At 46.6% G+C, this 135,217-nt stretch overlaps 2 protein-coding genes across 4 annotated transcripts; both read left to right on the top strand.

The window, feature by feature from the left end:
- The first annotated feature begins 23,656 nt into the window (after window positions 1-23,656).
- Window positions 23,657-103,349, top strand: ULK1 (unc-51 like autophagy activating kinase 1). 2 transcript variants are annotated; one of them, XM_086474041.1, is made up of 29 exons: window positions 23,657-23,775; window positions 23,960-24,160; window positions 24,990-25,082; window positions 25,172-25,213; window positions 39,858-39,890; window positions 40,695-40,731; window positions 47,281-47,454; window positions 49,182-49,255; window positions 51,975-52,076; window positions 59,977-60,035; window positions 63,915-63,997; window positions 68,444-68,494; window positions 75,596-75,684; window positions 77,778-77,943; window positions 79,224-79,284; window positions 79,618-79,707; window positions 83,798-83,923; window positions 87,571-87,722; window positions 88,708-88,791; window positions 89,373-89,635; window positions 90,286-90,470; window positions 91,111-91,226; window positions 91,819-91,962; window positions 94,542-94,729; window positions 97,458-97,636; window positions 97,786-97,904; window positions 100,132-100,289; window positions 100,506-100,641; window positions 102,596-103,349. In XM_086474041.1, exons 1-29 carry the CDS (start codon window positions 23,722-23,724, stop codon window positions 102,649-102,651), a joined length of 3,315 nt encoding a protein of 1,104 aa, XP_086330167.1. In that variant the 5' UTR covers window positions 23,657-23,721; the 3' UTR covers window positions 102,652-103,349. The 2 variants fall into 2 exon arrangements, with proteins under 2 accessions (XP_086330167.1, XP_086330168.1); XM_086474042.1 differs by lacking the exon at window positions 23,657-23,775 and having other exon boundaries at window positions 24,046-24,160; window positions 77,781-77,943.
- Window positions 103,350-112,327: 8,978 nt separating this feature from the next.
- Window positions 112,328-119,080, top strand: PUS1 (pseudouridine synthase 1). 2 transcript variants are annotated; one of them, XM_086474104.1, is made up of 6 exons: window positions 112,328-112,423; window positions 112,767-112,991; window positions 114,466-114,603; window positions 115,315-115,417; window positions 115,662-116,359; window positions 118,741-119,080. In XM_086474104.1, exons 1-6 carry the CDS (start codon window positions 112,328-112,330, stop codon window positions 118,789-118,791), a joined length of 1,311 nt encoding a protein of 436 aa, XP_086330230.1. In that variant the 3' UTR covers window positions 118,792-119,080. The 2 variants fall into 2 exon arrangements, with proteins under 2 accessions (XP_086330230.1, XP_086330228.1); XM_086474102.1 differs by having other exon boundaries at window positions 112,328-112,441.
- Window positions 119,081-135,217: the final 16,137 nt, after the last annotated feature.

Genomic DNA, 135,217 nt, shown 5'->3' with positions numbered 1-135,217 from the left:
CAGCAAATGAGGTAGGGGAGAGCTACTGTGATTGAATGGGAACAGAAGAGATGCTGCTGAGACAGATGGCAACATCCCAGAGGAAAGGCAGCAAGGCTATAGGTGAGGGGCGGTAGTTATATGCTGACACAATGTACACATCCTATTGGATGTACTAGGTAGAAGGAACCTTTGACTCTGCTAAGGTTAACTACAAGGTGATCATTTTACTGTCAAACCTGCTGTGGTCACTGATGTCTTGGTAACCTGTATCAGTTTCTATGGGTCAGAAACACCTTTGCCTTTCAGAAGGCAGTGCAGCTTATCTTTGTATCTGAGTCATTTGAATTTCTCTAATAAACCTTGGCTGCCTACACAGAGATCTCCCAGTCCTCTGCCAGACCAAGCCTGCCACCTGCAGTAAGGTGCTGACTGCTAAGCCCCGGGAGCAGCCTCACCTCTGTGCAAAGAGCAACCTGGCCGAGTGCAGCCAAATGAGATGCAATTACACCCACCACCCCGGCCTAATCCGTGCACTTCAGAGCTCCTGTTTCAGGTTGTTTCACATTTTGGGAGGGGTCAAGATGTATCGTATTCATTTGTGACTGTTATACCTGGCTGCACTGTGGAGGATGGGCTGGAGCGAACAGGGATGCTGCACAGTCAACCTCAAACTCTTCTTGATGGCTCTGCCAGGAGTTTGGAGCCACAGAAGCAAGGTTAAGTGCTGCATTAGAATGTTCCTGGGTTGTTTTTTTTCTTACTGCTAATCCATTTTCTGCAGTATAATTTGGTCATCTGAGAGTCCTTGAAAATGGTGAGTGAGAACCTGTGCTAGGAACTGCAATAGAGATGTCAGTTAGGCCAGGGTCCTCTTGTCTGGTGTAGTCAAGGGGTGTTAAAGGAGAGAAATAGGCAGCAGCACCTGTTCTCCTCTGCCCTGCTTCTGTAAAGCTCCTACAGAAATGCCTCTTGCTGCCTCTGCCAGGGCCAGCTCCTGGGGCAGACCCGGCAGCAGGCAGGAAGCCGCAGGCAGCGTCATTGTGAGACCCGAGGCTGCTCCACGGGCCCTGCTGCCAGCCAGGGCTTTTGCCATGGGCTGGGCATAACGGAAAGCCCTCCATGCCACAGCGGGGAAGGCAGAATTGCACAGTTGCCTCCTGATAGAAAAAAAGGGGTCACCTTGAGTTCCCCTTTCTGCTGTTTGCATTTTTAAATAGTCCCTGTCATTCACAGGGTGCAGCTATTTTCAGGACGATGTGCTACAGTGCGATTTTATGGGGCATGAATCAATGGAAATCTCCCATTAAACCATTAAATATCCTTTAAAAAAAAATCCAAACCAGAAAACCACAGGTGTAGTAGATCCCTCTGCTGAGTAAGCTGCCTCTGGTGTTCCCACTGCATCCACCATGCTCTGCTCAAAGCAGCTCCCTATCCCACCTCTGCCTGCCAGGCCGAGCAGGGGCTGCAGGGGCAGGGTGTTGTGGGTTACCATCATGGGAGATGGGATTTTCCTTTGGTTCACATCGCTTTTCTTCCTCTGCCTTCTGGAGTCAAGATGACACGGCTTTTAGGCCTTGCTGGGATGACACTGCATGACTGTCAGTATGTTATGGATTCCTCTCAGAGATGAGGCCAGGTAGGAGCACAGCATCTCAGGGGAGACATGCTCTCTCTTTTTTCACATCTTTTTAAAATTATTTTTCCTGTCTTCCTCCACAAAAGAACTATCCAGAAGCTGCACATGAAAGATCAGAGGAGGCAGGGACATGGCTAGCACTGCTTCCATGGCTTTTCCAGCCCGACCACAGAGCCTGTTGTGGTGACATTGACCAGTGGCCTTGCAGCTGTGCTGATGTAGTCACAGTGGTGCTGGGATCCACAGGAATGGGGTGTCAAGTTAAATTGAGTTTATTTAACATGGGAGACTGTGATTTCTAAATCAAAGAAAGGCTTTCAATACACCCTTCTTTACTTCAAATTATGCATTTCGATGATCGGAAATGGAGCAGGAGCTGGGGCTCTGCTGCTGCTGGACAACCCTTGGGGATGGTGGAGAAACACTGTCTCCTCCTGGCATGTGGCTTGCTTGGCTGTCCCCCTGGCCACGCTGCCCTGCCATTGCCGTCAGCTCTGGATGCAGCCACAGGAGGCTCAAGCTCCCCCAGAATGGAAATAGGAGCCAGAGCATTTCCCATCAAGGTCACCGTTTCAGCATGAGGCCGGCAGGGTCAGCTGGGCCAGGGCATCGGGAGCAGATGTCCATGGCACCAAGACACCATTATAGCGAGCGTGCTGGTGCTCAGGGTGCTGCATCGTTCTCCCATGGGGACACAGCAGTCCTGCGTGGGCAAAGCAGTGTGGAGCCATCAGTGAAAGGGTTTCGTGCTTTACAGACCCAAAGCAGAGCTGCGAAGGCCACGAGGGCCCCGAGGCTCCCAGGCAGTGCCCCTGCAGCCACCCCTCCGGGCACGGTGTGTTTGGAAACCCCCGGCTGGTTCCGACCGCACTCGCAGATCGCTGGTAGGGTAGAGGCAACAGGTGCAAATCACAGCACGAACCTGGTACTTGGGGAACTTACTCTTTTGGGGTTTCCTCCAAAGCCAGGCTCACCGCATGGTTTTCTGGCTCTGCAGAGGATGGGCAGTGTCTCCGAGAGGGGCTGAGCGGGTGCACAGCCAACTCACGGCAAACCTCGGCGTGGGCTGGGGCACGGACCGCTGCGGGGGGCTGCAGACCCCTCTCCTGGGGCCCAGAGGAGGCCAGAGGCGGCAGGAGGAGGCCGGGGGCGGCAGCCCCTTCTCCCGGGGGCGGCAGGAGGAGGCCGGGGGCGGCAGCCCCTTCTCCCGGGGGCGGCAACCCCTTCTCCCGGGGGCGGCAGGAGGAGGCCGGGGGCGGCAGCCCCTTCTCCCGGGGGCGGCAGGCCGGGCTCGGGCGAGCGGCAGCGCGGGAGTTCCCGGCGCGGCCGCAGGAGGCCAGCAGAGACGGCCGCCGGCTCCCGCTCCCGGCCCCGCAGCGCTCGGCCTCCGGGGGCCCAGTCGTGCTTCCCCGTAAGAAATAATAAGAATGTAACAGAAAGGCGGGCTCTGCGCTCCAAAACGCTGCTGATGCTCCGCTGCCGGGCTCCCTGGCACTGTCCGGGTGCCTGGATTCCTCCGGTCCTTCCCAGAGCCTCTGGGCCAGCTCTTCTCCGCGACAACATCCTTAGTCTCAGCTGGAAAGGCCGTCTCCACCCTTCGACAAAATAACCTGAGCATTGCATTCCTATTGCATACTGCCCAGCCTGGATATTTTCTGACTATTTAAATTCTCTGAGGATTTTGCGAGGTCGTTTCAGAGTTGGAATACTTCTCTGTAATAGGAGGGATGGGATTTAAGGTGGTGGAGGGGCCACTGGCTACTTGAATCCATGAGTATTTAAAGCTGAAAACCTGAGTTTATGGCAGCTCTGCTTCCTAGGGCTGGCTCCAGGGTCCCAGTCAAGTTTTTTCCTTGTTCTCACTCCCACCCATCCCCAGGCTTAGCCAGCCCTCGAGGCCTTTTCTGTTTTGCTACCATAAAGAAAAGCAGAAGGAAAAAACCAAAAGAGTAAGGTGGTCAGGAGCAGTTTTCAAATGACAAAACCATGACAATGCCTGGATTTTTTTTAAAAAATGGTAGCAAGTCATCTCAAACAAGACCTGCCATTTAACTCCTTGAGAAACACAGTAAAGTTACTGAGAAGAGACTCATCTTTACTTGCTGATTCAAATCGTAAGACAGGAGTGTGTACTATAAGAAGTTCCTGCCTCCCATAGCCCCTTACAGCTGAGGGGAAGACTCTCAGTACTTACCCCAGAGGGCTTTTCTAAAAGGGGACTTCCTACTTCATTAAGAGTGACATTTCTCTCCTCAGTCTCCAGTTTAATCAGAAAATGCCCCAGCACAGCTGTGGGCCAGGAAAGCAGGTGGTGGGATCAGCCCTATAGCTCAGGTGGAGCTGCTCTGGATGATGCCCTATATCAGCAGATGGGTACACACTCCTGAAACCTTCCTGCTTTGCTGCAGCTCCTGGAGGTGTCCTTTGCTTCTGAGATGGAGGTTTGGGAGAGGATAAATAACAGAGCTACCTCCAGCCCTGCCACCTTGCTTTTTCCATCCCCTCTGACAGATGAGTGTGGTGTATGAGCCAGGGCTGAGTCTCAGCCTGATGCTGCTGCTGTAAGCAGCAGAAACAAGCCCAAGGGATGTTTGGTCGAGGGGAAAGGGACTTGTCCTGGCTCTCCGTGTCCCAGCAGTTCCTGGTAAGCTTGGTGCTGTGGATCACTTGCTCTTCTCTGAAATTTCTAGACAGGGGGAGTTGCCTGACCTCGTGGGGCTGGAACAGGCCAGGGAGAGATATAGGACAGCCAAAACCAGGGAGCACATAGCTGAGTAATGGTCTATAAGAAGACCAGCTTGGGCTAAGAATAGAAGAGGGTATTAAAGCTGGATGGTATGTGGAAGATTTCTGTAGGCATGTGCTAGGGCTGTAAATGGGGAAGAGGAGGGGCTGTCTCTGGATCTTCTGCAGTACAAGTGATTACTGACCTCGTGGCACTAACAAAGTTGCTACAAGAGCTGCCAGAGCAGTTCCCAATCCTCCACCCAAACTTCTGGTCCCTGGTTTGAAAAAACAAATCCCAAATCTCTGGGGTTTATGATTCTGTCAGCAGTGACGCTCTAACTCAGCACTAGGTTGCCAGCTCTGGTGGACTTATTTCTCGATGGGATGGAAGGATCTGGGCTTTCTCTTCTTTTTTTTTTTTTTTTTTTTTTTTTTTTAAAGGGCTTTGAGCTTGACTGCACACTCAAAGCAGCCAATTAAAATGAGACCCAGGCCTGGCTTTTGCTGGGACAGTGATCAGTCTACTCCGAGCAGCTTTCAGCAAGTAGGGCTTGGCAAGGAAAGAGCTGCATTGACACCAATGCCGCTTTGTTGCGGTGAGGACAAGACTGCACAAGCTTCCCAAGAAACTGTGTCAAGATTTATGGGTTGTGTTGCTTGGTTTGTGGCAATTCATCTTTGGGCTTCATGTAATGTGAGCATTCTGGAGAGGGGCCTTCCCACCCCACATCTGACAAGCCGAACTGAGCCATGTGTTGTACAGCTGGAAACCTTGGGAGCAAGACTGTCTCTCACTCCAGACATTTGGTCCATTCTCCTCTGTCAGAACAAGTGGAGGGTTTTGAGGGGAGCACAGGTCATGATTGTGAAAGCCTGTTTGTATTCAGGGCCCCTCCACTAAATTTCAAAGGGTGGAAATGCCTTATTTTGCTTCCTACCACATCTATACTGCAGAAATGGCCAAGCCAGGATGGCCCCTGGCATGCTTTTGCTGTGGAGCAGGGCAGGGAGCTTGGTGGTTACAGGGCAATTAAGTGACCATGTCTCCTTCCTCTTCCCATCCTGAGAAATTGATGATTATTCTGGATCTGAAGCTGGGTTTGTCCAGGGAATAGGAAATTATGGTGTTGGGTGGTCTTTGTGTGGCGATTGTGCATCATCAGCTGTCTTAAAGCACCATGGCTATCTCTCATCCTGCAACTCCTCTGCTCCTAGGGACTCACCCTGACACTCTTTATTTACTTGGATGACAGGTACACACTGCACACATCAGGTCCTGTGCGTCAGCAAGGAGACAGCACTGTGGGATGGGTTTGCTTGTTTCCAAAGTTGCCAGGTAATGGAGTAACTGTGGCCAATGAGGGTTTGTTGTGACAAAATCATACTCCTGCCGTGAAACCCTGCCTCTGAGCAGAGCTCACAGGGAGGAGTTTCCATGGAAGTGGTGGTAACTCTTTGCCCTGCTTATTTGCATAGCTGTGCTTGAACTTATCTGAAATGTCATCACCAATGCTCAACCCAGGCTCTTAACTGCTCTAATTTCCTGAGCATGCAGAAGCAAAGGGCTCTGTGTTTTACAGAAATTGTCTTCTTTCACCCTCCTTTTTCCCACTGCTTTCACCCTCCTTTTTTCCTCATTTGCTGCCATGAAGTTCTCCTTCCCTATTGCAAAAATGCACAGGTCAGGCTGCAGTTGATGGTCTCCTAGGAAAGGAGATCCTGGAGCTCTGCAGGCATCAGTGGTTAGAGACCTTCTTGTATCTCTGTATAATGGATGACCACCACCCATTAGAGGGTAGCATGTCCTCAGCCCAGGGTCATGAGGATCAGAAATGTCACATCATATTTGGTGAATCTCCAATAGTCTCCCCTGGGAATATGAAGTTGGGACAAAGCAGGACTGGAGTGACTTGGGAACATCTACGGAAGGGAGATTTGCATGGTGGGATTTGACAGATGTCTGTGATGCTGCTTTTGAAATATCTGTCCGGGCATGCTTGCTGAGCAGCAGCAGAGTTCCCAGGCTGCAAGGAATATGTCTGCATGAAGAAGAGTGGAGCAATTTGGCTGTAACTCTGGATGCTCAACTAGCTCTTTCTCCTGAGGTACCCCTGCAAGCAGGTGAATTCCTGCTTTTTCCCAGCCCTGTGCCTTAGAGGGGTGCAGCCACTTGACTTCCCAGGGAGAAGAGAACGCTTCTAGTACTCAGCAAGAAGTTGCACAGTGCTCCTGTGACCAGTCTCCCTCGTATCCTCCCTTCTGTCATGGGGGATGTAAGAGGGGGACTCTGAGGTGGCCTTGTCACACAAGTGCAGCTTGCAGTAGGTCTTGTCCAGAAACAGGATGGATCCTATTCTAGTCTCATAAAAAGCACAATGCCTTGTGTAGGCTGCTGAGTCTTCTACTGAAGAAGAGAGGGGGCTGACGCTGGAGGGACCAGCTTGCCAGGAATGCACTTCCTTCTTCTCTGTTGACTCTGGAAGGCTTTGGTGATCATGTACAACCAGGATAAACAAGTGAGATCAGAAACCCCCTAAGCAAAAGCCATGCTCAGGCAAGTAGAGCTTTGCAGGGCCCATGCTAATCCTATTCTGCGAAGCACATGCCAAACACTTGGCACATCTTGTGTTTATAGGAATGAAGTCATGTCCCTACTGGCCTCCATCTCCTTCAGGGTTTACTGATGGGCCCTACTTCTCAAAGCTCCCTGTGAGCCTGCCAGAGGAGCAAGCTCGCAGCCACCCTAGGAAGCCTGTCTCTAAATAGTTTCATTCTGGCAGCATAAGGCAGTGGAGCCTGATTGTTATTCTTAACCCTTGGGTCAAGCAAGGTAGCAGTGACGTAACAGAAGAACTTTGCACGCTCTATCAGGGCAGCTCTGAAGTATGGCTCATCCATCAACCGCCCACTGTGATCTGCATCGAAACTTGTGCCATTCTGTTTGTGGCTGCAAGGGGGATGGCCCCAGTGCCTCTCTTCCACTGGCACGGGCTGCTTCTCATTAGCAAAGTGAAATGCTCTTCTCTATGCTGCCAAAGGCAATCTGCGTATTCACTGTTGTCCACCCTGCCAGGAGCCAGCACAGGCTTCCTTGCCTCCCGCGTTACCATAAGTGCAGGGCTTTTGCTTTGCCCTGTGCTACCAGTCCCTTTGTCGTGGGCAGGATGCGGTGACTGTAGCTGTGTGAGCTGGCACCTCTACAGATCCTGGTCAAAGCTAGTCAGGGATAATGTCTTTCCTTCCATGAGTATCTGAAGACTGATACAGGCTGATTCAGCAAGTGTTGATCCCTTAGTAATTCCTGTCTCCTTGGGTCCCAACAGGAGGCTGCCAAGAGAAACAAGCTTGACAAATAACTGAAGGGGCTGCTTTACCAGCTCCTAAGAAGTATCCCTCTCTGCTGTGCTCCCAAAGCATTGGAAGTGCTTTAATGCTACCCTGAGCCTTGCAAGCGAGTAAGGTGTTGAGCTTTAATTCAACTCTGCTTCCTACTTGCTTGCCTGTGTCACTAAGGGTGAGCAAACAAATACTTGCCAACAGACTCCACCAAAAGGTATAACTGTGGGACAGCCTGCCTGTCCTTGTAACGTGTATGTGTTTATGTACACGTTATCTCCAGCTTTGTTTGGACTGGGCAGGTGTGCCCAGTGAGCTCCTGGGGGTGTAATCGTGTTGCAGATAGCAGAGAGAAAGTGCAGTATTGTTCTCTGCCTGGTGTCAGGGCTCTCACCTCACTTGAACCTGGCTTCTGAAGCATATTGGCGTAGATGAATGGGAAGAGCTTTGATAAATGTTAAGAAATAATTCAAACCCATATCGGTGAATATCCATCATAGCGGCGAACTTCTGAAGCCTGATATTTTGGGTTGCTGTTCCCAGCACTGCGTAAGAAGCTGAGCTGGAGTAGAAGATTGGTTTGTGCAGCTGCTGTGTCTGGTTGAGCACATCTTTATGGGCACAGCAGCAAAGACAATGTTGGTATTGGACATTCTCTTTCACTTCTTTCCTCTTGAAGACATGTATGCGGAGCAGATTATATTTTTTTCTGTGTCCGAAGAAAAGCCTAAATGCAGTATTTAGCAAACCATGCTGAATTAGGGCAAGGTGAGCAGTAGGAGACATATTACAAGTTAATTCTAATCTTGCCTTTCATATTGATTACAAGTTATGTCACTAGGGACTCATATTCTAAACCAGAGACAAGCAGCCCCTTGTAATTTTTGGTGAAATCCAGCACCAGGAGGGAGAGTGGAACAGCAACCAGCTGGGGAGATGGTGCCTTCACTCATGCTTCTCTGCTCAGTCCTTGTCCCCTGTGCAGGTCACTAACCTCTGTGGTGGGTATTTGACTCAAGGGCTGTCTTCTGGATCCTTTGCTCAGTGCTCTCGAGCTCCCCTCCTTGGGCTGTGAGCCAGGGCATCGGGGCTATCAACCGTCGGGCTGTTTGTTTTTCCACAGGCTGTTTAAATTGCGCCAGTGCTGTCAGTGAAACCAACCTGCTCATGGCCTCTTGGTCTGCAGGTGGTGGAGGCCTCTGATCTCCTGCTTCTGTGCTTTCTGAGGATGGGGGAACATCTTGCCTGAGTTTCCACAGCACCAAACACAAGACAACCACACTGTAACTACTTGTACAGACAAACTAGCCCTACAACAGCAGTGTTGGGTATTTGGACTTGTAGCAGATGTAAAAATGGGGGTGGACACACCCGATGACAACTGTGTGGTCGTGCAGCTGGGGTCACTGAGCTTTCCAGTGGTTCTGCCCTTACTGAAATAAGGACAGGAAAATGCCATTATTTTGAAGGATGCTGTTTGTCTGGTTAATGCTTTGCTCTGGTCAAGTGGGATGTGACCAGGCTGGAAGAGTTTTGAGGAAGGTCCAGGACCACCTGGATTTTTGCTCAGATCTGGGGTCTTTTGGTGTTTTGTTCAGTTCTGTTCAAACCCCCACAAGCAGAGGATTTATACGCTGGAGTTTCTGCCCTGTGCTGTTCTTCTTGATCAACAAGCATCGTTGATTTATATGTGATAAGGCTCCAGGAACCAACTTGCCCTGCCTCAATAAAACTATCCATGCTGATGCTCCAGCCTTGTGCACGTGGGCACAGCCCTGGGAACAGCATCTGCCTCTCCTGTATGCTGGATTCTGCTCATACCCAGCTCTGTCTCTATTGCATCTCCAGTCCTAGCAAAAACAAATGCAATCTGCTCGTGTGTATGCTGCAAAAGCCCTGCCAGGAACAGAGAGAAGTTCAAATATTTGCATTGGGTTGTTACTCTTTCCATTTAGGCAATAAATGACAGGCTTCAGCAGAGACTTTTGGTGCTGGATGCAGGATTTCCACCATACTGGCTCCAGCTTCACAACCTCACCAAGATGAAACACCTACAATTAACAGCTGTGTTTTAACTTGGGAGGCAAAATGACTGAGGGTGATTAAAACTATGGCCTTAAAAAAAAATAAAAATAAAAATCAGACCTTCCCTGTGTCAAAGGAGAAGTGTCTGGTCTTTGTGTGCAGTTTCACGCAGAACAGCATTCTCACCATGAATTCTGTTACTGATTTCTGTCCTAGTGCCTGGGATGCAAGCTGTCAGTCTGCGTGTAAATATTTCACAGCTGCCTTTGGAAAGTCCCAAGCTCAAAGCCATGTGGAGGCCTGAGTTTCTCTGAGACTGGAGGTCTTATTTCCATTTGGCTGAGCTGATCAAGGAGCTAGAGATGCTTGCGAACAAATTAATTCAAGAACTTCAGATCTTTACTGCTTGGTATTTGGGAAGCTGCTGGTAAACCCAGGAACAGAATGGTGAAACAGCCCCAGGTATGAGCTAGCTCAGAAAACAAGCTGGTTTGGTGTCACTGGGCCTGTTCAAAATGCAGAGGATAAAGACAAGAAAGGCACAATCCAGCCTTAAGAGATTTCACATGCCAACATGCCAGATCAGTAGCAAAGTTGCAGGGAGTTGCAACCATCCAATGCTCTGGCTACAGCAATACAGAAATATTATGTAGGCTAAATTCTGTCTTAACACAGAAGGACAAGGTAAGCAGCCATCAGGGCAGTGATTGAGATTTTTATTTTCTCTCTGTCATACTCAAATAGATGCTGCACAAGGTACACGTGAGTTGAATGTCTGCAGTTCAAAAAAAATCCCAAGGAAGCCCAAGCTGCTCTGTCTTGGTGGGGTCTGCTTGGCTCTGTGGAGCTTGCAGTGCTAGTTCAAGAGCAGGGCTCCATGGCAGAGGAAGCAATAGCAGGTGTTTTCGCCCTGGGGCACTTCTCGAGTGCCTGGCTCAGTTCAGAGGGATAGGCATGATGTGCTGATGGTGTTTTGGCTGTAAGATGAACTGGGAATAACTCGGAGGGGGGGGGGGTGTTGGTAGGATATGAAAGAAGTTTTTGGCAATTCTTGCAAAAAAAAATAATGTAATCTGTGGCAAGGCTTGAACTCTAACCAGATGGTATTTCTGAGTAGCCCAGGCCTGGAGATCTCCATGTGCTGTTTATGAATTCTACCTTTTTTCTTTCCCCCTCCCTGCCCCACTTTGGTCTCTTTCTCCGTATTACTTTGGATCTTCCATCATGCCCAGAAAGTCACAGTGCTGCCAACCTTCCCTAGCATCAGTCTGAACTGGATAACTACCTGTGCTTGACAAATTCTGCAATTTGTCAGAAGAAGGCTGTCTGATAGCCTTCTCAAGCTAATTTTGTATTTTCTGTTAGTCCCACTATGATTTTTATGGCTTGGAAATTTCTTATCAGGAATTCGTTAGCCCTTAACTTAAAGGACTGACTCTTCAGGCTCAAATACCATCTATAATTACCTTCTCTTTGAGCTGTACTTTGGAAGGTATCTCTAGTGTTTCATTTCACACAGCAGACAGTACTCTACTAATACAACATGAAGTTAAAACACCTGTACCTCAGGTAACTGAAAAACTCTGAAAAAAACCTCAAGAGCTTCAGAAAAAAAATAGTATCAGAGATGAAGCTTTTTCTGGCTTCATTTTTTTTGTCCTGTTCATTATATGCAATGAACACAAAGCACCGTTTGGGTCTGCTTCAGCTGCTGTCTGTATTTCCAAAAAGGATCCATTTTGGCAGGCTCTTTAAGCTCCCTCCTTCTTACTTAGGTCACTTCCAAGGTCACGTAAGAGCTGAGGAATCTCCCAGGAGCCTGCTTCTCTAAGTGCTCTGTCCTGTTTTGCTTCTAGGCTCAGCCTGACGCTTGACAGTTATGCCTATTGGGGCTGTAATAAAAGTAGGTATTAAAATGTAGATATTTCAGGCAGAGATTAGAAGGTGGGTAGACACTATATCGTACACGTTAGAAATGCTTAAATTCAAGTTATTAGCATAGCCTGACCCTAACATTCACTGACTGACACCTTTGAGGAGTGGGTGGCAAAGGGCTAAATCCTTTATTGCCCTTGGGTCTTTAGCACCGCAGTGGGTAGAAGTCAGACACAAGGGCACAACAAGATAGCTTTGCCAAACACATCTCCTTTTTCAAAATAAATGAAATATGGGTTTAAAACAAACCCTTTGCCAAGGCTATGTATGCATCATTGTCTAGTTAAAAACCAGTTGATTGATAACAGTTCTTGCAACCAGCACAAGGAGTACTGTTGGAAACTTCCTGGAAAACACATGTACACAGCAAACACAATGAGCTGCATGATAAGAGGTATTACACTTTAATGAAGTTAGTGGGCAAACAGCGAAGAAGCCTTGGTTTCTTGGAAAACAGGGGGGGCGGAAAGCTGATGTTATGTAAGTCAGCAATGTATAAGCTAGTCATTTTGTGTAGTTACAGAATAGGTTTAATGCTGGCTTTAATGATGGCACGCTGTGAGCTTGGAACATCTTCGTTACTTATGTTCTCCTGAAATTTTTCATCTCTTCTCCCCTGCTAGGAGTAATCAGGCAGGTATTCTGGCAGCCTTGTAGTCTAGCAGCCCAGTGGTTCTTCGTTCCCACTTGCAACCTCTGGCTCTCCAGTGAGGAGGCATTTGTATTGAAATAACCTAACGTTGGCAAGCCTGTTCTTAAAAGCTGAAGAGTTGGCAAGAGCTTTGCTGAAGAAAAGCAGTGACTGGCTAGCCTAAATCCAGAATATGGTGTGCTATTCGGGACCTGTCGGCAGGGATGCTAAATAACTGGCAGCTGCGGCGATGCATAGTGATGCCTTCACACGGCTGATGCCATGCTGATGGCTAGGGACAGGCAGGACATCTCCTGTGTGATGCAGATGGCATGTGCCTCCTCTGTATCATGAGAGAACTGGCTAAACGATTATAAGGAGGACACTTGATTCGTTGTGTAACAACAGATCCGCTATGATTCAGATAAGAGTATGGTTACGTTGTTAAAATGGTATCATTTTCTCCAGGGCCTGTCTGTGCACAGTCCTTCTAACTGAACACAACCACAAAGAATTTCTCTGATCAAATTAGGCAGGTTGGTTTGGCGTGGGTGGGTCTGTAGGCGGCAACTCTCATCCTCAGCGGCAGTGCTGACTTGCAGAGCCTGGTAATGTTTGTTTTGGTTGTTTCTGGTATATTTTCTTTTTTATATATATTTATTTAAAAGCTGTTGGGCTATATCCTATTTAGAAGTGGGGGACCTTTCCTCTGAAGCTCACTGCTAAGGAAAACTAAACCTCCTATCTACAAAGACTTAATCCTTCCAGCTCTCACTCACATGCAATGATCAGAATGATTATGCATGCATTGGAGAAAATGAGTGTGCATCGTGCCATGGCTATTCTTCCTACTCATGTACAATGGCTTTTTCTGTGTCAGAGTCACAGGGACAGCCCTTCTGTGCCTTACATGACAGTCTGTACCCACACAGGTATCTGCAGATTTTTTTTTTTTATCATGGCCTTAATTTGGTGACACATCAAACTGATGCCACAGAGGTTACGCGTCTTTCAAGCCGATTCTCTTCCCAAGCATGTTGGCTGGCATTAGACAGGTCCTCTGCTGGCACAAGTCAATATAATTAGAATTGTTTCATCTGGCTGAGGCTCTAAGCTCATGTATGAGTGCAACAGTAAATTAAGAATGGTTGAGTGCAGTCTTAAAACATATAACCTGAGGTCTATGAAGCACTTGAAGGTTTTCATGAAAGATACTATATTAGTTTAAAAGATTAAGACTGTTGACAGAAAAATCTGATTCTCAGTGTCAACCCTGAGATCTGCAGGAAGTTACGCCAGCAAATCCTAGTCTTATAAGCCACAGGATAATGTCATAAAAAAAATAAACAAGTTCAAGTTGTTCCAGCATTCCTGTCTTTCCCTAGACGCCATTTAAACTCTGCCTGTTTTTTCTCTTCATCCATCATATATAGCTTCTGAAGGGAAAATCTTTAACTTATCAGTATTGTTGGAGTGATACAGTATATGTTACTTAAACCAAACTGACTGTGATGTTTTAAATGCAACATGTATTGTACTGCTCCCTAGACATAGGTCTGTAGTATTATGTTTATACAAGACAATTCAAACAGGCCATTAGGATCCCAGATACACTAAGGTTCAGGCCAAGGCTGAATACCAAATTAAAAATGGCACTTTCTATCCCCTGTAAGTCCCGCAGTGGATAAACTCTCCACTGCCAATCCCTTTGTGTTCCTCTGAAGTTTATACCTGCTCGACCAGCAGCATCCCAGGCCTTTCTACAGCCTCCGTTACTGCAATCGGTCACTGGCTCCACAGCATTTAACGTGGGGATGAAGTCATCCTCTCTACTCTGTGATTCCACTCACCCTATTTTACAGAGAGGACAGAGGTATAGTGGGGCTAGAGAGGTTTGTCTGTACTATTTAATTTACGAGCATGATTATCTTGTAGCTGCAGAGGTGCCCAGAGCTGCCCAGGTAATTAATTGCAAAGCAGGGAGCACGAACGCACCCAGGACTCCAGAAACCTATGTTCAGTCTCCCCTTCCATGCCCTGTTCATGGGGCCAGGCTATTCTTATTACAGTGTTAAGCAAGTGCATAACATTTTGGCAGAAGGGGAGACAGTTAACCTTGTTTAATGTATCTTATTTTCTGGTTCATTTATGGCTACGTTCTGCTTTCTGTGTATTTGTCTGATAGATTTTGTTTATTTTCAGTAGAATGGAAGGGAACTGCATTTAAAAATAAGCTAGTATTAAGAGCTTGTTGCATGTGGTCATGCTTTCTGTAACTGGATTATATTAATGTCGCTATTCAAGCCTTGAAGCAGCAAAAAGTGTCCCATCCTAATTACATAACCTCAGCTGAGGTCCCTTGGTAATAAGTGAGTGGATAAAACTCTTCCTTACGAGTTTCTCAAGAGACAGAAGGAGGATGTTGGTGTCCTGCTTATTATGCCATATTAATTTTAAAAGGCTCTTGTCAACCAACAACCCAATAGCTTTTCTTCCCACTGGGTTTTGTTAGGTTAATCCATGAGTCATGGATACATTTGACTACAATTTCATGAGTCATGGGAAAGCTCCATAGCCCTCATAGTTCTGGATGATCTTGCTGTCCAATACTGCCAGGTCAGGTGTCTTCCCAAGGCGTGGACATACATGACAAATGCATCCTGCAACATTTTATAGTGTCAGTAAAAATAAAATCCTCTACTGGGAAACATTAGAGTTAACCTGGCTTATGAGCAAAACAACTCTCACAGCTTGTACCTAGCCCTGGGGAGAGCATCAGCTATGGACAGAGAATTCCTAAATCAGGGTTAGCCTTTTTTCCTCTTGCTTTCATTCAGATACTTGTTTTTATTAGTGATTGTACCTCATTGCATTTGACAAAAGGCAAATGACAGATGTTGAGATGTGTACATTTGTGATCTTTACTTGGATGTAACCATTACTGCATTATAGTCACTACCAAAATCAAAGTAGTGCAGAAATAATTATGGGAAATTAGGTCTTCAAAGACCTTGCCATTTACACGGATGAGGGAAAGGAAGAGACAGCAATCTAGGGGAGTTAAGTACCTAAATACCTCTCAGAAATGCATCTCTGATTTGTCAAGCAGGAAGTCAGCAGCTAGAAATCTTCAATCCCAGCCAAGTGTTTCACCTAAACTGCATTTCTGTGTGAATGCTATGTGAATTCATAGAGCAGAGAGCTCAGATGTGCAAAAAGGAAGGGAAGAAACAAAAAAATCATATTAAAAAATAACTTTTATCTCATTATCTCCTTGCCCTTCGGTCTTCCTCTTTGGGCAATAGGTGCTGCATTACAGATATGGGTAGGTCTGACACCTTAGCAGATCAGTGGCTTTTGTTGGATTTTTTAATGAGTGGGAAAGCACTAAACACTAAAGAAACTCTTCTGATGCTCCATTGAAAGCTTTTCTTCCATGTCACTCATTGCTCCAAGCTTCTGTGTTGAAGAATTGTCCCTCTAGTTTCCTAGAAATATGCAAGGATGAGGGATCATTGCTTTGGAGTGTTGCAACATGGGTACAGATCCCAGCTGCTCGCTGCTGCAAACAGCAACATCCAGACTCACTGCAGGGTCCATCTGTGCCAAATTTTACATTTCTGTGAGGCAGCCTGTCCTTATCAGTTGAGAACGCTGGCTGATAACAGGTCCAGAGGAAGAGCCTGAGTTTTTTCCCCAAGTAACTTTTCTTTGTATCCGTAGGAGTGAGACTAGTATGACAACTTCCAAGGCCTGACTTAGGAGTAACTACTCATCTTGGGCTTTTAGGGAGAGAAACTCTCGGCCTCTGCCTAAAAGCAGAACACTGAAAACAAACTACAGAAAGGGGGAGAGCGCTGGGCATGACATAGCTTGCTCATCCGAGGCCACTGTTTGACCTTACCTGTGTCATTGCTGCTAGATGTTTGCCCAGCCTGTCCCAGAAAGGTTCCAGCAGTGCTCTGCTGCCTGGGCAGCCTGCTCCTCTCCTGGACGCATCAGCAGGGGGAGAGATCCCCTTCATTGCTGCTGAAGCTCATTATGTCTTGTCCTAGCTCCTGTGGACATTCCTCACTGTTACAGCTGTTATTTACATATGCCTGTAAATAAAGGAAACTATAATTTCTGCCCTGACTTTACATGGGATGAGTAAGGTCTTGGCTGGAGCAATGTCTGCTTGGAATTGTATATGCCACTGGTCTACTTCAAAACACAGACACCTCCAAGCCATTTAGTCATAAAGAGGAAAGTTTCATTAACAGTCCCTTCCCGAGGCAAAGCTGAAAGCTTGCTGGAAGCAGTCAGCTATCCCAAGTGAGCTGGTCTCAGGCATGGAATGCTCCCGACTACGCCTCCCCAGGGGCAGTGGTGCTGATGCACCAAACCCCAGAAAGAGCCCCACTCAAAAAAAAAAAAAAAAAATTAAATTAAAAAAGCCTGAGAATCCCATTTTTAAGCTGCCACAGGTCTCAGACTTCCCAGGTTCACAACCCAGAGGAAGAGGTGACACTTTCTGCATGTTTCTGTGGCTCTTCGCATTAGCCAGTAGTGAAAGGGTGTTAAACCTGCTCTCAGATGGGCATGTTTTGGAGCAGGAAAAGCAAGAAGGCCTCTGATTCATAACAGGACAGATACAGGCTTCTCTGGGAAGTCACTGCTGGCTTCTGATATTTTAGCTTTCATAGAAGATTTTTGTCTTAAGGCTGCTTTTGAGAAGGTCAAAGACACCTGTGGTGGTAAATGTGACTTCACTGTCCGCCTGGACTGCTTTGGAAAGCCTTTCTTGGACTGAGAGGTTCTTTCTGACCATGATTTCCAGCTCTCTCCTGGAGAAGTAGATGGTCCTTAAACCTGGAAGTTTCCCCTGTATGAGTCATGCCTTCTCCTCACCCCATGTTGGCCCTGCCCTATCTGGAAGGAAACCCAGGCTGAAGGTGGATCAGCCTTCTGGCCTCCTAAACATATGACTCCAGCAATGTGAAAGATAAGGGATGGGACACTCCTACTCCTCCTCCTACCATGAGGTGAGAAGGCGGTTATTCTTAACACAGAGGTCATCAAAGCAAGGGCTAGCGCTGAAGCATGTTGGAGCTGCTGCAGAGGATCCTGTTGTCTTGAGTGGACATTGGAGGGGGTCCCAAAGGACCAGGGTGCTGCCTAAAGCGAGGCCCTTGTACCCTCCCAACAGACCTTGGCTTCACCAGACGGGCATGAGGGCCTCACAGATGGCATGGACCAAAGTGTGTGTGTGGATGTGGAGGGAGGCTGAGAGTGGGGAGTGTGGGTCTGTTCTCATCCAGGACAGAGATGACATCTTGTAAGGAACTGTGTGATGATACCTGCTGATTTATGGACAGGCAGTGTTCGTTCTGGCAAGAAATAGCTTCCAATTAGCCTAAAACCAGACTGCTCTGGGTGGAGGATGTGCAGACTCTTATTTGTTGGCAAACCTCATTTTAATATAATCAGTCGCTTGACAGGCAGGGCAGGTAATGGTCCAGGATGTGAGCACTAACACTGAGTACAGCCTTTAGTGCCCAGAGCCCTCTGCCAGTAGCTGAAACGCATCTGATATTAAAATGCAATGGGAACCCAGGAAGCCCCTTGCCAGAGCACCTTGCTGAGTACATTAAAACACTGCCTTCAATAATTCATAAAGTCTGTTCAGGGAGCTCCTGTGGGGAGGCGGGTAATAAAACATCTCAGAGCTGGCCTGCCAGGATAATTCAGTGGCTAGTTAAATCTCTCAACAGTATTAATCAATAAAGGGGTCCACAGCGCAAATAAATCCAGAACGTAATATGACAGGGCTATGGAAGTGCATGGAAAGGATTCTTCCTCTCCTGTGCCTGATGCTAGGTGCCACAGTGCTCCAGCAGCTGGCATTTGAATAACCTTAATGCTTTAATAGTTCAAACATCCAGGCTTTCCAGCTGTGTTATTCCATGTTTAGATGTCACCCAAATGTCTTCGACTCAGCTGTGCATGCGGTGGAGAGAGCAGTTGGCTGTGAAAGGTAGGGAGCAGATTGTAAACTCTGTCACCTAATTGAGCGTCTCTAGTTTCACTGATCAAGAACTGAAGTCATGAGTGGAGGATCACTCCCTTTCTAAGATAAAAGCATTTTACCAGAGTTGGAGCGCTGTTTCTGCAGATCCCTGGTGAGGTGTGAACGTACTCTTGACACAATTTACACCGCTGCTGTGAATTTACAGATGTTTTCAGGGCTCCAAATTAATTTACTCATTCAGCCTCTCCAGGAATGCAACACAACATGGTTGTGTTTAAAACTCACTTATCCTGGTGTGACTTTGGTGAAACTCTAGTGTAATCTGTGTCTTACCCTTACTGTAACTGAGCCAGGATCTAACCTACCAATAGGCATCTGAAACGGGTATGATTAAAAGATGTAATTTTAATTTTCCATTAAATTCAGCCTGCAGCTTGCCTTCTATCCATTAATGCTAGGCTACTATTTACTTTTACCATTTACAGATACTTGTAGACCTTCCACATATTTCTTCCACCAAACTGATTTTCAGCCAAGCACAGCATATTCAGTTCCTTCACTCTTTCCTGATGAACCTGGCAAAAATTCCACCATTCAGGTTAGTGTTGGCTCTGCCCAGATGCTGGTGATTATGCTCAGCTGTTAGGACGTTTGTGGAAAGCGGATGTGTAACTGTCTTAACATGTCTGAATTTGAATCAGATTTTGAATCCACATGAATACAGTGGCTGCTTTTCATCCAGATGCACTCTGAAACTAAGCCAAACCTGATCTTTCCTCTTGTGCTACTCTGTCCGTCTTTTTTGGCTACGAAGTACCCAAAATAAGTTTCAAGCATCCATTTCTGTGAAGAAAATTAATCACCCAGCAGCAGTACTACCTATGACTGTACTACAGCTCATGTTAAAGCTTATCTTCAGGTTTGAGCATTCATTTCACACAAAGAGGAGATGTGTGGCCAATTGTAAGGCTCAGTCCACGCGCAGTAACTTGTTCAGTCACATCTTCCTTCTGTGCCCAAGCCTCATGGTTCAGCATTTCCCTTCCTACAGATATTCTGATTTGTTTAGTGCCTCTGTGAGGCAATTGCTGCAACAAAAAGATTACACAGGAGGGCCTTGGAGATCCCCTCTGCATTGATCCGAACTTTGGTTTCCAAATAGTGATACATAGCAAGGGAAACAACTTGTGACTGCAGCTGGCCAAGGACTCCCTCACACCTTCCAGACACTGTGGTTCAACTTCATGAGGCTTCTGAGCTCTCATCATACAGTGTGGGGGACACTGTGATGGAATTGCTGAACTAGAAAAGCAAAACCATTAGGATCTCGGGAAAGATAGCTGTCTGGCCCACAGAGGCGGCTTGTACTACGGGGCGAGAACTGTCTAGAAAGGCATCAAGAGCCATGTCACACATCTGACGGGGTCTTTGGGATGTGAGAACACAGGTCTTTGCTATATCGGAGCAAATGAAAAATGTCGCTTGTCGTAGAAGGCACAGTCAAATGGATGCACCTTGCTCTTTGGGTATACCAGCACGGGCCTGATGTCTCACGTCAGTGTCCACGGAAGCTCTGGTACCTACAGCAAAGTACACATAGCAGCAAGCAGCTGAGTATGCCCCAGCCCTCCGGAGCACCCACCCAGCTTCCAAGTTAGGCTTTGCAATCCAAAAGGAAGTCGATGTTGCTCCAGGTTACTGGTAAAAGTTAGCTTGTTTAAAACCAGCACCTACATGAGCTTCAGTCACACCCTGAGCTACCAGTTAGGTACATACATAATTTATTCCATAGGTTGGACTATGATAAGAACAATTTAGCCCTAGATGGAAATCTTTATTTTGTCTTTATTATAAATATTTATTCTGAGTTTGCTTGTTCTTGCATAATCCCCTCTTACTTCTGTAGCTTTAACCAATTCCACAGCATAGAGGTGGTGTCAGACAAAATTATGTCGTAACTCTGCAGCCCAGAGGTAAGGATGGCACTTTTGGATTCCAGTAGGTAGAAACAGACATACTTATGGCTACCAGTTAAATCATGGTATTGGAAAAGAGTATCATTTGAGTCATCAGGATATCGGTTGTCTGTTCCTTTGCTTCACGTGTGAATTAAAAAAAAAAAAGAAAATAATAAAGTTGCATTAAATTAAAAAAATAATTTCAAGAGAATATCTGAATCTTTCCCACAGTTGAGTATACGCTTATATTTCTCTCCACCCACTGTAAATCACAGCAGTAGATCTTCCCCCACTCATGTTTTGCATTAGTAAATTGAATGACATACTCTGTCCCTTCAAAGATTAATGCCTCCATCTGAGGAAGTAGTTGAATACGTGCTGGTGGTAGTACTTTCATCATTAGCAAATGGGAGACTGTGGGAGGAGAACAGAATTTGCATGGGTTGGATGTTGGCCTAAACACACTCTCACTGAATTGTGGACATCAGGGAAGAATTGATAGAGCATAAGCATTTAATCAGCAAACCACAGAAAAAAAAATTTGAAGAATCCTACTTTTAATTATCAAGCTTTTCAGCCCTCTTTGTTCCAAAATGAACAAATGTTTTGCTAATACCATGTGTCTGCAGAGTGCACTCCAAACATCTCAAAACTGTATTTCTGTCAAGTGGCATCACATTTCATTAGTCGTCCTTGGGTAAGTTTTTAAATCTCTGTAGAAGTTTGAAATCTTTTCACTAGCCTATTTTTGGAAGACACATTTGAGAGACATTCAACTGTTTCAAATGTTAAACTGTCAGTTCAAAGAAAGCGCCGTGCCTTGTGTGTGCGCATGGCATCCAGCACAACTTGGTCCTGATCCTTCTGGAGACCGCTGAGTACCTTCACAGATCTTACACTATTTTGAAGTTCCATGTACTCACTAGAAAGCTACCCAGTGAGTCTGCTTAAAAAGAATAAAAATAAAACGTCAGCAGAGAGGAGGCTTTTTGCCACCTGGCTCTGTATATAGTTGCATGCAGAAAGATACCTCAGACCCACATTTAATCAAAACCAATTTAAGTTAAACATTTTTTCCACAGCCAATAGCACGTGAAGGAACAAATCAGCACACTCAGCACAGAACAAAGACCATTCATCACTGTGATATTTTGGCCTCTAGTTGAACAGCAGCCACATCACCTTCCTCCTTCGCCCAGCACTAGGGCTGCGTCTTTGCTGCGCTCGGAAAGCAAAGGCAGAAACACCTGTGGTCACTAGAGATTTTACCGCAGTTCTTGCAAGAGTGCACATGCTAACCATGGTGCCCTGGCCATTCGTCAGTGACGGGGGATACAAGATTTTGCCTGCCTAGAAATCATATGAGAAGTTTCAAAACATTTTCTTCACTTCCCGCTTTAAACTTTTGCAACTGTTATCTTCTGCGTTAGAGACCGCGGCTTTTAACAACTGGTAAAATAAATTCCTGTGTCTGTAGCTTGATTTCTTTTGCAAGTTTGGTGGTGGTTGCCATTTTTACTGGCTTCTCTGTTAAATTTTGAATTAACCACTTGTGATCATTGACGAAAGCATGAAATTGTAGACCTTGTGAAAGGCACAGGCCTAGAAGTCAGAAAGAAAGCAAGTACTTAAGTATACGGTATTGTTTAAAAATTAATTTTTAAATTCGTCTCTGCTGAAATCACAAAGGTACTCTAGCCTTGTTTCGGTTTAAAGGCCACTTCAACAGATGCTGTTATCAAATTCGGATTGAAAAATACCCTTATCACTTTTACAGTTCCCACCAACACTAAATAACTGCTGGAATTTGAGATGCAGATTACTACCAGTCAGGCACTGCTCCTTTTATATCAAATAAACATATACCAAACGCTGTCATTTTTCCACCAAAATTTTAAGCACAGGATGGTACCTGAACATGAGTTATCCAGCAATCAAGGGCAACAGACCACAGGCCAGATGTTGTATCAGTCAGCCACTGCTTTTGTGTACAAAACAAGGCCTGACGCTGTGAGGTGCTGCTTGTTCCTAATTTTTCCTGAAACCGGTGATAACTGCAGACGCTCAGCGTCATGATGGCGATCACCCCCTGCACTGGGTATCTGCAGAGCCGCCAGCATTGTAAGAGCAGTGCGTCTTTGGTGTTTGGGATATCTGTGCTGATACAGGTCGATACCACACAATTGTGTAAAAAGCAAAATTCAGAGTGGTATGTGTGAGCAGGGGTGCTGCCCGTGAGGCACGCTGTTTCCTCTGCAGCTGGAATATGATATTCTGCTTTGGACGTTTTGATAAGACGAGAGTGTGCAAGTGGTCTAGATACCACCGTGGCTGGCAGGAGCGGTTCAGGCAGCCTGGAGCAGGGGATGGGTCAAACGTGTGAGAGGTTCCTGCCATGGAGGGAACAACCTCCGGGCCCGCACCCACAGGGCAAAGCTTGTGGGTTACTGTCCAGCGAGAGCCCGATGATGGCCAAAACTGAGTAGCAGGCTCAGGCTGGGGAAGGCTGCTCATTGCAACAGTGGTCGCCCACTGAGCTCCGGAGCAGGGCGTCCGGAAAAGGCTTCTCTGAGGACAGCGCAGTGGGGGAGCCCCCCGTCACTGCCCACGGCGAGCTGGAGGTCTGCCTTGTTCCCCTCAGAGAACAGCAGGGCCGTGAGCGCCCAGCACAGCAGCGTGTGGAGAAGGGCCAGAGCATGTGCAGGCGATGGGCCATCCTGTGGGGGGGAGAAGGGGCGCTGCGGGTGGTGGGACCGGGCCCCACCTGTGCCCTCCAGCCCCCGCCTGGGCCCTGTCACCGATCCTGTGGCGAATTTTTAAAAATTCACCCAAACGGACCCGTTTCTTTAGTTGTCGGAAGGGCTCCCCACAGGCTCGGAGCGGGCTGCTGGCCGGAGCCCTCCCGTTCCCAGCCGCGGGAGCAGCGGCCGCAGGGGCACGAGGGGCCGCACGGCGCCGCTGACTCAGGGCCGCCCGCGGGCGGCGCCTTTAAATGGGTCGGGCTCGGCCCCCGCCGCCTCAGGTGGCCGCCGCCGCGCCGCGCCTGCCTCCCCCACTGCCGCGCACCGCGCTTGCGCCGCGGCCGGCGCTCTCCGCTCTGCTCCCGCCCGCTCCGCGCCGCGCCGCGCTCCGCGGAGCCTGCTCTGGGCCCGGCCGGGCGGCGAGGCCCGGGCGTGCGGCGGGACCCGCGGGGTAACCCCGGCCCCGCCGTGTGGAAACAGTCGAGGGGCGCAGGCGGCCCCTTAAGGTGGACTCGCGCTTAAGGTGGACCGCTCCCCGTAAGGTGGACCGGGCGTTAAGGTGGATCGCGCTTGAGGTGGACTCTCCGCGAAGCCGCGCCTGCGAGGCGGGGAGGGCCGGGGCTCGGCATGGGGAGCCCCGCCTGAAGCGGCAGCTGGAGGAGCCGCGCCGGTCTGTCCGGAGGAAGAGATGGGGAAGGCCCGCTGCTGAGGAGCCAACTTCGCCCCGGCCTCTAACAATGACCAGCTCCCGGCCGCTCTGCAGGAAGAGGCAGCCCATGGAGGAGGGCGAGGTGGGGGAGAGGAGCCCGGCGCTGAGCTGCCGGGGGGTGACAGGAGAGAGGCTCCCCCCGCCAGCGGGTCTCCGGCTCCTGGCAGCTCTTCGCGGGGGGGGGGGGGGGGTGGTGAGGGCGGCAGCGGGGGGTGGGGGTGCGCTCCGTTGTGTTTGGATTGGGAGAGGTTTAATTTTCTTTAAAGGGAGCTCCTTCATCAACGCCCTCCTCCTCCTCCTCCTCGTCCCTTTGCAGCTCTGAAGCTGTCCCGGCCGCAGTCTCCCCGCCGGCCCCGGGGACCCCCCGGCGCAGCGCCATGGAGACGGTGGGAAAGTTTGAGTTCAGCAGGAAGGACCTGATCGGGCACGGAGCCTTCGCCGTCGTCTTCAAAGGCAGGCACAAAGAGGTGAATAATCTTTTTCTTTTTTTTTTTTTCTTTTTTTTTTCCTGTTTTCTATTGATTGTTTTGGGCCGAACTGGGCACCGTGTCCCGGTCACCCCCTCCCCGATGGGCTGCGGTGGCTATTCTTAGCCTGGGCATTAGCCCCGGACTCTGGGGCAGCTCCGGTGATAGTAGATATATTTATTATTACTTGTTATCTCTGGAGTTTCGTTGGGAGGCAGGCGTGTGTCCCAGCCGGACCCGGGCAGGTGGCTTCACCTTGCGGCTGGGCAGAGCCGGGCTGGAGGCCGGCAGCCGAGGGGCCCGCAGAGGCGTCCTGCTCGCCAAAACTAGCCCTTGAAAACAAGCGAAACCCTCCCCCTACCACCACCACTGTCTATGTATGGAGAGGGCTCTTGCTTTGTTGTTTTGTTTTTTCTGTCTGTGAAGTTTTGTCCTTCTCCGCTTAATTTTTCCAAGAGGAGGGGAAATCTCTCACTGGTAAATAAAAGGAAAGAAATCCAGCAGTAGATTTTCCATCATTAGGGCTTGGGATAAGCCACGGCTCCCACACTGCGTTTATTTCTAGTGATTAAATAAGAGGATAATCATTGAATAAAGTAGTAACAAACCCCTAAACCTTGGGGTTTTCACCTTGGGCTGGCAAGCATAATTCAGGAAAGGGCAAGTCTGAACAAGTGAGGGATAGGCATTAGGATATAAAGAGGCTTTTACCAGTGCTGCAAGACACTTATTTCAGTAGTATTTGTAATCTGTTAAGAGGCTGCTTATCCTAATGTAAATTAATGGTGAAATTTACATTTATTTTTGAATTACATATGCACTCTTTCAGAAACCTGAGCTGGAAGTAGCTGTGAAATGCATTAACAAGAAGAACCTTGCAAAATCTCAAACTCTGCTGGGCAAGGAAATAAAAATACTTAAGGTAAAGGCAGACTGACTTGTTTTCTTCAGTCTTTGTTCAGTATGCCCTTTGTTGCTCCTAGCTTATGGTCTTTGTTTTTCTTTTTCTAGGAATTGAAACATGAAAACATAGTTGCCTTGTATGACTTCCAGGTAAATACATTGAATTATAGTAAAGCATTCTAGATTTGGGAGAGGTTGAATGGATTTTGTGGAATTTCAGGTTTTGACAGTTGTTTTGTAATCAAATGTGTATTCTGGGGAGAAAAAAAGTCTTCTGGTAAGTTAGGGAAAGATAAACAGACGCGGTAGAGCAGATCATTTATCAGTTGCTGTCTGGAGAACAGTTGGGAGCTGAGGTGGGAGCTCCTGCTCCCAGGATGTAATGCAGTGAAATGCAGTGTGTGGTAAATATGTCTGTGTTGGAAGCTTGCAAGTTCTCAAACGTTAGAAATAAAATTGCAGTAGTTATTTGGCATGCCTACCTTTTATTTTTCTTCTCTGGTCTGGCTATACTCCCTAAAAAGAAATCTCTTTTTCCTAGGCAGTGTAAAAATAGTGTGAGCATGACTTTGTAGCATATGATTGTCTTCGGTTCCAGAAGATTTTCATCTGCATGTTTCTGTTGTCCTTGTGGCTATCACTAAGTGTTAAAAATCGCAGCAGACATTTTTAGATTATTGTGGTTTCCCACAGTTGCTTTTTCCTTCAAAGTCAGCGCTGAAGATCTAATCTAAGGCACTAAAACCGATACACTCTGAAACCCAGGTTATCCAATGACTTTTTTTTTTTCCCCCCTTGAATTTTTAGTTAAAAAAATCCTTGCTGGGGCAAGTTTTCTTTGACATTCGTGGTGCTTTTTTATTTTTTTTTTTTTAAAAAAAAGCACCGCAGGATCTAGAGGCCCAAAATGGAGCCCCCCAGTGCCGAGACCGCGGGCCGTGCGGGGGGGCCGCCCCGGGGACTGGGACCCGCCGGGGCGGGCTGCGGGGCCGCCGGACCCCCGGGGGGCCCTGGGGTGGTTTATCTGGAGCCGGTATCACGTGTCCCGCAGGCCGCCGTGTTTGTTGACATTCCTCCTCCTCCCGCGGATTGGCTACGGCGGCCACCGCGTCACCCCGAACGCCGGTCCCCGCCGGTCGGGACGGCCTCTGCGCAAGGCCTTGTGGGTGCTGTAGTCCGCCCGGGTCACCCCGGGCCCGGGTCACCCCCCTGCTGCTACGCAAGGTGCCGGCGGGGCCCGGCCTTTGGGGAGTGATGAGTGCCCCGGAGCTGGGCGGGGGGCTCCGAGGCTGCGCTGGGACAGCGGGGAGGCTGCTGGGAACGGGAATGGTTCTTGGAAATACCCTTCGGGTGAGAGGCCGGCGGAGCGCTGCGCCTGACCCACCCTGCGGGGCCTTGCCTTTGGCCTGGGGCTGCTGCGGAGCGGCACGGGAGCTGGGGAGGTTTCCGCTGGGCCGCTCGGGGCATTGGGTCTCCTCCTGCTTCATTCTCCTCTGTACCTTCTAAGTTTACTTAATAACTTCTCAGTTGAGGGAGTGAGTGGCTGCTCCTGCGCTTCCTCTGTAGTTTGCATCGTGTGAAGCATCGTGCTGCTGGATTTGAGTATGGCAGATCTTCCAAAATCTCTGCTCATGTTCTGTTCCTCACCCTGCTTCAAGTAACTACCGGGTAGGAAACAGCTCAAAGATGTTTCCTGCAAAAGGGGTGATTTCATCACTGTTACAACTGCAGCAGTGCATTTTTAGCCTTTTGTGATGGCAAATCAGCTCTAGTTAAATTCTGTGTATAACAGTGCAGCCTGGTGAGACATTAGCAAGAAGCTGTGTAAGATACCACAAAACAGGGACTTTGAAAATGATCCCAGGCTCAAGGCGTGCCCAGGTGTATGTTTCGTTACCAGCTTTGTCAGAGTCCTCGTATGGCCTGGGTAGTTTGATTTCTTGGACAAAATGAGATGACTTAGGTGGCATTGGATGTGTATAGTACTACCAGGGTGTGGAGTCAACTCTGGTGTAAGGTGATCGGTCATCAGACACAGTCTGATGAGTTCCACCCACATAGGTTGTGTGTTTAATGTGTCTGAGTGTTTGGCCTTGCTCTGTGTCTGCTTAGGAGTTGTATGAGAGTAGATTATCTGCAAAGGTGAAAGTGCAGTTCTGTGAAAGGCTGGCTTCTGCCCACCTTTCCTTCCTTTGTGGAAAAGACTACTTACTACTCACTTTGTTCCTCTGATACAAGATTGGTTGCTCCATTCATAGCTGCATATATATTTACCCTTGAAAATGACATAGTTGCAGTTAACAGAGCCCTTACTTTTAGGCTTTCTAAAACTGAAGAGATTTATTGAGGTTTCTTGCTCTATTCATAGAGGAAAAAAGAAAAAATATTTCCTATGAGCCTTAATGGTGCCCTGTAGCTTTGTCGGTTGTTGTGTTCCACATTGTCCCTTCCTCTGCACCTTGTGTCAGCAGTGACTTTTAACTTTTACTCGCGTGTTCCTTACAAGGAAACGGTTGCCAAAACCACAGCGGCTGTAAGCAAGTGATTACACCCAATGATGCTTTCGTCTGCGTTTTCCTGGTTAAAAGCTAATGCTAACCAGGCCTCATACAACTCAGTTTTTGATGTAATGCCAGATTGGCCCCAGACAGACACTTGCAGTACTGATATTTAATACTGACAGAAGCTCTCACCCTGGCATGCTTATTTTATCCTTCAAATCCAGAAAATTGCTGTGTTCCTTTTATTTTCATAGATCTTTGTGATACTGGTTCATAAATAATGACAAAATAAGAAGCTTCTTAGGAATAAATGATACCGGTGAATGTTTAATGCATAAAAGTGCAGTGTTTGGACTCGTATAGATCCCCTCACTGGAGTCCTCTAAGAGCAGCATCATTACATGAGAATGGCTCACAAAATGAAATATGCATATTCCCATTATTATGTGCTCAAGTATTGATGAGAGGTGCTGTGAATAGTCTAGGAGCCTGATGTGAGAACCTCTGCTCAAAAAGAGGGTAAGTCGTATCGTGTTGTGTTTCTAAAAGTATTGCCTATTTAGTGGCTGTATGGAGTTGCGATGTGGATCTTTGAGGCACAGGAGATGTCTGGCATAAAGTAAAAACCCTTTTCTACCACATGTGGGGTGTGTTAGTTAACTGCTGATAATCCCTGTCTCCTCAGCTGCCTTGCAGAGGGGCTGGAGTTGGGGTCTCCAGACTGCAGCAGTCAAGGGGAGGACAGCAGTCTAGAGAGACATCTGGATACCAGAAGCCTTTTTACTCTGAAGACAGCCAAATGAGCTCTTCTTCCTAAAGGTGGAAATGAATGACAACAAGGATACAAATGGTGGTTTCCACTGGATGAGGACTTGGTCTGGAGATGAAGTTTCTTGGAAAACAGGTTTCCAGAATTCTGAGGATGAGCTCAACTCTTCATGCATGTTGACACTGGAAGCTCAGTAGCATGTGGTCTGGTGTATGGGCCTTGCTTAGGTTTCTTCTGTGACTCAGGACATTGAATGTGAATCTTGATTAGCTAAGGGAATTCAATGGCAGGAAGGTCACCTCTTGAACTTGTCAGATCCTGAGGGCACTGTGTGCTAGATGGCTTCCTCCAGCAGTAGTAAGAAGTAGGTTCTTACACGTAACTAAGATCTTTGGGGCAATGGGAGGTCCTGGGTATGTTTTCTTCCCTGTGCTGTGCCAGCTGCCCCAGGAAGGTTGGTTGAATACTTGCCAGCTGAAGATCTCACATGTGGCTGTGTTGGTGCTAGAGCAGAAACCCTGCTATTCCTGGACATAAGTCGTGCTTTAGATATTAGAAAGTGTTTTCCTGTGTGAAATAGAAAGAAGGATTATTTTACTGGCACGTTTTCCCTAGTTGTGTGCTGTGATCTGAGCTTGCTGCTTAAAGCAGCCTAGCTGTGACTCTGCTTGTGCGGGTATCGGGTGTGTTTTGTTTTGTTTTTCCAATTTTTGCATGGGTGGGATGGCTGATTGTAGAAACATAGCTGTTAACGTCACGTAGGGCACCGCTGTGCTGAGTTTCTGGTTAAGCCTAGGTTAGCTCAGGGTCTGCTTTCCATAATTTTGTGCCAAGTTGGCTCATTGTACTCACCAGCTTGGGATGAGCTAAGGGTAATGCTTAACTCACTCATGCAGTACAGACTCGCCAAAAATATTTCTGCTGGGGTGACTGTATCACCTGGAGCTCCTGGAGACAAAGAACACTGAGTCCTTGCAGTGCAGTTTTTCATGTGCACATGGATTAAGGTGGCAGAACAAACACTTCTCAGCTTAATGATTGGTCTCCCTTGGCTGGTCTTGAGAGCCAAGTAATAACAGGTTTGTTCTGTTGTTGCTGTATAGAAGGTCCTTGTGGCTCTTGGGCTGTGATGTTCTGTTGTGCTGTCTGCACCATCACCCTTCTCTGACACAGAGCCTTTAGCTGCTAGTCCATGTCTTGTGTACGTGCCTCGTGCTGTCCCCCGGGACCTCGGGAGCTCCGAGTGCGGCAGCGTCCTTTGGTGTGCCCTCCAGCACCGCTCGCTTCTGCCGCAGCGCTTTGCTGACGAATGGGATGTTGGATGAATCAGTGGTGCTGCAGCGTCACCTCCTTGCCTCGCCACCTCACCTGCCATCTAATGGAGGATCTTCTGTTCCTCAGGCACTGCTGTTCGGGTGCCCTGTCTCGGGAGACAGGGCTCCACTGTGACGCTTGGAATGACTAAGGAGGCACTCTGTCTGGGAGATCGCACTCCTGAGGTCAGGCTGCCTGCCTGGTTAAATCCTGTTTTAATTCCATCCCTGAGCGAAGCTGGCAAGTTGCCTGATGAGTGGGTGTAAAGTGCAGACTTCTCTGAACTGCCAAGCAATCCTCTTTCTGTTTGCGCTGTGGACGAGAATGAGGTGTCTGCTCTCCTGCTCCGTCAGCATCCTTGCTTCTGTTGAAGGGAATCACTCTGTTACTGAAGACTGGATCTGGCTTAATTTAGAGCTAGAAGGGGGAAAGAATGAAAACACAACCACCCTCTGCCAGTAGTTTTGTAGGATGAGGCTTGAGGGTTTAGTGGATAAAAATGTCTATGTTTATGGAGAGTAGAGAATTTTATAGTCTTGAACTTCTGTTTAATATTGGCCTCACTAGCCGAGTACCCCACTCTGCAGGTCACAGAAACATGTAGCAAATGTTGACCATTAAATAATAGACATCAGAGGAGTCATGAGCTTTTTTTAGAGGGAGCGGTCTTGTTGCATTTCTGAAATTATGCTCACTGTTTTACTCATCCTATGTGTAAGGCAAATGCCTGTGTTCCTCTCACATGATTAAGGTGTCATGGAAGAGCTGGCAACGTGGAAGTTAATAGCCTCTGAAGCCCCTGTGGAAGGTAGCATTACTCAGGCTATAATAACTGATTAAGGAATGTTTCCCAGGAGTAATCGGAAACTGGTAGGCTGTTGTGTTCGCAGTTTGACAGCAAAGCTCTGGTAACGGCGGAGGTGCTATTTGTGCTGCTCTTCTTGAAGCTCCATCAGTGTTTCAATTATGAAAATTTCTGCAGTTTAAATCCTTGCAATGATTGAATACATTTGGTTGGAGCAAGCAAAGCAAGGAAGTGGAGATTTGGAAGATGGATGGGAAGAGGTCACCTTCTGATTAGTGGCCGGGTGGGACTGAATTTGGATGGATTTGTTTGAATTTTTCATTTATAGGTCCAAACCAAAGCAAAATTAAAATATTTAACTCTTTGGCCAGACTGGACATGACCCTAAGCTGTGAAATGGCAATAAAACTGTGTGTTTCAAAATCTCATCTTAATGCTCAAGCATGTGTAGAGAATTGAGGATAGAGTTCACTCTCAGGTGTCTGCCACTTTCCTCTCCCTTTCCTGCACCCTCTGCCTTCCCACCTGTTGATAGCAATGGAAAAGCTTTTGCACAGCAGGCAGACTTGCAAACAGAAAACGTGGGGTTGGCATTGGTGGTAGGCATCTGAGCTGGATGGCTCTGGTTTGCTTTGGGGAAACTCCTGGAGAAGCTCTGGTCCTCTGAAGCAGATTTGTGTCTTCCATGAGGTGCGCTGCCTTCATCACGTGGCACACAGCGAGATACAGTGGGAAAGGAGAAGCCAAGCGCAGGGCTGGTCAGGGGAGGTGGTGGTCTTTGATCTGCAAATTCAAGGAGAGGTTTTTTGGTTTGTTTTCAAAATAAGTTTGTACTTTCTTTGCTTGTTGTTTTCTGTTGGTTGGGTGGGATTTTTGGGTGGTGTTTGGGTGTTGTTTGTTTTTTTTTTTGTTACTCATGTTCATGTAGCAATAGTAAATGTCAAACTTGATGGAAAGTGAATAGGAGTGATTTGGTCTTCCAAGGCAATGTTTCCCAGGTACAGACGTAAACATGCTCTGCTTAAGAGAAACCATCTTAATTGCCTTCAGATGTTGTGGTTCCTCTCTGGGAAATTACATAATGTCCACAGCAGAATCCATGAAAGAGCCCTGCCAACAGATAGCTTTAGAACCTCTTTTGTGCTTAGTGTGTAGCAAAGAGGTGCTCTAACTGTGTGATGTCTCCTGCTTTATAATGTGCAGGCCTTAAATACCACCATAAACACAAAGAGATGATCTCAAAATACAAAGTGAGGATCTCAAAGCTGCATTTGTTTATTAAGTAAGGTTGTTTCAAGGGGGGCTGATAGAAGTGAATCAAATTCTGCATCACTGGTTGCTTAGGGCAATAATGTCTGGCTACAGGAGCACCTGGCTTGTCTCCTAGCATCAGAATAACAGGAGGAATTAGGTCAGTTGAGCTGGCACACTAGAGATCAACCAGACAGTGTCGTTCCGGTGGGGGGAATGAAAGATGCAGAATTTTAAGTCATTAGAGATCCTATTTAGCAAAGCGTCTTACCTCTCCAGGAAGGGACAGCCTCCCAGCCGGCTCGATAGGCGCTGGTGGCCCAGAGTGTGAGCGCTGCTGGCGTGATGGGAAACCCCGTGGATCTCAGTGGAGGGTGAGGTGGCGTCAGGCAGGGCTGGGACGCAGCCCCGCCGGGTGCTGGATGGGTTTGGAGCACATAAGCTGCGTGTTTCCCCTGTGTGTGTGCTGCTTAATGTCACTGTGCACACAGCTGGGCAGCTGGACGAATTTCCCTCTGGGGGCTTCTTCATTTGCATTTGACTGATTTTTTTCATTTAGTTGACAATTGTAGCCATGTTAAATATGTTAAAACATATTCAGTTCTCTTCTTTTAAATACTGCAGATTCAAGCCCATGTTACTCTGGCTTTCAGTAACTGGATTTTTTTTTTTTCCTTCTTACATTAAGGCTGTTTTTATTTGAAAGAAAACCCATGCTTTTTTGTTTGAACTCCTTGTTATGCCACCTTTGTGCTGTGTGAGGTTTTTTTCCTTAAATCTGATAAATGAAGTATGAAATAAATGGATGTAAAAGAAGACTTGCAAAGGCCAGTCAGTCATACAGCTGCCATAGAAAACGCCATGGAAGTTTGGCCTCTAATTTCCAGAGTTGCTTAAAAAAAAAAATGTCCTGCAGGGTATCAGATTGTGTTTGAGAGATACTGTTAAAAACCCAAGCTGTTCCCAACTTTATTAATAGAACTACATTAACTGGTTCTAAAATCCAATGTCTGGACTGAGTCGCTTTGCTTGTGTTTGCACATACCTCAGTAAGTGAATATGTCTCAGTGAGTGTGTGATTGAAACTGAAACAGTCACTCTTGTAGCCTGCCTTATTGTCTGCCTCGACCCACAGCACTGCCCCCACTACTCCTGCTCTTTGGGCAGGCTCATAAAGCGCAACTTCATGGTATGCAAGGATTTCATTCCAGTACATGTGACTGAGCTTAAGGTAATGGGGCATTCAACCTTAAATGTTCAGTTTAAAATGTATCTGTGATACAGAAAGGAGATGAGGAATAAATATAGAAAAGCAAATTGGATCTTCGATGTTTTTGTAATTTTTTTTAGGATTTTGAAGTTTCCTCTCTTGATAGCATTAACATAATATATTGCATTTGCAAAAAGGAGCTTGCTTTTGTTTAAAGAAGCTTCTAGGTCTTATTCTGCCTGTTGGCAAAGGGGTAACAACTTTCCACTCCACGTCAGAAAGTCCAGACTTTTCAGGATTCTGCTGCTTTTTTCCTCCACAATCTCTCATCCTTGCTGGGCTGCTGCAGCTGCTGCGTACAGGTGTGACCTGCGCTGTGTGCTGTCAGATGGTAATGCCTCCCCAGGAGCTGCCCAGCTGGGGGCACAGACTCGTGTAGGTGGTGCAGCATCACCCCTAGACAAACACGACTGCTGTAAGAAGTGATTGCTTTTCAGTGTCCCAGCAGCACGAGTCTTCAGTTTGCTCTGATGCATGTTTTTGGCCTTGCCTTGAAACTCTGTGACTTACAGAACCTGCCACTTTGCCTCTATACTCTTAAAATGCCGGTAGTCCTGTGTTCTGGTTTCTGTGGTTATGCTCAGGTGCCGCTTTCAGCTTTGACTTGCTGTAGTGCCTTGCTCTGCAGAGGCCCAGTCTGCTTCCGAAGGAGAGTGGTGCTTTCCTGTCTGAGCTCTCGGCAAGCGCGGTAGCCATCAGTCATCCAGCAAGTGCCTTGAATCCCAGGGCTTTGATCCAGGCCTGCAGTGGAGTTGTGTGAAGCCAACAGCAGACTGCCCAGTCAGTGGGGCTGTGATGGGCAGTGCAGCCTTCCACCACCTGGAGGTGGAGGTGGAGAGAGAAGAGAGCTAGGCCTGGTTTGAAGCTCACTGGAAGAGGTGGTGAAGTTTCTTCAGGTCACTTGAGGATTGAGTTGTCTTACCAGCTGTCCTCTGTGGTGGTATTAGCCGCCTGGCAAACAGTAGCTCCATGGACATGACGTGGTCTTGTTTGTTTTCGAGGGTCATGCAGTCAGACTTTAGGAGTGTTGCCAGGGGGATGGGAGGTACTTTCCCTCCCTTCCTGAAGCCCATGTAGAACCAGAGGATAGCTTTCCTGCTGTTTTTAGTCTGCCCTGAAGTACGACCTGTCCTGGAACGGCTCATCTGTTTTATAAGCAGAGAATACCATAGTGCTTGGAATAGGATAACACTGGCTCTTGGCATCATTGTTCTTCTGGTCCTACAGAAATCTACCCGCTACAAGGCTGGCCATGAGCCACTTCTGTGCTGTACGGCTTCCCTTCTGCTTGCCCTGTGCCTCCGCTGGTGCTCTGCATCCTGGAGCAAGCCGATAGGTCTGTAGGAAGAAGAATGTAGTCAAGAGCCAGTGCAGAAATGTGGGCCTCTCTGGGTCTTGCTTCTTTGCTTATTCCCTCATAAGCCCTCGTTCTTTTGGGAAGTCAAAGATTTACTGAGCATGGTAATAACACTTTCCAGTCAGTAGCAGTAGGTTTTATTGCTGGACCTGGATGTGCCACAATGGAAAAAGATATTGAGTAGACTGTTGGATGATGGCATTTGTTGCTTGCGTATCATCTCCTGGACCGTGCTTATGTGTGACTGCTATCATAGTGCCAGATTTGTTGCTTCCAGTGTAGCCCATACACAAGAGGAAAGTGACTGCTGGTTCCTTATAACATGCTAATTCTCATGGTCCAGGACCTCACTGGCTGCACGACTTGAATCCCAAAAGTCTGTCGTAAACTGTGCTTTTTGTCTGGCTGTGAAGCTGTCTCTGGGTTTGAGAAATGTTTTGTGGTATTGTATGTCTGTGCAGAGAGGAGATTATGCTGCAGTGAATGAGTACTTTTCTTTCCTGCTTTTCTTCCTTCATCTGAGTTAATTGTTGTCTCCTGAATTGGAAACCTGCTTGAAATGTTCCTGAGTTTCTTATTGGTAAGGTTCAGAAGGAGTGAAGAGAATGACCAGGGCCAGAGAACAGAGAAACACAATAGACTGAGACATGTTTTTCTTTCCACACGAAGGTCAAAAGGCATGTGAATATCTTCTAGCTATTTGCTTTAGATCTGTTTTCCAAAGGGTGAACATTGGCAGGTGCTCCCACAATTCAGATTGATGTTACTATTGTCTTTTATCTTGCTTCCGTTCAAATAGTTGCCTTAAGAGATAATCCTTGCATAGCATGACAGTTTTCCTTTCCCTCTTTAGAGGTTAGCCTGCTCAAGCCATGCTGCTGGGAGCCAGAGTGAAATAATACCAAGAGATTTTACTGTTTTAAAAGTTTCTTCCCTCTCTAGAGAACTTTCAGAAGAGCAATGACTAGAGACCACAGGCCAAAAGGGTACTGACTCCATGAGATCCCACTGGCAAAACGGGAGGATGCAGTGTGCTGTGGTTCTGCTGCAGCGAGTAAGGGAAGTAGCATTTAGAAAAACAAACCCAAAAGCGGAGCGGAAACGCTTAGCTTTCAGTTGGTGTCAAGTTTATCTTCCACTGTCAGACCCTCAGCTTTATTTTATGCTTCTGATGTGTTGGTACAATTGGTGAGTCCTAGCCCTGTTTAGAGGGGTCTGTGTGTGGCAATTATCTTTGCTTGGCAGCTGCTCTGGGTGCTGCTTGAGAGGCAGTGTTGATGAACACATGGTAGATGCCTCCTGAGAGGTACCAAACAGGAACCTTTGCCATCTGAGGGAGGTGAACAAACAGGCGATGGTATGCTGTTCTTCAGGAGAGTGACAAAACCAGTTTTGAGCGCTTGAGTCCATACAGCTTCTCTCCTGTATGCAGTGGGAGCCTTGTCAGCCACACGATGCTAAGCGCGCGGGCATAACAGTGGAGCTACGTTCATCTTCAACGTGTTCCTCCTGCATCCCCAGTCTTCCTAGAAAAAAGGATTTGTGTGAGGTGGGAGCCATTCTCTGTTGGTTTTACCCCAGTGTCTCTTACAACACAGATTGGCGATAACACTGCATGGCTGGGAGAATTTTGGAGAGTTTAGAGTAATTGATCTTCAACTTTTTTTCCCTTCCTAAATGTCTTTCTAAACTTGGTGGCAGGCTAGGTGCTGGGGTAGAGTGCAGAGGAGGATTTCTCTAAGGAAGTTTCCTCTTGCAGACTTTTTAAGCTGTGGTGGGAGGATGACTAACTGTGGGTACACCCAGACATTTCCCTTTGGACACACCTAAGCACATGCTTTCCAAGAAGAGGATCATGCCACCTTCCAGTATGGGTGGAGAGAAAATTTAAAGGGAGACAGGACTTGCTGGGTCTGGATGTCCATGTCCCAGTGAGGGATTTCAACACAGCACTGTCCTGGGATGATTTATGCCTTACTGCTAAATGAAGTTTCTTCATGTCTTTGTCCTCTGTCAGCAGATGTGTGTTATTTGTAGACAGTAGAGGCTGTTGCCTATTTTTACACTCAATTAAATTGTAACTTCATCGCTGGGGCCTCTGCTGCAAGAACTACAAGTCAGGCAGTGATCCAGACTGATTAATTATCAGCTCAATGTCTTTGGCAGAGGCCTTTTGGTGCTGTTGCGGTGCATGCTCAGGGTACTGCTGCATTTTGTGATGAGAGGAAAAGTTAGGGGGTTGCCTCTATGTGGTTCCCTTTGTCAAGTTTGTTTAGTGACAGGATTAGCCTTGGCTGCACAGGCTGGCACAAGTGAGTAAGAGGTCCAGAGGAAATTATCTGTAGCGCTTCTTGGACATAAGCCTCTGCAGAAATACAACAAACTGTAATACTATTCTTGTTACTGATGTGGAAATGAGTGGGTTGGGCATTTTGTTTCTTTTCAGAGAGACTGGTAGCCTGCAAAATTTGGCCTGCAGTATTTTGTCCTTGTTTTGTTAATTAACAACTCACAAATACCATGGAAGGATAAAATGGAAAAGTAATTTCTGCTACTGAATCAGCTTGAGAAAGTCCATCAGCCCATTTGAGAAACCGTCAGTCTCTTTACACAGTTGTGCCCTTTGTAACCGCATAAGCTACTGGCTGAGGGCTTTTTCCAAAAAGAGTTTGTTTCCAGGGCCCTCCCTGGAATAAATGTTTGGTTTTGGTGGCAAAACTCCTACAAATCTCTTTAGTAAGTGGGTCTCGAAATGCTGGAGTTGCAAATGTGGAAGTTGTGTCATCCCTACTACGATCTGAAAATACACTTGCTAAATGTTCCTCTGCTGCGGTGGGTGTGCGTGCAGCAGGGTGGAGAGTGCTTCCTAGTCAGGCTTGAATGTTCAGAGGGTGCTGTTGCCAGTGAACGGTTGGGGCAGCCACCTACTTCTCTCCTAGAAGGCTTTCAGGCATTGCCCTCTTACCTCTCACCCTATGTCGGTGGGATAAAACCACCAACCACCAAGGTCATTTTGCTGCTGTGGAAGTCAAGCAGAGCATCTCCCTTGCCCATGTAGGTCCTTATTTAACCCTAGTCACTGTACCCACTGGCTGCCAAAAATCAATGACTTGATGATGTTTGTTTGCAGGGTCTTTAAATAACATACAGTGGAAAAACAACTGAACTGGACAGTGCACATTATTGGCTAATAACTTATTACAAATACCTTTTGGACTTAGTTTGTGTAAGCTAAGCTTCCTCTTCATTTTCTATATAGGTAATAATATACTAAGCTTCCCCAAACCGTGCTGGCACTGTACGTAAAGCATAGAGGTGCCGAGCTGCAATGATCACAGCAGGTTTAGACAAGAAGTGCCTTTGAAAAATGTTGCTATGACAATGATAAACTTGGTGTAGGCTGCAAAAACCACTTCAGACACTTCCTCCATGCCCGGCAGTTGCCCTGTAGTGAGCTCCGTGGCCTGCTGCCCTGCAGTCGTTCCCTGGGCAGCTGTACCACACTTCTGGTGCGTCCTCTCGTCTTCTGGTACATCTGTGGCTGGACTTCCCAGAGAAGTGAGAGGCCTGGGTGTCTTTCATAAACCTTGGCCTTCCACCGTTCCTGCTAAGGACAGCAGGAGCTGGTGGGCTTTGAATGCTTCTGAGAATTTTCCACCAGGGCTTTGTGATGTGCAAGGCTGGTGACAGTGTCTGGGGTTTTCTTCTTGTGCCGCTTCCCTGGGCTAGTGCTTCTAACCACAGGCTCGTTTCCCGCTTCATCTGAAGCATGTGTGAAAGTGGATGACTTAAATGTGCTGCTTTTAAATGCAGAGATTGGAAAACAAGGCCTGTTTAAAGCAGTACTGACCATGCAAGGAAATGCAACAAACGCCACCTTGAAAAATCACAGAAAATTGCTTTTTGGACAAACAAGGAGACCTTCAAAAAGCTCCTCTGGGCTTGGCAGTGAGAACAGCTGTAGGAGCCAGGGATGGTGAGCCCCAGGGTCTGGTGGAAGGTGGCCCCTGCTGCATGCAGCTGTAGTTTGAGTCTCTCAAATTGCAGGTAGTTCAGCTTTCTCCTCTCCTTCCCCCTCCCTCCAACCAGTCTTCCAGCAAGCATCTGGAAACTCAGATTTCACATTGTGAGGTTAAGAGGACTGCAAGAGAAATGATGGGACATGCTGAGGACTCGAGGCATCGACAAAGGCAGGCAGCTTGGTACAGGCTTGAGGGGAGGCAAGAGTCCTGTGGGCAGACCAAGATGAAAGGGCCTGAGCGCAGACAGTGGAGACTGCTTGGAAACTAAAAGGCTGCTAAGGTGGATGCTGGGGCTTTTTGAAGTTGTAGTCAGGCTCGGAAGAGGAATCAGGCAGGCAGGTGTCTAAACAGCCTGTAAGTAAAGGCATGCTGCCCTGGAGCTATGGAAATGAAGTCTCTTGCTGTGCTGTTGCTTTCAGAGCTTCTCCACTCGCCCAGATAATTGCTGTCTGCACTTGTCCAGGACTGGGCCTTGAGTTTAGGAGTGACTTCCAGCATACAGGTTTCTGTATAGCAGGCCTGCTTCTGTCTTACTTCTGTTTCAACAAGAGGATTTAGTCTTGTTTACCCTTCTGGGTCTACCCAAGGCTGAAACATCTGACTGTCTTCATGTTTGTTCTCTGCCAGTGGTTTGGTGGCTCAGCTAAACAAGTGCCAGGCAGCTGCTGGTGTCAACGTGTGTGCTGCAGCCACCAAAGTTCCATGATGAGGCTCTGTGGTGCTGTATGTTTGTGGGGTACTTCTCTGCAGTATCTTGTGCTTGTACCATGGATATGCTGCCTCGTACATGCTTCCTAAGGCCAGAGAGCCAGTGGAGAAGATCAGCTAAGGCTAGGGGTAACCTCTCCGGACTGTAAGCATCATCACAGTGCAGCACCTGTAGCAAACTTGAAGATGAGCATTTGGCCTGGACTTTGCTGGTGTTGACCCCCATGATAATCCAGAAAGCTTTAGCTACCCGATAATAGCACTCTGTTACTGCATGTGTAGAAATTAATTGGCTGATGTTGTGGTTTTGACCTGAGATCTTTCTTTTTTGACCTCAAATCTCTTGGGTACTTTTCAGCTGTGGAGTTGAATTGCAGGTCCCAAAGTTATGTTGGTCTTATCTCTCTGTTCAGACTAGTGCTGCTCATGTGGGCATAGCTGCTATAAAGGGCCAAGTTAAATGTGGAAATGATTAAGGCTCTAAGATAGTAGTGTGCCATCATCTGTGTTGCATGCCGTTGTTAATCCCAAGAGCCCAAAAGGAACATGAAGACCCAAGCCACGCTACAGGAGATTTGCTTGGTTAAATAGGTGCACACACAGAAAGGAATAAAATGCTTTAATACCTGGCACTTTGAAAGTAAGCAATCCTCCAGGAATTAATCTATAATGAAGCTTCCCCCTGTCTCAGACTGGATATAGAGCACAGTTTACTTATTTAAAAAGAAATGCAGCAGCTATAATGCATGTGAAACGCTTCAATGCATAAATCTCTCTTCCATTTTCTCTTTCCCCAGGAACTGGCAAACTCTGTCTACTTGGTTATGGAGGTGAGTGTCTCTTATCCTTCTTCTTATTATTATTTTCTACACCCCCCCACCCTCTTTTCTCCCTCTTTTCCCTTTTCTTTTTTTTTTTAAAGCTTTTTTAAACAGACCAGCTTGTTACACAAGCCGTGTTTTCTGCTCACAGTCTCACGTGTGATGCATTTGCTAATGTAATCTGCGGCTGCATGCCTTTGAGAACTGGAGCAGTGTGGGTGAAGATAGCAGCCAGGGGGATTTTTCATATTACTACTGTCAGAAGGTCGTACTGGCACAGGTTTAATCAGTCAGATGTCTGATGGGTGTTACTGGGTAGTATCTACTTCAGAGATAGATGGAAAGCAATTTTTCTCCACGCAGCTTAGCTGCAAACCTTTTGAACATTTTCTTTCCTCTGTAGCTTCACTCTGAGGTCTTGTTGGCTTTCCTTAATGATGTGGAACATGATGTGGGGAATTTCAGTTTTCAGCTGTAGCTGCTCCCAGGCTTTGCTCAACCAGCTTCTTGGGTGCTCTCTCCAGTGGTGACCTTCTGCTTTGTTCTGGTTTTATTTTTCTCACTGATGTACACATGCTAGCTAGTGCTGGCATATCATAACGCATCATAGTATGTAGGGGAAATAGGACAGAAGAAGAACCCACTGGAATGTTGGGGTTTTTTCCTGCTGACTTCTGAATACATATTGTGACATATGTGTGACTATTTATGTTTAAATACCATGATAAGCCTGCCATCCTTATGAAGTTTACTGTTTTTCTTTTTAATCTTTGATTTGCCTTGCATTAACTGAGCTTTCTCTTCTGTTTGCAGTACTGTAATGGTGGTGACCTGGCAGACTATCTTCACAGTAAGTAGAAAAATATGGAGAATATCCTCTGTATTCGGAAGAAAACACTGACTGGTTTAGCTTGTTAAAGTTGCTGGGGTTTGTGGAAGGTCTAACTAAGCAGATGATATATCTTGTTTTTTAATTCCTGCAAAATAAACAGTATCATTGCTCCTCTTCTAAGAGGTCATTTGAAAACTGAGAATCCATGACAGTAAAAGCTAGTCTTGTAGTCTTTCCTATGTAGGTCACTGGTTGCTGTTGTCAGTAGTTACATATTTTAGTTACAATGGCTTATAGGTTAAACGTCTTTTAACACTACTAGGGACATGCTTTGTCTTTTTCTTAGTTGCTGGAAAAAAGCTATTTATACTGAAGTCTTGCAGTTTTGTAGGGTTGGCTTAAAATAAGATCCCAAGAGTGTATTTCCCCAAAGGGTGTCTCCACATCTAGGACAGAACACGTTGCTTGCTTCGGTATATTGAGGGTGACTGTACTGTAGCCAGTAGTGTTGTGGGGGTGATGAAAACTACCACCTTCAGGGTCTTTTGCAGACTATAGCACAGGTATCTGACTGTGGTGTCTTGAAGAACCTTTTGGTGAGACCGAAGTGTGTCTTTGCCACCACTGAACAAAACGTGTTTTGCACGTTGTCACGCAGTATTGCTGGACTCAGGCCTCCATCTCCCAAGCTGTTTGTCAGTGCAGCCCACTGCATGGGTACAGGATCCCAGCCCATGTGAAAATCCCATTGCACCTGAATACCTAAGCAGTAGGAGGCTAACACATTTAACAAGTTCCTTAGCTGCAGTCAGACACAGCCCTTATTTTCTGTTGGCCTGACTCTATTTTTTTCTTTAAAGTAGCTTTCTTGTTGTTTTGCATGTTAACTAGAAGATTACTAAATGTGAAGAGACAACTTTAATCTCATTTCATGTGTGGCTCTGGGTCATGGTTAAACAAAGTTTGTTCGCATCGTTCAAATTAAAAGCTAGTCAGCTGGATAATACTTCAGGCTCCTTATTTGAGGTACATGATGCCTGGAAATGGCAAAAATTGAAGGATTAAAAGCTAAATTTACATTTGCCTTACAGCTAGTGTTGATATCCCTGGAACGATTATTTGGGGCTTGATGCTAGTGTGTTGTACTATTCATACAGGGTAATGAATTACATTTGTGGACTTGAATTTTCAGAAAGGATTTAGCACTTGAAGGAAAATGAAGGAATATTCTACCTTCCATGTATTTTGTTTGTTTAAAATGTGGGTAAGGTAGAAATGACAGGCATTTGTTTTTTAAAAATCCAGGTTTAGTGTGCTTTGTCTTAGATAAGTGATGGTGTTTTGCATCTGTTGGGTATTGCTGTGCTTTGAAAGGAGCATCTTTGGTGGTGAAATGCTGTTATGAATACCAAGTGAAAATGTTGTGGGTCTTTTTATACCTCCTTTTTCTCCTTGAAAACAAGTGCAAATTTTAATAATGAAATGCTTTTAAAAGATAGTCAAGTTTGGTTTTACTAATGCCTAGGCTTTGAAAGCTGAAGTCTTCAGCTTTCGTGCAAGTGAAATGAACCTTGATGTTAAAGCACTGGGCTGTGCACTCTTGTTGGCAAAGTTGTGTAAGTAAACCAGAACACAGCTTCTGGCCAAATGATTTATAGAAACATGGGTTTATCGAAAATCTTCCTCTTCATACTGCTGCTTCTATGTGTTCATTGTCATCTTCTGCTTTCTACCATCTCCCACCAACACACCTGTGCCCCCCTGCCCAAAAAAACCCAACCCAAAATGACAGTGGAGCATACTGTCTAATTAGCTAGGCTATTAATACAGCTCACTTCCTTGTTTATCAAATGAGACTTCTCAGGACACTGGTGGCTAGCTTGAGAAAGTGACAATGAATTGTATTTTCCAAATAAAATTCAGTTTTACTCCAGTTTGGTTTGTTTGAGTGTTGCCTGAGGTAAGGTTTGATCCTTCTTTGCCTGAGTTAATTTGAAAGTTACCTTTAGCTCTGATTTTACCAATAAAATATTTTAACTTGATAATTGTAAAAAGCAGCTGTTGTGACTGGGAAATTCGTTCTTACTTTTGTTTCTACTCTTAACATCGCTGTGCCAGTTGCCAGTAAAAAAACCCCAGCAGGCACAGATTTCCAGAGGGAGCAGTCAGTAAGGGACTGCAGCAAGGAAGTTAGTTACTCCCATCTCTGCAGCAGAGATCTGGGTCTTCCAGACCCCAGAGCCTAGATAGAAGTGTCAGCTTTTGCATGATGTGGATTTTTCCGTTCCACCACTTGCTCCTTTGGGATATTTCCTCTCCCAGCTTCTGCAGGTGCTTGGGGTGCTTTTGATGATAACGATTTTTTCCTGAAAGCTCATTTTGGAAAGTTCAGATTTCTTCCAGGGCATCTCACTGGTACACAGGAAGCTCATCTCTATTGAGCGGTTATTGTGCCGCTTCAGTTATTTTAATAATTGTGTGATGGTATTTAATTGCAATGTCTACTTTCCCACTGACTCCTCAGATGTTTTTGCTGGTAGTTCCTGTAACACTGAGGCAAGCTGCGCATGCAAATCCCCTGTTTCTCATTGAATGAGGTGCTTGTAAGCTTCCCAGCCCATTCTGCCTTCTAATTACAAGCGTTGGGCAATAAGGTAATTCTGTGTTGAATCCAAAAGCACTCTAATTCTCCTTGTCTTCATAACTGGAAGACGTGTGTCTGTGCACGTTTCAATGCAATATGCATTTCGGCTGGGTTACTGTGTTGGTCAGCCCCATCTCTTCGATACAACCCAAGATGGTGTGTGCTCTGCCAAGCGCAGCTTCCACGGTCGTGGTGGTCTTTAATGGTACTATGCACTTTCCCTTCCCATAGATCTCTGTGGATGCTGCTTTCGTTTAAAGCACGCCATAGGATATGTTTTAAGCTGAGAGTGGCAGATGGCCACTGTGTGTGGTAGAGCTGTGTGAAGCGTTACAGAAGTGAGCATCCTCTGGATGGGAATAACTGGAATTCTGTGGCTTCAGGTACTCGGGAGGTCAGAGCAGGCTGATCTAAAATTTCTTAAATTCCGTGAGTTGGCATTGATGCAGGCTGTTATGGACATTTCATAAGTGCATATTCATGGCCTGCCTTGGAAGCTGCTTCTTGGAGAGCACGTGCCTGTGAAGAAAACTTCCAGGGTGTTTCTTGGTTTGACCACAACACGTGCAAGAAGCTGTTATCTTGCTACTTATCCCAAGTCGTGTGGTGACTTTTGCAAACAGATGTGAGGCACTGCTGTTTAACTTTTCACCCTCTACAGCTAGGTAATTAAGAAATATCTATGATAAGACTAGGCTTACACGGAATAAGTCTTCTGACACGTACAGAAAGCTTCACGGGAGCCTCACTGGCCATGCTCTGCATGGGTGCAGCTGGGGTAGTTACAAGATGGGCCCCAAATAAATCAGCTTGGTCTCTCAGACTTGTGTCATTTGGATTGGGCATATGTGAGGGATACTTGTGGCACCTGTGGGTAAGAGGAGAAGTTCTTTTTCCTAAATAACTTTTCCAAAATGGTGTTGTCATGTAACATCAGCGGGTGTGCTCCAGTGCATCTACCCTTGGATCAGCTGACAAGGGCTGTTTACTACAGTTTACCTGACAGCCTCTTGGCAGGTTGAACATCTCAGCGTAGGCTCACTAGGGCACTTAAGTGGTTTCATCCTATTCTTACACCTCAAGAGCTACAAGGCATTTGGGCCCCACACTGACCCGCAGCAAATACTTGCTCTGGTCTCCTGACCAGTGTAGCTGCTGTTCCCAAGGCAGTAAGCAGAGTGCCTTGTCACTGAAGTGGAGCCCAGGAAAATAAACACAGGGATATTATTACTTCTCAGTAATGGCAAAGTAAGGCTTGTGAAACAGCATTCTCTGCAAGAACGTGTTGCTCACCACAGACATCCACAGGGATGCCCAGACTTCAGTGAGGGCTTGGTGTTTTGTCAGCAGTTTTCTGGTGAAGATGAGAATATCCCCTTTTTACAGGGACAGAAGTACAAGTTCTGAATTTGGGATGTAGCACAGAAAGAGAGTTTTGTTCTCCACACTTTTTTTTTTTGATGGCACCTAAGTAGAATGAGCCTTCTGTTTTTTCTCCCTCCCTTTGATGGAAGGTAGCTGGTCTGGAAGATCTTTTGCGGACCAACATCCTGAAGTCGCTGACAGTGTCAGTTGTATTTGTTATGTCTCTGTCCTTCAGTTGGAGATTGTTGCTGTCATGCAGTAAACTGATGGGCTGAGTATGAGAGATAAGGGCTTTTGTTTTTCCATGTTACAGCCTGTTTGTTAATGGAGGGAGGTAAAAGGGTATGCCCATATGCTCCCCAGTAACCAACTGTCCCTTCTCTGTTACTGAGGGCAGCATCTCAGTTTCACAGTCCTGCCTGGATTTGTGAGATTTGATGCTGCCAGAGGACGCAGCAGACCTATGTCTATAATTTTGCTGTGCTGCAACATGGTAGCTCCACTATGCCACAGCAGTCACACTGGGGAAATCTGTCTGCAGGCTCAAGACAGCTTAGGTTCTGCATGTGTCATGAGAACAGTACCTTTGCAGGGCTGAGACTGTACAGCCTTCTGTGAAGTGGAAAAGCTTAAATTCTGCAGAAATTAGTAGCTTAGAGGCCCCATTTTCTTTGGGTGAATGGATTCTTCTGATCTTGGTAGCAATGTTGTTTTCGAAAGAGCCAGAATCCACATTAGGGAGGCTTAGCTGCTTTGCTGAGAGAAGGTGTCTAGTGCCTTGTTAGCCTTATAGCCACCAAGTTCTGTAAAGGAGAGGGTAACGCCTTAAAGATGTGGCATGCTGTTGGGGTTGCAGGTTAGAACAAGGTTCTTAACACAGTTTCTCTGCTAGAGGCAGAGTGTATTTAGCCAGGAGTTTGTAATTGCCTGCTAGCCTAATAAAGTTAAGAACTACCAAGCTTCAAGTCTTTCTTCATGTTGGGGGGGGATGATGGGACAGCCTGTTCTTTCCTGGGCCTGAGCTGAATTGGGAAAAAAAACTTCGGAATTCTTGCTGTTTAGTTTAAAGATGGTGTTCTAACCATTCCTGAATAGATTTCCTTGAATAGGAATCTCAGAAATATTTCAGAGACCTTTTGTTGGAGAGAAATTGAGCACAGCTAAGATACTGGACCTTTAATAGACAGAAAATGGTACAGGACTGAGTACACTGATATATTTCAGCAGGAGGTCAGGGAAAGCCTTGTTAAAGATGAGGCAGTGCTTTTTTTTTCAGAGGATGCAGGTGGGTTTGGAAGACTTGCATCTGAGCTGCCTCTTAATATCCTTAAAATCCTTTCACAGACTCTCCCCTTCTTGCAGAGGTGTCTCTTGAATTCCAGCTGAGTGCCAGTTCATGAGGAAGAAGGCCCAGTGAGGGGAGAGAAACTCTATATACATGTGCACTGGTCTCACGTGTATGAGTGCAGGACCAGCTGATAGCAGTGGTGACATTTTAGCTCTGCTTATGCCTCCACCTAGAACAGTGAGGTTTGGGAGTGGTGACAGTTTATTTTCTAAGTGCTGTTTAATTTATCCGTGTCCCTTGCTGTTTCCCATGCATGTATTTTAAAAGTTAGGTTTTTAATTTCCTGTGTTGTGTTAAAGCTGTGTGCAACCTCATCTGTGTTTTCATAAGGATTCCTCCCTTCTAGCTGACTAGGTAGAGTGGTGTTTTGAAGCTCCTGCCAGCTTGTTTTAATGTCTTACTAGAGAACAGCTGGAAAAACACTAATGAAGTCCCAAGTAATTTACATGGATATTTTCAAAAAGAAATTATTTTATTCAAGTGGAATGGTGCTTGCTTTAAGCCTGACTTGCTCAGTGACTGACAAGGGGGCAGGCTGGTAGCAGTGTTGATCCTGGGGTTTGTTCAGCAGGCTGCTCCCAGCTTTGGCAAGAATTTCATATATATATAGTTCTTAAAATAACAAGAGCTAATGTCACATTGCTCTGATTATAAGAGCCAGTCGAACATTATTTTAATCCCTTCAATGCTTATTTTCACACCACAGGTCTTGGGAAGCCCATATCTCTTGGCCTTTTCTCTTACTTCCACCTTTAGACGTAGTCTCTGTGATAAAGCTCTGACCTTAGCTATCCAACCACTATTGACCATAGCTCAAAGGTAGTGACCCTCCCACTCCTGGGACCACAGGCCCTGCCTCATGCTTGTCTAGATCTGGCTGGCAGCTCTTGTGGAGGGAAGCCCTGAGCCTCACCAAATGTCGCTTTTGGTCCCAGCTGATAACCCAAATTCAGCACCCGCCACTGGCCCGAGTTCACAATGAGAGATTTGGGGCTGAAAACAGCCCTGACCACAGAATAAGCTGGGAATGCAAATGCTCTCCCTTGTTGCCTGTAGGAATCATTCAGAAATGGTGTGTGGAGAAAACCATACGTGGAAATAAAAATGACAAATTATGGCTAATTGTTGTGGAGAATCCACCCTCTGGGTTCTTCAGAGAACTGGCGTTGTAGTTTTTTCATCTGTGGTTATTTTTTTCCCTCCTTCTTAGCTATGCGGACACTTAGTGAAGACACCATCAGGCTCTTTCTCCAGCAGATAGCAGGTGCCATGAAAATGCTGCACAGCAAAGGCATCATCCATCGGGACCTGAAACCACAGAATATCCTCCTTTCCTACGCTGGAGGCAGGAAATCAAATCCCAACAACATTCGCATAAAGATTGGTAAGACCCTGTTACAAACATCACCTGAAGGGCTCTCAGGAGAGTTTGGTGATGGATAAGTGGCCAGCCTTAATCTTTCTTTGGGGAACTATCTGGGAGAAGGAAAGGATTGCTGCACTTAAAATGTTGTAATGTTTTTCTGCCTCCTCACTTAGTTCCTCTGCTAGGTGTAGCCTTCAGTTGGCTCCAAGCAGTAGGAGCAAGAGCTTTCTGCTCTGCCAGAGTGCAGACTAACACAAAAGAATTGGGCAGACCGTGCTCCACTTCCAGCTGAATGGTGCCTCCCTCGGTCAGAACAAGTACCAGCCTGCCCTAATTGGCTTGAAATCTCCAGGTTTACCAAGAAATGAGCAGGCATTGTGACTTTTGTCTTCAGCTTTTAATAGCATTGAGGTAAATGTTGGTGTCTTAAAGCCTGAAACTAGTTGCTCTCCTGGCTGGCCTCAGAGAGCACAATGGGAGTCAGGCGCACCTAAAAGGAGGCATTGCCACAGTCCAGATTAGAGACAGGCTTTTCAGCTGCATCTTGAAGAAATTAGCTTTTTGCCCATTAGGCAAGTGGCCTACATGGGCCAGTGTTGGGATAAATGCTCCAGAAATCCAGTTACAGAGCACATGTATCACCTGTGGTCCCTCAGAAATGGGTGCTGGATGATATCACCCTCAACATGTGGACTTTTGGTTATGTTACAGTTCACGAGCTGAAGCTGACACCAGTTAGATAAAACTGATCCTCACCTGAACCCTCTGCTGTGGAGAAAGTGTCATTGCCCTCATTCAGCTGAGAAGTGAGGTCCAGTGGAAGAGTTTGAAAGGTTGCTGCCTGTTGGGCTGAAGCAGTTTATTTTTTTTTGTGAAGTGTGGAGTTATCTGGAAGGTGGAAGTGACTGGGAGTTGTAAATGCAGGCAGGAGGGCTGCAGGCATGGCTGCTCTTAGGTGTGATGTAGCCTGCAACCCCTCTCTCACACTTTCCTGAGAAGTACATGGTCCAGGGAATAGCTAGCTGTACCAACTCGTTGGTGACAGATGACAGTGCAAACAGCTGTGTCAGTCTCCTGGCTTGAAATGTCTGGTAACCTTGAGAGAACCTCTAAGTATCATATGATCAGATGCTGAGTAACCTGCAGAGAGAATTCATCTTGGTATTCCTTGTCCCTGGCTTTCTTAGCCACCAGGTGAACTACGGTCAGCTTTCTGTCCTTGTGCTGAGGTTAGCGCTGTTGAAACCCTTCTAAAGGAGCTGGTTTCGGTAGGGCTGATCTAGAAACGTGGGTGCTGGTGAGTAGTGGTGTTCTCTTGGATGCCTGTTACATTGCAGCCTTTTCAATTGGGGGGAGCTTTCCGTTTCCCAAATTAAAAGTTGAGATAGGAGCAGATGAACTAGCTAGTGGGAACTGGCATGCTCTCGCCGAAGGCAAGAGAGCTTTACCAGCTTCCAGCAGCTGATGTTTTGGAGTGCGGGCAAATAGGTACAGGAAGAAGTGAGTATTCTTTTTTTGTGGCTTGGTGTAGCCTTTTCTAGTGTCTGTAGTGTGCATTAATAACTGGCACGAGGATGTTGCCGCTCAAAAAGAGAGCCATCGAAGTCTTGTTAAGATGGGGGTGCTTCACTTGCTGCAGAGATTCACAGGAGATGAAAGGAAAGTAGGGGGAATCAACTAGAGAAGGTGGAGGCTCTCTGGAACTGGTGTCTGATCCAGACCTATCTATCCTTTTCTCTTTGTAGCTGACTTTGGCTTTGCCCGATATCTGCAGAATAATATGATGGCAGCAACACTGTGTGGTTCACCAATGTACATGGTAAGTGTGCTTTGCCTACAGGTTTTTCTGTATTGTTCTTGCTTTGCCCCTCAGAAGCAAGGCTTTGTGTTTTGCTAGTCTTTCCCCTAAAGGTGAGATTTTATTTACTTGTCAGAAAACAGCTATTACACAGGGAGACTTCATGAAGTTCTAGCTGCTGGTAATGTTGGATGACAGGTGCCTGTGGTGTTATCTAACTTTCAGGTGAGCTGTGGATAAATAAAACTGAACAAAATGGAGTATTGATTGCTGACTGCTCCACGGAAACTGCATCTTCCAGAGGGGTCCAGGGCCTTTCCACTGGAGGCACTGGAAAGTGAAATCTATTTCCTCTGCTGTAGCAAAGCAACAACAGAAGAGAGTGAGGACTGGAGTGATATTTCACACATCTAGCTATATTTGAGGTGTTGCTTCCCTGAAGAGGAACCTGAGTAAATCACTGCTTCAGCAGGCCCTTTTAAGACAGGGTGGTTCCACAAGCCTGCTGTCACCTCAGGCTTTGCAGTCGTATTTTGCTAAGGCCACAGCATCAGGAGCAAGGTCCCTGTTTAATAGCAGTTTTGTAAAATCGCCAGCTGTTTTTAGCTCTTTGTTCTTGTAAAATCCCTTCAGATCTATGGACCTGTGCAGGCAGAGGTTTTGCCATTCTGGCTCCCTGCTAACTATGCTTCGCTGTACAACTTGGCAGGCGGGTGTAAGCAGAGCTCAACTGCTTCTGTTTGCAATTTGTTTTGTGCATTCCCACACCGTAAACCCACCTCCCACCCCACTGATTCTTTCACCGGATTAGCTCTTCCAGGATAGCTTGTGGAGCAGATGTGTTTAAAAAAACAAACCGATCCTTTTCACCTGCTTTGTACTTCCCACTCTGGGACCAGGATGGGAGGAGATGATCTCTTGTTTGTGTTCGTGGCAGCAGTCAAGATCGTGGTGTTGCATCAAGTCAGTGAAATTAAAAATTACAAAACCAGGACAGAAATAAAAATGTCAGCGCCAGCCATGTAATAGTTCCTGGGGACATGGGTGTCTGAGCTAGAGGTAAAGAGATGATGTGGATCAGCTTAGGTTGAAAGTTTTAAAGTGCCCTGGCGCAGAGGCACCTGGTTTTGAACAGGGTCTAATCCACTCTTAAGTTTTTTTATCTATACTCTTTGGGCAGAGTTAGGCTGGACTGTGCTGTACTGCACAGGGGAGTGTTTGGTAGTCTGTTTCACAGTACTAACTCAAGTAAAACAGTCTTCCTCCCCTTTTTTTTTTGAAGCCTGATGTTTATTTGAACTATGCTGTATGTGAAGATGATGTCATTTTTTTTTTTCTCCTGTGAGTGTTTCCTGAATTGTCTATTTTTAGTGATACTTTTTCTTTGGAGTCTCTTGTGAAAGTAAACGAAAACACCCAGCTTATTTTTTTGAAAGAGCTGGAGGAAGCTAGTGATGACCTTTTTCTGTTTTATTTTTTTTATTTTAAACAACTCTGGACCTTATAAGGAATCTCAGAATGTTTCATATTGTTCTTCCTGTGTTTACTGATGGATTTGAAGTAAGATGGGGAGGGAGTGTTCAGTTGGGATTTAGGGGGTGTTTGAAGTCTGTCCCTGCTGCTCTGGTGTATCTCGTGCTGTAGCCCTAGGAGCATTGCTGGCAAGGCAGGCCCTTATTCCCTGCTTCAGCTCATAGTCCATTGCTGGTTTCGTTTTGCTCTTAAGAGAGCCCACCCACACCAGAATGAGCTTTCTGTCTGAACCCTGATATGATCCGTGTCACGTGAGACTCAAACCCTCCTTGTACAGTTCTTGTCCTGCTTCCTTGGTTTTGTTTGGTGCCATGCCTGCTTCCCTTGGGGACAGACCGAGCTCCTGTCCGCAACTTGTTTGCTGCCATTTTTTTTTCCATTACATGTGGCCTTTGCTTCTAACAGACATAGAAAATTGATCCTGTTCCATGCTGTCAGCACTGCAATGAAATCTGTGGTTATAAACACATGGGATTAGCAAGCCTGCCCTGCTGTCCCTCTTCTGCTGCCGCTCCTGAGGCACGCTGCCTCCTGAGCCACGGGGCTCTGGGGGCTTGCACCATCTCCAGCTTCTGGAACAAGCCTGGGAGGGAAAAACCGAGGGCATGGTGTGAGATTAGAAACCAGAGTCTGAGGCACAGCAGGGCTCAAGCTGTTGGACTAAAACGCACAGATCTGCCTTTGACCCTAAACTGTGACCTTGGCAGCAGGCTCTGGAGCATAATTAATATGCTGCCATCTTGGGCTAAATGAGGAAAGTGCGTAAGTGATGCAGATCAGCGTGTAGGCTGAAGCTTACCTGTGCAGTGTGAGCCTTTGCTCTTCTTAATCATATACCTATTGCTTCCTTTTGGTTTGCAAGATCTATCTGTGTGACTTCAGCGAAGCTTCTTCTGAGCACAGGTGGATTCAGCAGAAAATGGTACTCTGAGAAGAGAAAGTACTGAGTTTGCCCAAACTAGCCAAACAGCATAGGGTATTTTTTTTTTGTCCGCCTGAATGAAAGTCCCTGCTTCCCCCACTTGGGGAATTGGCCCTTTCAAGGTAGTGTTCCAGTCTTCTCAAGAACAAATCTTTCATGGTTATTTGGAATCTAGCTCAAGAGTTTTTAAAGCGTAATAGTGACTTCTGTTTCTTTCTTGCAGCTGCTAAAAAAACCCCAAACTACATCTTCTATAAAACAGATCTCTGTTCTCTCCCCAAAAAGGCACCAGAAGTCATTATGTCTCAACACTATGATGCCAAAGCTGACCTCTGGAGTATAGGAACCATCATTTATCAGTGTCTAACAGGAAAGGCTCCATTTCAGGTGAGTTGCTTAGATCTAATGTTTCTGACTCTCTTGCTTGCTTTCTCTTTTTCCTTTTAAGCCAATTTCCTATAAGCCTTCTGTCATCTGTAACTGTTTACTTCCAAAGATCCAGCCTCACGGAGGTCTAGCTGTCCAACACCTTGACAATGTGAGGCTTTGTATGTTGTCATGCAGGATATGTTACTAGAATATGACTCTCCTTCTCTGGGCTGTATCTCAGTGAAATGTATTTCCTGGTTTTAAATCCTTAAGGAAGGGTCATCTATTCAGAAAATTACCATGATTCAGTTAAAGCAGTGGGTTTTTTCCAGACCCACACTTAAAAAATCAGTTTCTATTTACAACTGTACTCAGTGTATAATTTGTAATTACAATTCTGTTGGATATGGAAGGACAATAAGGAAGATTGTGATGTAAGTTAATGTTTGGGATGATTTGTTGGTAACTGGTGTATTGCAGCTAAATTAACTTTGGGTTTAGAGCAGTTAAGTAGGATCTTATCAAGAGGATCTTATCTGTCATCTCACGCAATCCCTTGCAGCCTGCAGTGTTTATGTTCATCAAGTCCAAACCCCTCCAGATATAACACAGTCCGGTAAAACTCCACCCTGTAATTTATGCCATAACTTCTCGATGAGCTAGAGCATATCTTTTGTGAAAGGCATCTCTGATTTTAAATTTTCAGACGATGGAGAATTCATCACAGCCTTATGCGAGTTGCTTCAGGATTACTTCATGTATATTTAATCATACGTAGCTGGAGTTTAACTAGACTAGTGCATTTTTCTTGTTCCAAATCAATAGTGTGTCACACTGCGTATTACTTTTCTTCTTCCATGCTGAATGAGGTCTGTAAGCTCTCCCTTGCAACCACTATTTTAAAGTACTGTACTTGTCAAGTTTTTTTTTCCCTTGCTGTCTTACAGCATAGCAGAGAGATACTTGAGTTGCTGATTCTTCTTTGCTTCTCTCATGTGTGAGCTCTGTAGAGCTCATCGATAATCCATGGAAAAAGACCAACCCCCAAATTTGCAGGCTGATGTGTCAGCTGATGCCAGCTCTTCAGCTTCTTACATCAGTTATTGCAAATGTGAACTGTGGCCCTCTTCTCATGTCCTGACATCACTTTATCCTGATTCTCTAACAAAAAACGAACAAACAGAACCCCAAAAAACTCCCACGGACAACCCAAAAACCAAAACCAACCAAAAAAACCAAAAACCTATTCTCATGTACTAAGGTAAATTTTATCAAGTGCAGGACTTCCTGAGCTTTAGTTCCACAGCTCTTTAGAATTTCACACAAATCCTTGAATGTTTATGCAATTACATCATCAGGAAGGATAACGTGAATTCTGAATCTGTTGCAGGAAAGAGTGGGCAAATACAGAAGTAAACTGATGGTATGTTTTGGTTTTGTCTAGAGCCAAGAACACTTTTCTCCTTCAGGGTAATTTTTTCCCTGCTGCTGTAGGAATCTTCCATTCCAGTGCTTTATATTCTGTCCACCAGCTTGCTCTGTATTTAGATAGAGACTTCATTTCCTTTGCATGTTGCTTTTTTTATAAACACCCCTACAAAGTACACTGAAACACCTGGATGGCTCCTGTTTACTGGCTGCATCCACTTGTTGTCAGTGTTAGTATCTCTGAGAGGAGAAAATGAATGTTAGGATAAAAGAAGATAAATATTTGTGCATTAAGGAAAAAAATGTGGAGGTGGAGAAAGCAGCTTTGACTCTGCATCCGTAGGAGAGCCTTGCACTTGTTCTGTCTTGTAAACTGCTGCCTTTTAGTCTCTAAAGGCACCTTGATACCGTACTCATTCAAATGATTTAGTTATTTAGCGTGGTGACTTTATCATAAGTGTTCTTTGCATAGTAGCCCACACACAGCCGTGGGGCATCTGATTTCTTTGAAAAGAATTAAGTGACTTTTATCATTGGTCATTGAAGCATGTCACAGAAATATTCTTCTGAAAACATTTGTTCTTGTAGAGAAGACTTTTTTCACAGGAAATAAAATTGACTGCTAGTCAGCTTCATTCAGCTCTCCAGCCAAGGTTTGAATGGGCAGGTGGCCAGAAACCTGCCAGCTCTCTGTCTGTCTGTGTGTCCTCAGGCTCACACAGAGGTGAGAGCAGCCCTGTATGCCTGTGTCCTGATGCACGGCAATACCCTGCCTTGTGGTGGGCAATGAAGGGATGTTTCGGTCCCTGCCCAGCAGTCATGATCTTTGCTTTGTGCTTGTCTGACCGACTAACTTTTTTCCCGTATACATCCAACATCTGTTGGGCTGGGAACAGGGGTCATTAGTTTCTCTATTTTAATTTTTCCCCGTGCCCTTTCCTCTTTTGGGGTTTGTATTTTGAAGCCAAATGCCAGACCCCAATTGTTACTGCAGGAGCAGCTGTGGATTTGTTTGATCAGGGAGAGAGAAGAGCTCAGCCCAGATGGCTCTCCCTGCACTGTCTATTTGTTATGACCACGTGTGTCACAAATTGCCTTCTCCTAGCTGTGACTTTCAGGTGAAAGGAGCCTGTCTAGGGCAGATGCTGGAAAGCAGTTAAAGGTTAACCAGCTTTATTTCTTCGTTGGCATGACTGTGGTGTAAGAATTTGCTGATGGTCACTGAGCAGGCGAGAAGCTATTGTTTACAGGGCTTTTAGGAGGAGACAAGGGTAGTGGTAAGAGGTGATGGGGAGACCATGAACAGGAATGAGTGCTTTTGGGAGGGACATCTATGAATGGGTGGGGACATAACAGTTATATTCCACGTAGTGTCACCAGCAGACTCAGTTGTACAGGGCAGCCAGGAACTGGATTTCTGATGTTAACCTCTTCAGGCTAAATCTTCACCGTGCTTTCCCTCCTAGGCTGACAAGGACAGCCCCTCACCTCTGTCTAGCTGAGATTCCCATGGGAATCTGGAGCACGGTGGTGTGAAACACGCTGCATCTGAATGCTCTAGCTGTTCGCTGCGTGAGCCAATTAGACACCTTCATGAGGATGCAAACCAAAAGGACTCTGGTGTTATCTGCAGTGAGGAGGAATGAGCTATCTAAAAATAAAGTAGGGCTTCAAGGGGCTGGGTTAGATGAAGAAAAGATAAATGTGTGGAAAGGCTGAGGCAGCTGTCAATCTGGAAAGTGCTTGTAAATCAAGACAGAGATGTCTGTGTGTGCGTGAATGTGAATTCTAGCTGTCTCAAAGTTAAAATTAACTGTAGCTGGGTCACCCAAGGCAACTTCCCAGAGCCATTCCTGTCCCTTCCCTGCCTCACTGCACGCAGACAAGAAAGCTGCTGATGCTCAGATGTGAACAGTTGGTAGGATGGCTGGTGGAGCTGTCTTAAGGAGCTTTTTGTATTAAACATGCCCATAAACAAAACAGTGAGACTGCCATAGGGATGAGATTAATGGGATTCATAATCCCTATAAACAGATTTGCTGAGCACTGTATTAATGTGGAATTGTTAATTTGCCTTGCCTAATAAGTGGTCTGGACTTGCCTCTCTTCATTTCTGTCACTGAGGACAGCACTTGAACAGTGTCTTTCCTGGTCTTGCTGACCAGTGCTGAGAAGTGCCTCAAGAGCTTAGTGGTCTTCTCTTGTCCTTACCTGAGCTGAAAAGATGGGGACCCAATGCCCGCCATGAGCTGATGTAGGCCGTGTAGATGAGTGACAACCAGAAGCAAAACTGGAGGCAGAGAAGAAAGAGTTACATAAGGTCTAAAATATCTTCCAAAACCAATTTAATCCTTGTCAGATGAAGTTTCAAATATGATTAAGTTAAATGACCTCAGTCTTCTTTTTTTTCTTTTTTTGCGAGGGAAGAATCACACTGATGTTCTGGTGGTGTCTGTTGTGTGACCTCTTTAACAACTGGGCAGCTCTTGGTAAGCAGACACGCTGCCAAGCACATGCACTTTGTGTCAGAGCTGTCTCTGGCAGCGGCACAGGTCCACTTGGATGTCAGATCCTGCTAAGGCCCACGAAGCCTGGTTGTCTGCTGCCTGAGCCCTTGCATGAACCTTCTCCTAGCTATTTGATGGACATGGTGGTGCTGTGTCTGCAGGAGAGTGAGCCAGGGAGCAGGGAGGTGACAAGAGAGGTAATGCAAGTTTTGCTGCCTGGTCTGGCAGCTCTGAAAGTGTTAACCTGCCTGTTCTTATCCTGGCTAGCTGCTAGGTGAAAAATTAATTTCTAAGCCTGGTATACCAAGGACGCAGCTTTATTTCTGGGTTAATTCTGCCTACGTAAGTACTGGGATTATGTATCACTCACAACAACTGCTATGTTGCAAAATGGGCCTTGAGGAAGACTAGGGAAGGGAGGCTTTTATACCCAGAATTTGAACTCCTGGTTTATTTGTTAGGCAGGCTGCTCTTCTGTTCCCAAAGCTGTTCCTCTGGACTGTCCTCTGTGAGTGGGGACAGGTATTCCTGGCAGCAATAGGTTATTCTGCTGAGACTGGGCACAGCGATTGACTTATAGTCAGTGAGCCATTGGCTTTTGGACCAGTGCTTGTGGGTCTGATACTGCTTTGTGGGAGTAGAGAGAAAAACATCCATGGACAGCTAAAGAAAAAGATTTAGGTTGGTTGGTTGTGGTTCTTGTGCTTTCAGGTTCCCTCAAATACCAGTCACTTAGTTGTGGGAGTCTTAAAATATCAACTGCTAAGACTGCGCAAGCAGAAGGTATTTGCAGCAGGTTTACAAGCTTTTCTTCAGAACTACTGAGCTAGAAACGTCTTTATTTCCTTTTTCTTTCTAACCTATGTGAATCCCTTCTCTGCACCTCCAAATCCCTGGGAATCCCAAAGGGGTTCAAAGGACAGAGCCGATACTGTACACCTGCTGTGAAGCGTTGACTAGACAGAGCTGTTCGCTGAGGGTGTGAATGCCTCTGGCCCTCTTCTGACTGAGCGCCGGGCTTTTGCATCCAGACTTTGCCCAAGCCCAACAAATCCAGTGCTGAGGGCTTTTGGAAACACCACTCTGCCTGCTTTTCACGTGCAATTCACTTGCAGGCAGCCAGCAACGAATGGGATTTGGCAGGGTTATGCTGAATGCCTTTGTTGGCTCAACATATTTCCACTGCTGCTCGGGACAAAGTAACAGAGTGGCAGGATTGAATTTGTCCAATTGTCTTTATATATAGAAAGGACAGACAAAACCAGAGCCAGTTCCACTAATGCAGCTGCTCCATAGTAACATGAGAGGGGGAACAAGGGCATGAATTGGCCTGCTGATGTGTCTCCTGTTCTTGGGGAAAACTGAGGTGTCCATTCTGCAGCCCTGTTTCTGACAGATGGATGCTGCTTTACAGGTAGCAGCTCACTCTGTACCTTGAATGGTCTAGATGTTAGGTGCCTAAAATGTGCTTTTTCTGGTATTTTTCTTGGGTAGGGAGTATCTGCCTGAAAAGTAGATTTCACATTAAGTCCTTAGCTTCCTAGAAGAAGGAATTCAAGTGACATTTTTAGTGTCTTGCAAACATTTCTGCATTTTTTTCCATGATTCTCAGAAGTACTATTTATGGAAAGAAGAGGTGAGCAAAGTGGCTGGAGGTACCAGTGCTGTATGAAACGGATGCTAACAGCAGGAGTGCAGTAAGCATGTTACTGCAAGCCTGGGAGCCTGCTGCTGGGAGCAAAACTATGTGACTCAGTTGATTAATAGTGAAGTTACATGAAGATGCAGTTGACTTTACCGAATTAATGGTGTTGCACAGTTGTCTGTGCTGGGCACTCACTAAAATGACACTATTCCCCAGCAGGCAGCCTTGAATTGTGGGCTCTTGGGGACAGCCCTGGTGAGGAAGCGTGGTCTGGGTGGGTAGGAGCTTGACACTTTGGGTATAGTCCTTGCAGAACAAGTGGGAATTGTACTGAGACAGCAGAATGTGGAGAAACAATGTCCCTGCAGGGTTATCTCTCCAATTTGTACAAAGGCAAGGGGAAATTTATTGAGGATTTTGTTTCTATGCAAGCTAGTGCTTAGAAACCCTTTCTAATGAAGTGGGGTTTGCATGTGTGCTGCTTTTAATATACTCTGTCTTTATTGCCAGGAAAATTTCTGACAAAACAGTGTTTGAAGTAGATCAGAGCTTTATTGTATTTGTGAAACAATTGAGTTGTTGCGACAGGAAATGAACAGAGCAAATGGCCAAGTCCTGTATCTCTGACGTGAGCAAGCCCTTCGCTTCCCTGCAGTGGAGTTCTGTTTCCTTGCACATTAGGTCTGTCAGGCATGTTTTTCATCATGCAGAGAGTTGTGGCCAAGCCATTTGGTGCTCTGTGTATGCTTGCCTCGTTAAAGTTTGCCAAATAGTAAGAATCTAATTACAGGGCGAGATCTGCAAGGGGATAGGTGTAAATCGAGTTGAGTGGCAGTGATTGGAAATTCTGATGCAGTTTGGCATCTGTGTAGCAAGGTGCTTTGCTGAATAACATTCACTTTAATGGTGAAGAAAGTAGTTTTGTACCTCCTGTTTGGGTCCCTGCTGTGTCCTTGAACAGCAAAGGTTACGTTATTGCAGAAAGGAGAACCGGGAAATCTTTCTTATTTCCTTCTTTTAGGAATCCAGTAGCTGTTACTGGTACAGATTGCTAGGAGAGCTGTGAAGCTTGTGTTGCTAAGACTATGCAAGGAATACTGTCCTGATCAGTACTACACAAGTCTATCGATATTAGCAGCTTTGTTTTTTCTTGAGATTTTGTACTGAGCTCTCAGTTATCCTTCATTTTCATCTTCCAACCAGAGGGAGTAGGTGATGTTGAAACAGCATTTTGTGGCTGCTTTTCCAGCCGTGCTGTGTTTAGTGGTATTTTGATGACCATCTGCAGATTGGCTTGTCTGATTTGCCATTTTAAGCATCTTAATTGACCTTAAATGCTTCTAATTTAGAAATGGAGGTAGGTGGAAGGCTCAAGGGGTTTTTTGAGCTTGCCCTGAACATCAGGAGAAGCTGCCTGTTGCCTTCTTGTTCACACTTTCCTACACACTCTGCTGCACCAATAACTGATTGCAGATGAATCTCTCTGATCTTCCTTCCCTGTTTATGTGTGCCTGTGTCTGGGTCATGCCAGCCAGCCCTGCCTTTAATAAAGAGACTTTGCCTGAGCGGAAAACCTTGAGACACTAGGGTTAATTTACTGCCCTGTATTATTCATTGCATAAAAACAAAAGCAGAAATGACGTTAGGAGATTTTTATGTGTCTGCGCTTCTATACTGGCGATTTTATTTTTAACCTCAGCCATAAACCTCTTGTTGTGCCTAGCCTTTTTTTTTTTTTAATCCCATCTCTCAGAAATTGGGATCTTTATCATCAACATCCCCAGCAGTTGTGTGTATTACTGCACAAATAGGAGCTGTGGCTTGAGACCTTCTGGCTTCCTGGAATTAAAGTAGAAAATCCTAATTCAGTTGCTGTTTCCCCATGTTCCTGGTCTCTTCACAGATCCCTTGCCCATCAACAGGCTCCCTGCCCCTTTTCTAAATGCCCTGCAGCACTAATCCATGTTCTCAGCGGGATCTGCCACTCATCATTTGGGATTCCTCATGTCTGCAATTATTTAGCCTCCTGGGTGAGGCTATTAGGCCAGCTCAGACCTGAGCATCAGAGCCCACTGTAATGAAGCTCAGCCCTTGGAAGGGGGAGAGCAGGACAGAACCAGGTCAGGCACAAAAAGGCAGCAGGCTGATAGACTGTATTTTCACACTGGCACAGTGCTGGCTTTTCAGTCTAAAGCAAGCTGCAGGTTCTCATTGTCTGTGCTGGTTCAGCAATTGGAAAGTGCCTCTTTGCTCTTCAGAGTAACTGTGAAATAGAAATGCTCATCCCTTTCCTTCACTGTCAGCTGCTTCATGCACTGGTTTTCTTTCTCCTCCACAGGCCAGCAGCCCACAGGATCTTCGCCTCTTCTATGAGAAAAACAAGATGCTGATGCCGAAGTAAGCATTTTCCAGTGTCGCTGTTTGTATGCACTTGTTTACTCTGTATTTACACCTGTCCTCACATGCTCCTGGCTTGTCACTCAGGGAGGTGACTGTAAAATATTTGGCCACCTGCCTTCATTCCTTAAACCAGCAGTGATGTGGCCCAGAGAAAGTCAGACAGGAGCAGGTTGTTGGAGTCTGTGTTCTCTTGTTCTGCAGATACTACTTCTCTCCTACATAGCAAAAATTCAGGATTGTTAGTGATTTCAAGAGCCAGCTAGTGGTCCTGTCCTGCACATGGCTCCCCTGAGGGTGGGAGCCTTGGGAAGAAGTCATGGCAATTCTTGAATCATGCGAAGGGCCAAACTGCAGTCTCTCTTTTAACCTGCTATACCTGACTGCAGATCCCATTCCCGTGTCTCACGTGTCAGGGCAGCAACTGCTTGTGTCCATCCTGCTAATAGGAGGAAATACTATAACCTTGATGGAAATGGACACTGCTGCAGTTTCCAAGGGGAAGGTAACTGCTTTCGTCCCGCTGGGGTGTATATTACCTAGCTGCTCAGTGCTCTGATTTGTCAGTATATTTTGGTTTTGTTGCTGTGGTCTTTCCTTTTGATCTTTGAGGTCTTAAAGCAGAACCTCATGGTTACTCTGAAAACCTCAGCCCGATACAGAGACAGGTCTGAAGTTCCAGATTATATATACAAGAATTGGAAGGCCTTTTTTAACCGGAAAGTTAGCCTCCATTTGGCAGAGCTGCTAATGCAGCCACATACACAGGAAGTTCATTGAGTTGCTGTTTATGGATTTTTTGTTTTCCTTTATAGTTCAGACAGCTTCAAGGGATAGCAGAAGGAACTGTCAAGAAGCTAGAGCTCTTATCAATGGCTTGAGCTATCCATTTATTTTCCCTTTAAGTACTTCCTCTTTTGATTTGGGGAGAAGGGACAAATTTCTACCAGGATTAAATTTAGGCCATCTGCATATTCTCTTGGGTTGAACCAGAGGGTGTGATGGAGTAAAACACCCAAACAGAACAATTCAAAGCAAAAACACTGCCACGCAGTTGGAGCCAGTTAGTCTGTGTGAGCAGAAAGTAAAGCTTCTGTTTCCCCTACACAGCCTAAAACATGGCTGCTCACCTTTGTGGTAGTCCCTCTTACTAAGAGAGAAATTAATCCCTACAATTAATAAGGTTCCTTGTGTTGATCACGCTGCCCTGCTGCTGCATTGGGTCATGGTGCCTGCAGTAGGAGGCAGGCGAGGGGAGAAATGAAACTCAGCTGTAAGAGGAGAGCATGTCTGTTCTTGTAGGGATTAGTCGTTCTCCTTTGTGAGTCCTTTATGCAGTCTGCCTTTACCATTTTCACTTATCTCTGCTTTTTAACTACCAAATTCCACCAAAGTTTTGCTCCAAGCCCATTGTTTTTTCACCACAGAAGTTAGAGCCAAAGTGGCCTTTGTGTAAATGCCGATTCCCTGCTTTCCAAAGTCAGTTTGTTTCTCTAATGTGAGCTGAAATCTGTGCTATTTCCTGAGTAAACATGAATAAATTGCCTCTGCCAGCCCTGCCAACACAGGTTGAAACACAAACCACTCCAGAGACCTCCTTCTCAGACTGCAGCAGTACCAGAGTTTGGTTTCATTCTCCTTGGGGCTAGGCAGGCTGGCACCCACCTCCCCAGCATCACTGGGGAAAGTGATATGTTTTGGTTTGGGAACGGGGTGGGGAAGAAAAGCTCATTAAATGCTCACCAGCGGTCTCTGCCTGCTGGGCTGGTGCTGTTGTTGACAGGTGAAAATGCCATTCTGAGGTGGGGAGCCCATGTCAGTAGGAGAAAGCCCAAAGGCCTCATAGTTTTAATAGCACTGATCTAAATAGCTGACATTCATTGTGCTGACTAACGTGGTAAAGTACATTCTAGATCATGGAGGCAAGGAGGCAGTTTTGTTGCTTGTGTTTAAAAGATGGCCTTTGAAAATAATGCTGTAGCGTAGCAAAGCTTGACGTGAGAGATAAGAGGAGGCAAACAGGCTGTTAATCTGCACCGTCTTGGGTCTGTGTTGTGACATCTGAGGACTACTACTTAACCTGCCTGTTTCTTGGCTTTAAAAGCATGCAAAAGCTGAAGTCATTGTTGGGAAATGGACTCATTTTGGATGAGAGCTTTATGTGTCATGGATAAATAAATTATGGCTGATAACACTGGAGGACTGCAGGTCTCCAGCACTAATGTATTTTTCAGGAGACTGCTAGCTGTGGTATCTTGGATTATTCTGTTACTCAGTGTGCTTCTAAGGCACACCTTTTTTGACAAAAGGGTGTTTTTTCTTGGCTCAAACTGAGTCTCAGTTTAACTGCATCACTTCCAGAGTCCTGGTGGCTGCCTCCTTTGTCGACCTGGGAAGGTGCAGGATACCATTCTAGTGTCAGGGATGGAAAAGCAACTCGTCCAGTACAAAAAAGGATGAGGAATGCTTGCCATCATTCTCTCTTCTAGGAATCACTGGGCTCAAATTCCTTCATCAGCAAGGCCTAGGGCTTCACAGAAAAATAACGGGGTCATACTGAAACCTATAAATACAGACCTTGCCTCACATCTCCAGTTTCACTGAACAGCAGTCTGCTAGTGCTGCTTTTCCCCCTCTGTTTTTGTTCTAGCTTCTTTTTTCACCCTGTTTGTGGCAGGGGTAGAGTTGGTGGAAGGGTTGTTTCTCCGTGCATCAGTCGGGCTTGGCTTCGGGGCGGTGAGTGCTGCCAGCCCAGCGAAGTGGAGCCCTGCCCGAGCGAGCCACGTGCTGTGCTACTGAGCAGGCTGGGGCTCTGCGCTGTTAAAATCACTGTGCTGAGCACACAGGCCCTTACCTCAGCTGACCCGAGCGTGGGGAGAGGGGAAAGCCTGGCAGAGGGCGAGGGCCGTGCTGGGCACAGCCATGATAAACTGAGTCAATACTGAAAGGACTTGGAGCCACCTACGCTTCATTTGGAGAGGTCTGCTCTGGCTGCAGGCAGGGCCTGGCTGCTGCAGCCCCTTCCAGTGCTTCTGGGCAGGGAGGAAAGTCAGCAGAGCTGAATCCACTTATGCAAGAGCTGAAGTCTGCTTTCCCTGCCTTAATCCATTCATTTATTCCCTGCTTCTTGCAATCTACTGGAGTTGTGAAGAGCTGCCCTGGCCTCTCCCCCATCTGCTTGTGGGGTGAGGGAGAGCACGATGATTCAGTAGCTCTTTTGTGCTGCAATGGCCATTGAAAAGAGAATTTTTTTCCAAGCTATACTGGAAAGTGGGCTAATAGTTGCACTAATTTTAGCTTGCTCTGGTGGCAGTTGCTCACATCATAGTGGCCTTCAGTTTAATAGATGCTGTATATCAGGGAAGCAAATAGACAAAGGTTACTTGTTAGTCTTATATAAGCTGTATTGAAAAATAAATGTCATAATAAAATGGTAGTAATTGGTGATACATTTCACCACCAATGTCTTAATTGGAAGCTTCCCCTTGGTAACAGCTTCATTTTAATGACCTCCTTATTCTCATTAGAGCAAGTAAATGAGATTTTATGTATGTGCAAAATACTGCATGTTGAATGGGCTTAGGTCAGAACCAGAGGGATGACATGGGTACCACTGTGGAAGGGAAGGATCTGCAGATGCTCATGGGAGAGGCCACTAAAGCTATATTGACTGTAGCTGTAACAATGATGATGGGGAGTAAAAGCCAAACAGATGCAAATAGAGATGTTTCTGTGCAGCCTCTCTCAAGTGAGCTCCTCTTATGTTACTAGCCCAGCAGGCACAAAATGAGTTTGCATTTGCAGGTTGCCTTCCTGAATATGTAAAAGCTGTTTAAGCAGACTGCAAGTCTCTTATTTTGCTTTTGTTTTCAATCCTAGCATCCCCAGGGAGACATCAAGCCACCTGAGGCAGCTGCTGCTGGGCCTTTTGCAGCGTAATCATAAGGACCGCATGGACTTTGGTAAGACCTCCTTCCAGTTTAGTTCTGCTGCCTGTGTCGTCGTTTGTGCCATGGCACTGTACAAACTTCTGTACTTTTGGCTAGTACTAGGAGAAGCATCCAGACACCTGGATTTCACCTGGGGCTGGAAGACTGCATAATCTTGGGTTTTTCATTATATGTGCTAGAGAGATTAGTGCTAATTCGAGTACAGTTTTGTAAACCCAGAGATTTGGCACACCTTCAGCAGATGTTTCTTACTTGTATTTCCTCTCCTGGCTTCTGCTTTTATAATCTCTCTGAACTTCTATTGTGTGAAGTATGATACCAGGTGAAACGTGTGTCTTGTGTATCTGTGTTCTTTCTCTGTCACAGTTCCTTCCCAAAGCTGCAAGCTGCACTCATTTAATGAACAGTTAGGTTAACACCCTCCATTTCTCAGGGTCTGCAGTGATAATGTGAGCCAGGAGACCACAGCTACTTCCAGACCCTTCCCTCCTTCATGTTTCTGTGGAAGGATGCCTTGGTTCTCATAAGGGCTCAGGCTGGAACTCTTGGCTCTTCCTGTAGAGCTGTGTGTCAGTCTCTTGACTTAGCTGGCATGAAGCTTTCATTTTTTTTGATGTCTTAGTTTGTTCTAAACTGAGAACAATCGTTATATGCCAGGCAGTTCTGGCTTTGGCAGCCTCTTCCAGATATGTCTAGCTGAGCCAGAAGGTCTGAAGAACCTCTAGTGAAGCCATGCCCTCCTAGAGGAAAGCAAGTAGAGGTGGAACCTTTCCTAGAGCCCCTGAAAGGACCAGGTCATCTAAAGGCGACTCTTTGGTCTTTTATTCTTCCCCCTCACCTCTCCCTTCCCCTTAGGCAAAGATAGTCTAGACCTGTTTCAGGTAAAAATCAGGATGTGAATATTCTCTCACCAAGGGAGTTGGTCCTGGTGGTGTCTCCTTTGAGTGCAGAGGAAAACAGCAGTGGAAGGGGTAAGCTTGCCCCTCAGCCTTTGTGTTTGAATAAGGTTTGGTGCTGGACCAGCCTGTGCAAGCAGTTTTCCTGAAACAAGGCTTCAGGGCCAAAGCCCATGAATTTGTGTTAAGTATCAGGTGGGCAGTATCACAGCAAGTCATAGAACTTTCTGCTTTTTATAGACGTTACCTTTTTTTACCTGAAAATAGTGTGGGTTTGATATTTCTGTCTTTTGGAGGTTGTTCTTTTGCTGCTTATCTGCTCAGTGGATTGTTTCCTGCTGGGCAGCAAGTGCTAGTCAATGAAGAGAAATCTTTTTGCGGCCTCTGTTATTCTTTTGAATTAGAGGTTCTGGGAAAGCCTTTCTGGGGACAGTGTCACTTGGTTGAAGCAAGAGTGGATAAACGAAGGCTGATCATAATTATCCAGTGCTGAATGTAAAGGACTGGTTATTGGGGTGCAGAAGTGAGAAAACAAGCCTTTGGAAAAGGGAGCTGTTGAAGCTACTGAGATACTGACTTGGATATAAGCACACCTGCAGATCTTCTATCTCAGCTGTGGATCTCTACCTCTTCTATCATGCTGCTGTGCCCTTCAGAAGAGTGTATCTGTGAGGTTCCTGCTTCCCTGCTGTCAATAGAAATTGAGTCTGGTAAACCTTTTTAGCCCCCCGTAAGCTGTTTTTGTACCCCTTGGGAGTAGACTGCATGAGTCAGTGTCTAACACTTGGAAGTTTGAGCTAATAGACTTTGATTTCACTCAGGACAACAGTTATAGCACGTCTTGCTGCATTGAAATTGTTGCCTGCTCTTATGCAGGATCCTTTTCTCTATAAATTGGCACGTCCTTGGAAGATATAACTGTTTCTCAGAGAGGGTTTGTGAGTATATTCTGTAGAGAAGCCTACGTTTGAGATAATTCCTGGTGCTTTGTAGAAGGCAGATCTCAATGGCTGTGTAGAATCCTTTGCCATATTCTAATATCTCTTGTCAGTTGAGAGGAAAACAAATACCAGAGCCATGATTATTTACAACAGTACGCTTCCTCTGCATCCAGTTGTATTTTTGGTCTCATCTACCTCTGCCTCCTCTCCTCAGACTCTGCTGAAGCATCTGAGCTTCCTCCATGTTCGTGACACAACTGTTTTCCTTTCCCTGCTGGTGCTCGGTCTTCAGCTCCTCTATGTTCCTGAGAGCTCAGAGACTCTCTAACCTACACTTACTGAACAGACCTTTCTTCCTTTCCTTACAGTGTCATCTCAGGAGACCTCCAGGTGATGCCACTTGCCAAAATAGTAGCAGTGCCTAAATGAGAGCACTGCCCTGTGCCCAATCATTGTCATATTTTCAGCTGCTGTTTGTGGGCAGCTGTGCACAAACTGGTAATGTCCCACAGGTCTGGATCCTGTCTGAAGCAGATCTCCCCCTTCCCGTAGACAGACGCTTTTTCCTTCTACTGGCAAACTAACTGTGGGCTGCTTTCTTCACCTACACTATAAGAGGTCTGCTTTGGCTGATGGTTGGTGCCTTTGTTCACTATTCCTTTACCCTTCTGCACTCTGTAAAGTGAAGATTTGTGTGTGCTACTGGGTCAGGGATGATTCCTGAGCCACTGTCCCCAGAGGGGGGTGTCCTGCTGCTCCTTGTTTGCTGTACTCTGCCTGGAGGTGCACTCAGTGTCCTCCACTGAGCTCCCACAGAGCTTAGCCAGTTCACACAACAGCAACACATAAGCTTGAAACTTCATTTACTTGTGTGTCTCAGCTGCTGTTCTACCAGGAACTGATGGTCCTTGCAATCTCAAGATTATCTAGAGGAAAGCCAGGAGGCTTTCAAGTTGCAAGTTTCCTGGTGATGGTCACAAGCAGGGCTGTTTAAATTTTGATTTGCAAGCACAGCTAATAAGCAGTTTGGAAGGGGAAAGTGGAAGAATCAGCTCAGCTGAGGGATGGTACCTTCTAGAGGAGCAGGCTGAAGAAGAAGCAGGGAGCTCCAGCAGCTGAGCAGCTTCTAGCAGGATAGGGATGTTCTGCATCCACAGCAGATCTAATCTGTGAGATTCTGGCTTTCCCTGCCAGACACTTCCATCATTTCTGTTGTGCTAAACTCCAGACCAGTGCACTCTGGCTGCGGGACCCTGGCATGGCAGTGTCAAGGATGGGCTGGGGAGAGAGGGATTGTTTTAAGTTTAAAATGAGACAAACAAACCCATTTGCTACTTTCTGGAAAGCTCAGTTGCCAAAGTGAAGCTGTTTACAGAACACAGAAGTTTGTAAACCTTGGGTGTTGCAACAGGAAATCCATGCTGGGAAAACAAGTCGAACTGCCTGCAGTTAGCCAAGTAATCAGTGTTGATCCGTGACTAACGCTCCTGAAGGGCTGAGTTGCTGATTGTGATAGGAGAGGACTCTGGCATTGAGCTGCAGTGGATTAGAGATGAAGAAATTGCGGGGTGAGGGGGTGGCTACTTGTGAGGACAGGTAAACATGTAGAGGGTCTCCAGCAAGCCAGGATGAAAGCTTTTCTTGGCCTGGATCTATAGAATATCCTTCTGTAATGCGTGAGGAAAGGAGCAGTTGTGTCTGGTGTGAAGGGAAGAGTTCTGGGCTGTTACTCTGTGGTGGCCTTTTAGAAAATGCAATTCTGCCTTCGGTGCTGGATGCGTTTGGGGGTGTGTCTAATAGAAGATCACTCAGTGGAGGTCCTTTGTCCATCATTCCTCCTCTGTGGAATGAGTGGCAGCACAGTGTGGTAAATATAGCTCCCCTGGATTGCTACCATTAGGGTGACTTGCCATCCTGATCAGCCAGGGCCTTTGTCTTTTAGTGCTGCTTTGTGCCTTAGGATAGGAGCTTTTGATGCACGTGCACAGACGTGGCCATGCCCAATCTCAACAGTCACCCTATATGACCCTCAGTAACTGATTCCCATTCCTACCAGTGTAAGCTGTTGCAGGGCAGAGGAGCATTAACAATTAATTTAATATATTCTCCCTGGCAGCCCAGAGTTGTAGCTTGTAGCAGAACCTTACTAAGTTCTTTAGTGCCTGTGGAGAAGGAAAATCCATTAGTACTGGTGGTGAGTCCCAAGGTGCAAACGCTTGTGTCCTTTGTCCATGCTTTTGGAAAAATTTTTTTTTCCTCCTGTTCTTCATTCATGTAATTGCCTCAGCTGACTTCCAGTCTCCACCTCCCCCCAGCTGATTTTGCAGAGATGGCTGGTAGTGGAGGAGACACTTTTTTTTTTTCCCCATCCTTAGGTAGCAATCCCTGGATCAGAGTAATTTCCCCATCCTTTTTTTTTTTTTATGGGTAGGTCCTGCATCCACTCCCCAGTTTGCATTCTTGACCACTATTATATGCAGCTGCAGTCAACTTCCATGGTTGACCAGATTGCATGGAAAAATCAGTGTCAAATACTGTAACTTGTGATGCTTTAACTGCTCTGTAAATGTCTTGCAGTCATTTCCTTTCACTGAGTCATTGTTCTTGATTTTTTTTTTCAGATGAATTTTTCCATCACCCGTTCTTGGATGCAAGTGCCTCTATGAAAAAATGTAAGTGCTGCATTTTTGATTATGACTCTCTTTGAACCATGACATGACTTCCTTTGCTGCTAGTTCAAAAGGAAAGGGAAAGACTGCTTTATGTTTTCTTAGTTAGGCAGGGATTTGGCGTTTGTTACTGTGTCATGTCCAGATTTTGCCATCAAACTGTATTTAATTTTGCTTAGTTATCTTCAAAGGGATGATTAGGGGGAATTTAGAAACCTAAATTGAAGTAAATGTCGCTTTGAAATGTATTCAGCTGCTTTGTATGAAGTGCTTGGCCAGTGGTGATGCTTGTAGGTAAACAGGATTACACAGCGTGATTTTGCTTTTCATCAACATCTGTAGGACAATTCAGGATAGTGAATGGTGGAAACTGGCACTCTTGTCCGTGCTTGCCAGGTGGTATCTTGGGTTGTCTGTACAAAACGGCAGGCTCTGGTTACCAAATTTTATTTCAGCATTTACCTCCAAATTCCTGATAAACATTGTTTTTAGAAGGACTAAAATACAGTGTTCTGTGAGAACTGGCCAAAACAAAGACAGACTTCCGTTGAAAGTTCTCTTTCCTCTTTTGATTCAAAACTTTTGAAAATTTCGAACCGCATGTACTGTGATTCAGAGGTTTGTTTTCAGTGGAAACAATTCAGAATTGCTTCTAGTGTATGGGATATAATAGTCCTTTGGCCAAGAGACTTGGTTTAGTGGAATCGTGTATGTCTTCTGGAAGGATCCTCTTGGGCCTTAATCTCCTGAGTAAATGCTAGAGCCAAGCATTTTCATCAGTGGCTGGTTTGGGGTGCCTAATGCAACGTCTGCAAGTTTCGGAGGAAGCATGTCCAATGCCTTCTGAACATGGAGCCCCTCTTGGATGTATGCTGTGGGTCGATGCCCCTCGTCTGATGTCCACGTCACTCCTGACACTCTCTTGCTTTCCTGGTTCCAGAGCAGGACTTCTCAGTTGTTTCTGATACAGATTTTAACTGTGTGCTTAGGTGACCGTCCTGCGGGCAAGAAAAGACGCTTCTGGTTTAGGGGAGCTTACAAGCCAGCCAGGCCCCTGTCTCCATCTGCGCCAGCAAGATGTGGGGCAAGTCCTGTAAAACGGGACTGCTCTACAGGCAGGAAAGGACTCTGCCTGTGCAGGGCTGCTCCTAAGCCAGCTCAGCTCTCTGCTCCTGCTGTACCACGGCCGTGTGGGAAAAGCCCTTCAAACTCTGATCCCGCTGTGGGCATAGGACTCCCCTCTCAGGACGTTCTTGCGTGCCCATCAACTCGTCTCTTACCTCCAGCAGTTCCGTTGCTTCATTGGCCGGGGGAACAGAAGACCCCTGGCAAACAGGAGAGGATTCTCCTGACTTGGCCTCAGTTTCCAATTTCTGCGCATTTGCTGTGCAGAAACCAGAGGCATCATTATGAGCAGGGGACTGTAGCTCAGCCGTTGCCCCCAGCTGCACCGAAGTTAATGGTGTGGGGTCAAGGCCCAATAATAAAAAGGGCACCTTTGCAGGCAGGTAAGGACTATACAAACTCCAGACGTCTCTGCTGCCCTGCTGATTCTCACCTCTGGACATATGTCCACAGCCAGGAGTCCTCTCCAGGCAGGAGAGACCACTACTGGTTTTGAAAAGATGAGAGAAGAAATATCTCTCCATTGCTGGAGGTCTTCAAGTTGTTGTGCACAGAAATCTGATAGTGGAGAGGATGGTTCTTGTAGTCTGCTGTGGAGGTCTCTGCTACTGTCAGATGGCAGTGATGGATCGAGGCCTCTGGGAAGTGCAGTGAAGAGCCTGGATGAGAAAATCTGCAAGTGGCAATGGTGGTCCCTTTGATTTCTGAATAGGTGAGAGAAGAGCCAGTGTGTCAGCAAAGGTCTGGGTTATGGTGATCTCAAGAAGAAAAGTTCACCTGAGATGTATGGAATGGTGCTTAACATTTGCACAGTTTTAGCCGAAGTAGGTGACTTTGCAAGGCTGCAGTTGCTCAGGGGCTAGCTCCCCTGGCTTTGCATGCAGAACTAAGATGAGTCCGAAAGCTTATTGTGCGACTTCATCTGACCGTGTGGCTCAGCATCATGAGTGTAGGAAGCATGAAAGAGGACAAGAGATGTGGCTGCATCTGAATCATGATGGTCGTGCTCAAACTGAATTAGAGTCCTCAGGCCTGCAGCAGAGAGCTGGGGGAGGAACAGTGTGCCCTCTTTTTTTTTTGTTGTCCTTGGGAGCTCAGAATTGGGCTACCACTGGCTTTGATGGAAGCAGGGCAGTTTCTCTTAGGAGAGTTTGTTGGATGATCTGTACCAGCATCTGTGTTTTGGAGCAGTAGCTTTTGCGTGATGAACTGAGATCTCGGCTAAGCTCAAGTACCCACTGTGCAGCCTTTGCCTAAAGGACCTTCTGGTTCAGAGGCGCCTGCACTGCAGATGCAGGCAAATGTGCATCCATTTAGGTCCCCAGCCAATCTTAAGGTGAGACATTTCCTTTCCATATGAGAATATCTTGCAGTCTGAGCAAGGCATGGTGGTCTCTGTACCTCTGCAGGCCAGTCTGCCTTCAAGTGGCAGGGGCAGAGTGGGAGAGCTGCCACCAGCATGCAGAGCTGAGCACATCACCGAGGCTCCTGCGCCCTGTCAAGTCTGGTCCAGAGCAGGTCACACAATGGTTAAAAATAAAGTGAGAACCATCGGTCGTTCATTCTGGCTGGATGTGTGTTGGTATACCATCTCTTGGAATTACAAAGATTTTTTTTAATATAACGTAATTTTGGAATTCTGGAAAAATGGGGAATCTCCAAATGCAGATAATTTTGAAGTTGCTAAGGCATGTTTTTCAAGACGCTTCAGCAAAATCAACATTTCTGTCAAAACCCTTTACCTACACATATCTGACAAGCTCATCCTCTCCACTGCAGTTTCGAGGGGTAGTTGTTCTCAAGTCCCTCCTCTCATCTCGCTCCTTCAGTGAAGCAAGGACCCAAGTCTGCGACATCCAGGATGTACCACAGAGCTCTTTGCCACAGGCTTTAGCCTGGAGACTGGGTTCAGGGCCTTGGGCTTTAACTAAAACATGTACTTTATTTTTTTGTTTATTTATATTTTATATTGTGGGTTTTGTACCTGTGACTAAATGTGTACCTTAGACATACAAAAAACTTATTAATAAAGTCTTTAAAATACTGTGTCTAGTCAGAATGTCATCTGTCTGTAGCCAGGTCTGATCAGCATATGGTATGGGGCAGTGTGTTACAGTAATAATGCACGAGAAGGCATAATTAGACACTTGTGCAGGTAAACACATTGTAATTGGTACCCGTGCAGAAGATTTTTGCTCCTGCCTGTAATGAATGGTAAGTGGGTACCTCCTTTACTCCGAGTTAGAGTATAAAACGTGAGTGGTTATGGTTCCAGTGTAGTATGGGTGGTTCAGCATCTGCAATATGTCAGGCTGAACTTGACTTAGTGTCTTTATAATTTTATTGTACATAAAATATTCAGGTGAAAACCAGCAAAAAATCACCATGACTTCTGCATATAAAAGACTTTAATGGTGCAAATTTTAAAACTAAAAAGCAGCTTTTTCCTTGGGCAAGTCCTTTCAGTTTTTGCACTCAAACTATTGCCTTGTCAGAGACTGCAGTTAAATAACTTTTTGATGGCTGGTTTTAATTGAATCCAGATAATCACAAAAATGCATCTCTCCAGTGTATGTAAAACTCTTGATTCCAAATAAAACTTATATATAAAGCTTGAGGCTTGGATGATTTAGGATGACTGAGCCCCTGGTAGGATGATTTGTCAGAAGTGATTTTGGCAGGTATAGGATCAGTGTCAAGATCCACACAGCTGGAGCACAGGCTTGCCTTTATGGCTCCCAGCTCTCCCATTTTGAAACCAGTTGGCAATGGTTGTGCAACGTACAGGATGACTGTTTTGTTGCTGGAACAAGTTCGAGAGGACAATTATGAAAACAGACTTATTTACATTACAATTACAATCCAGCAATTTCTGGATTTGGGTGGGGGCCTACAATCCATGTTAACATTCCCTGCATTCAGACTTGAGCTGAAAACATGACGAGCCAAGTGTCTGCACCCTTTTAATTTTAAACTGGGAGTGCCTGGGTGTGTGGAGGAGATGGAAGCAAGCGTCTTGCTTTCAAGCTGTCCTACGTGGCTGACGCTGAAAAATGCACCAACAGGGATGTGATGGTCAGAGAGGGTTTGTCAGAGCCAAACCTTGTGGTTCTACATGCATGAAAGTCTGCTATTAGTGTCAGGACCTTTTGAATTGGACCTCACAGCGTTGCAGTGTGAATTGGGAAGTTTATGGGATTTTAAATAAGAACAATGATTAATAGATGCAGTATCTAAAGGTGTGCTTCATGCAGATAAGAGTTTTAACTTGAGTTTCAGATGATAGTGGCAAAGTCTGCCTGCTTGTCTTCCTTCCTAGATTAATGGAAAGCTGTCCAGAGCAAATAGACAAAAATAGAAAAGTCTCAATTCCAGCAAGGTTTAAATCAATAATAAACACAGAACTAAAATAGAGTGGAGATGACCTTGAGAGAGAACTGAAACGGCTCTTAACAAAAATAATAATTCCAGGAAAAACAGATGTTGATGCAAGTCTTGCAGCAGGCTCGTATGGATACAGTTCAGAACTCACCTTTTCTTAAAAGCACCGTTCCATAATAGGAAGGTCTGTCTGTACAAGGGTGAATTGTTCTGCAGGAGCTGGCAGGTTAAAAATGAGGAGGCTTGGATTTTTTTTTCCACCTTTCAGACTTCTGGTATTAAATACATAGGGAAGGTGGTAGGGATTGCCCTGCAGGCGCTGTGGGAAGATCACGGAGATCAAAAGCAGTGTGGTACAGGCAGGACAGAGCTCCCCGTCTTACAGGCGAGTTCTCAGACCTCTGTGTGTGTTCCTTGGGTGTGGGGAGTGGGAACCAGCTGTGCTGGAAGAGCATGTGGGGTGCGGGCGGTGTAGCGCTCTGCCAAGCCCCTGACCGACCTCCCAGAATACCCATTGTCAGGCTACTGTGGGCCCTGCTCCTTTACAGCAGCCAGGGCAGTGTGGTTTTTAACAACACAGTCCATCAAGGGCACAAAATCAGGCACTGAATAGATGCAGAAGCTAAAAAGTAACCTTTCAGAAAGGTTTATTTTCTTATGGACCTAACTGTCAAAACACTGGTAGGATGAGCACTGCCAGTATGGTCCAGCAGAAGAGGGAAAGGCATCTGGGAGTGCGTGTGTCACTGCATGTGGGCCCCACCAGCCATCCTGCTATGGCTTCCCATTGCACAAGCTCTCAGACCCTGCTGAATCAATCTCTATTTACAGTATAACTTAACCTCTTGAGAAGAACATTCAGTTTTTGTTAGTGTTAGCAAAGGGTGGAGGGGATCACTATGACCCTGGTTAAACTCTTACAGCGGTTGATTACTTAAGTTAAAATGTATATTTTAAGTCTACACTTCTTTGGCTTCGTTTTCCTGTTGTTGGATCTTGTTACATCTCTGTCAGACGGAGGAATTCAGCATCTAAGTGATGGCTGTCTTTGTGCTAGGAGGCACTACTCCAGTCATCCTTTAACCTTCTTTGATAGTCTATATGGAAAGACTTCTTAAAGCCTTTTATTAAAAGGCCTATTTTCCTATTCTTTTATTGTTAGAACACTCTTTCAACAGTTAATTGCTGAGATGTACTTTTATTTTTCTAGCTGGTTGAATAAAGTAAGTACTATGTAATATCTAATGTGATTAATGACAGAGGTAGTTTTGCTTCAAACAGAAGCATTCTTCTTCTAGGTGTTATTAACCTTCCTTGTATTAAGTGTGGAGTCATTAGCACAGATCCTGTAAAGGCAGAAACCTGATACAAGGTGCTAATTCTCTGCCAGCACAATGGAAGAGAAGCAAAGTGTTCCTCACCTCACTTAAGCATTGCCTCTGATCTCTGTCTTAAGTCATTCAAATACCAAAATCGTTGCAGAGTAAAATATGACTTAAAGCTGCCTTGAAGTGGGGAGGTTAGGACTCTACTGCAGCTCTCTACTGTTCAGTCTTGTGTGGGTGGACTGGGGAGTTTGAACCACTAAATACTTCGAAGCTTTTTAAAGAGCCAGTGCTACCTTTGACTTGTCTCCTTTCTCGGCTGAGCTCTTCTAAGTTATTTACTGAACCTCACTTGCATAAGTCATTGGAGTTAAATATTCTTTTCTCCTGTGATGCCTTAATCATCTTTTCTGCCGAAAGGTCAATGCTAACTAGTCCTTTCGATGGGATCTTTATGCCTGTGTGAGAGTTACAAAGGCCGGTTCAACACTGAATTTGAATAAAATGGGCAGTTCTGGTACTGAACAATAGAACACAAAAGGAAGGGGTGCAAGAATAGCTGTGCTGTGGAACAATTTCTATACAAAGAGATTAAATAAGCAAAACCTCTTTAACTTGCAGAAGTGACCAAGGGAGAGCATGTTGAGGTGTAGGAAGCAATGAACTAGTTCCTTGTGGAACGATTAATTCTGTGGGTTTGGGTTTTTTTATAGCATGTGGCCTGGGATGCCCAAGTGAGTGTTTGGGCAGCCAGCACATCGACCTTGAGTAGGCATGTGTTTAACTTAGAACAGACCTCCCAGCACTTGATGTGTGTGTGCTAAGCCACAAGGTCTGATGAAGAAGAAACTGTAAGGGTAGGGTCTAGCTTCTAACCTCTCTGTCCCTGACATGAGTAACTCAGTCTGCTTTTCTGTTTATCTTTCCCTTCATTTGCAAAGGTGCTTTGGAGGCTCGTTAGGGCAGAAACCATTTTGCTACCAGTGTAGGTCAGCTGTCCAGTGGATGCCTAACTTTGGTCAGATGTTCTGAGACCTTCCACCCCAAGAGCTGTAACTGTGAAATAGCGCGTGGAGGAGTGGATGGATGTGAATCATATAACTGAACAGAATGCTGATTTTTCTATTGTTTTCCTCTAATTTGCCACGTCTGATGCATGAGATACATGATGGTACATGAGATAGACCTCATGGGAAAAGATTAAAAAGACCATTTATTATTGATTGATCCTGGTTTGACAACTCCTTTTGGTTTTGTCTTTTGCTGGTTTTAGCTGCTTCCGTGCCAATGCCTTCTTATCCCAGTTCAGGCTCCGGTAGTTCCTCCAGCAGCTCTTCTACTTCCCACCTGGCATCACCTCCTGTAAGTACAGTCCAGAGGATGCATTGCTTATGTTAATGGTCTCCTTGCTTGCTGCTTTGAAACAAGGTCTCTGCTTTTGCTGTGTTCTGGTGCAAGTCACTGAACCCTTTAGTTCTGCCTGGGTTTGGTTCAGTGTCTTCTCCGATCTGTTTAGAGTTTGGATCCTGAAGGTTGTCTTTCTCTCCACAAGAAATATTTCAATTTGTCATTGCCTATTATATGAAAAGCCTTTATGAAAGAAGCTGGTATTAATGACACTAGCTTGCCTGGGCAGAGATGGAAAGCTCCTTGGAACCAAAAATAAGTCACCAATTCGGGGCACAGCACTACTTGGCTGAGAGTTCTCTGTTTTCAGGCAAAGTTGCTGCAGCTTGACAGCATATCCACCCTTCTTTGTAAAGTGACCCTCCTGCTTTCTGACCAGCAGTGCCAGGTGCCACAGAGGGACATTCAGCAGAGCTGTTTGCTCAGACCAGACCTGCCACAGTCTGGTGGTCTTGTGAGACTTGATCTGAACTGACGGTTTTTCTCTCTGGTTACCTGAAATGATGAAAACTTTTCTGGAGGGCAGAATATTAACTGACCAGTGAAGTGACATTCCTCCAGCTCACTGAAGTGAAAGCTTGTTTTTGGAGGCTCTTGGTGAAAGCTGCCTTTTGACTTTGAACTCAGGAATGCTGGTGGTGTGATGGGTAGGGGAACGGAGAAGTATTGATTTTTTTTGTTTGTTTGTTTTCTTTTTTCTCCCTGGCTGCTTTTTTGCTTTGTTCTGTGAGTTTCCCTGGGCCAAGGTGTCTTGACCTGGTGTGGGAAAGGCTGAGAGGCACTATCAGAAGTTGATGTGGGTTGGACAGAGAGGAGAGGTCTGCTCTTCTCTGAATGTCGCATGATTGCATCCCTGAGAGCTTCTTCCCCCCCTGCAGCTCCTACGTAGGCTGAGGCCCTCCTGGCCATAAGACTTCAGGAATGGGTAGATGGTGTGAAAAGCAGACTCCTTCCCCTGAGCTTTCCTGGTTTGGGAAGCTAGGGGATGGTACTAACTTGCTGCCAAACCAGGAGGGGGGTCCCATGTTAGAAGTGTACTGCACTGGTCCCAAGCAGCGTTTTGAAGTTTTGCTGATGGAGGTATGCTGGTCCAGCACATGAAAAATGCCAGATCTGCAGGGCAGAGCCAGCAGGTTGGATGGAAAACTGACAACTTTGACAGCTGGAAAATTCCTTCTGCTTGTATGTACTGCACATACACTGAGAAGGAGTTCCCAGTGGTACAGCAGGAGAGTCTTTGTAGGGTGAGCAATATCTTAATAGGGCCCAAGTGGAAGTTGATTCAAGCCTTTCTCAGCCTAAAAATGCATTAGAATAAAGATTGTGATCTACTCTGTGGGCAGTTCAGCTGTCTTAAAGCCTCCTCCATCTCCAGCCTCCTCCATCTGTCTGCAAAACATGAGGGGGCTATTCATTGTTTGGCTGAAAGAAGCAGAAAAATGGGATTTTTTGGGGTCTGACCTGCCTCTAGTGGCTGTAAGGTGTTCATCTATTGAATGCTTAGCCTCCTTCAGGCCTTTCTTTAACTCCTTGTCAGCACTATTGCAAAACAGGGTTGTCCTGAAAGTGCAGGGATGCTTATGTACATGTTCCCGAGTGCTGTTTACTGCAAAAGCATGAGTAGAGACCAGATGTTTAATGTTTAAGAACAAAACAAAACAAAAAAAAACATAACCCAAAAGAACAACCAAAACTATCTCTGAAAGCTCTTCTCTGTTTCGCAGCCATACTAAATTGAGTTGGTAGAAAATGCATGGTTGATCCAGAAAGCCTTAGCAGAGGGATGCAATACGTCAAGTGAGTTTTTGTTATCTGGGGAGCATCAGACATGCTGTTAGCATGTTTTGTGTAACAAAAGACGTGCTGTTCTGACATGGACATAAAAGGCTCTTCCTTTTCAGTAAACTAAACAGCTGCTTCTGGCGAACTATCAGCCCTGGTTTATCAAGAAAATGTTGTTTGTAGCCTTGTACAGCCCAGTTTAAAGGACTGAGCAGAATGATGAAGTAGCCGTGCTGAAGCCAGTGTTTGTTTTCTTCTTGAATTAGCAGTCCCTTGGAGAGATGCAGCAGCAGTTGCAGGAGAAGACGCTGGCATCTCCCACCCAGGATTCCCCTGGCTTCCTGCATGGATCTAAGGACTCTGCTGGAAGCAGCAGTAAGAATTCGTCCTGTGACACAGATGATTTCGTTATGGTCCCAGCACAGTTCCCAAGTAAGGTGGTTTCTGGAAATGCAGACATTCTAAGCAGAGGGGGATGTGGATGTTAAGGATAGTTACTAGAAAGTTGCAAGAGCAATTAAACCTGTCTGTTTTGGCTGAACAGCAGGAATGTTTTTGTTCTCAAGCTGGAAGAGACATCAGTCTTGCTGGCTAGTTTCGTAGGATATTTTGTAATTACCTTCAAAGACAGGATTAGAGAGTAAAGATTACTCAGGGACCTCAATAAGAGATTGAACCTGGAAATCCAACTGGAAAAGAAGATAAGTAGGCTCACAGGGAAATGTCTTTCTCTCACAGAATCTGCTTCTGTGTCATCCTGTCTTCAGTTTCACTCAGTATCACAGTCCAAGACAGGATTTCAGCTATCAAGCTGGATTTTACACTTGAAAAAAATCTCTGAGAAAAACTAAAAGAAATTGGATTTTTCTTCAAACATTTTGAATTTCATTTTAGCATCTCTGTGTTTATACTTTGGTATGAATTGCTTGGAAATACATATGTACATAGAGGCCCAGAGCCCCAGTTCAGCCACATGCCGAAGTATGTCCGTGCACAAGTCCTTACTTAACGAGCAGAAGGATATTGTTCAGCCTTGACCATGTGTATGATGCCTTGCTGAGTTGGAACTTGGTGGTAAATGCTGTGATTCCTCCTTTCACAGTTGCAGTACTTGTATTGAAACAGGAATTTGGAGGGGTAGAACTGGAATCTGTGGAAGGTCTCTGCTGTGCAATCCTTATGATGAGAGCTCAGTGTTGCTTGTATTTTTCCTGGGAACAGCGATGGGACCAGTACACACTTGTCTTGTGCTAGTCATGTTTCCAGTGCTCAGATGTTTTGGCAAAGGCACAAACCCCCCTGTTGTGTATCCAGCTGCCAGCTCATTTGGCTGCCCTAGATTTTTGCTGCTTAGGACACAGATGTTTCAAAGTTCTGCGTGCAGCATACAGCGCTGTCTTCCCACAGCAGCTGACTGCTAGCACCAAGTGGGCATATACCCGTTGCCCCAAATGATTCTGTCAGGTTTTGACCCCCTTCCAAAAGGACTTCCTTTTGGCCTAAATACTCCAAAACTTCAGGCTGTAAGGATCAGCAGCATCCACATCAGCTTCAGCCCACATGTATTTTGCAAAATGCTGACTTCAGCAGCAGCTCGGCAGGTCTTGGAGGAGCAGGAAATTCTACCCAAAATCTCAGCTGCTCTGAATATATAAAGATTTTAAAGAAAATTATCGCTAATTAATCTGTTTCTGCATTTCCTTGTTCCTCAGGTGATTTAACTGCTGATGCTGCAGGAGGGAAACCAATCCAAGACAGCCTGATGTACAGCGGGTAAGACCATCCGAAATGATTTAGCTGCTGGAGCATATTGTGCATTAAGGACTTTTGGGATCTGGTGGATGGGAGGAAAGATGTTGCTGCGTTAACTTTTGTTTTCAGGAGTAACTGTCACCTGCCTGGTTCTGCCCATTTGCAGTTTGATCATCAGCATGTGGCACCTAAATACCAGAGTGTGTGTGGGGCAGCATGGCAGTCCCCAGGGCTTCTACAACTACATTTAGCAGAGGGTGCTGGGCAGGCACAGCCTTGTTACTATGCTTTGTAAGGGGATAGTGGTGTTGGTTCCCAGGCTCTAATGGCTGGGTTCTGTCTGTCATTCTTCAGGAGTTCTCTAGTGACTTCAGCAGGCTTGGAAAGCCAGGGAAGGACACCATCTCCTTCACCTCCATACAGCAGTTCTCCTAGCCTGTCCAGGTAAGAAAGACTGTTCAGTGGTGACTGTGAAACATTGGTTAATTGAACACCCGTTGGCTTCCAAGAGGGGATTTTACAGATGTTGGTGTTGTGGGCGAGATCCATGTGTCTCCTTTAATTAAGGGGTAATGAGAAACATCCAGGAGAAACTCCCCAGCCTCAGACACTGATCAGTGCCAACTACAGAGCCTGTCTTTCGCTCTTCTGGCCCTCAGGAGGGGCCAGGAGAGAATGCAGTAGAGCTGGAATTAACTCTGTTCCCTGGGAGGCAAGGATTATTCTCAAGCAGAAATTAAGTGTGCTTCACTGGCCTGTATGTGCTACTCATGCCCTATGTGCTCAGCTTGCAGAGGTGGTGAGTATTCCAGTTAAAGACCCTTGCTTCTAAATTCATGCGGTGGATTAGAGTACAACACTTCAGCCAATGGTGAAACCGCTACGGGCTTGAATTACTGGGCAAGGGATAGGAGGGCAAATGTGGAGGAGTGTTGTTCATCTCTCCTTGGTGTTGAAGGACGGGTCTGGGCCTACTTAGTTGCTAGCAGTTTGCTTGAAGCTCAGCTTGTTGCGCTATGTCTGTATAAAGTGATGCTGCTACATGGGCTTTGTGTAGTAGCAGAGGGTGCAGGAGTAGGAGTAACAAGTGCAAACAGGTGTGGTCGTAGGTTTAGTTCCAACGAAGCCAGTTGCTATAAACTCAGCTTTGGCGTTCAGAAATGTCGTAGGTGACAGCTGCCCGCACACAGCAGCACCAGCTGCCCAGCACCACCCCTGCCTCCAGTCGCATTTATGTTCAGAACACGTTCACAGTTTGTGGAAGGCGATCCCATTGACTCTAGAGCTTGAAGCTTTAGGGTATGTGCTTAGCTTACAGGGAGTGCCACTGTTGCTTCCCATCTCATTCTTGTCTGCTGGGGAAGCAGGACAGCTTTCATCTTCTGTTCTGTCAATATGGCACCTGTTGGGGGAGGACAGTTGAAGGGAATTTCATACCGGTAGATGGATGACCCTAAAATCTTTCTTAAGGAGAAAATGTAGTTCCAGGCTACGTGTTGAACACACTCATCACATAAATGGAACCCAGAAAATGACAAAACGTAGCCCCAAAGCATACAAATTTAAAGGAGAAGAATATAGCTCAAAGCCTCGCTGACGTGATCAGATTAATTGGCAAGCACGTACCACAGTGTGGAGTTTAATTGCATGAGGCTTCTTAGGCCATCGCCTGCTAAGCTTTTTAACAGCTTATTACTTAACTGATTCCTTTGCATTCTGGGGATCAGTCTTTATTAAAGGATTTGGCCTTGTTTCTGGACAGCAGTGAGTGAAAATTCATGGAAGTTGACTACAAATGCTGCCTGCTTTTCACTGTTCACCTCTGTCTTCACCAAACTGGCTTCATCGTATTCTACTGGATCAGAAGGCAGCAAGTCGATGCCAGCAGCTATGATCTAAACATGTTTCTGCTCTTGCTGCCTTTCCTATTCGTTCCCGGCAGCTTCTGTGGAGCAGATGCCAAACACTCTAGTGCTACTTCCCACTTTTATATCTCTTTGAAGAAACACTGAAAAGTTACTTCCTACTCTCCAGGATGGGGAATAAGACCTAAGTAATGAGAGATGGGACCAGTCACACCAAATCCAGTGCATAAAGCGTGATCTTTGATCTGTCCCCTGAAAGTGCTTTGAACTGGTGTAACCCAGGCATGCCCTTACTACTAATATGGGTTTCAGTGCCCTTCGTTGTAGATGTCCTGAGGCCTGTTGGTTCAGCACTTGGCTTCACTGGCGCAGAGGACTCCTGATTTCTCTCCATCTGTCTTTGCTCACTTGGAAGCAGCAGTTCTCCCTTTCATGTGTGGCTCTAGGCTAGCAAGCAATGCTGGATGCAGTCCAACTGGGACAGAAAGCAAAGACTATTTTAGAGTGGCCAGCAGTGGGTTTTCCACAGGATGTCTTGGTACGCTCTAGAGCAGCTCTCCTTGTTCTTAACTTAAGAGAGTGAGGACTAGGCAGAATAAAAATATGCTGATAGTTAATTTTGTTTTGAAACACTTCCTTGTTGAAGGTGCTTAGTAAGTCTAATGAAAGGTACTTCCTTGGATGTATCCCACAGCAATGGATTTAATACCATGTTCAAAGAGCTTTTAATTACTGCCAAGTAATTGAACTGCCTGTCCCAGCTTTATCTCTTGGTCTTTGCAAATTTATCATCAATTGTAGTCTTTAGGGCTTGAGACCAATTAGTAGGTTTAGCATAGGTCACCTCATTTGGATGCTTTCCTTTGCAGCTTGTACCTTGTGGAGAAACCTGGCTTCTATAAGGACTTGATAGGACTTTTGGGGTGAGGGAGGGTCCTTTTGCCTGAGAAATTTTTTTCCTCCAAAGGATTTTGACCAGATGGATAAGATAGTTTGAAATGTATGTTGAAAGTCAGGATGTGTACAAAGTTTGAGGTGAACCCTCAGATTTCTTGGTTAAGCTCTGTCCACTTTATGTCTGTCTTGACACCGCGTCTTACACTGATGGAAGACAGAGACACCAAGGCCTTACCTTTCTGCTGAGCAATCAGAAGCCTTGAATGCCTTTGTTTTATTGCATGACAATGAAGTAGCAAGGCTTCCATGCCGCCTTTTAGAGACAGACATCAGAGTAAGAGTCTGTTCTCTTGGTGGAAGAAATGAGAGCACGCAAGGAAGAATATATAGAACTTAAAAAAACTAATAAACCTGTTGAGAGAGGAATGAAGAAATTGGAATCACTTTTTGATCTTTCAGCCTTGATGAAAGATCTCTTCAGTTATTTGGCTCTGTTGTGATGGAGGAGTGTCTTCATGTGCACAGTGTAGAGATCTGCAGACGCATTCCTGCAGGTCAGCTTTGTTCAACACTGTCATGGTAAACCACAGAGTACTGCTGACCTTCCCCAAATAAGAAATTCTGGTAATGGGATGCTTTGAACTACCAAATGAGTTGTAAACTCCTCTCTCTTTCCCCCGTGCATGCATGTACATTCCCGCTGAATTAAATACCTCCTTTCATTTTATGTAAAACACTTCCACTCTGAGGGTTAGACCTGAAGAAGTGATGCGTCCTGCTTCTCAGGGGCAGAACCAGGCGTGTGTCCTCGACTGACAACAAGGAAGACTGCAGAAGCCTTCATTACCAATAAGATCTTTCTGTAATTGTGCATCATCCCTGCAATTGGTGTTGGCAGTTGTAAATAGCATTGCCATGGCAATTAATCCTAGAATTCTAGAGCCTTTGGGAAAAGACTTTAGGCAGCTACTTAGTTAAATGTGGTGTTTGCGTGGTTTTTGTATAGCATGGTTTGTGTATAGCGTGGTGTACAGGCTAAGAGTAACAGGGGAAACTGTCACCCGGGGGAAGACATCTCAGACGTGAGCTGATTAACGTGCTTGGACAGAACTAGGAAGAAGTCTGAAGTTTGCAGAATGGGCCTGTCCCACTGTGTGTGTGTGATATTCTAGCTGACCTTGATGGCTATATAGATACCAGCCCCTGTCCCCCAGATTTATTCTCTCCTGAGTTGCCTTCTCCACCCTGTAGTTAACTTGCAAATACTGACATACACCACAAGTTTGTATTCTCTTCGTGGCGCGCTGAGACTTCCGTGGAGATGCCATTGCGGCAGCAGTGCCTCTGCATGAATTGCAAGTAGCGCTTGGCAGCAGAATCTTTGCTGGTGTCCTTTGTGAGCCACGAATGTTTAGCCCCTGCTTAATGATGTGCTCGTTGGCTGTGGATCTGAGATGCTAAGAACTAGGCCAGTTGTGGCCTGAAATAGCAGGGCTCCAATTTTCCTGGAGGGAGTGGTGCGCTTTGGTGTACGTGTTAACTTCAGTCTGGGGATGGGAATTGGGTTGGAAGAAGGGAGCCTGTTTTCAGGAGGTGTATGGTGCCACTTGCCTTTGATATGACTGTGGACTGCTTCCCAGTGTAAACCCACAACCCGAGAGCAGCCAAGGGACACTCCCTAGGTATGGTTGCTTTATGAAGATAAAACATCCAATTACCTGGCTGAAGGCCCACCCCTTACAAGAGGTTTTCTTTGTGTCTCTCTTCAACAGCCGGCCAGGTCAGTTTTCTAGCAGCAAGTACGGACACTCCGTGCCCATTCCGGTCCCAACACAAATTCACAACTACCGGCGGATTGAGCAGAACCTGCAGTCTCCCAATCAGTACGCCTCCCCACGGTAAGTGCTGGGGCTGGGAGGAGGGGGCAACATCAGTGCAGGGGCGCCTGTATTACAGCTTGAGGGTTGTAAAACAAACTGTGAAACAGTTTGGTTTTGTACCTCTAAAAATTGCCTTGTATGATGGGCTCCCCTTGCTGTAGGGAGCCAATGTGGTACGTATTTTGAGGTGTTTTGGTAGGGACGTTGAGATTTATTTGTTACCAAGGGCTGTAAATTTAATCTCTATGTGTGTATGTGAGACAGCTCCCGTCAACTTTCAGTGCGGGCTGAGCCCCTTTTGAGTCTGATAGCTTTTACTATGCCAGCTATGGTTTGGGTGTCCAAGCAGAGAACCATTTATCTGGCGGATGCCTTTATGAAAGGAAAAAGTTGAGATGAACAACTAAAATGGATGGGGCTGCAAAACTTACCTGTCTTTACCTTAATTAGTTCCTGTAGCTAGTCACACCGTAGATGATGCATCTTACACAAGTTGCATATTAATGTGGTTATGCAGCCAGGACAGATTAAATCATGAGTAATTTATGCCTGTGAGGCAGAGCATGTTTTCTGAAAGCCGTCAGGAAGACTCAGATGCCAGCCTTCAGCCGTACAGCTGACCTTCCTAGCTCAGTGGTAGTGCCTTGTACATCAAAGACACATAGGGCTTCTATCTCTTCTCACATATAATTGCTGGTTCTTACAGCTTTGAAATCTGGGTTGACAGCAGCAGCCCAGGTCATAGACTGGTTGGAAGGAGACTCATATAGGATCTTAAAGAGTTTGTACAGCAGGGGCATTCAAAAAGAAGTGTCTGTGAGGTGTCATGGGTTGGGTTTTCTTTAATGAGTTGCTTTGGTTTATCTGGATTAGTTTTAAGTTTAGATTTCAGAAGTAGGGTAATACCTATGTCAGCCTAAGTTTGGGCTTCAGCCAGCCTAATTCAGGATAAGGCTTATTCAAAGTGGACCCAGAAGTAGACACAGTATGTTGATATTAATTAAGGATCAGCAGAGAGACTTTTTTGTGACAGTGTTACTTTAATACTATTTTATGTTCACTTATTTGTGTGTGCGGCAGGTTTTGTGGTAAGCTCTTTCCTGTTTCCTGCATGCCTTGTGTTTTTTACAGCAAAACTTGTGGACCCTGTTAATGTTGGAACTTGCAAAAAAGTCCTGGTTAACCACGTGACGTCTATCCACGTGGTGCATAAAAGTGAGAGCTCTGGAGAAAGGTGCAGAGGATGCACCGAGGCACGCTGTGCCTACCCCAAGCCTGGTGGCAGGCTGCAGAGTTCAGGTTCGCAGTCTGCAGCTACTAGTCAGGGATCAAACTGCCATGTTTTGCTCCTTTTAGTCACCACTGTGTAATGATGAGATTAGCATCGTCCCTGCAGAGGAACTCGAGGAATGGACACAATCAGGATGATTCACAGTCTGCATTTAGCATCTGCTCAAAATCTCTGGCGTCATGTTTTTTTCATGCCCGGGGAAGCCATATTTATGTCTCACCATCACTTCCTCTAATCAGCAAGTTCTGAAACACCCTTCAGGAATGGAAGGAGAAATCTTCATCAAGCATGTAGTATGTGATTCCACTTTTCCATCAGGTGTATCAGACAGGCCATTACAGCCAAGTGCCTCATCATGTTTGCCAAGTCATTTGACTACAAACCTTGACATGTGCTCTTGTTTCTGAAAAATCAACCATGTCAGCTGACTGGCTGGTGTGTGCCTGTGTAACGTAGCTTGTTTGTGGATAGATAGGTTGCTTGTTGAGGTGGTAATTATGTGTGTGTGCTTTTGGCCACGTCACCTGTCCTGCTCGTCTGCTTGCTTGCTTATCCCATGTCTCGTAGGGTGGCAGTTGACATTCCACATCTTTCAGCAGTGGCAGTCAGATGGTGGGTTTTTTTCTGCAAGTTCCTGATAGATACTATTCAGCCTTCTGGATGGCTCATGTTCTGGAGGGTTAAAAACAAGGGGGAGCGATACTTTCTGCCACTGAACAACTAGATACCTTCTCACCTGGCCAGGTGTCCATTTCCTTGTTGGGTATTCGTTTTGCTTCAGGGCTAGGCAATTGATGAGCATTAGGCTTCTCAATCTGGAGCAACCTGAAAAGTGATTGTTATGCTAAAATTTTAAAGGATTTCCTTTTTTCTAAGCACGTGAATATAGCATGAATTAATTTAGCTGAGAAATGTAGTAACACATTGAAAAGGGGGGTGGGAGTTGAGGGATGGCAGGTCAAATTGTAAAGGGGGGGTGGGGGTTGAGGGATGGCAGGTCAAATTCTTCTATCTCAACTGCTGAAATAGATTATTTTTTTATTTTTTTATTTATTTATCTTCTGAAATGTGGCATAAAGTAAACATAACGCCTAGTAGTGTTGTTAAGTAAGTGTACTGATACTTCACCAGGATGACTTTGGCATTCCTGGGTGATGGAGCTAGCCCTGCTTGCACTGCTGAAACCCATGTGCCTTTTGTCTTTCTCTTTGGATATGTATGGATAGCTTAGTGCCGCGTTGCTGGGAGAGGAGGTGGGATGCCTTGATGATAGCATCTTTCAGTGGCTTGAGCACAGAGGGGTTTTTTTTCAGCATATTCATTGATTCCTATCCAGAAAACCAGCTACTGGCTGACACTACAGTTATTTTAACAAGGCAAATTGAGAGTAGAATGAAGGATTTGATGAAAAGACTGTTTTCTCATACAGAGAAGTGTAACGGGAATCTTGGTAAAGGAGTCTGCAGCGGCAGAATGGCATCTCAATAAACAAGAGTTTAGGTTGTGTGTTCTTAACAACTGATGGAAACATTAAAATATTGAGAAAGAAATCAATTAATGTGCAGTAATCCCATCTCTCTCCAGAGTGATGATGTGGCCGTACTCACTTTCTGCTAGTCTGGTTTCCTCTTCTGTTTCATTTTAGCAGCTGGGTAATACTTGAGGTTCCTGCATGTATGGGCTGTACAAATTAATTTTAACTCCCTAAGATGAGGCTTCACAAGGAATTCAAGGAGTTTGGAGCCCAGGCAATTCCAGCTATACAGCCCAAAGAGAAATTCCTCTGGGTAGTACTGAACTGTTTCAGATCTGACAGCCACACACTGCTCTGTTTTGCTCTGTAGCTTCTGATCTGAGTCAAAGCGCTGTGGCAGAGCAGTGCCTTTGGCACAGCTTACCTCCACATCGTACAACCTGCACTCGCAGAGCTTTCTACGTAAACAGCTGCACTGACAAAAGAACAAATGGCTCAGCACGAGCCTTCTCAGGGCATTCTGAAGACACTGCCTAAAATAGACACTTTAGACGTGGTAAGATGTGAAACTGTCTTGTTGAGGATTGATTTAGATACCTGAAAGTGACTTCTGAAAAATGACAGACTTGCCTGCTTACAGCTAAACTAATCTCATTTGTTCTTTCCATTTGTCTTGCAAAATTCTGTTTGGCTTGAAACTCTTGAGAACAAGGATTATCATCTTAATCTGTATTGCTGTAGTCCTAGAACAGTGGGAGTTTGATCCATAATAAACAGCCATGAAGCTCAGCTTCTATGGGAGTATCTGGGGGGGTGTGTGAGAGTCTGGTGATACTGTTCTCCTTACTCTTCTTTACTGGCACCTGGAGTAACGTGTGTGCTGCTGTTGTTTCCTGTAAGGTCTGGTACGGTCCGGAGGTCTAGCAGTACAAGTCCTCTTGGTTTTCCTAAAACTGGTGCTTCCCCTCCTTATCCTGGAGAGCATGGATCTGTGCCCAGCTCTAGAAAGCTCTCTTTTGGCGGTGCCAAGCCATTTACGCCATCACCGCAAGGTAAGATGTCAACTGGCAAGTTGCTGCCTTAATACAATCACCTGCCTCTTTCCTGTCAAGAGAGGTTATGACCAGCTGTAGCTGCCAGGTGATAGGGACTTCAGATTGTTGTGTTCTCCCATGGCTCTTCTCAATAGAGTCATAGAACAGTTTCGTTGGAAGAGACCTCCAAGATCGCAGAGTCCAACCTTTGTCCCGGCTCTACCAACACCACCAAACCGTGTCCCTAAGTACAACACCTACCTGTCTCTTAAACACCTCCAGGGATGGTGGCTCCACCACCTCCCTGGGCAGGCTGTTCCATAGATTATTTGACAAGTGTTTTGGCCTCAATAAAATGGAAAGGGAAACGTCTGTTAGCCCCAGGAGAGACAAGCTTTGTTTTGGAGCCTGCATCAAACATTTTGCTGCCCTCTGAAGAGGGCTTCTGTATGTGCAAAGTATCTTTTTCTGGCTTGGGATGGGGTGAGAAAAAATGTCAGCCGATTGTTGTTAGAGCAGAATTCAGACTAACTTTGCAAGGGCTTGAGCTTCACTGTTCAAACCGAAAAGTAGCTGTCTGAATATCTGGTAGCCTGATCCAGGTGCTAACAAGCAATTCAAGGGTAAGAAAAACCCCAGTGTGCAACTGATGCAATTTTCTGTTTTCTATAAATAAACAGACTCTGATGTAACTAGCTATTCTATATCCCCAGTGTCTCCAGTCCTATATTTACTGGTCTCTGCTGGTGGGGGAATGCAGAATATTCATATTCAATTCCTCTGAATTAATATCAGTGCAAAGTCAGACTAAAACTTGCTAAACTAATACTAGAGGGGTTTTTTTCCTCCATGGAGTTGTTGTTAACCTTTTCACTATACAACTAGGGCTGAGAAGATGGAAGAGCTAGCTAGCATCTTTCTATAAAACAGGTGGTGCATAGGGTTGTTTTTGCCTATGGAAACTTAATACTGAGTAAACTTTTTTTACTGTGTTCCCTCAAAGTTGGAACAATCCCAGAGCAGCCCAGCCAGACTGTTATCCCATCTTCTCTCGGAGCAGAAGTGAGAAGCCGGATTCCTGTTGCCGGTGTGTTGGTCCTCAGCTTCCTTTATTTTACCTATGGATAAGGCCAGAACTGTAGTCTCAGGGCATTCAAGGTTGGGGACGGGCCTTCTGCAGCTTATCTTGATGCTTGGCCAGGCGGGATTTCTGTGTGCTTGTTAGAGTTGGGGTTGATCCATTCACATCCCGTCTGCCAGCGTTTTCCAGTGCTGACAGACCCTGTGTCACAAGATCTCAAATTTGGGGCTTTGAAGTTGATGGATTGAAGGAAGGAAAAGCCTCTCAAAACCCCCAACACCCCCTCTGCCAAGTGGCCTGCTTGATGTGTAATTTCCTTGCTGCTGAGCTCTGACAGTCAGAGTTCCTCTCTCTGTAAGGGCTGCAGTGAAGGAAAGTTGTTACACTTTTTATTTCCCTGGTTCATATTTTCCTCATGTAAAGTTAAAACCCAACCAGGCCTAGCAGTTTTGTGGCACTGATGAGAGTGCCATCCTTAGCCATCCACTAAAGGTTTTAATCTGTAAATGTTTGAGCCGTGGATTGTGGGCTCTTTTCTGTGTGTTAGAACCAGAAAATGATGTGGTTTGTCACTCTGGGCCCCCCAGGTTCCTCAGTGCCCGAACACTCTCCTCGAGGGATGGGCTCCCGGCTCCACAGTGCTCCCAACCTGTCAGACCTGCATTCCTGCAGGCAGAAGATAACCAAGCAGCACTCTGATCCGCTTGTTGCTCACTTTGGTCACACCCCAGTCAGCCAGCCTCTGCAGATTCATGGCTTGCAGCACTGCCGGCAGCTCAGATCCTCACCGAAGCTGTCTGAGTTCATGCAGAGAAGCCCTTTGCCCACTATAATGGGCTCCCCTACGAAGGTATGTCAAGGAGTCTGCTTTTGTGTTTCTCAGAGCCCAGCCTTTTGTGTTATTTGGGGGTGTACCACTGCCTGATCAGGTAACTCTGACCTGGATTTATCACTGCTTGTTCGCTCTCCTTCAAGGGCTCTTCAGTGATCTGTGTGAAATGGGGTAGTGTCCTAGTTCTTAGTGGACAGATCTCACTTGGCAGCAGTGTTCATCATCTGAGCAGAGGCCAGGGTTTTAAACAGGCAATGAAAAGGAGCTGCCCAGATTAGGCAGAAGCGCATTAGTGAGCTGTGGTGCCTGGGCTGGTCTGCACACAGCGACTCGGCTTGTGACGCAAGCCTGTGTCCGGCAGGAATCCCCAGCAGAGACGGCAGACGGTTAAGCAGGTGATAGCCCTGGTGTCTCATGCAAAGCTGGCACTGTGACAGCGTTTTCTCTGCTTATGTTAGGCTGCTACAGATTTTCAGCCGAGTTTGTTGTCCTTTCATTTTAGTCTTTCTGGGATTGGGGACAACTAACTGCGTGGGGTGGGATTTCTATCTCTATTTCAGGCAGGTTGTTGAGCATACAATTTAATTTTGATAAACAAGTGGGGGGGATGAGGGGAACCTTCCTCCTTCAGTTTAAAGACAGATCTCATTTTATTCTGTTCTTCTTAGGCTGTGTCCCCGTTTGAGTTCCCCAAAACCCCAAGTTCCCAGAATCTCTTCACCCTCTTGGCCCATCAGGGGGTCATGATGACTCCGACACGGAACAAGACCCTGCCAGATCTGAAGGAGATGGGTCATTTCCACTGCCAGCAAACTGGCTTGGGATTGAGACCTGTGGAAGAGATCAAGGGCAGGTGAGCTGCAGTCTGCTTTGTACAGTGTTGCTTCATTCCCTAATACAGGGTGGATGGGGCAAATTTCAAACCCCAGCTAACACTGAAGGATTTTGTTATGAGACCAGACTCCCTGCAGTTAGGCAGATACGTGCCTTGCTCTCTGTGGAGCCTGTGCTAGTTGTGGATGAGGGGATGTCATGTCCATTGAACAGTGGGCACAGGTCTTCAGACCAGAGATCTGTTTGAAAGCCACATGCTGACTGTCATAAGCATTGCAGGATACAAAGTCACTCAGGTTGTTAGTGTTCATTTTTTCTTACATGCTTCTCTGCAGACTTCAGCTTTCTCCAGTGGTCTGGAGGAGTCCTCTGATATTAATTTCCATATCTTCCATCAAAGAAAAATTGTGTTGTAATAATGCTCTAGTCAATATTTGCATTACTACAGTTAGTCACGGTAGTTGTATGCTTTCTACAGGTAGCAGGAGGTGCTTCAGATGCTCTGTTGAAAGATGAAGAGTGGTTATTTCGGCTTCAGAATGTTCGCTTTGTAGTGTTATAAGTGGTTGTGGACCAGGAATGGCACAAACTGGAGTGGAAGTTAGCTGAAACCTTGAACCTGTTGACTTTCTGCATCATGTTGTATGTCCTCTTTTTAGATCTCTGAGCACAGGCAGGCTCACTGACCTGCTTCTGAAGGCAGCCTTTGGGGCCCAGATCTCCGAAGCTGGCAGCAACGACAGCCTGAACAATGAGAAGCCAATGGAAATTGCAGGTAGGTGGGGAGACCAGGCAGATCTGGCAGGATGGTCCTGGGTTTGGGCAAACAGTTTGTCTACATGCCTCCTACAAATGGGAGGCTGCTTTTCTGATGGCTTTTGGCAAAGGAAGTGACTGCCACGTGTGAGAAGTGTGATGATGTTTGCTTTCTGCTGCGGAGCGCTCGGAGGTCTGTGGGCTGCGCGTGCTGTGTAACTGCTGGCTAGTGGCGTGGTTTTTGTAGGCAGGGCTTCCGCTTTTGGCCCCTTCCGAATGTGGTAACGTGTGGAAGTGGGGACTTTCTGCCAGGCAGCTCGAATATGAATGGCTCTGCAAGGGTGGGTCTTCCTGGGCTTGCAGGTTGGGAAGCGAGGAGGGGAGAACAGCTGCAGCAACGCCTAACGCTGCCCAGGCTGGTGTCCTGTGGTCCGCGCCAGCCTGGCCCGGTCGTGTTCGCGGGGGGCACCTCCAAAGGGAGCGCTGGCCTGTGCTGGTAATCACTGTGTCCCAAGAGAGTCTGCAGGACCGTAAAACTGCTGGGTGAGGCACATCGTGATCTGAGTTACTTTCCTGTAATGCCAGTCTGCGCCTTTCAACTGTCTCCCCAGCTCCCTCAGGTGCTTACGGAGGGACCCTGCACTCTGGTGCCCGGGCTGGGGGCTCTGCCAGCCCATCCCCAGTGATTTTTACTGTCGGATCCCCTCCCAGTGGAACAACCCCCCCACAGACCACGAGGACCAGGATGTTTTCAGGTAAAGGGCTGATACCTACCTGCCTGCCTGTTCCAGTGGGAATGCCTGGGGGCAGAGCGATGTATTGAATTCCTTGCTGCTGAGCACTGGTGGTGGCAGAGGGCTGCTCAGAGCACAGTCCGTAGAGCTCACCTGGTCTAAATGCCTTTGAGGGTCTCGTGCTGGGCTCCTGCCACCCCCAGTTATTGCTGATGACTGTTTGCACTGGCACAATACTAATGCCAGATAGTGTTTTTCCAGTGCTGGAAGAGGCAGGCAAGCTCTTCTTCATTGCTCTCTGCTTCAGGAATAACGCTGCAGCTGTTCATAGACCCACTGTCGCTGGTAGTCAACAAATGTAGATGATGGTGTGTTCTGGTCATTTTCCCCTTGGGTTTTGGATGAGCTATAAAAGATGAGTGTGACCATCCGTGCCCAACAACTTCAGTGCACGAGTACCATTAGGAGAGGGCCAGGATGGCTCTATGCAAAATTATTAGCGGTGTTATTTATGCTCTGAGTTGCTGAAGTTGAAAATGGGGCAATGCACTCCTGCTTGACAGATACCCGTGCTCTGGCCTCATCAGCCAACAGCAGAGGCTGTGGTAGTTGGCCCTTTTGAAACGGTATCTCTGGGAGGCGGAGTTTGTGTTCAGTTTCAGAAAATATATGGACTCTTCTGTTTGCGTTTTTGGCTTCTTTGTGTCCTCATCTTGACCGTTCCTCATCTGAATGTGGTCGACTGTTGTTGTTAATTACTGCAGGCAAGGTTTGGATGTAACCTTGAATAAGCCGCTTGACTGGGACGGGGGACACATGGGCTCCGTTCTTGGGTATAGCTTGCATTTCCACCATAACTGAAGCCACTCACATCCTTGATTGTCTGGGAAGTTGGGACCATAATCCTTTCTTTGTCTCATCTCTTTAGAGGGTAAGCTCTGTAGGGCAGAGACTCTTACAAAGTGTCTGACAGGCCTGTAGCACAATGGGGTTACTATCCTGGCTACAGCCTCTAGCTACTGCTGAAATGTTATGAACAGAGAATTCAGATTTCCTCTGTTGCTTTTGCAGGGATATTATCAGTTTGGAAGCAGGTCCAAGCACCAGTTTTTAGCAGGTTGATACTTGGATGCTTGAGAGTCTGCTGAACAGTCAAGATCTCAGATGGGATGCCTGGAAGAGAAGGCTGTTGAATAGTGAACCTACAGTACCTACACAGCAATAGGTCAAGGTGGTCAAAGCAATGCTGCTTGACAAGCTTTGTTTATTAGGTCTGTGCAGTAACTCCTGGTGGTGCAGATAATGCACGAAGTCAGTGGTGAACAGGGAGCTTTGCAAGCTGAAACTCTGCACCCCGAGTGCTCGCACAAGCCATGAGTAAGATCACTTGACAGATACAAAAGCAGAGCCTTTCCCTGAGTCGTCATAACAATTTCTGCAGACAGCCTCTTGGAATTACAGAGTATCCAGAATGTGATATTGTTGGTCCTTTCTTCTGAAAGATCTGGAAATACTTTGCCAGTCTTTGATGATCCACTTAGCTTTGAAGCGTAGCGTCGCTGCCAACAGGGAGAGACCTTTGGGAGGGAAGGAGACCGTGCCTCTGCAGATCAGTTGTGCGTTGTTATATTGCTGAACCTTTTGAAGGCTGGGTAGGGCAGCAAATTAAATTATTGGGTAGAAGAGAAACATCTCCCTCCAAAAGATCAGTGACAACAGAGAATATGGTAGAATTAGCAGAGTGTTGTAGCTGGTATTAGCATCCCCCCGTCGGACAGAGTATGTCCCTCTGGCAGTGCCTCTGGGGATATGAAGCCCTCTGGAAGTGGTGAATGTATTATGAATACTCTGAGATAGAAACTCCCTTTGAAGTGGCCATCTCTTAAATGCAACGTGCTCTTAGGGTGGATTCAGTGGTCAAGAAGAGGGAAGGATGATGGTGAGGGAATTGTCTGATGGACAACTGTACTTAACAGGGTCTCCTGAATCCTGAGGTTAGGGTCTTGACTTAGCTGAAGGCACATACTCTCTGCCCAGCCTTCTGTTTGTAAAGAGGGGGAAGCAGAAGTGCAGGACATGTAAGGGAAAGCTGTCCTGGTTTGCATGTAAGTGGTTGATGTTTTAAAACCCTAATAAAAACCTTGCTTATCAGAGGTGCTCATTCAGTGATAGTGTAAAAGCTAGGGAACCAGGGTTCAAACCATGCTAAGCTGTGACGGGGAAGCCGGCTGTGGTGGTGTATGATAAAAATCAGCCCAAGATGTTGTGGCAGGATTCAGAAAGGGTTTGGACAGAAAAGGGAAAAAAAAAAAAAAAAAAGAGTACTTCTGAATTGTCTGCATGAATGACATGGAGGTTCTGGAAGGTGCATTAAATCTGCTTGAGCTTGTAAGCTGGTCTACCTGAGTTGCTAAGAAGCTTGTCCTGGGGAGTGGTTGTTCTGCATCAAGAGTCCTTGAATCTTCCTCCAAAGTACCTGCTGCTGGCTCCCCTCAGGTCCAGCATCTTGGATCCTACAGGATTGTCCCTTCTGCTGGGCAAGGAATACCTGGCCTACTACAACTGTCTTCAGTAACTCCTTTGCTTGTTTTTATTCTCAGTGGGGTCTTCCAGCTCTCTCAGTTCTGGAGGCTCGTTCACCGGCAGGCACTTGGCAGTGGGAACTGGTGGGGATGCTGTGGAAGGCCCCTCAAGTCTCCGGTACGCTTTTGCTGATCCGATCACCGCCAACCTGGAAGGTGCTGTTACATTTGAGGCGCCGGAGTTGCCTGAAGAGACACTCATGGAGGTGGGTATATCCCAGGGACTTGTTAGGGACAAAGGACAGGGGAATAAAAGTAAAGCAAATCCAGATAACTCCATGTTTGCAGCCAAGGGGGTTGCTTCCAAAGATATGGAGCAAACTAGTTTCAGGAGAGCCAGGCTCAGAAAGCCCAGGGCATATTTAGCACAGGACTTTTGAGCCTGCCATCAAGCTGTTTAGTTCATGAGACAGCCCATAATGGGGGTTAAAATTCACCATTTCCAAAGCTGGAATTGCAGGTTGGAGACATCAGTTATCTGATGCATTCTGTATTAACAGTTTCTGAAGAAAACCTGAGTGCTTTAGGCCTTTTGCCCTTTAAAAGGCTCAACACTAGTAATAGCTGACTTGAGAGCATGAGTAGCTCAGTATATCAAATGACTGTCTGCTGCATGCACTTGGGGAGTCAGGCAGTGATACGGCCTCTGCTGAAAGGATCTGAAAAAGAGTAAACCTGACACTTGTGCTACTGATGGGGGTGGGAGGACACCACGTTCTGCACCAGAACAGCTGAACCAGATTGTTGAGCTGAAAGGCTGCCAGGCTCCCCTTCTCGACAGGCTGAAGCGGAGCAAATGCTTTTGTAGCAGAGATATATTTGAAATGTAGGTCAGGCTGCCCATTTGCAGCAGAGGTGGGAGGCAGATTCAGTCACGGTTTCTTTCAGCTCTGTTCGTGATACCTCCTTGGGCTGTCTGGGACCGAGGAAGGCTCTTTGTATCTGAATTTTGCTGGTGTTGCTAAAAACCCCTAGATACCCGCAGAGATATGCATACATTGTTTAAGGATGTGGGTTTGCTCTTCTACTTCTATTTAGCTCATTTTTTTTTTTGTCAGTTATGCATTTAATTGCATTCATTTTCTTAATTACCTGCAGAGCCACCCGGCTAGGACTTTGAGCATTGATATGGTCACAATGGTAGTGAGTTTAACTGAGCCTCCTACCTGCGTGAGGTCCCAGAAGTATGGGGCCCTGCCAGCTGCCACCGCTTTGGACACTGGCCTGAAGAGAAGTACCCTAAGGAAGTATCAACTTGATCTAGTTAATAGCACTCAGCTCAGCTTCTGTGTCTGTAGTGAGTCATTTGGGTTCAGTCATCGTTTCTGCTGAGCGCAGTAATCCATTTGCACGTCACACCACCTTTACAGCGTATTTCGAGACCCCTTTGTGCTCTGTGGAGTTGGCCAGAGTGCAAACCTGGCAGATTTTCTCATTTCTGCTGATACTTGCAGGGCATTGACATCTTGGTGTTTAAGCACCCTTGTTTATCTTGAGCGAAGCTGTTGCATTCAGACGGGTGGTTCTTCCGTCTTCTGTAAAAGTTTCTTTAGGTGCAGACAAGGCAAGTGGAAGGCTAGGGTTTAGTTTCTTTGGCAGTGCTTTAAAAACGCAATACAGAGATGGCTAGGGAAGGAAAGAAGCTTGTGATGCCAAATGAGGCCACGAATGCCAGCGTAATTAATAGAGGCTGACTGTATAAGCAGAGAGGAAGGACTCTGCATTGGTTAGAGATACGAGGCTGAGACCTGCAAGATCTCAGCAGTTTCCTGCTCTGCCACAAACTTCTTGTGTGACTTGGCAATTACTTAATCTCAAGTTCCTCCTCTGCTTTTAAAGAGAATAGAGGAAGATGAAGATAACACTTCCTTACCTTACTGGACTGTCCAGGTAGCAAGAGAGTGGGAGGAGAGATTCATATTTCAGATAGTCAAAGCTGCCTTAGCAGCCAAGGGCATGAGCCAGTGAATGAGAAACAAAAGCTTGCAGAACTTGAGCAGGGGAGGGGTTTGATAAATTAATGTAGGGAAACATCCTTACCAGCCCACTTTTGAGAGAACTGAGTCACTGAATATTTGGAGATCAAGCAGGATGGCCACTTCTTTACAGAGAGTACAAACAATGGAGTTGTGTCTCATCCGGGCAGCAGTTCATTTTCTAGGACCCACAAACATTCAGTTTTTCCACAAATAATAACTTCCCAAAAATGTTTTCAGTGACTTAAGCAATGCAGCTTCCCAGAAATGGGATAATCCCCTTTGATCCGTAATAGCAGAGGAAAAACTGCTTTGAAATGAACATAGCACGTCATGTGTGTGCTCACTGAGCGCATGGAGTTGCAGATAAAAGGGTGTCCTTGCTGTCCCTTCAGAGGCCCTCACCCAGGGCTCACTGCCCTGAACTGGGGGGATATAAAGACCAAGGGCTAAGTGATGGCTGGGCTGTAGGGTGGGACACACCGTGTTTGCAGTTCTCTGAGGCGTAGGAGGTTGTCACTCGTGTGAAATCCACACCCGCTTTCAGGTTTGTACCAGCATTGCTGTGGTGGGGACCAGAGCTGGGCCCATGGTGCGTGTGGCCTTTCCCCCTTGCTGGCTGATTTCTGGGAGAGTCCCTCAGAGCTGGGATCCTCCTTGGGAAGGGGGCGTGTAATTTTGGAGCAAGTCTCACCACCTTCTCCAGAGCCCTGCCTGGAAGTTTCTGGCCTGAGGCTGTCACTTGCTGCTGTTCCTGTGGAGGAGGAACCGGTGTGGTGTGTGGGCTCGGGGCTGAGTTTGGCTGTCCCAACCCAAAGCAGAGGAGTAGGGGGGTTTTGGGGGCCCGGGTGTTACTTCTGTAGGCTGGGGTGAGTCGCTGGCCCAGCCCTAGGCGAGCAGCCCTCCGTGGCGTGCCAGCTTTCCCGCTGTAACCCCCGCCTTGGCATCCCTTCAACAGCAGGAGCACACGGACATCCTGCGCAGCCTCCGCTTCACGCTGGCCTTTGTCCACTACGTGATGGAAATTGCCGCCCTCAAAGGCAGCTCCAGCGAGATGAGCAGTTCCGTGACGTCCGAGTACCAGCTCCAGGAGAGCGTGGTGGCCGACCAGATCAGCCTCCTCAGCCGGGAGTGGAGGTGAGGACCGAGGAGAGAGCCGCCCAGCTCCCGAGTCTTTGTGACTCCCTCCCACCCCGGGCATGAGTGGTGAGGTACCAGAAGTCCTTTGGGACACACACACCGCTGTCCCACCGATCCGTTTGCATTCCCGTGTGCTTTCCTTCCAGCTATGCAGAGCAGCTCGTGCTGTACCTGAAGGTAGCGGAGCTGCTGTCCTCGGGGCTGCAGATGGCCATAGAGCAGATCAAAGCTGGCAAGCTGTGCCTCTCCTCCACAGTCAAGCAAGGTGAGGGGCTGCTGGGCGCACGGTGCAAAGGACTTGCCTGGAATGGAAGGATTGGAAGTGTCCCAAAGGGAATGGAGGGGATGGAGGGGGTGGGAACCCCCACCGGTGTGCCCAGGGGCTCGGTTCTTTTTGTCCACGTGCACGGCCAGGGGTTTGTCCCTCTCACTGAGGGGAATGCTCCTCTCTTCACATTGACACTGTTTCTCAAAGCGCTTGCTCCTGCCTCTGTGAGAATCTTCAGCACTAATTAGCGAGAGGGGAATGTATCTTATCAGGCCCTTGTACATCTCTGTCTCAGGTGCTCATTTGTATTTGACGTAAGTCCAGCTTAATTACACAGTCCGTGTCCTAGGACGTGCTTACTTGGCAAATGGAGACCTGTCTTGGCAGTGATGATTTTTCAAGTGAAACAAAAACACAGGAAGTAAAATACTGGTAATGCCAGAGTCATTGCTTTGCTGGTGCCACGGCCTGACATTTGCATCCGGCTGGCCGCCTTGTGGTGAGAGTCGGCTGTGATACAGTGATTAGAAAAAATAATTTTAAAGCTACCATTGTAGTATTACGGAGGGAGCTTTTTGAAGCACTTGAAGTACTTGACCCCCAGCTACCTTCCCCAGGAGCTTAGTCTTTGAAAGTACTTGCGCTGCCTTGGGGTGGGGTGTAAAAAAAAAAAAAAAGTTAAATACAGTGAGCACCCACACGTTGTAGCAGGCAGTATGGAGCAACGTTTAGCTACACATCTTCCACCAGTTCAGGTTCACAGGAAAGTTGTCATAACCCAAATAAAGTATTTCTTTTTAGGGCAGATTGCAGCTTCTAGATTCATAGTGTAATTTGTCCTTCAGTGTGTGGGAATTGGGCAAGGCTGTCTTTTCTTGTTTCTCTCCCCACAAATTACTGCTCCCTTGAGGTTTGTCAGGGCACAGTGAGGACAAGAGGGTTTTCAAGGTACTTGTGTCCCATGCATATGGAAAAAGCAGGGAAGCAGGATAGGACGCTGCCCTGGAGTGTCCTTGGGCAGTGTGTGCCAGGCAGGGTCTCTACCCACAGCCATCCTCTTTTTCCTGCTAATTTGGGCACAGCTTAGAGCTCTGATTGAATTCTGTGGAGGAGGATAGTGCTGTATTTTCTGTTGATTTGGGTTTTTAAATAGTCTCTCTTGACTCTTTTCATGGAGTTTTTCATTTTGCCTCCCTGATGTGACCCGTGAGCTGTGGGGTTCCCAGTGCCTCTCAAGTTCCTTCTGAGCAAGGGTGATCTGACAGCCTGACTCTGGCAGGGCTCTGGTTTTGTGCCTCGGTCTTTTTCTCTGATGAAGCGTTAGAGCAGCCTGCCTTCCTGGAGACAGTCTCTTCTCCGGCTCCCTGCTCTCTCCTCTCTGGCTCGAAGGCTAGGTTTAGTCGCAGGGCCTGGCTGTGGTGTGAGGTTGCCCCTCTGCATCATAGCTGAGAGAGGCTGGTTCATCGTGTGGGTTAATTTGCCTCCCCCAGGAGCAAGTTGTGCAGCGTGGGGACTTTCAAATGCACGTGTAGCAGTTAAGACTGATCGGCTGTTGGTGGGAGTTTGTATTCGGTACTTTGTGCAGATCATGCCGTGCAGCTAGGGAGAGTCAAGCCTGTGGCATCGCTTGCTGTTCTGGGTGGTTATTTAATCCCTCAGAATCATACTTGATTCCCGATTCTCTGTCCCATAACCTTCCCGTGGTTCAGGAAAGGAGGTGGCCTTTCACAGGCATCAGTGACTTTTCTTTCTGCGGCAGCAGAGTCCCGAGAGAGATTCCCTTGCTGAGTCAGAGCTGCTCGCCCGCACTCAGCTCCAGCAGCTGCCCCATGCAAGTCACGTCCTCCTTCACAGCATGTCGTCACCCCTCAAGTAGCAGAAGCTTTGTACCTGGCACGTCTGTTGCTTCTGGTGCTGTGTGAGACATCTTGCGTGGTGTAAACTGCTCTCTGCCTTGTGGCAGCTGGAGGAAACAAAAATAGACCTGGCCTCAGGTGGACTAGGCCTATGTGTAGGCTTTGCCACGTGCAGGCTTATAACCAGTGAAGGTGACAGAGGAAAGGAAAAAGACACTGTTGGTGCAGCAAGTACTTCCCTGCCAGTCTTTTGGCTCTAACATAACCCCGTTGTCTTGAAGTTACTCATCTGGGGTCCTGTGCATGGAGGTTGGGAGGCACAGGGAGAACTGAAGTAGCATCTAAAGCATTTCTTTCGTTTACTCTAGTCGTGAAGAAGCTGAATGAGCTTTATAAATCCAGTGTATCATCCTGCCACTGCCTCAACATGAGACTCCAGAGGTTCTTCTTGGACAAACAGAAACTCATGGATCGGATCAACAGCATCACCGCCGAGAAGCTCATCTTCAGCTATGCTGTGCAAATGGTAATGCCCACACGGTGCCTGGGAGGAGAGTTAGCACAGAGCGAGCGTCGGGCGTTGATGTTCCTCGGGGTGGCCCCAGCAGATGGTTTTACTCGTAAGGCTGTGTGCAGCCCCTGGAGGCTGGGCGAGGGGGCTGGTCACGCAGCTGAGGGGCCGTGCTGGGGAAGCTGGGCCTGGTCTGAGAATAACCTCTTGGCGTGGGGTTGTTGCCTGCAGGTGCAGTCTGCAGCCCTGGATGAGATGTTCCACCACAGAGAGGACTGCGCACAGAGGTACCACAAGGCTCTGCTGCTGATGGAGGGGCTCCTGAACATCATCACTGAACAGGGGGACATAGAAAACATCAATAAATGTGAGTGTGCAGTGACCTTCTTTTCTTTCTCACTAGAACGTGTGTTTTTCTAGCCACGGGCATCAGAAATTTCACTACCCAGCACCTTTTTTTTTCCTTCAGTTACGTCTTGGTGGACATAGCAGAGATCTCTTGGCTTGATAGAGCTCCTTGCAGCCCAGACTCCTGCTTTCCCAGCAGGAAAACTGTTAGAAATGCAGGTCACTGTTCTGAGCCATATTTTTGAGAGCTTCCCATGCAAGGCGATTGCCAGGGCTTTGTTGGAGCTTTTGATGTGTGAAAGAACTCGCTGAAGGAAGTGGTTTGGCCGCAGCAGGGGCCTGGGTTTGGTTTCTAGCCAGAATCATCCCTCTGATTGCACGGAGCACTTGGGAACATGAAACTGCAGCGGCTGTTGGGCAGAGACGGCCGATCAGCACAGCGAGGGCTCCTTCCAACACGTCCTGTGAAGCAGGACGGCTCGCCTCTGGTTCCCCAGGCCTGGCTGAGGAGGCAGCAGACAAATAGTTTTCTCATCAGCAAGCGCTTGCTGTAGCAGTGAAAGCTGAACTCGTACCTACTCGCAATCATTTGGCTTCCTCTCCCGGGGACAGATGGACCTCTCTGCCTGCTGCTCCGAGCCGCCCCCTCTCTCGTGCTCCTCCTTTGTCCTGAGGGGTGTTACTCTCCGCTGCTGCAGGCTCCGCAGCTCCGCACTCCGTGGGGAGTGGACAGGACTGACCTCGCTTGCTCTGAGCGCGCTTTCCCTGCCCGGACGGCTGAGTTTCAGTCACCTCTGCCATTCCCCTCCGCAGGAGGCAGGCAGAGGGGATGGATGGGCAAGAGCCATCGTCTGCTCGAGCGGCTTGACTTGGCCTTGGCTCTGCCCCGCCCAGCTGAGCCAGCCCATCGCCGCAGTCCCCGCGGCGTCGGTAGGGCTGAAGGGACAGGCGGCCGCTGGGAGCCGTGCCTCCCCCCTCTGCTGCCTGCGCTGGGCCGGTGCCCAGCGTGCTGCCAGGCTGCTCTGGTCCTCTGTGTAGGCAGAGCTCTCAGATAGGTAATGAGAGGAGAGATTTCTGGCTCCCAGGCAATCAGTCAGTTAATTATCACCAACTTTCACAGTTGACATGAGGCTCACTGAAGGGGAGCAAAGGGAGATTGGCAGGTGGTGTGTGGTGCTGGAGGCTAAGTGAATAGGGAATACCAAGTAGTTTCTGTGGTATCGTTTCTTACCAAACCTAAATAATGTCTTTTGTCCAGAGGTACAGTTAATGCATCTAATAGATTTCTTTGCCCAGTCGGTATCCTGGTATTCCCTGGTTTACCCTGTGTTCCAGCTTTCTGATTGAGCTGTTCTCTGGCAGGCTGTAGTGGGTATGCCTTTCATTTTAGATCTCAGGTACATGGCTACTTATTTTGGAAAAGTAAAATGATGAACGTAGAAACACAGCAAGTTTCCTGTGAACGGAATGAATTCCACCAAACATTTAGCTTTTGAGAGACCGTTGGGCTCAGACAGTGAGAATCTGGCACTGACGTGCTGGGTTAGGCTCAGTCTCTCAGTTGTAAGCCAGGACAAATGGCATTGGAGACCTTGAGTCTTCTTCCCTGCTGGTAATAGCCACTGCAATAAGTAAAAGTGAATAAATTTTTCCTGGTGGATGGTGGTTCTTTATAATGTCTTGATACCTCTATCGGAACTTCTGCATCCCGGCTTTTGTTGTGGGATCTTTGATTACTCAACGCTTCGACCTGTGCCTTCCCATCATGGTGTTTGTGGTCAGGTCCTCACCTAATCCAAACCACAACCTGGTAATGATTCTCAAAGGGCTCTTGGGTTTGCTGATGTTCTGCCTCCCCACCCCCCCACCCCCCCCCCCCAATATCTCCAGCATGGTTTGGTAGTCTTTATATTGCCAGAAAAAAGCTGATTTCTTTTGTTGGTTTTGTGTGGTGTCTTTTTTTCCTCTCCCAGGTAAGCTGTGCATCGAGCGCAGGCTGTCAGCACTGCTCTCGGGGTTCTGTGCCTGATTTCAGTGGTGGTGTTCTTCCCACGCCTCACCCCAGCTGATCTCTTTGTTCCCAACGGCCTGCTGCTGCGGTGGGAAACGATTTTGGCAGTAGGAGACCTGGAGGATGAACTGCTCCACGTTTGTATGGTGACGTTTTGGGAAGTTGTTCCACTGACTCGGGTTCCTTTGTGGGGATGTGTGACTGCAGCTAGCACCAGTACTTCCCTGCCCAAAGGCCTGGGCGAAGACGTAGCCGATGTGGAAAGGTTTTTCCCTCGTTGGCAGAGGGAGTGAAGAGTAAAAGTCTGCTTCTTCCCAGCACTTTGAAGGATAAGACTGCTGCCTGTCCCTCTTGCCTAAGAACAGGGTGTTCCAGTGCTGTGTCCATTGCGGGCAATGGATGTGCTGAAACTGCGGGCTTCAGTTCATGCTGGAGGGCGTCACTCGGAAATCAAGGCCAGTTTGTGAACTTCCCCCTCTCCCAGCTGAGAGCCAGGCAGCTTCAGGCTTCCTGGCGGCCCGGGGCTCCCCTCTCCTCTCTCCTTTGTCCCTTCCCATCCATGTTCATGCCTTGGAGTGTTGCGGAATGGCGGAGAGGAAGGAGCCGGCTCCCTCTTGCCTGAGCGTTGCTGAAGCAGCTCCCGCCTCCTCCAGCTGTGCCGAGCGAGGGGAGGACGTGCTGCTGCTGCTGCTGCTGCTGCTGGGGAAGTCGGCGGCTGCCGCAGGGACTGCCTGCGCCTGGGTGGGCGAACGGCGCCGGGAAAGAGACTCTGTGCCGGAAACGGGAGCACGGCAGCGTGACGCTCCGGTGTTTGTGAGAAGCCAAGATGAATCCGTTCCTCCCTCGGCCCCCGAGCTCAGCGGGATCAGCAGGAAAGACTCGTGGCTGTTCGGCTCGGCCTGTCAGTACATATCTGCCAGGAGGAAGCACTGGCGCTGTCCTGCTGTCAGCTGTTGGCTCGATAACCCCTTTCCTGGAGCCCTCACCCCACCCCAGACTGAAAACACTAGCTTTGTGAATCAAAGGAGCACTTTACACACTATGGGAACTTTGAGAAGTTGACTTTGCATCACCCAACAACCCAGGAACATCACGACTGTTAGGAATGCTGTTCTTTTTATTCCTTTCCTTGCTTCCTGGTGGTTTTATTGCACTACGTGTGTGCGTATATTAATATGTATTCCCAAGGGTGAATATATATTGATATATATGTATATGGTTTGTGTGTAACTGTATGTATTTAACTGTACTGTATCTTGTGAGTGTGAGGCAAAAAGCACTGCAGAGTCTGTGCTGTTCCTCCTCCACACCAGGCAAAGCTGACTTGCAGTCTGGCAGTACCAAGATTTGTTTTGTTTCATTTTTTATTTAAATGTTCTTTTGAGGACAGTCAGTATGAAGCTCCGTGCTTTTTAAGAGCTCAAGAACAGGCGTTAAGATCCGACACACTTACAATTGGAAACGCATTTTTTAAGAAGTTTTGTTTGCTGCTTCATATTTTTTTTTATAAAGAAATCTTGTAGTGTTCCGTTTTGTGTTCAGCATTTCTTTTAAGGAGACTCTGTAGCCAAACGAGACTGCGAGTGGCTCGGGTTCTGGTTGAGGCTGCGGGTGCTGTGAGCGTGTGTGCGAGGAGAGCTGGCTGCCGCTCCGGCGGGCTGCGGGCGCGCGTGTGTGTCTTAACTTATCGGAGTCGTGGCAGTATTGTGTTAGTGCTGGGCAGAAAAGTACCTTTGAAAGCAACTCAAAACCTCAGGCTTTGGTTTTGGGGATCCAAAAATATTTTGCACAGGGTGGTTAAGTCCTCATTGCTTTTTTTTTTGTTTTCCCTCACGATATTGGCACGTTCAATGTGACACTTTACAAGGGTTTCAGGAGCACCTGAATTGACTTTGGAGTTGGCGTCATCTTTGGCAGCATGGGTGATTCTGATCACAGGGCAGAAATGCTAATAAAGAAATTTAAAAACATCTCCAATTGCCCCGACCAGGGAAGTGTAAGTGTAGCTTTCACCAGTGCTTCAGTATCGGGCCGCTGTCACGTCGTATGTTCACAGCCTGCTGCTGCTGTGGCCCTTTGGGGGGGGGGGGGGAATAGACAAAAAAAAAGAAAGACAAAAAAAAGACAGACAAAAACAACGAAGCGAGTCCCCAGCCTGTGGACAGAAATGCCGAGGAGACCCAGACTGCTTCCGAAAGGCTCTCACCGGCTGTGCGGCGGGCAGGAGCGGGGCGCAGGGGGAGCCTCAAGCCAGGCCTGACTGCATCCAGCCGCTGCTGCGACCCCCGGGCCGGCACCGGCAGCCTCTCTGCCGCGGGGGCGGGGATCGGGGGGGGGCAAGCTCAGCACTAACCTTCCAGCTGTACTTCATTACTTGAATGTATCAAAATTGTCCACATTCAATGTATACAAGTATATATTGCTCCAAAAAATTGTGGTTTACAGACCTACAACCGATATATATGTATGTGTTTGTGTATATACATACCAGGAGACGTGTGTGTATGTCTGTAGGCGCACACACAAACACAAACGTGTATATATATGTTTTCTCTCAATACTTGAAACTTAGCCACTGTGCTTGAATTAAAAAAAAAAACCCTACAAAAAAACCCACATAAAAAACCCCAATAATGGGAAGGAAAAAAATAAAACACAAATCGACAGGTGATTTATTTTGCCATCACTTTGGTGACTTTCTTTTTTATCTAACTGCATGTAGCGTGAAACCAACTTTTTTGGTGAAAAATATTTATTGCTTTGTAGACAATAAGGTATGCAAAATAAAAAAAAAAAAAAGGAAAAAAGAGAACACCCCAAAGCCCAACCCCCCAACCATTGTTGAAGTTGCTAGTGTAGTCCACCTGCTATTGTCATGGCTTTGTTGCTGTTGCGGCGTTTGTGTCTAGTGTCTGTAATAGATTTCAAGAAACCTCAGTCCAAGAAACATGTATCTTCAGGTTTGTGAGAGCGTATGATGATGGTGTTCTTTATAAGGTAATGCTTGATACTTTGTCAACTTTTTTTATTTGTGTTTGTGTGACTTTTTTTTTTTGCTTTAAATTGTACACCACCAATTTAAGAAAATAAAATTGATTTGAAATTGTTAGTGGCCGGTTTTCAGTACTTTATAATTCCAGTTAGTGCAGTATCTGAGGAAGGTGTTTAATGTGTTTGGTTCTACCAGCCTTTTCAGGTGAGAATGTGCTGGTTTATCCCCTTTTCACAGAGGGAGAAGCTTGAACAAAACGAGCTACGGTGCCTGAATCCAGAGATGAAGCCTTTGAATTTGGAAAAGTTGAAGCCAGTTTCTGGGTGGGAGCTGTGGCCGCTGGTTCATCTGCCCCGGTTGCCTGGCCACGCTCTCCTCCTGCCACGGTTACAAACCCTGTTGCAAGTTGGCAGCAGACCCCTTCCCGCCCGGTCAGATGCTTCAGTCTCCTCTGTGTCTCAGTGTTTCGAGACCGGCCTGCAGGAGCGGTTCGAGGCTGGGCCTCGGTGCTCAGCGCGCTGGGGCAGGGCTGTCTGGCGGCCGGGTGGGAGGACGAGGGCTGAGTGGAGGTTTGTGGTGCTGTTTTTATGAGGCCTGATAGTTTTGTGTTACTTCAGACTCTAGTTTTTTTTTAATCAATAGAGTCAGGAAGGCTGCTGCTGTGCAAGAGAGGTGCTTAAAGATGAAGCGTGAGTGTAGTGATAAGGTTTGGGTATTTTTAATTAGGATTAAATCTTTTCCTGCCATGTTTGTGCTCTTTGCAACATGTTATTTGATCGGAAAGGCACATGGCTTTGCTTTCTCTTGCCCACGTGGCTATGCAAAAAGTCACTGAACGTGGCAAAAAGTACAGCGAGGACGCTGTGAGCGTTGGTGTTGACTTTGGGTGTGAAACAGGTAGTTGCAGTCCCTGCTCCGTCTGAACCGGAATACTGCAGGATGAGAAGCCAAGCTCTGCAGCTGGGATGTGAGAGGTCCTGGCTGAACTCGTCCAGTCCTTCCGCTCTTAGAGAAGCTTCGGGAAGAGAAGCGTAAACTCCCAGGAGCAAAACACTGTCATTCCGCTGAGCGTTCCCCCAAACGCCGCTCGCTGGACCGTGCGCGTTGTCGTTGGCCATGAGCGCCCCTGGGGAGCGTCCTGCCCGCCAGCCCCCCGTGCCGCAGCATCGCCCCGTACAGCGTTGTGGTTTTGTAAGGAAAGACCCTATTTCAGGATCTTCACTTACCATCAGCTGGAATTGTTTTTTCTTGCTCGGCCAGATTTATACCTCCTGTTCCCTGCCCTGCCTTTCCCACCGCAGAGAACAGGACACCACGTGGGAACGGTCCCGCCTGGAACCGCCGGGCTCTGGTCACTTGTCATTTACAGCGACTCAGGCGCAGGGAGGGTCAATTCCTTCTCCCTGCAGAGTTGCCCCACGCTGCAGCCACGTCCGTGCCCCAGCCCTGAGAAGCTGCACTTCAGTGTGGTGGAACCGTGGTGGTACAGCCTGGGCAGGACCCCGCGGCTGCCCGCGGAAAGCTGGCCAGCGCTAAATACATGTAAGTGCTGGGGTTGCGTAAAGCCTGGCAGCTCAGCACACTTGGATCTTCGGGTTTGGGGGTTTGGGTGGGGGTCTTGGGGGATTTTTGTTTGTTTTTTTTTAATACGTAAGGCGCCCTTTTGTGGAAAAACGGTGTGTGTTTGTTCCCTGCAGCATGGGAGCGTGGCAAAGAATATGGAGGGAGAGAGAGAGAGCGAGAGACACCTATACGGGTTTCTGATGCTGAGGGTAAGGCAGGGGGCTGCTTTGGAAGCTGCCTGTGAAGAAGTTTAAAGGTTCAGGTGAAAAACCTGCAGCCAAATGAAAGATGGACCGGTGTGCGTCACATGCCCGTGTGGATAGAGAATACTCTGCTGAATCCGTGGGACTCTTTCACAGGCAGCAGAGCAAAGGGGGAAAGTGCTAGCTGGGAAGACTTAAACAACAGAAATAAACAGGCTCTTCTGAAAGCGCTGAACCATGGGGCCTGAACAGTTCAAAAGCACCAGTGAAAATTGCACAACTTTCTAGATGTTGACTGTGACGTTATGCTGCTGTTGATTCTAGGAGAAAACAAACCCGAGCAATTCTTCCAGGGCATTTGGCTTCATTCCCACATTTTATATTTAGTTGTTGATAAGTACGTCAGCAAAAATGTGCTCATTCAACTCTGAAAGACCAGAGGTGGTTTAGTGACATCAAGGAAGCAGAAATGGGTGGGCGTGTGTCGAACCCAGGCAATACAAACACCAAGTATTCCGCTCCCAGTTACAGCTCTGTTGAAGCTTTGTTTCACCAGGAGTTAACTCCTTCACAGCACGTTTTAGCTCTGCACTGTTCGCTTGGGCATCGTCTTCTCCTCCGGCACGGCACAGCACGGTGTGCCTGGTTACAGCCTGCTGCCGCGCGCTGGCCGGTGGTCCCGCTGGCCGGAGCAGGGTTAGCCGTGGAAGCTGTGCTGGCTGGAGGGGTTTTGCTGAGGGAGGGGAAGGGCTGCGTGGCAGGGAGGTGACACCACTGGAGCTCTGCAGGGCGGGAGCTGATGCTCTCCAGACAAATCCTAGCGGTTGGGTTCATTTAAATTTATTACCATAAACATAGCACTGATGATGGGTGCCATTCCCGAGACAAGGAATGGCACATAGCACGGGGATACAAACTTCCCTGGGATATTTCTGTTCTAAAACCAGCATGTTTAGGGACAATAGAGTCAGAACCACCCCAGCCCCTCCTGGGAGCTGAAACCTGGCAGGGGATTTGGATGCTTTCAGAAAATGTGGTAAATAATGTATTTCTACGAATGAGCTGAAGCAAGTGATGTCAAACACAGGTTTCTGCCCTTGCTGGGGCCAGGGGGTAAATGAGTATCTGAATGTTCATGGTTGTCCTTCACGAGCCTTCACTGGGACCCAGGTGCTGGTGTTAGAGATCCCTGGAGCTGGGTGTTGTTAAACATGCCTGGCTGTGTCCACACAACAGCGCAGACCCAAGGCCCCCGAGCAGCTCCTGAAAAGATCCTTCCCAAGCTGCAGCACATGAGGCAACACGCTGCAGATCTACAGCATGTTGGGTTTGTGTCTTCAGCTTCTTCTCAGCATCTGCTCTCTGTAAGTGTTTGCTTGCACTGGCAGGGGGATCATTAACACGCTGCAGCAGGGAATTACAAGCCTGCTGGGGTTCCTGCTGCAGGTGATCTTGAAACACTTCCCAGTGAATTGTTGCTGCGCTTCTCCCAGTTCAGGTCGTGTTTTAGGCAGTCGAGTCCCTTCCAAGTGAGAACACACTGGCCTGTGTTACACCAGGAGCACCTGGTGGAGGAAGAACACTTGACTTGATCTCGAACAGGAATATTCTCCACAGCTGAGAGTTCCCAGTGCTTTTCCCTTGTATTCTTCCGTGTGCTTGTTTCCAGCCAGTGCCCTGATACACAACTGCTGGGGAGCTGCAGACTGAGGCGCTCCTTGTCCCTCGCAGCTCAGCACGTCTCCAGTTCCCGACGTGGAGGCACAGAGCCTTTCACTACAACGTTTGGTGTCGTCTGAATGTCCAGTGCCGTGCAGCAAAGAACATTTGTACAAACGATAAAAACTTAGCTTCCCCAATTCCCTTTGGATTTGCTTTCCCAGAGAAGGATGCAATGATCCCACTGCAACGAAGATCTCCCCACTGAGTCCCAGGACCCCACTAACCCCCAGCCCCCACCTCTTTCCCAGGGGACAGGAGGGCTGCAGGTTTCCATCCTCTGGGGCAGTCCGCTGCTACAGCTTGTGGCTGGGCACGCTGCGCTCCCCACCCTAGCCCCCAAACCCGTTAAAGATCAGTTGAGCAGGTTTTTTTTCTTCCCTTTAACAGAAAAAAAAAAAAAAAAAAAAAAAAAAGGAAGAAAATGTCCTTCAAAACACAATGTTTCTTCAGCGCTTTTTTAAGATTGATTTAAAAGAAATTATGTTTCACTGAAAAGTTTAAAGCAAATCCTCTTGAAATAAATGTGTCCTTTTCCCAAGCGGGCCTTGGGGAGGGAGGTGAGAAAGTCGCGGGGCTCAAAGTGGAGCAGGGACAGAGGCAGGAGCAGGAGCAGGAGCGGCTCCCTCCGGGGGGCCGGCCGGCTGCACCGGGGCCGGGCATGGAGAGGGGACAGCCCGCGGTGTCCCGGGGCTGGAGGGAGCGGGTCCCCGGCCCGGGGGCTGCAGCCGCCTGTCAGAGGTGCCCCGGCAGTGACAAGCCGGGGAGCCGGGGCCGTGAACGGCGGCGGAGCCTCGCCGCGTTCCCCGGGGGAGGCGGCACCGAGCGGGGGGCGCTGCGGGGAGCGGGGGGCTGTTGGCGCTGCCCGAGCCCCCCCTGCAGGCCGCTGCCGTCGGCCGGGCACCCTCAGCCGCTGCCGCCGGCCGGAGCGGGGCTGGGGGCGGTCGCGGCCCCGGGGAAGAGCCGAAGGACCCTGTGAGCGCCCCGGTAAACCGGCTCTGAGCGAGGCCCGACACCGGCGTCGTGGCGAAGCCCCGCTGACCGCCAGTCCCGGGAGGCGGCCCCGCCCGCCCTGCGGCCGTTCCGCTCCCCGGGCCGGGGCTGAGCAGGCGTCGCGGCCCGGGAGTCCCCGGGAAGATTTGAGGAGGCCGGTCTCCCCGCCGGGTAGACCTGGCGGCTGCATCTGCTGCGGGCCAAGCCGCTGCCCCGCTGGGTTTCGCCCAGTCCCGACGGCCGCCTGTGACCCGTCCCCTCCGCACACCCACAGCCGGTGGCTGGGCGAGCTGCTTGCGCCCGTTCCAGCCTAATCGTGCCCGCGAGAGGATCGAGACCTCTTGTTCATCGAGTTCCTCGGGGCGCTGGGTGCTCGCTGTGCACTGCGAATCGCATCCGAGCGAGCGCGCTGCCTGCGCAGCCCCCGCACGGCGGTCTGCGATCGCACCTCCTGCTCCGCGCCAGCGTCTCTACTGCCTTTTCGCTCGAGAGACACGTCCCCGAGGGGTTGGTGGCTCCCACAGAACTGGCTGACCAACAGCGGCAGCCTCGGCAAGTCCCTTTGATTCCTCCTCACCCTTGGTAGCTCCTGTTTAGGGGTAAAATAGATAGATTGGACAGAGAGAGGCAGCACATGCTGCAGCAGGTTGAGAGCAGACCTGGCGCTGCCTGTTCTGAAGCTGCTTTGCTGCTAGTGGAGTGGGCAAGGGGCTGGGATACCAGAGCATCTTCCCCCATGGGATGCCCACATCAGCCTTCCTCCGGTTTTCCATCTCAGCTGGGGCCTTCCTCCCTCGCTGGAACAGAGCGGAAATGAACCAAAGTCAGCGATCCCGGCCAGGAGTGAGGAGGAAGCGATGGCAGTGGTCAGGCAGGCAGCGCGATGCATAAGCTTCACTTCCGAAGGAAACAAGGCAAAAAAAGATCAGGACACCTCGGTTGAAGCGATAGAGGTGTCCGCACTGGCGCTTCCCTCGGCAGCAGCGCTGCGCTGTGACGGGTGACCTTTTATCGCTCCTCTGAACAAAGCGCTGCTGGGACCGTACGGTATATCTTCCCCTCGCCCCATCCCCTGGCTGAAATAACTCCGCAGCGTCAGTTCAGACAGCGACGTGCTGCGTTTCTGCCCCTTGTTAGCCGAAATAACAAGGCTGTGCTGGAGAACGCGGCCTGCTTGGCAGCGTCAGCCCTTCCATTCCCTGTCTGAACAGGGCTCTCCCGTGCTGTAGCTGCTGTGTGCTGGGGAGCTCACGTCCCCTCCGGGCAGCTCTGCCCCGCGAAGCGCTGGAGCTCGCAGCGTGACAAAACCATGTCCGGGTGCGTCTGGCTTTTCAGGAGTTACGTGCTGCTGCCTGGCACGGGTCCCGTTGCTCTCAGCTCTCCCGCTCAGGGCACCGCTGCGGGCAAAGCTCGCTGCAGGAGAAGGTCGCTCGAGAAGGCCGGGTGGAGGGAACCGAACCCATCGGTGCCTGCGCTTAACGGCGGGACAAGAAGCAGCTGCGAGGGAAACGGGGCGGGAGCAAGGACCAACTACATCCCTCGGGGAAGGGAACCACGAGGGTTTTGTGCTCGCGTTGGCTCCCGAGGGCCTGGGCGCGGTGGGTGGGCCCGGGCGGGGGGACGCCCCTGCACCGCGGAGGGGCCGGGCTCTCGGGCGGGGCACCCCCAGCAGACCTCGGGTCACCTTGCCGCCCCTTCCCGAAACTCAGAGGCGGATTTGCCGTCCAGCCGGGTGCCGTAAGGACAGAGCCAGCGGGACCGGGCTGCGAGGCAGACGGCGACGGGTTCGGCTCCGCCGTTACTCGAAAGCCCCCAAGGAGGGATCTCGGCCCCCGCACAGCGAGCCCTGCCGGGGCCGCTGGCAGCCAGGCGCCGCAGGCCCAGCTCCCCGCGGCCCGGCGCACCGCCCGGGGCTGCGGGCCCAGCTTGTGCCGCCGCCACCGCCGGCCCCGGCCCGGGCCGCGTCCCCGCTCTCCTCAGCACCGCCCGGCCCCGCCCCCCGGCCCCGCCCCTCGGCCCCGCCCCGCCCTTAAGCACCGCCCCGCCCCTCGCCCCGCCGTGTCCCCGCGCGGCCGCCGTACGGTGGCACGTGGCTCTCTCGCGCCGCCTCCGCGCGGTGGCGTCGCCCCGCAGCGCCCGCGTAAGTGGCGGCGGCGGGAGGCCGGGGCTGAGGGCGGCGGCGACCGCGGTCTCCCCCGCCCGTCGGGGCCTGCGCTCGGGCACGATGCTGCGGCTCCGGTGGGGGCTGAGGGTCGTGAGCCGCGGCCTGTCCGCCCCGGGGAGCGCGGCGTGCGGCGGGCCCTGGCGCCGGCTGCGCACTGTGCGTACCCGCCCTGCTGCTGGCGGCGGGGGGTGGGAGAGCCCGGGTGGGCCGCGGGGGGAACCCCTTGGGCCGCCCCCTCCTCCCCCCGCCGGTCTCTCCAGCAGGCGCTCGGGGCTGCCGTGCGGGCCGGGCCGTGCGGGCCCCGCTTCCCTTCTCCCGCGGCGAGCGGCGGCAGCCGTAGGGAAGGTGGCACGGCCTGGGAGGGAGCGGGGGGCGGGCGCCCTTCCTGCCGCCAGCCGGTTAAACCCCTGGGTGCCTCCTCTGCTGCTCCGGGGGGTGGGGCGGGGGCTTTGTGCCGCGGGTTCTTGCTGAGGCCTGTCTGCTATCCTGTTCCCTGCAGGCGCTCACGATGGCGGAGGATCTGAGAGCAGCGGTTGCCAGCCAGACGAAGAGACTGAACAGCAGCAGTGAGGCGGTTGAAAGGCCAGAAGAAAACGGACATCAGAGTAAAAGGTTGAAGAGAGATGCGGATGAGGAAGATGTGGAGGATCAGAGCAAAAAGTCACCCAAAAGGAAGATCGTGTTGTTGATGGCATATTCAGGGAAAGGCTACCATGGGATGCAAGTATGTGGTTTGGCAAAACAACGTGGCCTGCATTTTGTTTGTTTGTTTGTTTTTTGAGGTCTGTTGGGTTTGTAACTGTGGTTACAGTGACTGAGCAGGGAAGCAGTTGCAGGCTGAAAAGCTGGGGCTAGAACAGTGCATGCCTGGATTCAAATGGCTTGGTAGTAACCGGAATAAAAAAAGTCAGTGTTACATCTCTGGTATTTGCTGATTCTGGTGAGTGGCCTTCAGCATAGATCATCAGTGGAAGATCTTTCAAAAACTGCTGCAGACAAGGCCCTTGAGGAGCCTAAAAGCACAGGCACTGCAGTTCTGTCCAGACCTGAAGCACTGTCTAGTGATGACCAAATCTGCCAGCTTCTGGGTGAAGCTGTACATTTCCAAGCAGTTGGGCTCAGTTTCTTTTATGTTGGACCTCAAATTGTCTCACGACATGCAGGTTCTGCAGAACGGAGCTGTGTATTTGAATGCAACAACATTTGCATCCGTGTTGCCATCTCTTGTGTTTTTGGAACTATTTATCTGTGCCTGAAGACATTTGAAGTTCTCCTTTTTCTGCTGCTCTCTAATGGGGGGGGCTTGTAGCAGTTGCGAAAATGGTCGCAAGGCTCCTGCGTTGGCACACGGAAGGAAAGGGATGTTGCTTGCTTGGGCACCAGCGTTCGGGCAGTGCCCCAGCACCAGGCCTGCCCGTGCAGGGACGCTCCGTGGCACACAGTGTTGGCAGCAAGAGGATGATGTTGCTCCATCTGCTGCTCCTCTCGGCGTACTGCAAGCTCCATAGGTGCTCTTGAGGCCTACTTTAAATGTCCAGGGGATGGTTGGTAAAGTTGGACACAGGCAGGGAAGGAAGTCTTTCATGCTTTTGCAGCAGAGTAGATTTGTTCAGCAGCAGTAAACCATGCGCCTGTGGGCACGTCCGTGTAAGTGCCTGTCAGCTTTGCTGCTCTCAGATGGGACGTGTCGAGGGTGCGAGCTTTGCAGCCTTGCACGCAGGTGGAGTTGTGCATTTCTGTTACAGCTCATCTGTGAGCTGCGTGCAGGTCACTGGAGAAACCCATAGTCTGCAGCACACAGCAGCTCAGGTGAACTGAGCAAAAGAACCCGACCTGATTTCTAAAAGCAGAATTTGCAGAGCCTGGGTCTGGAGCAGCATTTCACTGGTGCTGTTCATGCAGTTGAAGGAATCGTCCAACAACTCTGTTGCAGAGGTGTTGCACAGTGAAATTGCAAATGATCCTTTACTTGCAGTAACAGCAAAAGGTAAATCAGAATGTAGGTGTTTTATTAACACTCTCTGGTAAAGTTAGTTAGTTTTGTTAGAGAATGGCAGGGCTTTTAGGGCTGTGAAGGGAAGATTTAAAGAATTTCACTAGGTTTTATTCAGTTAACAAAATTTTTCAGTTATCATCTTCAGTCATCCAATTATTACTATTTGTTCTATTTCTTATTTTTACTATATATCCTCTTCTAGAGAAACGTGGGATCTTCACAGTTCAAGACAATTGAAGATGACTTAGTATCTGCCCTTGTTCAGTCGGGCTGCATCCCAGAAAACCACGGGGAAGATATGAAGAAAATGTCTTTTCAGCGGTGTGCTCGAACAGATAAGGTACGTTGGTTAGGGCCTGTGCTCTCAAACTCTGCTGTACCGCCGCCAGTGCTACTGGAATTGACTGGTAAAGCATTGTCTACAGTGAGATCCAATAGCAAATACTTTTCATAGTGAACATTGCTTGAACCTTCTCCTTTCATCCACCACTAAACTGAAGTACAAACGAGTATTTAGAAGGCACAGGATATTGATTAGATGGTGTTTGTAAAGCTGGTGCTTCATCCCTGAACTTCGTGTTTCTGTCACATTCATCTGCTTCAGCCTCCCAGCCTGCTGCAGCTGCTCCTCACTGCCGCTGCCTGGCTCATGCGGTGCTCGGAGTTCAGCTGCCTCTCAGTTGTTTTTAAGCCTGCACAGTGGGGCTCTAAGCTGAGCTGGAGTTCATGCCTGATCTTATGTATAAGTAACTTCTTTCCAGTTGGTGCTTTACTTAATAGCAGTCAGATAGGCTGAGATGTCGTGGAAGGGAGTGCAGTGTTCTGCTGTCGAAGATTGCAAAGGTGCTGTATGGCTGTACAGCACCAGCAGGTCTTCAGGGAGTCCTCTGACTTGGATTTCTGCCTGTGGCCTTGCCTTTGCCTCGCCTCAGCCTGAAATGACCAGTGAGAAAAAGGAATAAACTTGTTCTTCAGCTATTTCGATTCTGTAAGTGCTATCCCAGAGCTTCCGAGGTACATAATCATGTTTCTGTGTTTTATGGTTTTGTAGGGTGTGTCTGCAGCTGGACAGATTGTATCGCTAAAGGTCAGGCTGATAGATGACATCTTGGAAAAGATCAATAACCATCTTCCTTCTCACATCAGAATTCTGGGTAAGGATACTGGAACGGGCAGAGAAAATGTTTTCAAAGAGGAGCTTTCTCCTGCTGAAGGTCTCTCCCTTACCATTACAATTTTGCTGATAAGCAGTTTGGTTTTAACATAAATCCAGGGTCCTATAAAATAAATCTATCTTTTCATTTTGTTTTATTTGAAAATATTCTTGTTGGTAGGAGTGAGATCACAATCCAGTTGTAACCTACTGATTCAAAAACCTAATGTCACTTTTAAAACAAGGTCTGAAGAGAGTCACTGGGGGATTCAACTCCAAGAACAAATGTGATGCCAGAACCTACTCTTACATGCTGCCAACGTTTGCCTTTGCCCATAAAGACCATGATGTGCAGGAAGAGGTTTATCGACTGGACAAAGAGACCCTCGAAAAAGTCAATAAACTGCTGGCGTGCTATAAAGGAACACACAACTTCCACAACTTCACCTCTCAGAAGGGACCGAGGGACCCCAGTGCCAAGCGGTACATAATGGAGATGTACTGTGGAGAGCCATTTGTGAGGGAAAACGTAGAGTTTGCAGTGATCCAAGTGAAAGGTCAGAGTTTCATGATGCACCAAATAAGGAAGATGATTGGGCTGGTGATAGCTATTGTGAAAGGTTACGCTGCTGAGTCCATCCTAGAGCGCAGCTGGGGAGAGGAGAAAGTAGATGTCCCCAAGGCCCCAGGACTCGGGCTGGTCTTGGAAAGAGTACACTTTGAAAAATACAACAGACGTTTTGGAAATGATGGGCTGCATGAGCCCCTGGAGTGGACAGAGGAGGAGGGGAAGATTGCTGTTTTCAAAGAGCAGTATATCTATCCTACCATTATCAACACGGAAAGGGAGGAGAAGTCCATGGCAAACTGGCTGAACACCCTCTCCATTCATGACTTCAACTCTTCTGCTGTTGGGATGCAAGCTAACAACAAAAACTCAAAGGTAATGATTGAAGCCATTATTTTATCAAATGGAAGCTGTCAAGTTGAAGTGGCTCTTCCCTTAGTAACGTTTTTGTTTCCCATGAACATGCCATGGAAGATGAGAGTCATCTGGAGTATGTCTCTGTGGACTTGGTGAGAGTGGGATGAACTGGACAAACTTATTTTTGCAGGGGTTTGCCTGGGGCAGTTGAGGGAGGCAGAGAGGGAGGGATGCTTTAAAGCACATGATAAACTGGCAGCAGAAGTTATGGACACGTTACCAGCCTTTGCTGTTGTGGAGCTGTTTGAGACTAGTTTTCAGGTTGACAGTTACCCTTTAAATAACTGCTGGCTCTTGGTATTTTCCGATTTGGGGCTAATTCTCATTTTGTTCACTAGATAAGGTTTGGAATCGGGGAAATTTAGGACCAGCTTTAAATAAATCTGCCGTGAGCTCAAACCGTGTTGTCGGAACAACTGCTGCTGGGTAAAACGGGGTATAGTGGAAGCTGATTTCTGACAAGAAGATCTGCTGTCAGCTGCAAGTTGCATAAAAAAAAAAGGTGTAGAATGCATTTTTAACCAAAAGAAAATTACAGTTTAACATAAAGATTTTTTTTTTTTTTTTTTTTTTTTCTGATTGAGATGTAGAACAGCCTCACAAGAAATGAGTGGAAAGATGTTTGGGGTGAGCTAGAAGTAGGTTGGAAACCACATGAGGAAACTTGAGTCAAACTCACAACACACTTCTTTAACTTGACAACCACTGGGGTGACTTAAAATACAACAGTGCTTGGTTGGGCAAGTCCCTGATCAGCCCAATCTAACTTTGAAGCAAGCCCTGCTTGAGTGGGAGGTTGGACTTGATGACCTAAAGATACCTCCCCGTTCTGAATGTAATTCAGATGTTCTTGGTCAGAGGGCTGGCGAATCCTTGAAGGATGAACGATGGGCAGGGCTAAAACTTCTGTGTAGGGCAACTCAGAAGAAAGTAATGACTTTTTAATCGAGTCCTTAAAATCAGCTTTATCTTGTGTAGATAATGATCCTGCTCTGAAGAACGTTAGGTTTAATCCTGTCTCTGCCACTTTTTGTTTGAGTATGGAAGAGTTCAGACATACAAAATAAAACTTGCAGCCTTGTTGAATAGTACAAGCAAGACACCAGCAATTTCTCAGGGTTATTGTTGTACTTGTGGTAATTATTTCTCTGAAGTGTAGTGCTGTATGAGGACGTTTGTGACAGGAGGTTATGACAAATGCCACATTAGTTTGGTTGAGTGGGACCCAAAGAGACCATGGGGTGCCAGGAGCCCTTACCTGGCTCAGGGGTCTTGGTGATGACGTTGACAGGACTTGCTGCTGACAGGTTTAAAATCACTGCAGTGTTGCTAGCAGGAGGCAGGTCTGCTTGCTTTAGATAAACTCGACTGCATACAGTTTTGGCAGCATAGCTAGCACAAGCTGTCTGGAGAAGGGTAAATAAGGGGTGATATGACAGAGTTGGAGCTCTGAGGTTTTGCAGGCTGTTTGCACTTCAGTGAGCTGTGCCTGCTGTTACAAAGGCAACTGTCTAAGTCTCTCAGAATTTGTTTTGTTGTAGGATATTAAATTGCTAATGTTAAATTCATGGGATTTGGAGGTTACTACGTTTTCAGCAAGTGGTGGTGAGGAAGAAAAGGAGTAACTACAGGTGTATTGTCATGTTAGCCTTTCTTTATCAAATCCTGTGATGCCAATCATATCAGTCAAAAAACTTGCTTCAAAAAATTGTGTAAACCCTGCAAATTTATCACACCATGTCGACTTACTCCTGAAGGAGTGGCTCCCAGTTAAGAAGGACTTCAGTTTACTTGTAAGTTGCTAACATTTGTAGTATTTCCCTAGCACTACTTTGTACAACTGACTTCATTTTTAAATGAGTATTAGTGAGCCCTTGCATACCTCTAATACAGTTTGGACATAGATTCTCTGCAGCAGACAAACAAAATTCTCAAATCTGGCTCTAGAAAATGTAGCAAACGGCTTTTGAGGGACATGCATGAAAAAAGCACTTGTTAACTTGTCTCGCCTATATTTATTTTCAACATCAGCATTTCATGCTATTATCCCGCTTCTAAGTTTTGCACGTACTGCAGGTTGTAATCATGCGGTTGTAACTACAACTGCAGAGACATTTCTTCTGCTGGTGGGTGCTACCCAATGTGCAATATTTTTGCCACAAGAAGCGTCATTTACCGTCACCAGAGTTTGTTACAGTAGATAGGTCTAAGACATGAAGTTGGGATCTAGCCCCGTTTTCTTGTACTTTTGGGGAAGTTTAAAGTCAATGTCTTTGATACAGGTCAGTCTCTGGATGTACATGAAATGCTGACAAACCATTTTCCATTTTCCTTTACAGAACAGCAGCGATCTCGAGGGCAGTGATGGTTGTGGTGATGATTCCGACTGAGCCACTAAGTGGCTGAACACGGGACCCTTACTGCCTGCAGTTCCCTTTGTCTACAAAATAGTGGCCTTTCTAATTCCAAGAATCCAGTGAAGCAGGGGCTTGTGTGTGTGGAGAACAAGAACTGGATGCCCAGGAGAAACTGGATGGGGAAGGCAGTGCCGTAGGAAAAGTAAAAGAAGCTTTTTATACCACTGACTGATTCACCTGGCTGATATACTTGAAAACAGTGTAGTGAGAAAGAGGCTTTCTGAAATAATCTTGTAATGCAGGATATCTTAATTGCTATTTGAGTATTCTTTTTATTATATGTTTACCTGGAAAATGGTATTTTAAATATGTATAATCTCTACATAAGGATGGGGCAAACCATTTTAATATACTCTTTTTTTTTTTTTTAATTATTATTATGAACTATGACTCCATAAACTTTTGATTATTTTTTTTAAATTATTTTCTTCACCTTTACTTGACCTGATCTTTAAATACCATTAAGCTTTTATTTTCCATGTCATCCGTGACTTCCCTGTGGAATAACATGCATGGGTTAGGAATTCCTTATCATGCCGACTGCTGTGAATTCTTTTAGTTTTGAAACAGATTTTCTGTGGTTTTTAAAGCTCTGCAAGCTAAAAGAAAGGATTCCTTACTCAGTGCGAGGTCTTAATTTTGGAACGTGGCCCGAACCACACATTTCAAGATGAGACCTTTTCTTTGGGAGATGTCATCCTCCCGGTACTCCCCGCGTGCTGGGGCAGACTCGAGAATGTCTGTCTGCAGCTCCCTGTGGAACGGGGCGTTGCTGCCTGTGGTGTCGTCTCACACACCTGTAGCTGAGGCCTGGGGAGATGTAAGTTAATTGTGGGACTGCAGTTCGGAGTGCGCAGCCGTGAACATTCCAGCGTTTCCTGTGGTGGATCCCTAAATGTGGTGCTGCTGGCTTGGTATTTCTGGTTTTAGTAGAAACTGTCTAGTCATCTGCTGGATTCGGAGCTAAATCAGCTTGGCATGTGTGAAAGGAATGGTGCTGACTTCCTCTGGGCTTCAAGCAAATCTGCATTCCCTTGGTGTGTCTGAACTCTTAATTCCCATCAAGCTGCTCGGAACAGAGGAGTGTGTGCAGTGATACGGGACACACATGGCTGAGGACTGTCTTCTTTGGGAATCAGTTCTCATTTTCTGTGTTTTGGGGATCTGCATACTCTGGAATTCTTGCTGTCGTCTCCCCAGCTGTGGTTTGACTTCTGGTTCTTGTTTCCAACTCTCCATGAAGGTGGTGGAAGAAAAAAACAAGTAAAGGCAGCAGCCCTCCAGCCCTCCCTGCCTGTAGAACATGGGGAAGGTGTGGAACAAGCCTCTCCAAGCATTTGGGTATTAGGACAAGCTCTTGATGTGCTTCCCTGGCTGGGTCTGTATGGAGACTTGGTCTGTATGGAGACTTGCTCTGTCATGTGGCCATTTCTGGAAATGAAGATTTAACTCTTTGCTCCTTCATTTGGTGGTTTCTGGCCAAAGCCTCTAATTTTATGGCTCCTTCTGGAATTAGGTTGGGTTTTGTTTTTTGTTTTGGGTTTTTGGTTTGTGGGATTTTTTGTTTGGTTGGTTTTGGGTTTGGTTTTTTTTTTTGGCCAAAGCACAGCTGTCCTCTAAAAGGGATTTCCTTGTTTATTTTTATCTGGGTTTTAATCAGAGCATTTTATTTTGTTGTGAAGGCCTTGCTCTATTTTATGGAAGCAAGTGTGTAAAAGTGTTCTGGAGAGGGACTCTACCTAGATTTTCATTTCTATGCCTTGCTGCTGGTTCATACTATTGACCTAATCTGCGTTAGTCTTCTATCCAAAGCTCTACCGTTCAATCTGAAAAAAAACCCAACTTTATTTGCTTATAATAAAGGCCTCAAAACTGACCTGTATCTCGGTTGAAATCAACGAGTTCTATTTATAGCCTTTGGAGAAAACAAAATAATAAAAAGGAGTATTTTTTACCTCTTGGCACGCGTGCTGTTTCCTTTCATGGGGGTTACCCATTTGGTACTTCAGTGCAGGAGCTGAATAAAAATAAATACAGAGGCGGTCTAAATTCTAAAATGGACTGTCTGAAGGGGCCTTGCGCTCTAGGCTGTGTCGTGGGGAGGCAAAGGAAGGCTGAGCCCTGTGCCGGCTCAGAGGGCTGCTGCGGCGGGCGGAGGCCCGGGGGACAGCCCGCAGCGGGCCCCTCTGCCTCCCCAACCCCCACAGGCCCTGGCCGGTGCCCGCAGGTGGGTCTTCCCCGCTGGCGCAGGCTGAGCCGCCTGGGGAAAGGCCCTGTTTGAGGGGAAAGGCTCTGTTTTTGAGGGGAACCCGCGACCCGCCGCCGCCGCCGCCTGAAGCTCCCTCGCCGCTGCAATGCAGGGCCAGGCCTGCCCCAGCGCCACCGCGCCTCGCGCATGCGCCGAGCTCGGCGGCTCACCGCCCTCCCTGCGGGTGGGACCGTCGGGCAGCGGGTGCCCGCCCCCCCCCAGGTGAGAGCGGAATGGTACCGCTTAGCGCCCGGCGGGGCGGGGCCGGCTGAGGGGGCGGGGCGAGGGGCGGTGGCCGTGAGGGGGCGCGGCGGTGGCGGCGCCCGACGGGGCGGAGCGCGGCGGGGCCGGCGGCCCAGGTGGGCGGCAACGGGGCACCGGGAGGGGTGGGAGGCGGGCGCCCGGCGGCCCAGGGCATCGGGGCACCGAGAGGGGTGGGAGGCGGGCGCCCGGCGGCCCAGGGCATCGGGGCACCGAGAGGGGTGGGAGGCGGGCGAGGGCTGGGGGCGGCGGAGAGATCGGGCGGGCGCTGGGCGGCAGCGGAGGGAGGGCTCTCCCCGCCTCGGTCCGCGCACTCGGCTGCCGCGCCGGGGCCGCTGAGCTGGGCGTTAGAGTATTTTTCCCTTCGCTGAAGCCGGAGGGCGTTAAGTAAATTGCCCGCTCCCTGCCCCGGGTCCCGCAGCCCCTCCGTGGCGGGGTGCGGGCTCCGCCGGGGCCGGGCGCGGCGCTGCAGCCGCTTGGGCAGCTCCGGGCGGGAGAGCTGGAGGTAACGCGCCGGCTCCGCCGCACCGGCGGGCTCCGGTGTGCCTGTGTGCAGCACCGGAGCTTCGACAGTGCCTCACCCTCGGACGTCCGGATAACTTTATCTTGGCCCGAAAGCTTCTTCGCAGCCCGGCCGGCGCTGCGGGGTTACCGCGTGTCCGAGGCGGCATTTAAACCCCGCCTGGGCTGGTGTCGGTGGCACAGGGGCTGTCACGGGCCAAGGGGGTGAATCACTGAGCCCCGCAAACGGCAGCGCTCTATGAAATGAGAGATCTGGGAACCGCGTGAGCGGTGACCCCAGGCATCGCCCTGTCGTTACGGCTTCCACTGCCTCCGGTGGGTGCGTGACCGTGCGGGAGAGCCCCGGCCTGGCTCCGGGTGTCCACAGGCCTCCCTCGGCCTCCGCGCTGACCGCAGCGCTGGGCTCACGAGGCCGTGTGCTGAGAAAGCCCAAAGCGCTCGGGGACGGTCCTGTGCCGTCTTCGAGGCCCAAATGTACCCGGTCAAGGCTCGGCAGGCACTGCAGGAGCGCTCCGTGACTGGCTGCTAGAAATACAGTAACCGGGTACATCTACTGGAATGGTAAAGAATTGGAGTGGTTAAATTGAGTTAAAAGGTCAATGGCCATTGAGGTGAACCCTCTTTACAAAAGTTGGGCAGGAAACAATTCTGTGACCGTAAAAATCGTTTCATAGCAAAAAGAGAATGTAAAAGTGAAATCAGTGGTAAATGTGGACAGAGCTTTGGAAGTGGTAGACTGATGCACCGTTTTATTGATAACGAAATACTTTATTAGGTTAACTTTGTTTTAGTTCCAAAGTAGTACTTCACATAGAGACTCATAATTAGTTTTGATAACAGTTTAAAAAAAGTGTCACGGCCTTTAAAATTACGCTGGTAATCTAGTACATATATTAATGATTTATGATAAAGTATTTACGATCAAATGTAAGTTTTTAGCTTTTAAGTAATTAAAGATAATTGCTTTAATGAGATTTTCTATAATTGTAACATTATATCTAATACCAATTATTACACGATTTAAAAACCCTCTGGAGAAAATGTTAGAAATCTTCGTGAGCGCTGCACATCTCATTTTCCATGCATTGGGCTTCACTTTGTACCCTCTGTGCCTAATTTGGTGTTTTCCTTAATTGACGTTGTTGCATGAAATTTTTCCTTTTTGGTCATTCGATACCCTGATAGAGATTGGTTGCCTAGCTAGCATCTCTCTGTAGGATGCTGTTAAAAAAGATCTTTGTGTTGTCAAGTTAAAGAGTGGCTAAGTACAGTCTGGACTAGCGTGCTGATTGATGTGCTTCTTCATAGCTTTTCGGTATGCAATTGTATTGTGGTATCATAGGAAGTTGATTTAACCAACTGCGTAACAGTCTGTATTGCCACTTTCTTTGGTTCTTTTTGATATTCCACTGTTTTGATTACTGAAATTGCAATTTCTAAAAGTTTCTCTGCAGGTGGAATGCTTCCTGTTCCTCAAGTGGCTCAACAGATCAGCCAGGAGCAAAACCAACAGCAAAATGGACCAAACTCGTCAAGTTTGCATGGTTCCTTGCCTGCTCCGCACAGCAGGAGCCCAGCTTTCCTTCAGCAGGTGCAGGCAGCAGGCTGTAGTAAGCAGCGTGTGACTGAGGTCCCAACTCCCGTTCCCGTACAACACGTATCAGATTTGCATGTTATCTTGTACGCGGCTTCGAACGGCTGGCTTTTGTGTATTGCAATTGCTGTTGTCATCTACTCTGCACCATTAAGTTGTCTGAATACTGGGAAGAGACTATCCTCAGAAACAGAGCAGTAGCATCTGTCTCGTTAAGAAAGTCTGGACAAGATTAATTTTTGGCACTTTACCACTACTTCCCCTTGAAACTTTACTTCTGTGAAGAATATATCTGTTCATTTATGTCATTTGTGATGTCTACCCAGCGCTCAGTTGAAATATTCTTGTGCTGGATTTTCATTTTCGTGGAATCGAATTCATTTCATGCTTCGCAGTGGATTTCAGACGTGCGTGGAAGGTTGCAGGTAAGTTACAAGAGGGAACAGCGTGCTGACCTCTCGCGGTGTCCTGGCGGTGTCAGTCTTTGTGTTCTGTCTTGAGATTTTGTGGGTGACAGAATTTATTACTCCAGCCTGGGGAGAAAGGAGCAAATAATTTCAGTAGTTTTTGCAAAACACTTTACCAAGCCCTAGTAATTCGCTTCAGATAGGTGTTGTATAGCACAGCTGGGTATAAATCTTCCTTTATGCTAAAACTTTGTGTTCATTTGAATTTCGAATGCTCTGTAGATAGCTGTATCTCTCTCTTGGTTTTAATTAGTGGTGCAGACATGCCATGTGATTTTTCTTGAAGAAAGAAAAGGAATGAAAAGGAATCAGGCAGATTCTCTAGGGAAGCAGAATTTGTACTTGTAGAGAATCTTGTAGAAGGAGATTTAATTAAACAGAACCAATTACTTTAACTTTTTTAATGCAGCATATTTGGAATAAGGGGGGAGGAATCACAATGAAAATTTGTGCTGCTTGTGCTTACTTGCCAGCAGTTGCATGATGCTTACATGTGTTAATAAAAGTGTCATAAACTGAATGTATTTTTATATGAACTTTTTAGAGAATTCTGTCCATCTGCCGTCTGGCAGAGCATTTAAATTCTGTGAAAATTCTCACTGAATCAGCCCTGCTCTTCTGATGAGATCTAGAGGTAGTATGTTTTAGAAGGAAAAAATAAAGTTCTCAAGACTGAGCACCACTGCATCCCAAACTACTGATTTTACATAACGCTGCTGCATCACAAAGTCCTTCAGAGACTTTACATAAATCTGCACAAGATGTGTTACTCATTATCTTTTAATAAAGTGCAGCTTCAAACAGTTTAGAGTGTTTCCAAGGCCTGAATAATAATTTGTATTGGTTATTCATGTAACGTTTTTCACAGTGTCTCTGTCTTGGTTTTGTGTTGTGCAGCAGGAAATGTAACTTTAATTATGTTTACTTGAAGGAAAATGAAATTCTGCAGCGAATAACAGCACTGAGGAAAGAAGGCTCGTGGTCTCTGAAACGTCTGCCCAAACTCCAAGAAGCCGCCCGACACAAATCACACCATGATAACCTTTTGAAAGAAATGCAGTGGATGGCAACTGACTTTGTTCAAGAAAGAAGATGGAAGATGGTCGCTGCCAAGAGAGTAATGTGAATTTGATCTTTTCAGCCAGAAAAGGCAGGAGGAATAGGCAGCATTTTCATGGTTAGGTTGTGATTACTGAGGTTATGTGCGTTTTGGTTTGCCTCTCCACTGTCTTGCTAGAGTTTGGGCAGTAGTCCCAAAGGGATTGTATTTTTTTCTTTTTTTTTTTTTTTAGATAATAATTTTACAGTTTTATTCAGCTGATTTTAAGTGTGACTTGTCATCATAAGCATAGGATACTTCATAAGGAAACATGCAAGAAAAGAGAAGAGAAGCCACTGAGGGCTGTTGCTGCTTTTGCTGCTAGAGGAATTGGACATTTCTGGTCCACCATTAAATGGGTAAATGTAAAAAAAAAATAAAAATCTCAAGACGTACTGAATAAAAACCTGTTGGACCGTAACAGCGAGAATCTTACAGCTGAGCTTTGCTCGGCCCACATGGTGGATATTATCGGTTGGTAAAGATAGCTTCACGTTATGGTTGTGTGAATAATTTCAGGCCTTATATGTCACGAAGGAGAGTGCTTCACTAATCCTAGTCGGTGCAGCTGGCTCGCTGCGGACGTTTAAGTTCTGGCGTGAGTTATTCTTGGGTAGCTGTCGCTTAGGATGTGGATGACTTCTATTCATGGTCAGTCCCATGCACGCTCTTTTTTATTTCGAGTGCTCTGCACTGTAGCCATGCCTGATGCCTGTCTTACTGACGAAGAAATGTTCAGTAATTCATAGCTGTATTTGAAGCTGAGTGTGTTCACATTTGTAATTTCTTTCTGCTCTTTTTCTCCGCACTCTCTCCGTTTTAGGTGGTAGATTTAAAACTGCAAGTAGAGTTAGAAGAGAGCAGGAAGAAAGCGTTAAACTCGCAGAACAACTCAGAAAAAGGTAATATGGACCTAGGACTGTTTGGTGGGGTTTTTTGTGTATGTGACTTTTTTTTTTTCCTTTTGCATACTGGTAGTAGTAGTGTAAGCTTCCCAGCAGAAATGTTTAGGAGGTAGTATTTTGGTCTCAGTTTTGAGTCATAAATGTCTCCTTTCTCTAGCCCACTAACTTCCTGTAGCTTACTAAAGCTTTGATAAGCGCACTATAAAGGCTTTTTGTTGCTGAGCTCTTGTTTGAATCGGGGTTTAGTTTTCTGTCCCTTGGGGGCCATGCATGAGACTAAATTCACTAAAACTACCACATGTGCACCTGAGTCCCGCTGCAGTTTGCCCTTGTTTAGGTAGGCAAGTTTGACAAACTTGTAGTATTCTTACAGCTTAGAATTGTTGTGTTCTTTAGACCCTGGGTTAGCTGGAAATGGCATCAAATCTGTTAATGAATTATTCATCTCAGGTATGGCAGCACCATGATTTTTATTACTTTGTGCAGAAATAAGAGACTCATTGAATAAGAAAGAGAGCCTTCAGAGGGAAGTGGTACCTCCAGATCTTCTCACATCTACTGTAAAGAAATACATGGCAGATTTAGCAGCCATTGCTGCTGCTGCAGAAGCATTATTACCCAAAGGCAGCACTCAAATCGCAACAGCAGTAAAAAGTGATGCTCTGTCCTTGTTGTGCGGCACTCGGAGATCATCAGAAGACTGGACTGGAGTGGTTGGCAAAGCTGTACAAGATGACTCTCAGTGGCATTCTGGCTGATGAAGCTGGGCTTGGAAAAACAGTGCAAGTTGTTGCTTTTTTGCCCACCTGGCATGTAATGAAGGTATGAAATATTGCAGATCTTTTATTTTACAAATCTGTACTTTTAACAGTTCATTAGTGAAATGTGTTTGCAGTGAGAGAAAAAAAAAGAATTGCTTTTAATATGTATAATTTAAAGAAATGTACCTGGAATTAATTTTATAAAAAAGGATTCACAATTCCTTTCGTTGTTAGTGCGTGTGTATGTTGTTTGTGTATACACAGTTGCCTTTTCTTGTACGTTCTGGTGTGGTGTGCAGTCGTTTCCAGTGACACTGTACCTTTTATCTCTGTAGGTAACTGGGGTCCTATTCTTGTTGTTTCACAAAATTTTAATGTGCTGAAGTGGGAGATTGAACTGAAATGCTGGTGTCCTGCTTTGAAAGTTCTTCTGTATCTTGGGAACACAAGAGAGCTTTTTAAAAAAAGACAGGTACTGTGGAACATTGTGTCACCTACACATGTACTGGGTGACGTAAGCATTATGCAGGAAGAAAAAATCAGCTTGAGTCATGGTTATACCATTGCAGTTAAAAACCGCAGTATAATGATATCACAACCTGGTTCTTTTGGCTTTTGTTGTGTAGCATACTGGAAGAATGAAGATATTTCCTCATTTCAGGAGTGCTAGTTCGTAAGCAGAGTTTGATGTTTACCAATAAAATTGGCGTGGATGACCAGCAGTGGCTGGCTAGCTTTTTAAGTTATGTGTATGTGCTACTGGCATGATGTCGCTTTGCACAAATATTTTTGACTAGTACCTTAGCCCTGTATGGGGAAACTCGCTCTTTACTCCCCTAACTTGTACCTCATCTTAGTATTTGTAAAAATTTATTAAGAAAACGTGTTGAATTTAGCCATTTTTTGAATGAGAAGTTAATGTATGATTCAGAAGAAGCAACAGGAAGTTTGGTGTGTAGCTTAGAAGCCACATATCTGTTTTCAGGCTTCAAAACTTCACTGAACTTATTTGCAAAATATGCTGCTGCTTTTCTTTTTTTCCTCTGATGTTTCTATTTTCAACTTCCAGGTAGAAGGAACTTCCTGGGTTTCTCCATTAATGCTTTTACAACATACAACTTTTATTCCTCCTTTTCAGGGTGATGTGTCTTTTCCAGTTACTTTTCAATTTCTTTCCTTGTTGGAGTCCTTCATATAATCTTAGATTTACTAGCGATTTTTTCACTTCTCTCCTGTTTGTAGAATTGGGCCATATAAATAATGTAATAACTTTTTCTTGCCTTGTGACCTCAGCAGAGCAGAAAAAAATAACGAAATTGCTATAGCTTTGAGCGTATTTATTCCTTTAGTTCTGTGGCTTTTCTTTTCATTCTTGCAATTTTAATTTTGTCTTTTGTTTCTAATTTTTTATTTGCCTTTGAATGTAAATGTTAGGATGTTGTTTCACACATTTGACAGCTTATGCAACCAAGTCCATAATAATTTTGATACTTCCAGGTAGAATTTACCTAAAGATTGACACTTATGAATCTTAGAGATTAGAATTTGTCCATTAAGTATGAATACTATTGATAACCTGTAACAACAAGTGTAAGTATTCTGAAACGTGTCCAGCCTCTTCAAGGAACAAGTTAAAAATGTATAAGGAAAGATGGTTTTTCATTGCTGATTGTTTTTGAATGGATAAAGAACTTGTGTTTTGTAGGAAAAGTTTTTTCTTCTTTAAAAAAACAGTTTCTGTTAAGGATATTTTATATAATGTTTCAAACATCACAAGCAGAGAGTTAAACTGAGCATTCTCTTCCCTTTTGGGATTTTGAAAGCTTTGAAGAACTGCACTGGGATAAAGTGCAAGATAATCTATTTTAATCCCAAAAGATGAAACACTGAATAATCTTTGCTCTGAAAGCCATCAAAAACCCTTTAGGATATTTGTGGGTTTATGTTGCAGGAATGGACTGACCCCAACAATTTTAAAATATGTACTGCCTCCTGCAAGGAGTTCTTTAAAGACTCTGAAGCATTCATGAAAGTACAATGGAAGTACCTAGTTTTAGGTGAGAGGCAGAATGGTAATAATCTGACAGAGAAGCACTGGGATGCAATATTCAGTCTCCAGAGGTCTGAAGCATTCATTCAAATTTTTGTTTTTGCTTTTGCCTATCAGCTACTTTCTGAAATAACTTCAGCACTTATAACTGCAGGTTTTTTTAGTTTTCTAGCTGTGATGTAATTTAAGTTTTGAAATAGATCTTATCTTAATTGTTATCTTAATTGTTCGCAGTCATCATCGTTTACTCCTGATGGATACACTTCTGCCTACCTCCTTAAAAGATCTGCAGGCCACTGCCTTTTTCCTGGTTCCAGGGATTTCCCAATCCTATCTGGATTTTACGAAGGTAGCAGCTGTGGAGGGGAATGAAGATCCCCACCAGAGAGTTGCAGTGAGACTGCAGAGAGTACATCTCCCTTGAGGAGGACAGTGTCTTAATGCTGGTATACCTTTCTCTGAGGAAATACAATTAGGAAATCGTTGTTTTGTCATCTTTAGGTACTGCTACCGAGGAAATAGGAGCATGTGCTTACATGTACTCTTTCTAATCGGCAGAAGTCAATGTATAAAGACGTCTTGCCTCAACCAAGGTACATCTGTTGAGTGGTTCTTTATTGTTCATTCATGGTTAAAGTTAGGAACTATTCTAGTTATAATAAGAGAGGTTGCTCGCTATTTCTGAGTGAGTCGTGGGCAAACCTAAGGATTAAAGAACATTGGTGTAGTCGTCGTGCTGTGCAGGCTAATCATGTTCTACACTAAGTGGTAATTGCATTCAGCCATTTCTTCAACCTGTGTTTGTTTGTCTATATCTAGTTGTTTTACAAGGTGAAAAGGACCGTAAATAAACAGTATTTACAGATTATGGGACAAACTATTTATGGGACAAAATATTTATAACTTAGACAATTGACCATGTGTCACAGTTTTTGTCTAAATTTAGTTCTTAAGTTATTTAGGAACTGAATATCCTAGGTTACAGGTTACATTGCATTTCTGGTGTGTCTTATTTGTATTTTCCAGTGAATTTGATAATTTAAAATGGTATTTATTCAAGTGTTGAAAAAAAGGCCTTAATAGTGACAATATGTGTTTCATATATTATCCAATGTCATTTCCATTTGAAACAGTGTGGCTATTTGAGAATTCAGGTTTATGATAATGTGAGTTTTAAAATTAGAATATGGTCTATAAATTATTAAAAGTTTGCAGGAATGTGAAACAAGTGAGAGGAATGGAAGACTGCATTTTTAAACTCACACTTTTCTACATTTGATAACCTGGTGTTACCAGATTTATTTAGAAAAACAATTTAAGCGTGCAGAAAGACTTAAGCTCCTAAAAAGCCCTGGTTTTTGAAGAGATTTTAAACTGTATTTTCATTTTAAATAGTGGAACTCAAGAATGTCTTAGAAGTGGGCACTTTGTCAGTGTCCTCCATATTCTGACGCAGCTGCTAAGGGTGTGTAACCATCCTGATCTGATGGTTCTTGGAAGTCCCCGGCTTCCAAGTTCTTCCTGTGTATTAGAGATGCTGGAGTTTACAACGGCTTCTCTAGTGCTGAATGTGTTGGGATGGGATGGGGTCTCTGGAAAGTGAGTAGGGAAGTAATTCTCTTGTGCTTGACTTGATTTGTCTCAGAGAGCAGGTGGCTCAGGACATAAATTTTCTTAGGCATAATTCAGATTCCGGTTAAATTTCAAAATCTGAATTGCTAATTCATTTATTTTTAGAAGCAACTGCTAAGATTATAAATAATAACCATTGACTTTTTAGTAGGTATGCTGGGAATTTGCTATCCTTGTCAGAGAAGGTCAGACTGTTTTGCAACTTATTCTGGTTTTGCTTGAAGTTCCCGATGAACCTAAACTGATGGGTCTTGAAATCAAGGGAAAGGTGCCATTCTTGTCCTGTCCTGAGGAGTAGTAAGGGCAGAGTAAAGCTGTGTACAGCTCTGGAGATGAGAAGCTGTATCAGATTCCACAGTTTAGTTTTAACTATAGTCTGTTGGTTAAAGTTACATTGCAAGGGATTCAATCCATTTTTTTTCTAGTGATTTCAGCAATACTAGAGGCTTAAGAAAGTCTGGGCAAAGCTGAAACAGTAGCATTATGTGTCCTGGGCAATTCAGATAGTTAGTCCTTTAAGCCTGTGGGAAAAATCATTTTGGGGTGGGGGGACAGGGTGAGTGTCAAAGGCTTCCGAAGGAAGTAGGGTGAATGTATCAAGGTGGAAATGGGTGAGTCTGGAATGCCAGTTCTACAAAGACAAATGTTTTAATTGCAAGCATTGAATTAACTGCAGAGCTTTTAATTTGAGGGTGCTGTCCTGGTTTTTGACTCTTGGTAACACGAGCATAATGCTCTATTTTCATGGTGTAGGTTGCTGAAACCTTTTAAAGTAACAGCAGCTGCTCTCTGCAGAATCACATGACACTTGGCTCTTCCATGTTTTGGTTCAGTTCTGGCATCAGCTGTGAGCTTTTTACTCATTTCTCACATAATGTGGTATTGTTATTACTATTATTATTTTTACTGCAACTGAATGGTAGTAGAATATTTCTTCAGGTTGGTTTTTTTTTTCTTTTTTCTTTTTCCTTTTGTTTTTTTTTTTTTTTTTTTGACAACTTAAGCACACAGACTGGTCGCTTTTTGATGTGATTGGGATGGAAAACCAAATTACTTGCTATGAAGCACAAATGCTGCCAAAACTGAAAGTAACTAGGATGCTTATTGAAGAGATCCGCTGCTCTCCTTTGTCACCCAGACCTGAGCCAGTGAAGCTCACACCAAATAGGTATGCAGCATTCCCGTGATTGATTGATGTATTTATTTTAAGTAACTGTTGAAAAAGTAATATTTGTGAGGGCTGTGAGAGGGTTTGTTCAGAAGCATTTGTTTTTCCTGCTATCCTTTTTTTCCAAACTGATCACTGCTAAAGACTGTATGCCAGTCTTCTGAGGGAACGCAGACTGATTTTTACCACTTAATAGTGCTTTTCATTTAGGAAGGGTCTGCCGTGATCTCTCCTGCCAAACTCAATAGAGTTGAAGTCTGTTGTGGTTCTGATCGAACAGTGGATCGAACAGCAGTAGTTTCCTAAGCAGAATAATTAAATCTTCCTCTTCTAGTTAATTTTAAGTCTAAGATGTGCTTGCAAAGCACTTAAAGAAATCTTGGGTTTGGTGTTTTTTGGGGTGTGTGTTCTGTTAAATTTTGACCTTTTTGGTTTTGCTGTTGACTCTTCTCTCTGAAGAGCAGTTGGGAGGGTTCATTTTTGAGCGAATGTAATTCTGCTGTAGAGCAATGGAGACTTAAACATTTTACAATGAGTTCACCTGCTAAGTGGTTACTGAAGGCTGGGACAGCCTGTGTAACACGTGGCTGTAACAGCTGACGGGGAGGATGTCCTGCAGCAGTTCTAGCAGGCTGTTCTGCCGGAAGGGAGCTTTGTTGGTTAATGAATTTTAAGAATTGGAAGTGATAGCTAAAATGTATGTAAAGCAGAAAAAGAACTCATTCTTTTGCTGTGTAGACATCTTTAGTTTCCTGGAAGCATTGCACACAAAACAGTTACTGTGAATGCAGCTTTTACAACTGCAGAAAGTTTTTAAACCCAGACTGCCTGAAGATAACCTAGCCATAGTTAAGACTCTGCTCCATTAAGAGGTTTGATCCTTATTAGCATCTTTTGGGGAGTTTTCTTGCTGTCTCCAGACTCCAAAGATGACTAAGGAATATGGGAGGTCTGTCATGCTTGTACCTGTCCACGTAATCTTTCAGAGAAGACTGAGCATCTTCAGAGCATTTGTTTTACTTGTATCTTACAGTATTGTGTTTCTTACGTATGTTGAGAGAAGTAGACTCCCTCCTGCCGAATGCTCTGCAGCTGGGTACCCCTTCTATCTCAGGTTACTGACTAAAAATAACTATTTGCTTTTTAACTTGATTTTTGTATTAGGATGAAGGGATTAACAACTTCCTCATGTATGGTTTTTTGTATGTGTAGAAAGGTGATTTGTTAATTTTCAGGTTATTTACACCACTGCAGTATGGACAGAAACCTGAAGGTAGAACTAGAGACTTCTCAAGGTCTCAGTTGCAGCAGACAGTGGACACAGCAACAGTAATGGCTGTTCATTATGAGAAAAAACAAAGACGACAATCCCTTGGCGTGTTTTCAGAAAATCAGGGTGAGAAAGGTGTGTTGTACATACAATAAACCATAGCTTTCTGGTTTGCTGTCTCATTTTTTAATAATATTGCTTGAATTTTGGGAAGAAATGAGGTTGTACTCGGTGTGTTTGTGCATTACATATTTGAATATCAAGTTCCATTAGCAGTTTTCTAACAGGAATTCACTCACTAAATCAACACAAATTTCCTTATTATCTTTCTGTCTGTCTTTTATAAACAGAATGAAACACTGGAAATCTTGCTGGCAGTTGTGTTGGTCTGCAGGTATACTGTCTTAATGGAACTCTCTCTTCAGACCTGACCAGCAATATAGTACTTGGCCCAATGGCTTCCACAGCTGGAGCACGAGAGAGAATTGCTCAGCCAGAGAAGCCTGTAACATTACAGTTTAGAGGAAAAACATTTACTTTATCTTATAGTCAATTCTGTCAGCTTGGTGGTGGACAGTCTCTGAAGCATCAAGGTAAGCTGCTACATGATTCAATTAACATCTTTCTCTTTTTTTTTTTCTTTTAATTTTTTAAATATTCAGAAATCAAAATTCTAGAAGCTACAATGTCCTTATATTGTAAATATCATGTGTCTGTGAAATTAAATTATTTTTCTTCATTAAAATATTTTTCTTGTCTTGCTGCTTTCCTGGAAAGATGAATTTATTAATGTGACAGTGGATGACTTGAGTACTAAATCTGTATCAGTACCTACACTTCTGTGTCCAACTCAGGTACTATGCTAACTCTTTGTATGATATATACTTGATCATGAACAATGTAGAGTTTACAAGATTCACGTGTGTGTATCTGTTTGCTGAAATAGTCAAAGCTTTAATATTTAAAGCATGTAGAATATTGTAATTGACCAGTCTCATCCAGCTGCACTAGTGGACCCTCCAATGGTAGTTTGAAAGTCCCATTATATTTTTGCCAGTAGGCATAGAGTAGGAAAGCAGATTTATTTTTCATTAAAATAACCAAACCTAACATCTGTCCTTGTATCACAAATACTATGCTAGTTGTCAGCTTTTCTGCTGCTCACTTCTCCTTTCATAGTCATTCAGAGAACTCTCGCATTAACTAAATTACCCTTATTTTCATCTTTCTTTGGCATAAATTTCTCTTCTGCATAAGCTTTATCTGGTCAAAATACATTCAGAAAAGCATTGTGAATTTGAAGGGTATCATAGAAGAAAAAAGACACCTAAAGGAACACCTGGACAAAATGTATTTTGGGAATGAGCGTCGTTGTTCCAGAACCCCCCTGTATGGCAGAGACATGTTGGACATTTGCTCTTGGATCAGTGAAAGAAAAATGGCTCAGCATTGTTCTGCCAGGATTAACAAATGGCGCTGGGCTGGCTTTGCAAACTGTGTTCAGTATTCAAGTACTTGAGAGGTTCTAAAGCCTCCCTTGCAAGAACTCGTTCTGGCACTGAAGCAGCAACAGATCGCCCTGAAGGATGTTGTTACTAGGTAATGGAGACAAATCCATTTGCAGTCTTTGCACAAGTTTGATGGGTGTATACTGCCATCCAAAACAGGGTATTTATTTAAAGTACTGTAGAATGCTAAAAGAGATAAATGAGTCGCCTTGGTTTATCCTTATTGCACCCTAAATTCCTTTATGCAGAATCCATTTGCATCCCTGATGTATAATTTTAGATCATTCTAAGATTTTAGAACTCTTAATAGTTTCATGGCAATTGTTATTAGTTATATAGCAATTCTACTGTATTTTGACATATCTTGTATTTTTTGTGTGAATACTTAATAAAAATAGAGGAGTTGTAGGTCAGCTTATTTTGGTAATTTTACAGATAGCGGTTAATTTCCTCCTGTCCTGATCTGGAGTGTTTTCGCATTTACTTGATGTTAACATCAAACTTCATCTACTGATTTACTTTCAATTACCTTTAGCCAGGTCCTTTATGCTTCTGCACAGACATCTTTGTTACTGGTTTTGGGTAGTTAATAGCCCAAGCTGTTAAAAATCAGTATATTAAAGTTTTGGTTTGTTTTATAGAAATCTGTATGTATTGCCAGCTGTAGCTGTCACTCCTCTGTATTTGTATGCAGCAAGTCCTCCTTATACATATACCCATGAAATGAAGGTCTTGAAGTCTTATCTAAAGGGACAGATACTTGCCTACTTCCATTACATGCAGCAGGTAGCAAGGCCTTATTTTCTACAGTTTGCAGATCTTCGACTGGTGCAGCGAGATTCAGGTACTGTAAACCCCACCACCTGTGACATCCGTGGGAATGTGCTTTCTCTAATTGCTGAGCGCTGCCTGCA

This window comes from Leptosomus discolor, chromosome 16, assembly GCF_034619465.1.
Source record: "Leptosomus discolor isolate bLepDis1 chromosome 16, bLepDis1.hap2, whole genome shotgun sequence".
Lineage (NCBI taxonomy): Eukaryota > Metazoa > Chordata > Aves > Leptosomiformes > Leptosomidae > Leptosomus > Leptosomus discolor.
The sequence above is the reverse complement of the archived record's forward strand: the minus strand, read 5'-3'. Positions and strand labels throughout refer to the sequence as shown.

Excerpts from the sequence above, each read along its gene's own strand:
- ULK1 (XM_086474041.1), top strand. The coding sequence starts at position 23,722 with ATGACCAGCTCCCGGCCGCTCTGCAGGAAGAGGCAGCCCATGGAGGAG. Across the intron at positions 24,161-24,989 it reads TCAAAGGCAGGCACAAAGAG|AAACCTGAGCTGGAAGTAGC; the intron begins GTGAATAATCTT and ends GCACTCTTTCAG. Across the intron at positions 83,924-87,570 it reads AATCAGTACGCCTCCCCACG|GTCTGGTACGGTCCGGAGGT; the intron begins GTAAGTGCTGGG and ends GTTTCCTGTAAG.
- PUS1 (XM_086474102.1), top strand. The coding sequence starts at position 112,328 with ATGCTGCGGCTCCGGTGGGGGCTGAGGGTCGTGAGCCGCGGCCTGTCC. Across the intron at positions 112,442-112,766 it reads CTGTGCGTACCCGCCCTGCT|GCGCTCACGATGGCGGAGGA; the intron begins GCTGGCGGCGGG and ends TGTTCCCTGCAG. Across the intron at positions 116,360-118,740 it reads CTAACAACAAAAACTCAAAG|AACAGCAGCGATCTCGAGGG; the intron begins GTAATGATTGAA and ends TTTCCTTTACAG.